The 144,179-nt window shown below is 40.7% G+C and overlaps 8 protein-coding genes, 1 non-coding gene and 1 pseudogene across 12 annotated transcripts; 4 read left to right on the top strand and 6 right to left on the bottom strand.

The window, feature by feature from the left end:
- Positions 1-31,461: 31,461 nt before the first annotated feature.
- Positions 31,462-37,287, top strand: LOC147864076 (uncharacterized). Its single transcript, XM_087320048.1, has 14 exons — positions 31,462-31,809; positions 31,888-31,948; positions 32,061-32,139; positions 32,236-32,313; positions 33,074-33,238; positions 33,312-33,443; positions 34,481-34,582; positions 34,714-34,763; positions 34,906-34,978; positions 35,235-35,347; positions 35,430-35,565; positions 35,642-35,770; positions 36,583-36,693; positions 36,809-37,287. The coding sequence occupies exons 1-14, from the start codon at positions 31,617-31,619 to the stop codon at positions 36,986-36,988; spliced, it is 1,602 nt and encodes a 533-aa protein (XP_087176174.1). The 5' UTR covers positions 31,462-31,616; the 3' UTR covers positions 36,989-37,287.
- Positions 37,288-38,315: 1,028 nt separating this feature from the next.
- Positions 38,316-41,450, bottom strand: LOC147864075 (uncharacterized). 2 transcript variants are annotated; one of them, XR_015529747.1, is made up of 4 exons: positions 41,073-41,450; positions 39,300-39,588; positions 39,078-39,192; positions 38,316-38,916 (listed from the first exon to the last, which is right to left on the bottom strand). XR_015529747.1 is itself a non-coding variant. In XM_087319138.1 (4 exons), the coding sequence occupies exons 1-4, from the start codon at positions 41,241-41,243 to the stop codon at positions 38,890-38,892; spliced, it is 597 nt and encodes a 198-aa protein (XP_087175264.1). In that variant the 5' UTR covers positions 41,244-41,446; the 3' UTR covers positions 38,316-38,889. The 2 variants fall into 2 exon arrangements, 1 of the variants encoding a protein (XP_087175264.1); XM_087319138.1 differs by having other exon boundaries at positions 39,078-39,187; positions 41,073-41,446.
- A 2,350-nt stretch (positions 41,451-43,800) lies between these two features.
- Positions 43,801-49,320, bottom strand: LOC147864074 (2-oxoglutarate (2OG) and Fe(II)-dependent oxygenase superfamily protein). Its single transcript, XM_087320079.1, has 4 exons — positions 49,150-49,320; positions 48,269-48,516; positions 47,520-47,730; positions 43,801-44,310 (listed from the first exon to the last, which is right to left on the bottom strand). The coding sequence occupies exons 1-4, from the start codon at positions 49,249-49,251 to the stop codon at positions 44,188-44,190; spliced, it is 684 nt and encodes a 227-aa protein (XP_087176205.1). The 5' UTR covers positions 49,252-49,320; the 3' UTR covers positions 43,801-44,187.
- Positions 49,321-50,450: 1,130 nt separating this feature from the next.
- On the bottom strand, positions 50,451-53,417 carry LOC147864073 (B3 domain-containing protein Os05g0481400-like). 3 transcript variants are annotated; one of them, XM_087319103.1, is made up of 8 exons: positions 53,263-53,417; positions 52,998-53,078; positions 52,562-52,663; positions 52,427-52,449; positions 52,132-52,318; positions 51,460-51,666; positions 50,897-51,359; positions 50,453-50,863 (listed from the first exon to the last, which is right to left on the bottom strand). In XM_087319103.1, exons 1-8 carry the CDS (start codon positions 53,335-53,337, stop codon positions 50,664-50,666), a joined length of 1,338 nt encoding a protein of 445 aa, XP_087175229.1. In that variant the 5' UTR covers positions 53,338-53,417; the 3' UTR covers positions 50,453-50,663. The 3 variants fall into 3 exon arrangements, with proteins under 3 accessions (XP_087175228.1, XP_087175227.1, XP_087175229.1); XM_087319101.1 differs by having other exon boundaries at positions 50,452-51,359; XM_087319102.1 differs by lacking the exon at positions 52,427-52,449 and having other exon boundaries at positions 50,451-51,359; positions 52,132-52,316; positions 52,537-52,663.
- A 15,695-nt stretch (positions 53,418-69,112) lies between these two features.
- LOC147864072 (secreted RxLR effector protein 161 pseudogene) lies at positions 69,113-69,867 on the top strand (annotated as a pseudogene).
- A 16,466-nt stretch (positions 69,868-86,333) lies between these two features.
- LOC147864071 (kinesin-like protein KIN-14H) lies at positions 86,334-91,983 on the bottom strand. The gene is made up of 17 exons (XM_087319708.1): positions 91,851-91,983; positions 90,973-91,263; positions 90,716-90,860; positions 90,519-90,628; positions 90,078-90,197; positions 89,784-89,987; positions 89,491-89,700; positions 89,336-89,410; positions 89,107-89,253; positions 88,835-88,982; positions 88,630-88,739; positions 88,194-88,355; positions 87,834-88,054; positions 87,654-87,735; positions 87,360-87,464; positions 87,040-87,144; positions 86,334-86,843 (listed from the first exon to the last, which is right to left on the bottom strand). The coding sequence occupies exons 1-17, from the start codon at positions 91,908-91,910 to the stop codon at positions 86,679-86,681; spliced, it is 2,460 nt and encodes an 819-aa protein (XP_087175834.1). The 5' UTR covers positions 91,911-91,983; the 3' UTR covers positions 86,334-86,678.
- Positions 91,984-96,413: 4,430 nt separating this feature from the next.
- LOC147864070 (S-adenosyl-L-methionine-dependent methyltransferases superfamily protein) lies at positions 96,414-101,431 on the top strand. The gene is made up of 7 exons (XM_087320174.1): positions 96,414-96,515; positions 96,642-96,738; positions 97,042-97,180; positions 98,943-99,025; positions 100,145-100,279; positions 100,744-100,848; positions 100,980-101,431. The coding sequence occupies exons 1-7, from the start codon at positions 96,463-96,465 to the stop codon at positions 101,091-101,093; spliced, it is 726 nt and encodes a 241-aa protein (XP_087176300.1). The 5' UTR covers positions 96,414-96,462; the 3' UTR covers positions 101,094-101,431.
- Positions 101,432-103,131: 1,700 nt separating this feature from the next.
- On the top strand, positions 103,132-104,997 carry LOC147864069 (pentatricopeptide repeat-containing protein At1g15510, chloroplastic-like). The gene has a single exon (XM_087319339.1). It carries the CDS (start codon positions 103,132-103,134, stop codon positions 104,995-104,997), a length of 1,866 nt encoding a protein of 621 aa, XP_087175465.1.
- A 1,389-nt stretch (positions 104,998-106,386) lies between these two features.
- TRNAD-GUC (transfer RNA aspartic acid (anticodon GUC)) lies at positions 106,387-106,458 on the bottom strand. Its single transcript has one exon. It is a non-coding gene; the product is annotated as a tRNA-Asp (tRNA).
- A 3,910-nt stretch (positions 106,459-110,368) lies between these two features.
- On the bottom strand, positions 110,369-113,669 carry LOC147864067 (omega-3 fatty acid desaturase, endoplasmic reticulum-like). The gene is made up of 8 exons (XM_087320179.1): positions 113,278-113,669; positions 112,370-112,459; positions 112,214-112,280; positions 112,026-112,115; positions 111,591-111,776; positions 111,431-111,511; positions 111,144-111,281; positions 110,369-110,877 (listed from the first exon to the last, which is right to left on the bottom strand). Exons 1-8 carry the CDS (start codon positions 113,652-113,654, stop codon positions 110,704-110,706), a joined length of 1,203 nt encoding a protein of 400 aa, XP_087176305.1. The 5' UTR covers positions 113,655-113,669; the 3' UTR covers positions 110,369-110,703.
- Positions 113,670-144,179: the final 30,510 nt, after the last annotated feature.

The raw sequence follows: 144,179 nt of genomic DNA, 5'->3' as shown, positions 1-144,179 counted from the left end.
CCAACTAATTAGCTACCATGATAGCTAATTAGCTACTAGACCAGCTAATTAGCTACTAGGACAGCTAATTAGCCACCATGATAGCTAATTAGCTGCTAGACCAGCTAATTAGCTACCATGATAGCTAATTAGCTACTAGACCAACTAATTAGCTAATTAGCTGCTAGACCAGCTAATTAGCTACCATGATAGCTAATTAGCTACTAGACCAACTAATTAGCTACCATGATAGCTAATTAGCTACTAGGAAAGCTAATTAGCCACCATGATAGCTAATTGGCTACTAGACCAACTAATTAGCTACCATGACAACTAATTAGCTACTAGGACAACTAATTAGCTACCATGATAGCTAATTAGCTACTAGGACAACTAATTAGCTACCATGATAGCTAATTAGCTACTTGGACAACTAATTAGCTACTAGGACAGCTAATTAGCTACCATGATAGCTAATTAGCTACTAGAATAGCTAATAAGCTACTAGAATAGCTAATTAGCTACTAGAATAGCTACTAGGATAGTTAGCTAGTTACGAGAATAACTAATTCCCCTTTATTACGCAGGTCGATTTATTTATTAGGTTGAAACGAATGCATCCAACTATCAAAGTTCAACTACGAACATTCGAGTCTCTTAAGCCACACTTTGTGAGACGCTTAAAGGATTGATACACATGTTGTTGCATTTACCATGTACAAATGGGTTTTCTGAAGGACTCTGTTAATCTACTACGTCACCATAGCGCATCCCTAACTAATACAGTTTGCACATGTGGGTGCCCAATCTGTCGATCAAGCCCGCAAGAGGAGTGTAAATCATCTGAGCACGTTATCTCTTCCATGAGTTATTTATTAGATTCAATATTGTGTGCGAGAGAAACTGACGCTATCTTCCATATTCATAAATGTGTCATGGGTTTATGTCAAGATTGTGGCCCTACTAGATTTAGGTGGTGTCCAAATGAATTGAGTAGTGAAATATTGATCTCTGTGAAGTGCTTTGAGTCAGTGAACACCAATTTCGAAGGAAAGGTGTGTAAAAGAAAGGATCTAGTTCGGAAGATGCTTAAACCAAGGGATTTGGTGTCTCTGTTTGTAGTATCTCTAGGAAAGTTCATTAAACACAACTTCATTTATTCATGGCAGGCCCATCAGTTTAAGACTTGCATATTTGATTTCCCAAATGATGTAGTAGTCTCAGTAGTAGATTTCGCAGAGAATTATACCTTCAAGCAGCATAATGAAATTCAATCTATGCATTGGTGTTCAGTTCAAGTAACCATTTTTGTGCACATAACATATTTTCGAGTTTCATGTGATGTTAAAAAAGTAATTCATTTCTTTATTTCCGATGATAAGAAGCATGATACCTTGTTCGTCCAACACTGTTTTAAGTTACATTGGCAGTGGTTATTAGCTCAACGTTTGGAGCTTACTCAACATTGGGTCTGGTCTGATGGAGCTGCGTCACAATTCAAGGCTCGACGTCCATTTTATTTTGTGGGGAGGTATCCTACTATAACAGGTTTGGAGATGAGATGGAATTTTTTTGGGTCTGGCCATGGTAAAGGTGAACATGATGGTGCATGGGCTGTTATAAAGCGGGCACTTACCCATGAACAACTAAAGACAGATGGTGTGCACATGAATTGTGCATCACATGTAGTTGAATTTTTAAGAACAAATATGTCAACGAGTGCAACAGGTGTTTATTCCTCGCAAGTCCGAGATATCAAACATGAATTTTGGGAAGTGAAGATAGATGAACTAAATAGGGAGAAGACCTTGGAGTGCCAAGGAATTCCCGAATTGCGATCTCTGCATGCTATTCGCGGTTATTCAAGGTTGGATGGTCATTGTATTGCGGTTAGAGAATTGACTTGTTTTTGCTTCCATTGTGTGCAGGGAAATTGGAGATATTGTCTAAACAAAGCATACATTCAGAATTGGGAGTATCACACTCTGAATGATAAGGAAGCAGTTGATGGAGAAACAGGGCAGAATGTTGACTTCACATATGAGGGACTTGGAGATACTTTGAGTGATGTCCTGAACGTTGGGGATAACTTCGTTGCAAATGTTGAAGAAGGCAATTCAGAGGGTGCTAATTTCTATATATTAAAGTGCACAGTTAGTAAATAGTGTGCAAGGCAGAATATTGTAGATGCATGGGGAAATTTTGTATCTGCCGGGACATTCTACATCGAAGGCATTTTTTATGCAAAACTAGATGACTACGAATATGTGTACAGGCTGTTAGAAGACAAACCAGCGGCGTACATGTACTCTCATTTGGTCAGGTGCATCAACGCCCCAATGTCAGAATACAATAGTTGCTCAAGTTTATACACTGTTGGTGCTAATGTGTATGAATGTATTTACAATAGTATGCCATGGAATTTGTAGCTACAAGTAGCCATGGAATTTGTATTTCGCGAAAACAGTTAAATATATTCGTTTGAGAATCAATTTCTTGTATACAGTCTGCTTTCTATGCTTCTTTCTCAATAAAATCATGTCTTTTTTGTTAAGTTTTAAGTTATAAGTTATAGCAAAATAGTCATCAGTAGCTAATTAGCTGTACAAATGCAGCTAATTAGCTGTCCATAACTAAATAGTCATCAATAGCATGAAATCAACAATCTGCAACATATTCCTCAAATTACATAGTAGATAAGTACAGTGGGAACAAGTAATTAAATTCTTCATTGAATAATGTCATCTCTTTACATATTTATAAATTACCATTGGAAATGTCTACAAATCTCCTATAAACAGCTAAGCTCTTGCTAGTCAGTGGAACGAGTCTACATATATTATCCGCATATCGAGCTCGGTATGGAGTCCACAACCATGCACCTAGTTGGCAGCTCACTGTTTGCACCAGGTACTGTTCAGGCATTTCCTCGGGTAGAATGAGACAGCATCTCCGAATATTGAAGTAGTGCCGGAAATGTTCTGTATCCAAAATCAATGTATTGTCGGCATTATATTCAGGCCAAGTAGCCCAAAAATCAAAAAGTCTCTTGAATCTTGTAGCTTCCATTTGCTCACAATTTTCTCGTGCCCATTGACCTTTAAAACGACTTCGCCATTTTGGGAAGAATCTTGCCAAACACTTCCACACATTTGATTTTGTTTTTTCACTCCAAATAAATAAATCAAAGTATTGCACAACCCACTCTAGAAACTGATTCACGTCCCTCCTTGGCTGCATATATCTCACACTCATTAAGACTTTATCAAGCTCCAAGATCAAGGCTCTTCTTTCGACTTCTAGTGGTTTAGGTTTCCATTCCTAAAACTAAGCCGCTGTTACACCATTTTCTGGTAGGATACGATCAATCTCAATCAGCTCAGGTTCGGCCGACACAACTGGCGTCCTTTTCCTCTTCAAACCCCTAGTCGACTGTGTTGGGCCTGGCTTCACATTTTGGTGCTCTTGTTTTGTCGACTTAGTTATCAATCCTTGGATTACCTCGGTGCATGTAGCTACTGATCTGCTCGATATCAGTCCACTGGTATCACATGCTGCATCTACCTGCAACACCAAGTCATCCGTGCTACATGCTGCATCTACCTGCAACACCAAGTCATCCGTGCAACATGCTTGATCAACTTGTGTAACCAGATCACTTGTGTCAGTTGCTACATCTACTTTCAAGATGGGGCCCTTTAAACATGCCGCAACATCAACAGTATCCACACTGCCATTGGCCTTACGAGCAATAGAATCAAACCCTTTAGACTCTGCAACATCAAAAAACACCAACATATTCACACTCACAAAGTAACTAACAGTCTCACAAAACAACATCCTGAACATCAAAGAGTTTCAGTCATAGAACAACACTCTTCAAATTATCTTGGTAAAACATCATAGAGTTCCATTACATAATGTGGATCAAGCAACAACCAATCTGAGGTTTTACTTGTCCAATAGGATAGTAAAACTTCATAAAACCCTAGCAAAATCCCTAAGCTAACAATCATATCCAACTAAACAGTATTTCGCTCCACTACATCTGGGCCCCTTGATTGAGTAACTGATCTTGTTCCCGATCGTGGCCCCTTCTTCAGCCTTTTTCTGGTCGGTTCCCCATTTAGCCTTGCTTCTTTCACCTAATGCGCAAGTGTGTCCTCCTCCGACAACCTTCCCATCACCTTAGTAGCTAATTGCACATCAGCCGTTTCTTGAACTAGCTTTTCAAGTACAGAGGGATCTGTTTGGACATTTTCAATAGTTGGGCTCGGTGGGGTGGAATCAAGGTGTTGAGATTCGAAGAAATGTTGCATCAAGTGTTCATAAACACTGTTGTTGTGAACCTCAATTTTACATGTTGTTTCCACTATTTCATGGCATTTCACATCGTTGCCTAATTTAGTACACTGTTCCAAAAGAATAGGGTGCAGCTGATCTGAAGGAGATGTGATAGCAGGACTCTTACTTTCAGCCACGTTGGCAGCAGTATCCTCATCTGTTGCAGCGTCATCAGCACCAGACACATCATGTGCCGTCCTTAATCCACAAGATTCTACAATAACATGGCAGCTATTTAGGATAGCTAATTAGCTATTTTACTAAACTATGGTAGAAGCTAGGATAGCTAATTAGCTAGTACGATAGCTAATTAGCTACAACGATAGCTAATTATCTACTTTCTCAACTATGTAGTAGCTAGGATAGTTTATTAGCTACTAGGATAGCTAATTAGCTGCCAGTAGCTAATTAGCTACTAGGATAGCTTATTAGCTACTTTACACAACTATGGCAGTAGCTAATTAGCTACTATGATAGCTAATTAGCTAGTAGGATAGCTAATTAGCTTTTTTACACAACTATGGTACTAGCTAATTACCTAGTACCATAGCTAATTAGCTAGTAGGATAGCTAATTAGCTGCTAGTAGCTAATTAGTTACTTTACACAACTATGGCAGTAGGTAATTAGCTAGTAGGATAGCTAATTAGCTAGTAGGATAGCTAATTAGTTGCCAGTAGCTAATTAGCTCGTAGGATAGCTAATTAGCTTTTTTACACAACTATGGTACTAGCTAATTAGCTAGTACCATAGCTAATTAGCTACTAGGATAGCTAATTAGCTAGTAGCTCATTAGCTGCCAATAGCTAATTAGCTAGTAGGATAGCTAATTAGCTATTTTACACAACTATGGTGCTAGCTAATTAGCTACTCATAGCTAATTAGCTAGTAGCTAACTAGCTGGCATTAGCTAATTAGCTGCCAGTAGGATAGCTAATTAGCTAGTAGCTAACTAGCTGCCACTTAGCTAATTAACTAATGTAGTAAACTATGGCAGTAGCTAATTAACTAATAGGATAACTATTAGCTGCTTTAATCAACTATGGTAGTAGCTAATTAGCTACAACGATAGTAGCAAAATAGTTTCCATACTTTTTACGGCTTAGCTAATTAGAAAAGACTAAGCTTATTAGCTACAATATGGTATACCTATTAGTTTTCTCCACTCATTTGGTAGAGCTGTACTGCAATCTCCCAAACAGAATGCAGCAATTCGACAGGCATGTTGAAAACAAAGCAGATGGTATGTGTGGTTGCATGGTTCTAGGTGAACCAACAAAGACACAGTTTTGTCCTCCACACCTAACCCGCAAGCGATGCAACGTGCTTGAACTGTCAATAAATCATTTTCTGGTCCTGCTTCTTTTGGTAAGGGAGCAAGAATGTTCAGGTCCAAATCCTGTCTGGTCCTTACCATTCCCTCCACAAAATGTAGCTGCTTCTTAAGGCAGCTAACTACCTGTTCTTGATGAATGTATTGTTCCTTCAACACAACATAGAAATTTACCGATTAATTGTTCCTGTTGTTGAAAGATACACCAACTTTGCTCAGGAATCGTTAACTTACTTGAAGCTTATCCAAATTGTAATCTGCAACAGTATTTACACCTAGAAGGTCCAGGTTCATTGAAAGAACCTGGATCTCTATTTGTAACTTTGTATTTTACGTTGGGGATCCAGTGGCCCCTCTAATTCAAGCTCCTGTTGCGCAACCTATTCCAGATAATGCTTGATTAGCACATTTTACCCTTAAAGTTATTTATAACACAATCACATACCAGCAAAACAATAGTTACCTAAATCTTATTTCTAATCGTTGTAACAACGGAAGTAACTTTGCTCTCCATTGCAGAAGCCATTGTTCCTCTCCAGGGCTGAGGAATCTGCATGCCCGAAGTCGCTCCTCCGCCCTCTTCTTCTCCCGGCCAACGACGCCGGCAATCGTACAACCCCCGCTGTCGGAGAACCAAAATTTCCTACCGATGGTACAAGTCTTCTTCCCTATTGTACATTTGTGGGGTTTTTCCGGGGTGTCCGGACTATCGCGGCCCCACGCCTTGATAGCCCTCTCTAAAAATCCCCTTGGGTTTCGCCACTGAGGGTCTCGCGGTTATGCTCATGGTTTGGTCGCACCGTCAGGAACTAGACCGAGTGACGCCTGTCCTGGCTCTTGACTCTTGCATAGGCCGAACCATTGTCCAGCACCTTGGTCTCCATCCGTGTCGCCGTGATGTATGGTTCTCCTAGTATAACCGGATGTGAGGACGTCTCCTGCACGAAGAAGTGCTGGTCGATCTTGACATCGCCGATTTTCACCCGTACATTTGGGCAGGCTCCATGTAGTTCTTCCGTGGTGCGCGTCGCTACCCATATTTTCTAGTCGTGTTTGGTGTTGATCGGCCATTTCCCCCTTTTCTAGAAGTCCATGGACATCAAGTTGATTTCTGAACCGTGGTCCACCAACGCCACCACCGGCTCCTGGACATCCCCGATCTTAACAGGGGTCTCCGTGGTCGCTCTAGCCCAGTGCGGCCTCGAATAGTGGCTCTCCGCCAACTCGTCTTCTAGCGCCATGTCGTCTATGTGCGTCATTCGCAATTCCACCGACTTTTCCGGCTCTGGTTTTGTCGACATCCTCTTCCTCTTCACCAAGTCTACGATGGAGTCGTGGAACTCCTTCTTTGCGATCCCGAGCACTTCCCTCAGCGACAACTCCACTTTGCTGTCGAGGATACGTTCCTCTAGGACATTTCGCAGGTCCGTGGTCCTTTCGATTTCCGTGCTCAACCGGTACCCGGCCTTCTTGGCTTTATCTGGTGCGCCAATCGCACCGGCCTCATTCTGCCTTTGATCAAATCGGGTCTCGTACCGTTGCGAGGGCCTGGCCCCTTTGGATTTACCTACTCCCTTGTCTTCCACCAGAGCCTCGTAGTTCTGGCATGCGGCTTCAACGAAGCCCGTCTTCTCTTCGACCGGGTCACTCCACCCGGTTACCTCCCGGACCCGTTTTTCCACGCGGTCCGCTTCTTCTTTCCTTAGCTGTGCGCCGGCGAGGCCTTCCAACATCAGCGGCCAGAATCCGGCTTCGTTCGTCTTCCGGGCCTCACCACCTCCGACCTGGATCCCAACCGACGCCGAGTAGTGGACGGTCTCCGCGTGGCGAGCCGCCGCTTCTTCCATTAGCCGTTTCATACCCCCTCGTCCGACATTCAGGTCCAGGGCCCTTCGGGTCTCGCTAGCGTGCACCTGACCGTTCCATAGGTACACCACGTTGGCTCTCATTGCCTCGGCGAAGTCCCTGCAGTCCTTTCGGACGTGGCCGACCGCGTCGCACCACAAACACCGGTTTCCAGCCAAAGGCCTTCGGTCACGGGCCTGTTCGCCGTTGTCCCTCCGTGCCTGTGCAATCTGGAGGTCCTTTACCATCCTAGTCAGCTCCTCTAGAGCTGCTCCTCCGGACAAGCCTTTGACCATGCTGGTCGAAGTCGATCCGGTCTCGAGCCAGTCTCGGGTCTCTTCCCTTCGCGCTGGCGGGGTTGGCTCGAGTTTCCTTGCTGCTACAGAGCCCGCCCCTGTTGATCCTTTATCAACCCACTCTCGTCGTTTGTCGAAACGGCCACAGACTCTCTTCACCACGGCCCAGTGGGCCGTCAGCCCGTCATCAGTCTCCAGCAGGAGACCCACTTGCTCCCGGTCCCTCGCATCCACCGACTTAACAAACAACAGGACGCGACTTGTGTCTAGTACGGTTCGGTCAAGCGCCCGAAAGACGCGCGAAGCGTTCTTCAAACTCCCGGAGGAGCACCGACGCATTTCTCCCCTTTTCGGGGGTCTCTACCCATTTCATGAAGTCCCGTTTCGAGAGCCAAAGCGCGTCATCAAGCCCGTATTTTTCAAGGAGCTGACCTTCAAACTCTTCCCAAGTCCAGCCCTCAGCCCGTACCTCGAGCACCTCCGCATGGATGCCCGGCTTCGCCACCCAAGGGAATCCGGTCAGTCGCCTTTCTCCCGGAATGTCTCTCATTACCATCTCGGCCCGGTAGGCCTCCAAATAGCTCGTGGCGTCTTTCCCACCGAACCGGCCTATCGTGCCGATGACCCCTTCAATAGCCCTATCGAGGGCGCCTGCGCCTTCACGCACACTCACTATCCAATCCACAGCCGAAGCCATGGCTTCCGCAAAATCCGACCCCCTCATCTTTCTATTCCTCTGCTGCCTGTTCACGTTGGGTTCACCAGATATGTTGCGTTGTTACGCGCGTGCGTGGAGAACGAGGCGGGACCACCGGGGTCTTGGATCGAGAAATAGCTGAGAAGGAGGAGAACGGGAAGGCAACGGACGCGCTTGCACACACACAGACACGGGAGCACACAGGATTCACAGTCCAACAACACAGCAAAACGAGACGACTAGAAGTCCGAGTATATGAACACGTATGTATATAAATATATATATATTGAGACGGTTACAACTAACAGGCCGACAATGCGAACACCAATGCCTATTCACTCACACATAGAAGAGCGAGATGGAGACTCTGCCAGAAGCACACGGGCGTTCCACGGAGCGGAGTCAGCCTCCCGTAAACATGCGCAAAATGGCTATGGAGAGTGACAGAGGGGAAGGGCTCAGACCTAGTCCGGCAGCACTTCGTCCTCTCTAACGCGCGATACCTTTTCCATTCCTCTCCCTCTCTTTTACAGCCCAAGGAGGGAGGCCGTTATCATCCGTTACATCACATTAATTCTCTCCCTATTGAATGCGTGCTACCTAGGATTTCACCTCAGCCGACTTGTACCTACCTACTTACTATACAACGAAAAGTGTGCTCGCGTGTAAGGGCCGGTTTACACGCGCTAAACTCGGTTTCTGCTTAGGGACGGTTTTCTTCATGACAACGTAAAATCACTAATTGACCAATGTGGATGTCAGAGAATACAAAAGGTGAATTCTATTGACATGTTAGGCACAAGTGTAAGTAAATATGATAAGTGTAAACGATTACTTGCGGAAGTGTTAGAAAACAGAGAAATTAGGGAATACACAGAGTACACGGGAGAGACAGAGAGAGCAGAACGTAAAAGCTATATTCGAAAACAATATAATCACTCTGTGTATACAACTATGCTCAGTAGCACTATTTATACAAGTCCTCATGGGGCTGACAAAAGTACCGTGTACTTGAATGCTCACACGAGCATCTGACACTTACTACGAGACTATAATTGCCTAGTGGTCTACACTAATACTAGGCTTCCGGTTACTGATAGGATTTGGCGAACCGGCTCCTTAGGTCACCGGCTTTGTTGCTTGCCGGCTCGGTTGCTCACGGCTTACCGATCCGTCTCGCTTGCCAGCTCAGGCTTATTCAGTCGATCCGGCTCCAGTTGAGCTTGCCGCTCAACAATAAGACTACGATGCCCACAGAAGTGATACAGGTAGAAGCTAGTAAATTAGATGATACTCTAGCGGAGCTTCAAATCAAGTATCATACATGCTTGCAGAGAGGAGTCCCAAAAGGAAAGCATGTGACTAGATAGGATTGTCATCGTCGTCGACGAGTGGTCGGATGCTCTCACTATTGGGGACAAGGTCGTCAGTGCGGAAGAACAAACAACATCTATGTCGGGAACTCAACGCTCCTTATGTCCAATGCTCAGCCACAACCGAGCTCCTTTTCTTACGCAGAAAACGGGAAACAAATGCACGACACGAAGTAAGAGAAGATACACACAATACACTGGAGGTTTATGTGGAAAACCCCAAACTAGGGGAAAAAACCACGGCAGCCCACAGGCTGCAAAACTGTCACTACGTAAGAATGTACAAACAGTGAGTTCACGGAGGCAACGACCTCGTGCTCACTATCTTCGCCATAGGCGGTGGTTACAACAGAGGCAGTTACCTCGTTCTCACTCTCTCTCTCTCTGTACAGTTACGCGCTCACTCTTCTTCTTACAACAACAAGAAAAATGACCATAACGACAGTAACCAAAAAAGTTTGTCCTAAGTCATATTTATACTAATATGACTTTTCGGCTATTTACAAATGTAGCCTCGATGGGCTCTCAGAAACATATTTACGAATATGTCTCTTCATCCGGTTCTCACCGGGCCTGCCCCATCCGGCTCTCCGTAGCCGGGTACTCCTCATCCGGTCTTCACCGGGTCTGTATCATCCGGCTCTCCGTAGCCGGGTGCTCCTCATCCGGTCTTCACCGGGTCTGTATCATCCGGCTCTCCGTAGCCGGGTGCTCCTCATCCGGTCTTCACCGGGTCTGTATCATCCGGCTCTCCGTAGCCGGGTACTCCTCATACCGTTTCGGCTTCGGCCTATCGGCCTCGGCCGAGTTTGATCATTGGCACTATTCTTCTCCCTTCCCATCCGGAGGGACCTGTCTCCCAACAATCTGTGATGTTGAAGGACCTGTGTATGAGAATGAACAAGATACACACACACACACACACACACACACACACACACACACACACAGGCACAAAGAAAAAAAATAAATCTTAATAGCAACAGTTACTAATGACAACAACCACCACGAAAGGTTACAAAGTCACTATAAATAGTGACTATCCTAGGGCAACTGCGCTTTATGCTATTTACAGAAAAAGCCTAAACTTGGGCTGTCCAAAGGGACAATGTGAATATGGCCATTATACACTCGTCTTCGACACTCCCCCGTAATGGGCGTATACATTGGTTATCTAAAATTACAGGTATATACAAGGTTTATTGGACAGATCGGTTTTGTTCGAGTTGGCAAGATCTGAAGAGTTGAAGCCGATCCTCAAAGAACCAATGTCGGTTGTTCGAAACCATCCCGTGATGTGTGTCTGACTTTAACCGAACCGATTTTTCGTTATGCCCATCTGGTGCCGAAGGGACTGAAAGTGATCCGCCGAAAGACACTTGGTCATTCCATCTGCGACATTATCGGTTGTGGATATCTTCTTGAGACCGATTTTCCCTGAAATGACGCAGTCCCGAACAAAGTGATATTAAACGTCGATATGCTTGGAGGCGTTGTGGTGAACCGGATTTTTTGACAAAGCAACAACACCCTGGCTGTTACTCTAGACAACTGGAGCCTAGTCGAAGTCGACTTGTCGAAACGTGTGCGCCAGCCGACCGAGCCATAAAGCTACTCTTGCCACGTCGGACACAGCTACATATTCTGCTTCGGTTGTTGAGGTGGTTGTGCACTCCTGAAGTTTTGACTTCCACGAGATTGCTCCATTGCCGAATTTGAAACAATATCCGGTTATTGATTTCCGATTGTCCACGCAGCCGGCGAAGTCCGAGTTGGTGTAACCTGACAGGGACTACATGCTCCCGATGAACAACGCTCGGCCACAACCGAGTCTAAGATCAAACACAGAAAACGGATAATGAACGCACGACACAAAGGAGAGAAGAGTACACAGGATGTTTAACGTGGAAAAACTGTGGGAGTCCACAGACTCCAAACTATCACTATATCACAATGATTACAATAGTGAGCTCACGGAGGCAACGACCTCGCGCTCACGATCTTCGCCATAGGCGGCGATTACAACAGAGGAAACGACCTCTTCCTCTCTCTCTCCCTCTCTCTCTCTCTCTCTGTACACTATTACGCGCTCTCTAACCTAGCGCCAACAAGAATGACAACAACTCATATACAAAGTTTTCCCTAAGTCATATTTATACTAATATGACTTTTCAGCTATTTACAAATATAGCCTCGATGGACTCTCAGAAAACATATTTACGAATATGTCCCTTCATCCGGTGAGCACTCCTCACCGGGCTTGCATCATCCGGCTCTTGTCGGGTACTCCACATTCAGTTCTCACCGGGTCTTCACCATTCGGCTCTTGCCGGGTACTCGTCATCCGGTTCTCACCGGGTCTTCCATAGTCGGGTACTCCACATCCGGTTTCGGCCAAGGCCTATCGGCCTCGTCTCTTTCAACGACACCTTGGGACAGTTACGAGAGGTGGTCGGAGGAGGCCTTAAAGAGGACCGGACGATTCCGGTATGTTCGGAACGGATGTACGAAGTCATCGCCGACTTCTGTAACGGGCTTGAGTCGGATCGGACGGCCCGGGTGGACACGAAGTACAAGACTGTGGACCGGAAGGTGAGGCCAGTAGCGGCACCCTTGCCGGAGGACAGTGAGGAGCAGATAAAAGGGGTCACATTAGACCCAACTTTACGGAATCCAGCTGGCATAGGGCACCGGTTCACCGACATAACGCTACGGGAGCTCAAGGTTGGTGGGGGTGGCTTTCTACTACCGGCGGAGGAGAACAAGTTTCGGAGAATGCTTGGAAGGCATGGGAAAGCCTTCGCGTTCTCGCCGGGGGAGATCAAGTGTGTGGACCCGACGATCGTCGAACCGATGGTGATCTTCATGTTACCGCATGTACCGTGGAATCTCAAACCGATTCCGGTGCTGAGAGCTCACATCCCAAAGTTGATGGAGCTTCTAAAGCAAAAGGTGGAGATGGGCGTCCTCAAACCGTCCGTCGAGTGCCCCGTATTCGAATCGGTGGTTTACAATGCCGAAGAAGAATGGCACGTTGTGCTTCATTCAGGACTTGCAACCGGTCAACAAGGTGACCATTCGGAACGCAGGAATCAGACCGACCATAGACGAGTTCACGGAGGCCTTTGCCGGAAGGTCGATTTACTCTGTCGGTGATCTGTACTCGGGGTACGATCAGTTCCAACTAGCCGTGGGGAGCAGAGACATTACGACGATGTGGACTCCTCTCGGCCTAATGCAGATGTGTACCCTACCACAAGGAGGGACGAACTCGGTGGCTCACATCATGAACGCGATGAACAAAGTGCTCAGGGATTGTATCCCGGACATCACCATGCCATTCTTAGACGACATCCCGATCAGGGGATACCCTGTGGAGGAAAAGGACGAGACAATCGGACCGGACAGATGTCGGAATTTCGTGGCGACTCACATCGATGACTACGAGAAGGTGCTGCATAGGGATCGGCAACGGCTCGGCTCAAGCCTAAACCGTTTGGCTTAGCCGGCTTGAAAACGACTTGGCGGCTTGGCGGCTCGGCGGCTCGGCTCGGCTCGATTTAGGCTTGAGCCTGCCTTAACGGTTTGAGCTCGGCTCGGCTTGGCTTGAGCCTCGCCAAACCGGCTCAAGCCGGCTAAGCCGTTTAAGCCGTTTAAGTGATATAATTAGTAATTAGTAATTAGGTAATAAGTATTACTAATTAATAATTAGGTAATAGGTATTACTAATTAATAATTAGGTAATAGGTATTACTAATTAATAATTAGGTAATAGGTATTACTAATTGGTAATTAGGTAATAGGTATTAGGTATTACTAATAGTAATTACTAGTAATTAGTAATTAGGTAATAGAATAGGACTCTTGACAGACAGAGTCCATCGACACTATACACAGACGAGAGAGAGAGAGAGAGAGAGAGAGAGAGAGAGAGAGAGAGAGAGAGAGAGAGAGAGACAGACAGACAGATAGAGAGAGAGAGAGAGAGGTCAGCTCAAAGCTGCACTCTGAATAGTAGATACTACAAAGTGGAAGACGAGAACCTGCTATTGCCGCCTGCGTGCATTTGTCACTACAGTCTACAATGTAGACATATACGAAGTAAGATTCACAATAAAATTATACACATATATGAATAATGGTATAGTCAAATACTTTACCTCATATGACATACATTGTGGCACAATGTAATAACTCATGATTAGAGTAGGATATTTTTATTGTTGGAAAAGATAGGATGAGCTTTTTACTAGCAATCATCTACATAAAGGAAATAGGTTTTTACCATATTCATAATCATCTACATAAAGGAAATAGGTTTTTACTTGGTTACATATGAATATGAATAGGTTTTTACCATATTCATAATCATCTACATAAAGGAAATAGGTTTTTACTTGGTTACATATGAATATGAATAGGTTTTTACCATATTCATAATCATCTACATAAAGGAAATAGGTTTTTACTTGGTTACATATGAATATGAATAGGTTTTTACCATATTCATAATCATCTACATAAAGGAAATAGGTTTTTACTTGGTTACATATGAATATGAATAGGTTTTTACCATATTCATAATCATCTACATAAAGGAAATAGGTTTTTACTTGGTTACATATGAATATGAATAGGTTTTTACTTGGTTACATATGAATATGAAAAGGTTTTTACCATATTCATATTCATATGTAACCAAGTAAAACTAATAATCCATAATGGATTTTAAGTTCACTTATTGATATAACAACATTTTATTGTCAGGCACACACACCCACCATTATCTCTTTTGCTGACCAACTCAATCAACACACATACATTTATATGGAGTCGGCGACATCAATATCAGCCCCTAGAGGCAAAACAAAGGCAAGAAAAAGAACAGCATGGACTGAGCAACACATGATCTCCATTAAGGATGGAGATGCATACAAGCGTCGATGTGCCTATTGTCACTTGTTGTGGGCAAGCTCTACATCTACAAATTCTATCGCCAAGCATTTATCAGATAAGCATAATATTAATAGCATATCACAACCACAAACTTCTAGCAATGTTCTTGTCCAAAGTAACATAGATGCTACTTCATCTACATTAGGTATATCTCGTACTCTAGAGAAGAAGTTTGATAGTATTATTGTTAGATACATAGTCACATCAATGCTACCTCATGCACATATTGAGTCTTCTCGTTTTAAGAGATTAATGCATGAAGTCTTGCCCACTTATGAACTTAAATCATCTCCTACACTTAAGAGATTAGTGTTACGAATGTATGTTGTTCTTCGCCATTTAGTTATCACTTATTTGTCCTCACAAAATTTTAGATATGCTATAACATTTGATGGGTGGACAAACAATAGTTTGAAAGGATTTTATCCCGTGACTTTACATTTTGTTTGTTTCGAGTCTACTAAGCCGACTAGTGTGCTTTTAGACTTCCTAGATGTCTTTCCGGGAGATGGGGTAGGAAAACGTGTCGGAAAAGCTTTATTCTCCCGTCTAAAATCATTTGGTATCTCTTCACGTCTTCTATCTACAACTTCTGACGGTGCTAGTGAATCTCTAGTTGCATCAAAAGAATTAGCTAGGTTATTACTTAGTCATCATGGACAAGACATTTTACAATCATCACATATGTTAAGATGCATGGTGCATACATATCAACTAGGTGTAAAGTCTGCATTAGAAGTTATTACTCCTACTATGAAGTTAAGGAAGACATTACATTCTATACGCACAAGTAAAGTGAGTAGAGCTATATTTAAAAAATATTCAAAAACCATGCATGAGAATGGAGAACATGAACCACCATGTGTAGATTGCATTACTAGATGGAATTCAACCCTAATAATGTATCAACAATCCCTAAAATTAAGAGATGTCTTGATTTGTACCACAAGTGACAATGCCATTGCTAATGAGTTTGTGGACCATACACTCTCCATAGAAGATTGGAGTCATATACAAAGTATGGAACAATGGTTGCTTGTGCCTGCTAAAATTTGTAATTACTTGAGTGGGTCAAAGTATCCAACCCTCTCAATAGCCGCGCTTGCATTCAACAACTTATTAGCGCATTGTAATAAATATATTTCTATGGATATGAACTCGGTTGATTCACCCTCCGAGAAGATTACCCTTCAAGTGCAACAAGAGGCTAGTACCAAATGCTTACAATATCTAATCAAGTACCAAGAATTCCTCAAATCTATTCCATCTCGAATCGCAATGTTTGTTGACCCGAGGTACTAATGTTTTTAATTGAAATTTCCCCTTTTTTAATCTTTCTTTCTTACTAATATGTTCTTTTGTTTGAGTGTAGAGTTCCAAAACCACCTAATCCAATTGAGAGAGACCTCGATATAGAATTGGTGCACAGTTTCTTGACAACCCAATATCATGATCCTAATGTCGAAGATTCTCTATCCGAAGATGCATGCGAAGGATCTCCGTTTGATTTTTTGGATGTTTGGGATATGAACAATGAGAAATCTCATGAATCATCAGCTCGGACAGAAATTGAAGGTTTCTTGAAGGTTCCACGAGTGAAGAGTACCGTAGACCCTCTACATTGGTGGTCTACCAACAGGTTTCAAGCTATATTGCATCATGTTGTATTAAACAAATTTGTTATTGTTGGTAATTAATGAACACATTTTGATAGTACCTCTTTTTATGATTTGAAACAGATCCATTTTTCCAAGGATGTATAAAATGGCATGCGATTATTTGGCTATTCCAGCTTCATCAGTGCCTTCCGAGGAAGCTAACTCCGAAGCTCGTGATAACTTCGAAGATAGGCAACGGTTGCATTCATGCACTTTCAAGGCAGAGATGTGCATACGATCTTGGATAGATCTGCTTGATAGTATAAATATTCCAATTCCTCAAGATATTAATGATGCATATGAATCTTTAGAAATCAATTTAGAAGAGATTATTGTAGAGGATGATGTTATTGAATACTTGTACTTGGACAAGTGATTTTTTTTGGAATATTATGACTTGGGACAATTATGAGTATCAATTTTTGGAATAGATAACATTTTTGGAATAGACGATCAATTTTGGGAATAGATAACATTTTTGGAATAGTCAATTTTTTCTCGTTGTTTTTCTTTAATTATCTATTAGTTAAATTTGCCTTGCATTAGTTAAATTTTATGTTTTCTTGTTATTCTTCTCTAGGCCTTGTTATCATTCTTCATTTGGATTGTTCAATGATAAATTGTAGTGGAATTCTATTATGAAGTTGAATGATAAATTGTAACAATATTGTGTTATGAAGTTCACAAACCAGTTTACAAACTGGTTTACAAACCGTTTACCAAGCCGGTTCATAAACCGGTTTAGCCCAAACCGGTTTAGGGTTCGGTTCGGTTCGGTTCGGTTTAGGTTTGAAAATCCCTAAACGGTTTAGGCTTAGCCGGTTCCAGGCCAAATCGGCTAAGCCTAAACCGAACCGTTGCCGATCCCTAGTGCTGCAGAGACTAGAAGGCGTGAGGCTCACCTTCTTCGGGGAAAAATCGGCTCGGGTAATCAGAGATCATGGTCGTCGGGCACCTATGCGGACCATACGGTCGAAAACCGTCTTTGGCCAAGGTGGAAGCTATCTCCGTGATGAAGCATAACTGCAATTCGGTTACGGAGGTTTAGAGATTCTTGGGAGCATGCGCGTTCTACCATATCTGGATCCCGCATTACGCCCACGTCGCGGAGCCGCTGTATGGATTGTTGAAGAAAGGGCGTAAATTCGAGTGGGGAGGCGAGCATACGGAGTCAATCCGAAAGATGAAGGAAGCACTTGCCACGGCACCGGCGCTCCGAAAGGCTGTCTACGGCAAAGACACTCTGATTTACGTAACCGTAGACACGAGTCCGACCGGGATCGGATGGGTGATCAACCAAGAGGATGACGTTGGCACGAGGTTCCCCATCCAGTTCGGCGCGAAGGTCCTCAATGAGCGACAGCGAGGATACGCCTAGGTAAAATGCGAACTCTAGGGTATCGTTTCGACAGTGAAGGCCGATAAAGACTGTTGGGAGACAGGTCCCTCCGGATGGGAAGGGAGAAGAACAGTGCCGACGAACAAACTCGGCCGAGGCCGAAACCGGATGAGGAGTACCCGGCTACGGAGAGCCGGATGATACAGGCCTGGTGTGAACCGGATGAGGAGTACCCGGCTATGGAGAACCGGATGAGGAGTACCCGGCTACGAAGAGCCGGATGGTGCATGCCCGGTGTGAACCGGATGAGGAGTACCCGGCTACGGAGAGCCGGATGGTGCAGAACCGGTGAGAACCGGAGGAAGAGACATATTCGTAAATATGTTTCTGAGAGCCCATCGAGGCTATATTTGTAAATAGCCGAAAAGTCATATTAGTATAAATATGACTTAGGGCAAACTTTTAGGAAGGTGTGGTCAATTTCTGTCGTGCACGAAATCAGTGTGTGTAACTATACAGAGAGAGAGAGAGAGAGAGAACGAGGTCGTTGCCTCTGTTGTAACCGCCGCCTGTGGCGAAGATCGTGAGCACGAGGTCGTTGACTCCGTGGACTCACTGTTTTGTACATTCTTACATAGTGACAGTTTGCAGCCTGTGGACTGCCGTGGTTTTTCCCTTAGTTTGGGGTTTTCCACGTAAACCTCCTGTATAGTGTGTGTATATCTTCCTCTCCTTTGTGTCGTGTTTTTCTTCCCGTTTTCTGTGTATCATTCTACGCTCGGTTGTGGCCGAGCGTCGTGCATAAGGAACGTTAGGTTCCCGTCAAGTCGTATCAGAGCGAGGTTCGACATAGAAAATGGACGAATCATTTGGCGGCATGTTCAAGCTCACCGGCTCCAACTATTCAGTATGGAAGTCGAAGATGAGGGACATGCTCGTTGTTAAAGACCTCTGGCTGCTGGTTCAGTTCGGGGACAAGAGACCGGACAAAATCGACGCCTCGATATGGGAGGTGATGCACATGAAGACAACGGCGTACATATGGTGCTTCATCGACATGAGCCTGTACAACAACTTCAATGAAGAGAGCAAGGCTCATGAGCTTTGGGAGAAGATCGGCATAATATTCCAAAACAAAAATGTTGTCAATCAGGTTTCGGTATTCCGGAAGCTAGTAAGACTCTGGTACCAAGATGGCTCTAGCATGGCGCAGCACATGAATGCCTTCCAGGGGCTGATCCACCAGGCAACTTCATTGGAAGTACCTCTCACCGATGAGGTACTTGCGCTACTCTTGCTCGGTTCCCTCCCGGATAGCTGGGAGACGTTGGTTGTCACTTTGGGCAACGCCGAGCCGGAAGGAAAGCGGTTATCCCTAGCAAGAGTAAAGTCGAGCTTGCTAGATGAGGAGGCGCGTCGGAAAGACAAAGATACGAGCTCCGACTCCAAAGCGCTCCTTACCGAATTGGAACGCGGAAGACATAGAAACTGTAGTCCCCAGAACCGGGAGAAGTCGGGGACACGGTCAAAGTCAAGGGGGAGGCCTACTTGCTTCTATTGCGGCAAGCCGGGATATTTCCAAAAGAACTATCAGCATTTCCGTAAAGACAAGGAAACCGACGGTACCGATTCGAATTAAACCCCGAACCGGAACGGTACAGACCGGAACGGTAAAGACCGGAGGGGGCCGGACCGGAAGGGAATGACGACAATCGTGGCAAGTGAAGAAGAGTTGATGCTCATCACCGAGGAGAGTGAGATAAACCTTGCCGGCGACGAGATGACCTGGGTAGTAGACTTCGGAGCATCGTTCCACCTTACCCCGGACCGGAAATGCTTCACATCCTACTCAACCGGTGACCACGGCTGTGTCCGGATGGGGAATGAAGGTATATGCCGAATTGTCGGCATAGGAGACGTGTGGCTGACAACACCAACCGGATGCAAGTTGCTGCTGAAGGATATCCGACACGTTCCGGAAGTTCATCTGAACCTGATATCAGCCGGTCAGCTAGATGATGAAGGCTACACGGGTAGCATCCGGAACGGTGTCATGAAGTTCAATAAAGGGAACCTGATTGTGGCTCGGGCCCGGAAGGTAAACACACTGTACTTGATGTATGCCCGGTTATGTCCGGAAGAAGTGAACGTGGCATCCGACACTGCCGGTGAGCTGTGGCACAAGAGGCTGTGTCATATGAGTGAGAAGGGGATGAAGAGGCTTGCAGACGACAACCTCATTCCAGTAAAGAACGTGCACTTAGAGAAGTGCACTGATTGTCTGGCCGGTAAGCAGAACCGGACCTCCTTCCGACCAAGGCCACCGATGAGACGTAATGCACCACTGGAGTTGGTGCATACGGATGTGTGTCAAGTAGACACAAAGTCACATGCCGGAGCGCAGTACTTCGTAACGTTCATAGATGACCACAGCCGGAAGCTGTGGGCCACACCGTTGAAGACAAAGGATCAGGTGTTATCCGTCTTCAAAGAGCTCCACGCGAGAGTGGAAAGAGAAACCGGCCGGAAGCTGAAGGCGGTTCGAGCAGATAATGGAGGAGAGTACCGGGGGCAGTTCAAGGAGTACTGCCGCTCGAAGGGAATCCGGCTCGAATTTACCGTGCTGAAGACGCCGGAACTAAACGGACTGGCCGAGAGGATGAACCGGACCATAATGGAGAGGGTCCGGAGTATGCTAGCGCATGCAAAACTACCCAAGAAGTTTTCGGCTGAGGCACTGTCGACGGCGACATACGTGATAAATAGATCACCCTCAGTACCCTTGGACGGAGACACGCCACAGAGAGTGTGGACCGGTAAGGAAGTATCCTACCGGCATCTGAAGGAGTTCGGGTGTCTCGCTTACGTGCATGTAGCTAAGGACCGGAGAGGTAAGTTAGATCCAAAGACCCGGCCATGCATATTCCTCGGTTACGGTGACGATGAGTTCGGCTACCGAGTGTGGGACCCGGTCGACAAGAAGGTATTCCGGAGTCGAGATATTATCTTCATGGAGGACAAGACGCTCGCCGACTGGGAGTCGGAGAAGAAGATAATGAACTCCGAGTCGACAGGTAAGGATAGACTCTACGATGAGCAGACCCAACCGGCAAGAGACCGGTTAGCACTCGAGGAACCAGCCGGTTACGGTGAGGATACCGAACCGACAGAAGAAGAAGTAGAGGAAGCTGAGACCGGAACCGGCCAAGACCCCGAATCGGATTCGGATGAAGAGCACATGGATGAGCCGGTCACCGAAGCCCAAAGACAGAGATATCCTCTCAGAGAGAGAAGGGCCCCCCGGAGATTTCCGGATGCAGAGCATGTTCTGCTGACCGATGAGGGGGAGCCGGAAAGCTTCGAAGAAATGAAGGAAGACACCCTCAGCCGAAAATGGTTAAGTGCCATGCAGGACGAGATGGATTCCCTGCATGAGAACCATACGTACGAATTGGTGGAGCTGCCGAAAGGAAAGCGGGCACTCCGAAACAAGTGGGTGTACAAGTTGAAACCGGGAGATGCTGGCAACCCTCCGAGATACAAAGCCAGGATCGTGGTGAAAGGGTTCCAGCAGAAGAAGGGCGTGGACTTCGACGAGATATTTGCTCCGGTAGTAAAGATGACCTCCATCCGGACGGTGCTGAGTATAGCAGCAAGCATGGACCTTGAGGTATAGAGCAGCTGGACGTGAAGACGGCATTCCTTCACGGCGACCTCGAAGAGGAGATCTACATGCAGCAACCGGAAGGATTTGTGGAGAAAGGGCAGGAGCACCTGGTATGCCGGTTGAAGAAGAGCCTATACGGACTGAAGCAGGCTCCCCGGCAATGGTACCGGAAGTTCGACTCCTTCATGACCGATCAAGGGTACCACAAGACACAGGCCGATCACTGTGTGTTTGTGAAGAAGTTCGAAGGAGGCGACTTCTTAATACTCCTCCTATACGTGGATGACATCTTGATCGTCGGACGTGACCAAGTCAAAATACGGATGCTGAAGAAGGCTCTCAACCGGACCTTCTCAATGAAAGACTTGGGTCCCGCAAGACAAATGTTGGGGATGCACATCATTCGGGACCGGTTAAAGAAGCAACTATGGCTGTCACAGGAGAAGTATGTGACAAAGATGCTTCACCGGTTCAACATGTCAGAAGCGAAACCGGTCAGATCGACACTTCCGGCAAACTGCAGGCTATCCAGCAAGCAAAGCCCGAAGACGAAAGAAGAGAAGGCGGATATGATGAAGATTCCATATGCCTCTGCCGTTGGGAGCTTGATGTACGCTATGGTGTGTACCCGACCGGATATAGGATACGCAGTCGAAGTGGTGAGCCGGTTCATGAGTAATCCCGGCAAGGAGCATTGGAACGCGGTCAAATGGATACTCCGGTATTTGAAGGGCACTTCAAATATGTGTCTCCGATTCGGCTCCGGAAAACCTCAACTGGACGGTTTCACCGATTCGGACATGTCGGCTGATGTGGATACCAGCCGGTCTACATCCGGGTATGTGATGACATATGCAAGGAGAGCTATTTCGTGGCAGTCGAGGCTGCAGAAGACGATTGCATTGTCAACCACTGAGGCGGAGTACATGGCGGCTGTGGAAGCCGGCAAGGAAATTTTATGGATGAAGGACTTCATCGGAGTGCTCGGTATACGGCAAAAGGAATACCAACTCTACTGCGACAGTCAAAGTGCCATCCACCTTGCTAAAAATGCGGCCTACCATTCCCGGACGAAGCATATCCAGCGGAGGTATCACTGGATCCGGGAAACAGTAGATGACCAGGAGTTCGCACTAACGAAGATCCACACGGCCGAGAACGGGTCAGATATGCTGACCAAAGTGCTGACACCCGACAAGCTGGATGCATGCCGGAAGAGAATCGGATTGGTAAGACACCCCATGCCGGAGTGAAGGGGGAGTTTGTTGGGAGACAGGTCCCTCCGGATGGGAAGGGAGAAGAACAGTGCCGACGAACAAACTCGGCCGAGGCCGATAGGCCTTAGCCGAAACCGAATGAGGAGTACCCGGCTACGGAGAGCCGGATGATACAGGCCCGGTGTGAACCGGATGAGGAGTACCCGGCTATGGAGAGCCGGATGGTGCAGGCCCGGTGTGAACCGGATGAGGAGTACCCGGCTACGGAGAGCCGGATGGTGCAGAACCGGTGAGAACCGGAGGAAGAGACATATTCGTAAATATGTTTCTGAGAGCCCATCGAGGCTATATTTGTAAATAGCCGAAAAGTCATATTAGTATAAATATGACTTAGGGCAAACTTTTAGGAAGGTGTGGTCAATTTCTGTCGTGCACGAAATCAGTGTGTGTAACTATACAGAGAGAGAGAGAGAGAGAACGAGGTCGTTGCCTCTGTTGTAACCGCCACCTGTGGCGAAGATCGTGAGCACGAGGTCGTTGACTCCGTGGACTCACTGTTTTGTACATTCTTACATAGTGACAGTTTGCAGCCTGTGGACTGCCGTGGTTTTTCCCTTAGTTTGGGGTTTTCCACGTAAACCTCCTGTATAGTGTGTGTATATCTTCCTCTCCTTTGTGTCGTGTTTTTCTTCCCATTTTCTGTGTATCATTCTACGCTCGGTTGTGGCCGAGCGTCGTGCATAAGGAACGTTAGGTTCCCGTCAAAGACTACCTGATCGGGACAGAGTTAATAATAGAGACGGACTGCCTGCCAATTCTCGGCATGGTTTCCAGATGCGCAACGCTGGACCTGGCAATGCTCAGGTGGATAGCGTACATCAAGGCCCTGAATCCGGAGATACGACACATTTTCGGAAAAGACAATGCCATGGCCAACATGCTCTCAAGGGCGAGGTTCGAAAACGAGGACAACATGGTTTCGGATTACGAGGAAGTCGGCGTAGATTTCTTCGAGGCGGCATACGTGACAACCAGAAAGGGGAGCACTCTGGCACTTAACGAATTCGACGAGAGCAAGTATGACGGGGAGTGGCTCCAGATCGGCGGGCTCCTGAAAACAATGACACCGAACACGGCGTGGACAAAGGAAGAGACCAACCGGATCCGGAAGAAAGTGTATCTATTCTTCCTTCCCGAACAAAGAAGAGGGACGGCATCCCACTCCGAGTGGTGGCAAAGAAGGAGGAATAGGAGGAATTGCTGGAGGCCTACCACAAGAGTCCCTGGGCCGGACACTACGGAACGTGGGCCACGTTTGAGAAGCTAAAAGGGAAGTACTAGTGGCCGGGACTGTACCGGGACATGCATCGGTTCATGACGACTTGCGAAAGCTGTCAGATGCACTCCACAGTCCGACACCGAGATGAGCTTCACCCGACCTACCCTCTGACCGTCCATTTCAAGTGGATGGTGGACTTGGTGACGATGCCGATGGGAGTTGGACATATGCGATACCTAGTGCTTGCGCGGGAATACTTAACGAACCAGGTGGAAGGCCGGGCACTGCAGAACAAGACAACCGCGGTAGTATGCTGGTTCCTGATCGAAGAGGTAGTGTGTCGGTACGGGTGCGTCGGGAGGATCGTGGCTGACCGCGGAGAGTTGGACGCACAAGAGGCTGAAGAGTTGTTTGACCGACTAGGGGTCAAACTCTCGCTCACCACGGCGTACAATCTGGAGGCTAACGGGAAGGTGGAGCGCGGACACGGGCCGATTGTCAAAGCGCTAGTACGGGTGTGCGAAGGCCAAGTCGGGAACTGGCCACGACTGTTACCTTATGCCTTGTGGGCGAACCGAACTACGCACAGTTCGGTAACCGGGTTCATGCCGGCAGAGCTTATGTACGGACAAAGGCCGATCATGCCAACACAGCGAACCATCTCCTCATGGGCCACGGTGGACTGGAGAGATGAGATGAGTCGGGAGGAGCTGCTAGCGGCACGGATTCGACAGCTCGAGCGAAGGCCGGAGGACGTGGATCGAGCCGCGGAGAAGCTTCGGTTGGCAAGGTTGAAGAACAAAGGGCGGTTTGACCGGACTCACCGACTGCAACCGAAGAAAATCGAGGAAGGTGACTGGGTCCTAGTGTATGACAGCAGCCTCGACAACCAGCACAAGGCAACGCGGAAGTTTGCAAGGAGGTGGTTCGGGCCTTACGTGGTGACAGGCGCCAACAACAACGGGACCTACCATCTTGCGGAGCTCGACGGTACGAGGATGGCAATACCGATAGCGGGGAAGAGGGTCAAAGCATTTAAGAAACGACATGAGTGCGAGCTGGATCTGGAAAGCATGGACGGCGACGACGGGCGGTCCGAGGCGGATGACGAACCGGAAGACGAGGAGTAAAGCACGGACCGGTTTTCTCCAACAATAGCCCAATTTTGGCGCATACCGGTGGATGCGCGGTTAGGTGGGGGCGGATGTCGTGAAGAAAACCGTCCCTAGGCGGAAACTGAGTTTAGTGCGTGTAAACCGGCCCTTACACGCAAGCACACTTTTCGTTGTATAGTAAGTAGGTAGGTACAAGTTAGCTGAGGTGAAATCCTAGGTAGCACGCATTCAATAGGGAGAGAATTAATGTGATGTAACGGATGATAACGGCCTCCCTCCTTGGGCTATAAAAGAGAAGGAGAGGAATGGAAAAGGTATCGCGCGTTAGAGAGGACGAAGTGCTGCTAGACTGGGACCGAGCCCTTCTCCTCTGTCACTCTCCATAGTCATTTTGCGCAGGTTTTCGGGAGGCTTACTCCACTCCGCGGAACGCCCGTGTGCTTCCGGCAGAGTCTCCATCTCGCTCTTCTGTGTGTGAGTGAACAGGCGTCGGTGTTCACATTGCCGGCCTGTTAGATGTAACTGTCTCAATATATATATATATATATTTATATACATACGTGTTCATATACTCGGACTTCTAGTCGTCTCGTTTTGCTGTGTTGTTGGACTGTGAATCCTGTGTGCTCCCGTGTTTGTGTGTGTGCAAGCGTGTCCGTTGCCTTCCCGTTCTCCTCCTTCTCAACTATTTCTCGGTCCAAGATCCCGGTGGTCCCGCCTCGTTCTCCACGCACGCGCGTAACAACGCGACAACGTATGAACTAGCTATTCCATGATTGCGAAGATCCATGGCCCAATGTTTCTTCAACTCTTTAAGAGTTTGTGAGAGTGGGTAATGGGATGTCCCCCCATGTGTGTGCAATATGATGGACTGCCATTGCTCTACATATGATACCCTTAGATGTGGCGACAACTTTAAGTAGAGTTCATGCTCATTTTTTAGCAAGAATCGAGTCTTCATGTGCCTCCATGCTAAGATCATGAGAGGTGCACCCTTTGTGATCTCTTTTAAAGATTCTATCGTAACCTTTATGTGTCCTAATAAATCTTTAACCATTAAGTTATACCTACCTTCATTAAGCACAAAATACCTTGGCGAACAAAACATGAAGGGATCCAAGTCATCATCGATGTCGACATCGTTAGACCCTTAACCATCAATTGATTCATTCGAAGTTTCTAAATCTGAGAACGAATCCTTCGATTCGAATTCTGACTCAAATAGAAATTGTGTTTCATCCACTAACCCATATGAATCATCCATGATCACAAGTTTGAAATGAGGGCAAAGTGTTAAAAAGAACAATGTGTAATTGAGGGCAATATGAGAATGAGAGTAGTATGATAATGTGGAGCAATATGATAATGAGGGCGATAATATGATCCTAATCAAAGCAATTATAATCGTCTGATTCAATTCATGTGATTATGGTAGCTCTAATAGAGTTAATTACTTCTGTATCAACATCATATAATTGTCTGATGGAGGTGACCGTTTTTTGAACATTGAAACAGAATCTTTGCACGTAGTTGGATTGAATTTGGCCCCGGGTTAGGTGGATGGATCCATTAAATTGATACCGAGTTAGGTGCAGACAATTACTTTTCCGGGTTAGGTGCAAATATTACTTTCCCGGGTTGGGTGACAATGTACAACACATCTACCAGATATATCTGACATCAATTTTCAATTTCTTGTTGCACTATTATGGATAGATATATGTTTGCCCAATTATGACGTAATATTGAAAGAAGCAACACGTCTGATTGATTGTTATGGTGTAATATGCACAAACAAAAATTACAATATGCACAAGAATTTATAAAAAAGTGTTGCTTTGTATTGTGTAAAATACAATATATTGTGGGCAAAATTACATGCCAAAATTTACGATACCTACAAGGCATTCACAAGCCCAAAATGGCAATCGACTTTAATATCGAGAGTCAAAACCAATTTGTTTACACACGCCATATGGCTTTGACAAATGGACCAATATTACATCTCCAAGATACAAGTGTGGCTATTACAATAAACCCAATTACAATACCAAGGGGTATAATAACATGTACAAGCCATATAGAATCATGCAACTTACAAAGCTCATATAAGAGAATAGGTTATAAGAAGCCATCTACAACATATTGATAAAGATAAAGTTGTAAATCACATGACGAGGAACTTTTCAATTAATGAATACCATTTTGATGATACTGATAGAAGAACCTTCAAAGATACTTGAAAGCTCATTCTAAAAGCAATTGAATAATCGCAACATGAAATACTTGGTTTCAGCAAAATGTTTGTTAATGTATTTGTATTCAATATATGTTTCCTTATTTCCACTTATGCATTGTAGTCCATCTTTTCCCCTTCATCAAGTTTAGAGGATATTCAACCCTTGATCTTTTTATTCATGCAATTATCTCTTACCATGTGATCTATGATTTCAACCTTCCACAAATGGATAATGCCCTTTGCACTCTCATAATCAACTCTTATTGTTTGAGCTATAAATTTTTAATTTTAATCTGCATCTTCACACTTTTTGTTCTAGTGGACACATTTCCACATTTCTCTCCCTTCTCAAACACCATAGATTCCCATCCACTCCCACCAAACTAGAACATACTCTAATATGTGCGCAAAAGATGGTGTGGGCAAAGCCGTTTTCATGATGAGATCCTTCTTTCTCTATATTAAATACTTCCACTTTATTGACATCCTACCTAGTTAGATGGTGAACCCATAAGGCTTCAGCCAATTCTAAGGGTTGTTTATCTTGTTCCTTCAAAACATTATCATGACCATTTTTTCCACAAGATGTATGTAGACCATCCAATCCACAAAATTCATTTCACCAAGCTTTCATTTTCTTGAATACTTTTCTTGAACTTGGCCACCTCTTTTCTAGGCATAATCTTTCAAAGAAAATTTATGTATCCATGGGACTCATGTTTCTTGTTGATCTCGAAGTCATATTTTTATTTATCATGTATGGGCCTCGCTCTCATGTCAACCTTTGGTTCTCCATGAGTCATTTATTGGCTTGTGCATGAATCTTTGATAAAGCTCATTGTAGACTTTGCCACTTGACCTAATTTGGGTCTTGTCTCTTTTTTTGCCCTTGTTTTGGATGCTTTCACTTCATTCTCATTAATTAACCTATTTGAGAAAATTTTGAGGCTCGGAGGCTCACGTTTTGTATTTTAATTGGTACTCTTCGAGGCACCAAGTTGCTTATCTTCAAGATCCTCTGCTTTGTTCGCTCTTTCATCAAGCTATGAACTTGTCTCTATGTCTTCTCCATTCTTAATTTGGCCTAACAATACGGAGCTATGGTAGGTTGGCCTTGTCATGTAGGTGACGTACATGTTGGTTAATCTTCCTTTTGGCCTTTCATGAGTACATATGTGGTTCTCTATACCAACCTTAAAGAGATTTATTGAAAAATTCATTGTGGTGCACTTGAAGTTCGTTGATGATATTTACTTTCTTCGTCTTATGACTAGGTGGTCATGGAAGAGAATATCTTTATGATGCCTAATTGCCTATTAATTTTAACCATTTCTTAGGATTGCACTTAACAATAGTTAGCCTGATTCATCGGCGAGGAGAAAAAAACGAAAAAATAAAATGTAAAACGTACAATACTACAAAAACAAGAAAAACTCGGAAATAAGAAACAAGGTTAAAGCTAATAGATGGTTCATTTTAACTTCCTTAGCTTATTTGTGGCGAGTACTTATGAGAAACCCACCAACAACTTTGAGCGATGATTATATTCTCCAAAAGTGGTATCAAAGACATTGCATCTTTTGACGTAAGTACTTGAGAACTACCTCGAGGTCATTGTGCAGAAATTTATCATTGTTTACCCTTTTGTTGGCAAGATAATGAGCTACTTCCATATGAACTCCCTTTTAAGTGAGTTCTAATCTTATTTTATGACCGAATCACATTCACGTGACTAAACTATAATTTAATCATAAAGAGAGCTTGCCACCTTTGAAAACCCATGTGCAACTTTGAAACTTGTGTTGACTAGTTTTCGTGGCATCAACTTCTTTGAAGGATCAAGGACACCCATAAGATCATTAATTGAATGAAATTGGGTGGGTAACTAGGAATGTGAGAGCTAAGGGCAAGAGAATGGGATATATGTTGTGTTATTGAGCTATAGAAGTGCCATGAATTAGTAGGATCCACAATCCATCTACATGGATATTCTTCATCTTTGCCAGTTTTATTGTAAGGGTATTCTAGGTGTCAAAGAGGTGGGAGACGTAGTTGAGGAGGCTTGAACTTGGTGATTTTTGAGCATTCTTGAGGCAAAGTATGAGTTTATTTAATGGCATCAATTACACTGTATAACAGTTGATGTAGTAGGTCCTCCACACGATACAAAGAAGCGAAAGATCAACCAATGGGCTGAATAATGTTAACGGGGGCCAGACCACTCAGTTGTTACGTCAAAGTGATCATCAAAATATGAGGGACACAAAAGTGCGCCATCATTGCCCGACCGATGGATGGCCTCACCAGATTTGGGCTACAGACATATGTATGTATGTACATGATTTCTCACGTTCCGCAAGAGTTAGTTGTGTGTGTCGGAAGGCAAAGGGTGCATATGAAGAGATCAAAACAATAATAAGAGAGAGAGAGAGAGAGAGAGAGAGAGAGAGAGTAACAATTAATATTAATATTAATACTAATCATAATCATAATCATAATCATAAATTATAAATTATAAATAATAATAATAATAATAATAATCGTCGTCTTCGTCTTCTATCATCAATCATCAATCATCATCAAATCATCGTCTCGTCGCCTCCGCCACCACCAAATTTTGTGTCGTCTCTGAGTTTTGGTTTTGGAATCCCACGATCAAACCGCCGCCGTTTTGAGGGAAGAATCTCGACAGTGTTTGCCTGCTTGCTTGCTAGCGCCATCATATATATCATCATGGTACATATGCCCCCTCACATCTCTCACCATTCTCTCTCTCTCTCTCTCTCTCTCTCTCTCTCTCTCTCTCTCTCTCTCTCTCTGTGTGTCTGTGTTGATGTATCTTTTGGTATGAAATGAAGAAATTCAGTTTCTTTGTTCAGCCGTAGAAATTCTCTATGTCTGTTGTCTCCATCATCATTCTTGAACTGTGTTTTTTGGTGCCCATAGTGGTTATATCTTAATGGTCAGAGAAATGCAGTTTCTGCTAATCATTCATAGAATTATATATGTCTGCATCATCAATCTGTGTGTTTTTTTTGTACGTCTTGATTTATTTTTTGGTAATGTTTGGAGAAATGCATTTTTTCTTGTCAGTCGACTACACGTGGATTTCTGGAAGTCTCTATGATCATTCCGTCTAGTTTTTGGCTCACATGTTGACATATATTTTTGGTAAGGATCAAAGGAGCGCAGTTTCTTGGTCAGCCATGGAATTCAGGATGTCTGCATTGTCATTCTTTGGATTTTTTTGTGCATGGGTTCAGAGGAGATCATTTTCTTCTAATGCTACATTCAGGCGAAGAGAATCTGTAAATTTTCCTCCATATTCAAGAAGCATACAGTTTCTGTCCAGATATGGCCTTTTCTAGGTCTGCATCATTCTTGTATTTTTACACGTTGAAAAAGCTTGGTTAAAAGGAGAAATCCGTGTCTTTAATGCTACATTCGTGGTAAGAAACTTTGCAACATCATCCTCCATGAAGAAGCATGAAGTTTCTATTCAGCCATGGATATGTCTAGGTGTACATCAGCCCGTGCATTTTACACATATATTTCTGGTAGGGAACCAATCTTTTCCTTTTTCTGGATTCATGTTTAGAAACTGTGCAATGTTTCTAGCACAAACAGTTCAGACATGGATTTTCTACGTCTGCATTAGTTACGGTATTATCATTATAAATTGATCTTTTGTAAGGGAAGAAATCCGTGTTTCTACATCCATGCAATGGACATTTGCAACTTTTCCTGCATCTTAAGAAAAAGGAAGCATGTTGTCTCTGTTCATGCATGGATTTTCGAGGTCTGTATCCTTCTCTGTAGCTATACGCATGGATATTTTAGTCAGGAAAGAAATCTGGCCGTGTCTCTGCATTCATGGTATGAGAACTGCAACAACTTTTCCTGCCTCTGAAATGAAAGGAAATGTGAAGTTCTGTTCAGACTCGAATTCAATGTGCGTACTTCATTCTTTATATTTTACTCCTAGATATTTCTACATGACTGAAGAAATCTGCATTTCTGCATCTATGGTAAGAAAACTGCAACTTTTCCTGCACCCTGAGCGAAATGAAAGCTGTCATTTTGATGTAATGAAAGCTGTGTTTCTGATGCATATTCATGTTAAGAAGAACTGCAGCTTTTCCTGCATTCGAGAAAGAAGCATGGATATATTTTTATGACTACACCATAGATGCTTTTCATATGCTTCAACTTTTTATGCATTCATCTTCTGAAATAAGCATGCATAGGTCTGCATCATTACTGTATTTTAATACAAATTCATGTGCACTAATGATTTTCCTCAAAAAAGCATATGGTTTCTGTTCACGCATGGTCCTCACAATTCATCCTGTTTTTTATGCATGATTTTTTTTTATGTTTGTACACTGCACTTTATGTATTCATTTCTCTCGTGGAACTTACTGATTACAAAATTTCAGCCCGGAGGACATGCAAATCCATCGAGAAGCGCAAGTATGGTTTCTTCATTTCTTTTGTTTTTGTTTTAATTGCATTGCAAACTTCTTTATGAAAGTTTGCTTCTTTGTTCAGTTTTTGATGCAAGGATAGACAAGCAGAGGAGAAATGATGAGCAAAGAGACTTGATTGTAAGGTACCATCAGCATGTTGTATATTCTGTCTGCGCTTAATTTCTCCAAGTTTGAATGCTAACATAGGAATATGTTTACATATATATGTCTGTCTGTGGATAATCTATCTCTTAGATATCTGAAAGATGATAGACTTGCAAATGAAGGAAATAGTTTTCTTGATAGATCGGATGCATATAGACGCAAGCGAGAGGCATGTATTTTCCAGATCCAAATATTATATATACGTTTCTTTTGTTTTCATATTATCTGGGATCATTTTTTCTTATTATAAATCATCCATGAATAGGCTGAAGAGAAACTGGCTTTGGCAAGTAAGAAAGAAGAAACAGAAAAGGAAGAACGAATAAAAAGAGCTGCTGAATTGGTCTTTCCACATAAGCCCTTCTGATTCTGAATATTTCTTATGTAACAATAGAATAGATATATAGTTGCATTTGATCTTTTGCATTGTGCCTTGTGATTGCCTCTATGGATGAACTCAAACGAAGCCACTGACTAGATATTACTAGGCTGCAACTTGGTACATTCCTGATATTGTGCTGAATAACTGTAACAAATTCTTCTGATTGAATCGATCGATGTCATGGATGAAATATATACTTGTCGCTTCCCATGTAGGATAGTTCAAAATAAGCTTTGGGTTGCCTTTGTTAGAGAGATTTGTGTCTTCTTGCTTGAAAGTTAGTATGGACTTCTAGAATATATTTAAAGATAGAATAAAATGTTTCAGGATATGCCTTTTCTGTGCCATTTTAATGGTTAAAAAATGGTATAGAGGAAATCAATATTCTTTTGGTTGAACCAATAAGCTGAGGGTGAAGACCTGCATAAGTTTCCAGAGAAGATTTGTAAGAAAATCATTCAATGATCCTTAGTTTGTAGAATGCTTCAGGATATTTTTGTACTCAATCAACATGAAGCAAATTAGATAAATTCCTAGGTATGAAAACATCCATGTTCTTTCTATTTCAGGAGTGAACCCAATCGAAGTATTCTTACTCAATTTTCTGGTAGCTTATGTGTTTTGCATGACTCTATTTAGTCTTCATAAATAATCATGATTGCATTGTGCTCTATTATGAGACAAACCGATTTATGTTTGACAATATTGTGAAGATATTCAGGCCAATGAGGAGGATAAGTGGATTGCAAACACTTTGGAAGTGAATGATGTAGGGCCAGAGAGAGAGGAAAGGGTAATTCATCAACTCATTAAAGATTCTCCAGAGTTACAAAGCCTACGGGCCAAACTACAAATAGCTGAAATTAGTCGACAGAGGCATCAACAGGTTTATATCAGCCCATGGATATTAATGCTTATAACGACCAGGGTTGATTCTGAAATTTGCAAGAAATTTCCAGTTGCGTGAGAAACGTATCATTGAATTAGAAGAAGCTGCGCGAAATGCTACTTTCCACAAGGCTATGGAGCAACATATAGCTGAGGAATCAAGAAAAGAACAAGAGCAGCTGCAGCAGAGGCAAATATTACAGGTATACATATGCTAATTTTCCATTTTAAAGTGTCCTTTTTCCCCATATTGAGATGGTACAGCTTGAATCATTTTTTATTTTGTTAGGACTTCCGAGGTACAATTAATATAATTCTCTCTATTCCATGTTTTGTAGGGAGTCATTTTATTTATTTATACTCAAAACACACTGCAAATTGTCCAAGTGTCTTTTGTTCACAAGCTTTGGTTCATGTTTATACAGTGGGTACACATCTTATCTCAGGCACACTACCACCTAAACCAGTGCTCACCATAACACTGTGGTTCCAGAAAATTCGAATTAGATGTTCATCACAGGAAGATGTTTGCTATTCAAAAAGTATGCCTCCTGGTAAGTTGCATGAATAGCAACCATTTTGGGCTGCAATTTCAGGGAAACATTTAAGATTGTGGATGATTGAGCAAATGAGGATGAAGAAAATGAGCATGATTGATAGAATGGTGATCCCTAAATCAAAGCATATACTTAACTCATCATTGGTATATTTTCTATTGGCGGAAACTTTCTTAACACTGGGTAAAAGAGATTGATGGGATTACCCTTGGGGGGGGTAACAATTGAACAATCAAAATCCTCCTATCCCGAATCCAATGTAGACTAAGAATCTTTAGTATGTTTCATATCAAGTTGTTTGTCAACGTGACAGGTAAGAGAATCTTCAGATCATTTTGTGACAAGTCCTTTGGAGGATTGGGAGTAATTAAGTCAAGTGATGGTTCTTTTAACATTGGAGGTCATAACAGTTTCCAGAATATCCCTCTCATTTCTCTGATGTCTGTTTTCAAGGGATCACGTCTGTCCAGCTATGTGGGAACCAGAATAAGTATAGGTTGTAGAAAAAATATTCATATCAGATACCACTAAGGCATTGTATAAATACAAGCTTGAAACAGATCTAGTGAGGCATTGTATCTGTTGATGTACAATTTAATGCATTGTATAAATAAAAGCTTGAAACGTATCTAGTGATGCATTGTCTCTGGTGATGTATTAAAAACATGAATTTTAATTTATAGCTAATTTCAAAGCAAAGCTTGGACCAACAACTGCATGAAAAAGAACAGAAAAAACTGAGGGATTTTGAAGAAAAAGTACAGGAACATGAGGAAATGGAGAAGGTTATTTGATGCCATTCCACCTGTTACTTTTCTCAGTTGGTGTTTTAATGATTACACTACTTTGGTTTTGTCAAGGGTGAACACTGGAGACTGTAAATATTGATGATATAGTTTGTATTGAGCTTTTGCAGCACATTGCTGAAGTTCAAGAAGAATGTGATCGTGGCATAAAGCTCAAAATGTAATTAAACTGATGAATGGATATGTGGTGGCCTCTATTATAATCTTCTGTGCATGGCTTTCTAAAAACTTGAATATAATATTTGGAAAATATCGTCTATGAATATTAATTTACTATGTGATTGATGGATTCACTTTCACAGCACCAAGCAAGCGGAGCAGCGCAAGTACATGACAGAATATCTTCAACAGCAAGCGAGATTGCAACTGAAAAAAGTAAATTTTCTGAGGATATTTGTTTAACTCTTTTATCTCTATTGAGGCATCAACAATTGTTCTAAATATAATGTATGTTTTCACATGAGATGAAATTGTGGATTTCATTGGTTATTTTGGCTTTTCTAGAGGCTCTCATTGTAGTCTAGGGAATTTCAGCTCATAATTTCCTTTAAAGTTATTTTGTGAGGGGCATCATGTTAGATGTTTATTTAAATTTGTGATTCTGTCCTAAGAGATCATATTGAACCATTAGAAACGTGAGGAGGAAGAAGCAGAGAGACAAAGATTAGAATACCGGCAACAGCTTGACCAACGAATTGCTGAGAAGGAAGCAAAGGCGAAACTGAAGAGAGAGCAAGATGAGAGGTGTTATTTTCTCAATATTTCACGGTGCAAACTTCATTAGATATTTAGTTCTGTAGTCAGGTTCTTGGCATTCTGTTTACAGGATACATGCTGCCCTATCAGCTGGAAAATTAGATGAGATGCGCCGAAAGGAAGAGCTTGAGAAAACAATCAATGATTACTTCTTTGAGGTTGCAGAAGCTCAATATCAGAAAAGACAAGAGGAGCTACAGATACAGGCAAAACCTTTCCCTTTTATTTGTTTTGGGGCGTCCAAGCTGTTTTCTTATTGGTACACTTGTATCTTTTTAACAGAGAGAGCAAGTTCGTGAAAATCTTAGAGCTGCCAGTGACATGTATCAGAGACTGAAAGAACAGCGCAAGCAGGAGGAAGTTGCAGAGAGGGAGAACTTTAGAAAGAAAATGTTAGAAGAATTGGCTGAGGCAAGTTATTATTAAACACAAATTTTCTGACATAATTTGATGATGTAAACTTGGAAAGATGTCTGCTGCAAAAAATTATTAAGAGGTTAGTGCAATGCCTAAGCAGGTTCAGTCTGATATGTCACTCTAGTGTCATGGTGTGTCAAAATACAGTGTAATGAACTAGCTACAGTTCAAAACCTGCACTATATGAACCAGACCATCTTGACTCTCTAATGCACATGCCATGGTAAAGTTGATGCTTAAAACTACCTTTACAATACTGCTGTGTTGTCACAATTGCCTGATGCAGTTTCAGAACCATAGCAAAGAGAGGAGGTAAGGAGGACACTAACAGAATTGCTACTCTCAAAGAGTCTGCATGAAATGGACCCCTGGCTTTCTCTCATAATTTAATGCGATGGATTTAGATGTTTATGTCTATGTTTTCAGTGAATAAATATAGTTTCCAAGAATTCACATCATTTTCAAATATATTTGGAAAGAATCCGTGTGTTGATCAATTGATGTACTGAGAAGTGTGGGAGTTGTGAGTTGTGAAACATGTCTAGTAAACTGGTACATATAATTACATACTATATTCTAGGAGTTGCTAAACCGTTCCTCCTATAGCTTTAAGAAAACTTATCACCAGCGTTTATCCTATATGAGATTCCTTCAAAATCTCAGCTGTTACAATCTATATCAAATATGATATAGCTCAATTGTCAATGCCTTCTCTTGTCAGGAGAGAAATTCATGCTTCTGTTTGGGTCTGGAACTTTTTCATAGATCTCAATGATCACAAATACTTCATCTATTGAATCTGACAGGCACATAAACTTGAGCAATTGAGTCAACAGAGGAGCCGAATGAAGATCGAGGAGCATAAGCGAGAAGTAGAGAAGCTTTGGCTTGCAAAGCAAGAAGCATTTAAGTTGCAGGTTTGAACCTCCACATGACATTTTCATATTGTTCTTGAAAGAGACAAATAAGGCATGGTTCTATATATTAAGAGTGTATAAATACTTTTCTTTTAAAAAAATTCTTCGGTGATAGATTGAGGAAGCAGCATGGCGACAAAGAAAAGAAGAGGAAGAGGCTGCAATGAAAGAAGCTGCAATTGAGAAAGAGCGACAAAGATTACTTGCAGAACACGGGAAAAGATTAGCAGAATTCCTCCCTCCTGGAACATTGAAGACACCAGAAGATCTTAAACTAGTTGGTTTAAAGCTCTAATGGATTAATCTTTGTTCTAGTTGGTTCTGTAGCAGGCTTTTGATAGATTCATTAATGCAATATTGACATTTATTTATATTGGAGCCTTTATACAATCTTATATTTTTGGAGATACTTACGTTGGAGTATTGGTTAGCACTCTGACCAGCCTCTCCAATGACTTGATAGAGATTTTGGTACAAGAGAAATGATCCAGCATGATGATTCTGCTGCATTCTAGATCTGTAATGTTTTTCTTAAGAACTTATGAATAAAAGTACGCCTCCGCAAGAATAAAAGTCTTTATTTCTGTTCATTTTGAAGGATCTTGTATATTTTCTGGCCCATGCATACATATATGGACCTCCTTTCTGTTTAATTTGTAGATAGTCATGGACCTCTTTGCCTATGGATATTAAAAGTAGTTTAATTTTGCTTATACATACATGTATGAATAGACTTCTATTCCCATACATACATACATGTACCTATGTACATTTACACATACTGTATACATACATGTATTCAGAAGCTGTCCTCATTTCTGTTTAATTTTGAAAACATGAACCCTAGAATTGAGACTTTCAAAATTAAGTGCGTAGACATGATTAAAAATATCGAGCAAAAACAATCTGAGGTTGTAGAATTCTGTCCATATATTATATATGTACATATATATTCTGGGAATTGGTAAATTCACAGTTTTTCTGTATTTTCACAGTTTTTTTTTTTGAGTTCAGAAATATGATTACAAATGATAGCCAGATTCCATCCCCCCAAAAAAACTGTGAAAATACTTTAAAAACTGTGAATTTACCAATTTCCTATATTCTATATGTGTAATATTAACTCCTTTTTCTTTTTATTATATAATCATGTCTATGTATATATATAAATATATGTGTAATATTAACTCCGTTTTCTTTTTATTATATAATCATGTCTATATATTAACTCCGTTTTCTTTATATTATAAAGAACTTCTCGTATAAAATGCCCATATAAGAACAATCTGAGGCTTTTCAAACAAGAAAGAACACATGATTAAAGCATCAAATGGAAACAAAGGAAAGCATTGAGAAAATAATCTCATTAGTACAAAAAACTATAAAACAGAAAAGATTAATATCCCAGCTGCGCATGGACATGATCAGGCCATTTCTTAGTCACGCTTTGAGCCATTCATCAAACGTTAGTCTGTTTTGTGCAGACAAGAATTCCTCTTGATCTTTCAGAAAGTCAAATTGTACAGATATCATAGATTTGAAGAGGGAAGGTTTTTCAGAAACAAGAAAATTTGAGCACTCCAACTTAGGCCATGTCATACATTTCATTACATCTACAAAAATTGGCAAGAAATTATTAAATTTATATTAGTCATGTTCACTGCACGAGCTCAACAAAAGGGTGATATTTCCTTAGTTAAAACAATCCGTCAATTAAATAACCGACAAATAAACCACCACCAAAATGCAAGAGCTGTGTACAGAAAATAATCCCTTTATAAGAATTAAACATCCCATGCTTACATAATGTAAGATACTTTTATATACAGAAGCTTTAATCTACAAAAGGTGAGATTTGTAAGAACTAGTAGTATTCACTACAAAGGAGTAAAGAGTGGCCCATGGGGTAATCAATGGAGCCTAAAAGCTATAGTAATGGCTAAATTGTTATATGGTGTGTGCTAAAATCATCATACCATGATATATGTGCGTGTTAGCAACACCACATTGCAAGACACATGGCAAGCATTCTTGATTTTCTGTAGGGCATAAAAGAATTTCAGGGAGTATTACTTTTGGTTCTCGAGTTAACACCCAAACTACATGGGCTCTCATTGAAACATACCATTTCATTTCCAGTCCAAACGCCTTTCTTTTAGAGTTTATACTGTACTAGGGCACACCATTTTTTCCTGTTTAAGTACTCGCATCAAACACCATCTCCTGTTTTAAGTCGGAAATGAGCTTTGCATTAGTATGTTAATGCATAAAAAAAGAAAGCTCAGTTATCAATTTCATCAGAAAGGAATAAGAAAATCAATTGATAAAAAGACTGCAAATTTAAAAAAAGGAAGAATGAATAGATAGGTAAATAGACAATATACATTATTGCACATTGGGCAGTTGGTACTCCTCTCCATCCATTCCAGAATGCATGCTAGGTGGAAATGATGCTCACAGAACGTATCGAATCTCGGGTTCTCTGCATCATACCCTGTTCTCCATGTAGCATATATATACATTTTTCTTCTTTTTTTCCACCTTGCCATAATCCCAAAGGAAGAATTGGAAATGATAAATAAAAAGTTTAGAGAAAGATGATGAACCTTCAAGACAAATTGGACAATCGTCTCGCACAACTGAAATTATAGACTCTACACTCCAACTACCGTTCTTATGCTTCACATTAGGAGAAGGAATAACATCCAATTCGTGATATTCTGTATCTTGATCTTTAATGTGATCAGAATCCATGGCTCTTATATCACTGTCATGTTCATCGCTATCAATGTTTGCTTCCGATTCAACATATCTGCTCTGATCAACAATAGTTGATGTGCTATGAACAGATGGAGAAGCCTCATGTTTTGGAGTCGAGGGGCAAGGAATATTACACTGCAAAAAAACCTGAATAAGATAGATATATTGGGAATCCTAACATAAAGAAACTGGAATACCCACACTTTCAGCTTAGTAAATGTCAAAATAATCCTGAGTGCTCACAAGATAAAGAAAAAAAACCTTCAGGTTTATCACGATTTTAGCTAATAACGACACCTAATGTTCTGCAAGAATATATCAATGGATACCCACATTTCCTTCCTTGCCTAAAGCATTGAAATGCTCATACAATGCTACAGGGTTTTCTATTCAATCCATTTTCAGATAACATTTAAGGTTGAAATCATCTCAGATAAGTGTAACTCTCAGAAACCTACTCTAAAGTTCTAAGGCTCCCACCAACTTTTTCACCATATGGCTCGCAACCAAACTGAAGAAATGAATCTGTCAAACTTTTTGGATATATATACAAGGCTTATGCTAGTTAAAAGATGGTTAACGTTTTCTTAGTTTGCCAATAACATTACATTAATGAATCTAATCATCCACAGGAAAAGTTCCAAAAGAATTAGTACAGGGAAAAATCCTTCCTTCCAATTGTTCGCATGGACACAAATCACATCACACCATTACATAGATGCACACATTTGAATATGAATGTACTTGATGTGATTTAAGACAATAAATTAACTGTTGATTGTAACAATATTCTAGATGATATTGCCCAAGATAATAATCCACAACTACTAAGGTTCAAACTACCTGAACACAAAGTCAATCAAGTTTTTCATGTGAGACTTACTCCTTGAATATTTAACCCCCAAAATTTTGAAATCCATTTATTTCCCGATCATCTACGTTTTAAGCATTGCATGAAGGTTAAAAACAACATGTACAGAATACAGGAAGGGAATCAAGCCATTCACTTCTAAAGAAAAACTATGTGAAAAAACATCTGGTTTAGCGTAAATGCAATGATTACTAATCACATTTTCACAGGTCCTAAAGAAAACTAGAACGTCGGTAAGGGGTTCTCATCATAGACGGTTTTCTAGGATAGGAAAACGTAAAGAAAGATCCTCAGAGAAACCAAATCTCTGATATATACACTAACTATTTCATAGCGGAAATAAAATTCCTGCTTTTACAAGAATCAAGAAACCCTAAAATATATTTCGATATGCATATCCATTCATACTAGAAACGACTAGAGTATTCATCTTTCTTTTTTCCTGCAAAAATAGTATCTCTCTCTTTTTCTGACTCCTTGTTTCTTCCTGTCTCTGTCTCTATTACTCTCTTGCAAACACAGATAACGACTGCATAAATTATTCATGCGTATAATTATTCCCCTAAAACCTAAATCCTAAACTAGAGATTGATATATGCAATATTCATTGTGGAAACAAATGAATCTCTCAGACTCTCTCTCTCTCACACACACACATCATACACCATTAACACCATTACTATTTAGCCATATACAACATACATCTAAATAAGTAAATTCACAATATGTTTGCTTGTACTATGATTACCTTCGCATTAAGGTAACAACAAGATCTGAAGCAACAGATGGTCCATGTGGGGTTGGAAAATTTGGAGAAATTTGTGATTTCTTCCGTTGGGCGGCTACACACGCATCCCATTTGTAACGATTTGTATACAACTTCGATTATTGAACTGATTATCTTAATTTTATGATTCATAAACCTATAGCTTAAATACCCTTAATCTGATCTCTCCTGCCTCTCTTCATTAATTTCACACCTAGCTATCTATTCTGTTGCAATTAATGCTTGATATATAACATTGAGATCAGTTGCCGCGGCGTATTATACACATAAGTAGCTCTTGAATTACTACACATACCTTAGAGAGAAAAAGAAAAATGAGCTTTAAAAATAAAAAAATAAAAAAATAAAAAATCTCTGGAAATGGTATTTTGGGGGGAGAAGAATGGGTCGAAAACAAAGAGAGATGGAGATTGGATTTTCCTATTTCTGAAAGCATAATTGGGAGATTTAGGCGCAAATGCTTTTGTATTGGATGGTAGGCAAGGGGCATATAGTGAAAGAGATTTTAGAAAGTTGAAGGGAGTGGTAATGTGGCAATTTTCTTTATTGGAGCAAAGTGGAAATTCTTTCCTTAGTGGAGTGTTCCCTCTTTTGGCTATTAGCAATTCATTCAAACATGTTCCACTACTACCCATGTAGTGTATGTTGTTAGTTAGTGGGTGTTTCTTTATTGTAAGTCGTAGTGTTTTTTCACACACTTTTATTAATATAATTGTGTGTTTTCACTAGAGAGAGAGAGAGAAAGCAAAAAGCAAATATTACAAAAGATGAGTCCTATCGGTGGCATATCAAGGCTAGCCAACAATGTAGACAAGAGAAAAAAGAATGGATTGCAAGCAACGGGTTGGGCTACATTACATGGCTTCTGCACCCAAAGATATTTCACATGACTTTCATGTTGATATGCCATGAAATCATTGGCCACATATAGAGAAAGTTGTGGGGCAAGGCCAAGGCTAGGGGCACTTATGATAGAGTTTATGTAAAAGGGAAGGAAAGGAAAGACTCTACTATACTTACATGAATGGGCCAAATATGCGTCAAAAAAAAAACGAGCTAAAGTAAACCCATCAAACATGAGGAGGCGGGTTCCGACTCACCCCCAACCAGCTATCGATAAATGTGTATGTCCCACCAACCCGCAATTGCGATGGATATATAAGAGAAGGAAGATATATGTAAATAGAAAAAATAAGTTAATGTGAGCCAAAAGAAATGAATAGTTGTCCTCAGTATGTAATGCCCTCCATGTGTTTGTTAGGGCATGTGTGTCTATATAGTACTACATTGGCTACTGATAGATTCTCTAAATATCATTACTTAGAACATGTTGTTGTTAAGTGTGTCGATGTCATTGGTCTTCATTTTTAGTCTTACCAACTCAAAAATATTCGTGAAATGCATTATATCTCAATGTGATAACCAATCTGTACAATCTAAAGTGTTGTTATGTCACTTGAAAGTTGAACATACTAAAAGTTAAAATACGATGTCAATACATTTGTGGACATCACTTCTACCAATCATTTGTAGATGTACTCTCTAGGTCATAGATTATAATGGACGGTTACTTTGCTTTAAAAGATAATTACGAGAAGCCACAAAATAATCTTATATAACGGGACACCATTTTGTCTTGTCCAAAGGAGATTTTGAGAATCTTATTTAATATTGTAATAAGCTTTTGGGTTGTCTCCTCCATTTTCTTCCTACAGCTTTTTAAGTACTCTCGAGATGGGTAATTTTACATACCATCAGTCCATTTCATGAGAATCCTAAATGTTTGTACTTTGACCCATCATACAAGATCTCATTCATAGCAATAAATTTCTATGCCACTCAACTAGGTGGTGGACGTGTACCATATTCATGACAATAGATTAAATTGATAAATCAAGGGAGTATTGGGGATCATAATACACTATTTAAATGTATACGATACCACTTTAAGTTTAATGAGTTGTATACTTCCTATATTTTAGGCATTATTAGGTAGATTACTAGAAATGATGGCGAGTTAGTGTACATTGCACGTACCGATGAGGTGAGGTCGAGAACTATTAATCAATAATAAGACAAAAAGTGAAAGAAATTGACAAAGGAAATGAAACCATTCATGGGAAATAAGAACAAATAACAGAAATGATCATATGCTTGCATTGCATGGAAAACACATCAGTTACACAATGGAATGTTGTTGAATCTTGATACACATGGGAAGAAAAGACTTGTATGCTTTCCACAAAATAGGGCTTTCAGCTCAACTTTAGCAAACTTAACAAGTCAAACTTGTTCTTTATTTATTCCTTATCACATATGCTCACAAAGCCTAAAATACTAGGCGCTAGATTCTACCTAGTTACCCACCTAAGGATAGAATAGTTGTCTTCATCCACCTAGCCGGTGGAGACAAATTTGAGCAGAATGGCACATGATGGGATCAATCAAATGCTACTATTAGAGACATATACAAGCCCTTGCAAAGTTTAAAAAAGGTTTCACATAGATATGAACATTATAATCAAATTTGTCTTGCTTCTTGGTACCTTTGTTTTTCAGCAAACTTGTTTTCCAATTAAGTGTACCAAATGTTTACCATGAAACAAATAATCATTTTGTCAAACTCGAAGTCTTCATTGTCAATGATTTGCAACAAGATAATTGAAGGTATAATTTGCATTCTAAATGTGCTTAAAAGTCAAGTAGGATCTTAATTATCACTTTTGACATAAACGTCGTTTGCAAATGGTAAGGTGACAACTATAAAGGCATCATACCTATCCCCCCTTTTCAGGTATTAGCCATGAAAAGTTTACAACCCTACTAACCATGCAAAGTTTTGTTATGAACAATACAACCATCACTTCTTACCATGCAAAGTTTTGTTACGAACAATTTTTCTTTTTATAAACACGTGTCATATCAATGCTATTATAAGTTATGATGGAAGTCATTAGTTTACAACCCTATGAGGCACAATTGACTCCGCATTTAAATTGTATCTTGGTTGTGGCAACTCTTATAAGATACTGCCAATCGGTCATTAAATAAGAAAACACAAATTCACAAACCAAAATCAGCTAAATATAACATCCGACCGGAGAATATACTTCACACCTTTGGACACCACTCGTGCCTCATGCAGCATACATTTTTCACCGTGCAAGTGAAGTAGGGCCATTCCTGCAATTGGTGACACCTACATGAAGAATAGCCAGATAGTTATTGGGCAATATGAGAATACAGCATGCCATATATTAAATTTTAGGTAAGGCTGATAAATTCACCGGCGTGAACCACAATTCAAGAAAAATGTACCCCAATTTAAGTGTCACATTTTATTCACTGACGAACACAAGTCAACAGCAGTCTTGTCTCTCACTTGTATTAGCAACATGTTGGAGATGCGTCTAACAATTCTAATACCAATGGACTACACTTTTCTCTCTTTAGAGTGTACATTGCCTGTCAGTTAACGGAAACCTCTTCCCGGGTCTCTAAGTCTGTCCAAAAATGTTCATATATTTGGAACAATACCCATCCCATAGAGTGCAATATTTTGCATGGCATTTGCAACTATAATATATTAACCCTTTCTCATTGCATATATTAGCCCTTTATCTTCTTTGTCATTCCTCTTGTATCCTCATTCACATTGGCAAACAAAGGAGACTATGAATTACACTATCAAAGTTGTGGCACCCATGGAATTCATATGGTGCGAATGGTACATATATGAAAACATGGTCTTCTCTGGTTCTTAATCTGGTGAGACGTCTGTCTTGGACCATTCATATTAAGTACAGTCCTCCATGTCTCCAGTTCATCTTCTCTGGTTTTGAATCTAGTGCAACGTCTCTCTCTTGGCCATTCATGGTTCTCTGTGTCTACACTACAGTTTTGAATCTAGTGGTATCTCTCTCTGTTGAGTTCCGTAGTCATGTCACTAGCCTCCTGAAGAAACAATAAATAACCATTCTAATCACCCTCTCAGATGGATGTAAACGGTGAGATAAGGATCTACAAAATCCATCTTCCTCTGCTAACAGGGATTCAGAGGTTGGTTCTCTACATGCCAAAGCATGAGTATTGAGTGGAGCTCTTCCAAATAGCCCAAATAGATGAGGGAGACCATGATCTTCTCCAAGGAAGCATCGGTTGATTCGAAATTATTATTATTTCATTCATAGATTGACATATTCGCATTCGTCAGGTTTCCCATTCAAATGCAAACGAATACGAATACGAATGGGTGGTCAAGTATTCGTTTAACTCAAAAAAAAAAAAACTGTCTTTTTTAATTTCCTAGGATAAAAAAAAGGAACTTGACAATAAATAAGGATAATAAAAGAGGGACTTGGGGATTTGACACTACTAAAATTTTATAATAAATATATAACTTATAAGTTATAAGTATTCGATTTATTTTTAATAAATAAATAAAATAACAGAAAGGCTCATTAATTTCTCACTTTTTATTCCCCCAAAATTTATGGATATTTTTATTTTGACATTAAAAATAGTACATCAACCTAATCATATCTTCAAAGTTCATACTAATCATATCTTCAAAGTTCGCACTAATCATATTTGTATAATAAATATAAAAATATTCGTTTTTAAAAAATTAATTAATTGATTGATTAATTAAAATAAGTTTCATAAACTCTCTTGACACTATAATCTATTAATGAATAATTGTTCTTTTTTTGGTGAAATAAATTTATTTAAATAAATAAATAAATATTTTATATTTATTTTGCAAAACGAATGGTTTTTTAATATTCTTGGGGCCATTTCGTATTCTCGAATATTGAGAATATCACGCATGGAGAATATCACGAATATCACGCATGTGTCAATCTATGATTTCATTACATGGAGAACTGCATCTTCAGAGGCGCTTCCTAGATATATAGTTCATACTCGTATACAAGATGGATGTAGGATGTTGCCCACATGCATATTGTCATCTTTAGGTTTGGATTTGCAGAGGACACACACACTTGAACATGTTTGTCGCATACAATAGTTTTGGCTTATAGTATATTCATAAAAATAGGTCTCTCTCTCTCTCTCACTATCTTTGGGAGCTCCCTAAACGAAGGTATCCAAGGTTGGCACTTATGTCATCAAGCCAACTGGCTGAAAATGGAGACACTCATTGTTGGTATTCTGAAATGCAGCAATGGTTCGAGTCACATGGCATGAGTATAAATGCACTACCCCCGTTCCAATATAGCTTGGACTGTCCCCATCTAAATATGACCAAAGTGGAAAAGAACAAAGTGATCCGAACTGATATTATTAACTTGGAAAACAAGATAACATGGATCAGCCCCAAAATACCACTTGGTACAAAGATGGTCCACTATAAGACACACTTCTTACATACATCGGAGGATGGATTCGTTATCAGGCCACCTTATATGGACATACATCTATCCTATGCGCTGCGTATTGTGATAGGGCAGCTGCGAACTTCATCACATCAGCTACAGATTGAGGTAGGCAGATATACACGACTAGAGAATTTGTCAATTTTGTCATCAAGGAGTGGAATCTGAGGGACACTATGTTTGTCATTGTAGTGTCTTTTATGAAATCAGAGGGAGATACCATTGCCTCTTTAAACAAGGCTTTGGCCCACTATGCAAGGTAATGGAATATGAGGACCAACGATGCCTAGGACTTTTCTTGCTAGAGCTCAAGAGACATCGGGAAAAGTTGTTGAAGAATACAACCACACAAGCTCATCCACAAAGAATAATCACAACTCTCTTTAGCTCCATCACTCCTACTAATGCTACAAGTCAATCACGGGATACACAAATGGGCTCCAGACCAGGACATAACAAAGGGGTTACAATTGATCGGGTAATAGCAATTTGTTGTGCATGTAGGACCCGGCCCCATGGACCACGACCTCGACACCCTTGTCATCGACAGATAAAAGCCATTATCTCCCGCCATCGTAGGTGCTTCCCTCGCTTCGGAGACATTTCCATTTTGGATCGACGTATGCTAGAGATCTTTCGAAAACAAAAGCTACAATATACCTAACTTGAGAATCTCACATGTGCCAAAAACCAGATTCCCTCGTTTCTTCTCTTTTCATCTTATTTACTTTTATATTTACTGTGTAATATTTATTTTATTTTGATTTGTTCTCAAAGACGAGAAAACACTCAAGATGTAATCTTTTCTTTGGTCTTATAGGCCATTTTGGCCTCTTAAAAGACGTTAATATATCTTTCTTCTTTCTTTCTTTCTCTAGCATCAGAGTCATACATTTGAGAGAACCCAATTCTTCCGTGGATATTAAAGGCTGGGCAGTCAAAACTTTTCAAAACTAACAGTTTGACATTGACAATCCAAATCATTACATTTTAACATCCAAGAAATTACCTCTATAGAATCACCTCTTCGTCCTGTATAGAAAACTGTTTCACCGCCTTGTAGCTGCTGCACCATCACATTTTCATCTTTAAGAGTATTCTTTTTACTCATCTTTGCAGTTCCATTTAAATATACAAGAAGGGTATACTTTGTTCTACGCCTTCCATCTAGATAGATACTTTCATCTATATGCTGACCAAATCTTTGACCTTCTCTGTATCTGATACAATAACAAGGTCAAATTGTAATTAAAATTTTGAATCATTTGACGAAATCATAGGCCGAAGACATTTGTAGGCAGGCATGCACATACACACATACATGCACCTCTAGTCGCCCTCAATAAATCAAAGAATTTTCCAGCATTGTTCTCTACAAGTAAACCTTTATAAGATCAATATGTTTTGAGGTGAGAAATTGTGTGTGTGTGTGTATACACAGGAAGATAAAAGAAGAGACAGAGACGAGAGAGAGAGAGAGAGAGAGAGAGAGAAAGTGATCCGGAATCCACTTTATTTTTGTTTTGACTGTAAACAATTACAACTATATGTGAACTACTAGAAAATAATGGATATCATTTATATGATATTGTTTTATTACAGACAAAGTTGATTTCTAACGAATATCTGCAATTGTGGTACACATATGCCTCCAAGCAAGTAGAAACTATCCTTTTTTTAACAGCATGCTTGCACATTCACATTAATGAAAATATGACAAACGTAGAGAAGCCCTAGATTTGATGCTCACAAACATACCTGTAGAATCGAATATTAGGGTTTAAACCCACTGCCGATCTTCCGTCTGATTTGATGTTATCGAAGATCCGGGATAATCCTGAATTCCAAAGGCTCTCTGCAAGGGCATTATTTTGCAGTGACACTCTATCATTGTCTCTAAAGGCTTCTCCTTTTGCTGGACCTAAGCTTCCTTGGTGTGAAAACCCTAATCCTTCTGCATAGTTTATGAAAGCATCACATTCATATGCATTGAGAAGATTTGGCACCTACAATTTTTGCAAATCCAAAGAAGTTATAACACTTTTTGCAAGTTTTGATATTGTCCTGGTGTGAAAACCCTAATTCCAGTGCATATTTCATGAAAGGAAATCACATTCATCTTATCGAGAAGATTTGGCGCCTGCAAATCCAAGGATGTTTCGCAACGTAGTTTCGTGAGTTAGTTTTCTTGAAGTAAATGAAATATAAAGGTAAAATGAAAACCTGTCTTTATCTTGTTTCATGGAAGGTAAAACTGTGGCTAACCAAATATTACAAGAATCAAATAATGTTTCTGATAAATCTGAGGAAAATCAGATCGATGTACAAGAGAAAAATATGGTTATCTTGTGTAATTAGATAGTTAATCTCCTAAATATTGCAAATGAACGTTCTTAATCTTTCTTACAAATGTTGAAATTTGAGGAAGCATGTGCACGAAATTTCAGGACTTAGCGAACATAGTTAGGTCAATTTCTCATACTTTACCATATTTTTGATTTCTCTTTAGAAAGATCAACTTAAGAAAAAGAAAAAAAGTGAAACAAGAGACTGGTTTCAATTGATTATAGGAGAAAAAAAATGGTTTGATTAACTTAGGGTTTCTTCCAACAAAGCTAGAGCAGGTTAGGTGTAAGTACCGTGAAGAGAGAGAAAGCTTTGAGTTTCTTCACTTCCAAATCTGGTTTGAGCTTTACGACAGGAAACGTAGAAAGAGAAGCTCCTGCCATCGCCATCGCCATGGCCGCAAGGAGCGGCGAGGAACAGGAAAAGATTGTTCAGGATGCTCTCTTATTTATTGTCTTCCGTTTCCACACAGTGAATGAATGAATTTATTCATTTAAGCTTCTAGACTCTATTTCTTGTCTATTGGGGGGAGGGGAGAATTTCCTTCTATGTATATGTTTGTGGTGGCATAATAAAAGCATTGATTTGGTCAAGTGTTGTAGTATCTGTTGATTTGATTGAAAAATGCGATGAGTTCTCGGAGGACAGAAGTGTCGGTGGTTGATGCAATAAGATCATTCGGTCACAACTGACAAAAGAACTTGTAACGTTAACTAACAAGGCTGTGCCTCTACATCTTTGATTCCAAAGATAATAGGGGTGAGATCCTATCTCTTCGTTCTGGTGAGAGAGAAAGAGTCAAGAGTTGTTTAGGAGCGTAATCTATGTTTACATGTGTGGCCACAAAAAGATTTTGGCTCACTTGAGATGATCCGAGTCCCCAAACAAACAAAAGATCTACTTACGTGGGTTCATGTTGCTAGAGTTGATTGAGTGAGCAAAATCATCAAAGATTTATGTTGATGTTGCTAGAGGTGAGTGACCAAACTAATCATCTTGATTCAAAGAACAAGTTTTCGAGACAACCTATCTAACAATAGTGTATGTAGTAGCAAAATTTGACCACGGACAGAGCATATGTTGGATATATCATTGTTTTCAAGGTTCATTCAACCTAGAGATGTAGGTAGACTCAGTTCAGTTGAAAAGTAGCATATTTTCTTTCAATGTTAGTGAGAGCAAAAACCATGCATGGACTAACTAACTTAACCAACTGCAGGCAAGGATGTGGACGTTTGTGCCTCATGTGAGTGCTAGCTATTTGGACATACATGATACACATACGTGTTACATACATGACTAGATATGTAGATAGAAATCTGTATGTATGCATTGATTGACGTGAATTGCAGAAATAACACTGCCATGGCACTACAAACTTAACGATCATCTTCCTACTTGTGTTCGTTCACACTTTATTTTATATGTGATCCCTAAACAAAATTCAAAAGATGTTTGTTTCACCACCAGGTGAATCTTTAAGACAGTTTTACAAACATAACACCACCACATGACAAATCATGACTGTCAATCGAGTACATGACTGTTGTTAAGATTTACTGATTGACCATCTCATGTTGATACATTCATTACAAATTAGGTCTACGTCTACGCTACAAGAAAACCCTAACAAATTAGGACCCATTTCTCACAAACCTCCTGTGTCCGGATGTCATGGACAGGAAGGAACATTGGGTCCTGATCAATGTCTAATTCTAACACATTGTATGTGATTTGATCGTATCAAGAAGTGTTATTTTTATTAGTTACTTGCAGACTGTTTGCGGCGCATAGTTGTCTGTATATGTCAAGAGGCTTCAATCCGTTTCCTCAGTACTCTCTTCTCAACATCCATAACTAGCTGCTTTCTAGATCTCAAGTAACTCGTAATTTCCTTCATCTTTTTGCTCTTGTTATGATCCTCATCTGCAAAACTTACTAGCTTTCTCTTCCTTGTCTTTGTATTGTTCTCCTTCATCACCTCATTATGGTTAGTTTCCACATCCACTTCTCTCTTCATGTCCTCCATAAGTTCATCACAATTCTCAGTTCCTCTGATACTTGACTCCGTAATGGCATCAGGAAGCTCTGATGGTTTAATCCTGAGAGCTTCATTCTCAGAATTTCCATTACAGAGGAGATCAATGGGGAACTCCGCTGCATCTTCTTTAATCCTGAAAGATTGATTCTCATGATTTACCTCTTTTTCTTTAGGCCTATGAGCTTCATTTTGAGCATTTTCATTGGGTGTAAAGACCTCTTCTTCATTGACACTGCCAGCTTGATTCTCAGTTTTTTCGTTGGTTAAGGAGACATCGTCAGTCTTTACCTCTTTTTTCATTACGAGCTCAGCTTCCCTTATCAATTTCTGCCTTACTTTGCAGCTTTGTGACTGTTTGGAAAGATCATTGGGGAGCTCATTCATGCCTTCTTTTACATGTTCCTCTAAATTTGTCTCTTCAGAATCTTCTCGATTAGGTTCACAAGCTCTCACAAGGTGAATCTATTAAAAGGATCTTCAAATTAGTAATCGAAATTAAAAAAAGGGTTAAACTTGAAAACCGTTCCGACAAAGCAAGGAGTTAGAACTTGAAAAGAATTACCTTGAATCTAAGGGGCTGAACAAGCTCAAAAACTAGTGCATCTCCGTCAACTAGGCCGTGATCTAAAGAGAATCCTCTCCAACCCCCACTCAATCCAGTCTTGTTGGCGAGGTAAATAGTTTCCCATTCTTCATTTTTCTCATCCTCTAAAACAATCCTGTCATCTCTCTTTGGCAAATGATCTCTACAGAATGAAACAGGCAAACCCTGAAAGAATCCAGGTCAAAAATGGTTAGTTACTGTTTTACAAAACAAAAAAAATCAGCACTGGTACAAAAGCACCACAAAGTCATGGTAGAATATTTCATGTGACGTTTTGTTTTGCTGTTTGATGTTAATATATATGCCATACATGACAAAAGCTTCAGCTACCATGTCATTAGTGCCGTCTCATGTTAGCGCTAATTCACGTAACATTACAGCATCATTAATGTTGTCTCATGTTAGCATTCACGTAACAGAAGCTTACACTCACTGAAGCTCAAGCATTCATTTCATAGAACTAATGGCAACATTCATCATATCATTCGATCAAAAGAATGCTCAAATTTTTGAACACTTACAGCATGTTATTACTTTCATGACCTGCGAGCGTGGAACATTGAAACTAAGAAAAGGACCGAGATTTAGGTTAATATATTGACAGCATAACACTTGTTACGAAGCTCATACCAGCCAGAATCCACCAGTGACATGAGATTGCAACATCGGCTTCACAAAGGAAGGATGAGAGAGAGGAAGGCCCTCTTTAATGGACTCAGCTCTGCTTGTAGCTCCCATTCGTGCCTCATCTGAGGCAAATATCCTCTCATAGAGACGAGAATAATGACGATGAGCACCAGCATTATCAAAACGAGCTCTGCAATCAAAACAAAGTATTTCATGCTGGTATCTTATGAGAAGCTCACATGAAAATCGTTATAAAGAAGGTACCACTTGTCCATAGCTTTCGTATCATGCTTATTACCTTCTCCTAACCTCAACTTCGATCTGTACAAAACCATCACGAACAAGATGTCACAAACAGGCAATATGCAGCATTTGGCGAACTTCTATATTAACAAAACCATGACGAACAAGATGTCAGAAAAACTTTTGATACCTCTTGATAGTCCGGCTGTGGATTTCCCGAGTTCCTGGTTGAGCGACGCAATTTCACTTTCACTGTTTCTTTTATAATGCGAGGTCTGCTCCCCTTTGGTTGCTGTTCAGAGTAAGGGCAACATAAAAGAGTAAACATGAAGGCCACAGTACTCTAAGACTGAAACAATAAATCTAAGAGAAACAGAAATTACCAAGGACAGTATGAGACAACAATAAATCAGATATGCAAAAACATTTAAATAGGAATTTACAGCAAACCTTACTAGAAAATTTGAAAGCTGTAACAATTTGAGGTTTAAAAAAGATAGCAGTTAAATGAAAAGGAGAAACGAGGAGCTTAATCAAGATCCACGAACCGAAAACAAGATTCCATCAGTCTAAGAAGAAGCAGAACAGAATAAAGAACGTTGAAAGAGATGAGAAGTTATTATTACCCCAACCGGAGAACATCTTGCTGGACTGATCATAAGGTTACTTGCTGCAAAACTCTCTGAAATTTCTCTAATTCCAAGCTCCTGCAGAGAGGAAGAAGAAACATAAAACAAAAAAAAATAGATCAAATTGATATGTGCTGAGCCAAAAAATTTACCAATCAAAAGAACAGCCAAATCATGGGGAGTATACTGTGTGGCCAGGGATAAGAGCAGTAATAATGGACAAAAGTAAGTCCACACGGCAAAGAACTTAGCAGAGGCAAACCTGCAAGCGCTTCTTGTTCTCTTCAATTCTCTGCTTTCTGGCATTCTCATACGCAGAATCAACCAGTCCAACCATGGGGCGAAAGAAACACACACACAAAGAGAGAGAGAGAGAGAGAGAAGCTAGAATTTTCTGTGTAGACTGAGAGAGAGAGAGAGGGATCTTCAGGTTTCGCGCCAAAGTCTGGTTGTGGTGGTAATAATATGTAAATTAATAAGCATTTCCCGCCAACGGTAAAAACTCCTGCAATTAACTTAACGGGTACATACGTTAGTCAGTCTTTGTAGATTAACGATTGAAACCCTCTCACTCTTACTCTCACACACAAAAAAACACAAGCCCTCAACCTAGCCGTCAAACCGTTTTTAAACGGCTTGGCGATTCAATTCAACTCGGTTTAGGCTTGAGCGTCCTTAACCAGTTGCCAAACTGGTGTCAGCTAAATTGATTCCCAAACCAGTTAAGGCTTAAGGTTTGGATTGATCAATCCATGCACGCAAACAAATAAGGTAATGGATTGTTTGTGCCCATTACCTTATTCATATACTAAGCCTTAATCGACTCTCTTCTACTTGCCACTCACTACTAGGTCTTCATCACAGAAACATGTTATTTCATCAACATTGAAGGGTGTGCCTTCCGCCTTGCGAACCTTTCATCTTGTGTTTTCACTTAAAATTATGCAACGATTTCAAATCGTGCCATGTGAATCAACTTAATCTCTATTTTTTAAACCCTTGTCTGAGTTTGGAAATATGTGAGGATGGAGACCAATCAAAGAATGTCATAAATGACTAGCACGATTAAAATGTCAAGCCCAAGCACTAAAAGTAACAATCAGCAACAGTTCGATTTGAAACCGCAGCTTAACGACTTAACAATTCGGTTCGATTTCAACAGTTAGAAACCGCGATTTAACGGTGTCGTGAAGTTTCGCGCGTGTTTGTTACTAGGGCAAGACCACGGGGGTCTTGGACTAGGGAGTACGAAGGGATAAAGAAGACCCGAGGTTTGCTTTACGATAATACTACTTCCCGGGCAAGGGCTCGGTGCCCCTTTTGTGGGGTCGGTGGCTTTCGTTGATCACGACTCGTCGAGTTTTCGAGATCACCGCATGAGCCAAGTGATCAAATGGGTACAAGCAAAGATGAGCACGCAAAATGAACGCACAAGGGGACGAGGACACAAACACAAATGCATGTACGTCTTTATGAGGAGGAGAGGTGCATGGGCATGCCCGAAACGCTCCCTCATCACAAGACGGCCGAACGTACAAGGAGACGAGAATTAAAGAAAGAAAACATGAATGACATTGGCTAAAGAAGTAGATATGTAAGTTCGATTGCAATGCAAGAGTGCCCTTTATAAAATAGGGTTTGATTACAATGTGGCAACTTCTAGTTAACCACAAACTCAACAAAACATAAATGTTAAATGCCCTTATAAACGAGCAAATTCGAACACAGAGCACGAACACGAAGAAGACGAGCACACGAGCACACCGCACCACACCACAAAAATGCTGACCCCAATGAACCACGACCACCCGAACGGCGAGCACACGGGCTTGCAACGACGAACGGGGGCGAAGCAACGCCGAACCAACGAGGCTCGGGCTCACGAGCACCATAAACAACCCGAGCACTTCGAGTGCCAACACGAAGAAGACGACCACGTGGCGATGAAGAAAAATGATGAAGATGAAGAGCTCCGAAAGAAAAATGGCAATAGTCTCCTCCTCCCAAAACGTCCTCCCCCTTTTCCACTTCTTTCTGTACCTTCCAATCTCATTAGCTTAGCCACAATGTTAGCATATACTTATTAGACACTTAATATGTAAGATGTCAACAAAGTTACTGCACATTCACACATTTGTGTTGATATCGTTGATGTTATGTTGCCCAGAGACTATTTTAATACCTATAACATGAATTTGTGTACCTACTTTGCTATTTCATTTCATAACACCAAGCTTGATTTCATAAACTTTGCAAGGGTCCTCTTTTTTTTAGAACTGTAGAAATTGCTTTGATTGTATTGGGAATCTTTCAACCAACTATTAGCGAAGCTCCCGCATCTCTCCATTTATGCACATGCATAAATGTGAATCCTATAACGAGCCAAAATTTGCATACATTCCAATCAATCAGTTACCAATCACAAGAGCATTTGTACATCCCTTCCATAGAGTACATCCAAGTATGTCTCTACCATTTGCCGCAACCCCTAAGTACTGCAAGCTTTTAATCCACATGCATACGCAACAACATCCAAAGAGATGCATTTGATCAAATCATTTCAATGCTTCCTGTGTTGATCCATACATGTATTCTTGCATAAGTCTAGTCCATGATGCAAGATCTCAAACTGGTAGCATTCTTAGAATGTGTCATGCTTCTAAAAGTGAGCCACAATTAGCATACATGAAAATCGAACAAATTGCAACTTAAGAATACCTTTGTAGGCCTATCATGGTGATCTCATTGTGAAAATTTCTCCATTGTCCAAGGCTCCTGTACTACAAACTTTTAGAACACAAGAAAATGTGAATGTGTTTGGAGACACACCAACCTCTTGCATCTCTTCAAAGCATTTGCATGCTATCATATAAAGCAAATTTTTAACATATCCTTAGATTGTCCAAGATACAACATCTTGGATTGGCACCCTCACAAAATTGAATGTGCTTCTGTGAGCAAATAACATTCAGAATACATAAAACTTTTGTAAATTGGCAGGTTGCTTTCTTAGCCTTTTGATGTAATCTCCATGTAAAGTTCCTTCCTCTTCGAATATCCTTAAGCCAAGAACAAGCTTGTAAAAGAGACAACCACATGACTACTCTAATATACACCTTGCTCTTCAGTGTATAAAAATTGAAAGCCTCATGTAGATGGCCACATTGGACAAAACCCGACAAGAGAGATCCCACGATTATTCATTTGGATTCACCAAATTGTTCAAAACTTGGTGGGCAAGAGCCATATTGCCACACTCTACATATAGTGGCACAATGAAATTCCCCAAATACGCTTCTAAAACAATACTGCAAATGAATGAATACAAGCATATGTAATATGGATTCTTCTGTTTCTTGCATTCTTGCAATGCATGGATGACATCACCCAATATAGGAAATCCAAATCTACAATCTTGGGAATTATTGATAGACTCTATACTATGTATCCTTCTACTCACGAAGAGATCCATATTGCAACCCTCTTCCTCTGTGGAAAACTCAATGCCACTACAACTTCTCTGTAGAAAGATCCACGTTGCAACCATTTTTCTCCACAGAAAACTTCACATCAGTACCTCATTGTCCATGGAAAGATCCACAGATCCGTAATGCAACCATCATTCACCATGGAACATTTTGTACCTCTATCATATTTCTTGATGGTAAACTCCATACGAATATCATGTTTCTCCATAGAAAGCTTTATGTTCTCTTTATTCGTCCAAAGATTCATGTTTTGTTTATTTACAATTCCATGTCAAAACCATCTCTCTCCATGGGAAACTCCATGCTTACAGTCTCCTTATCTCCGTCAGCAACGTCAAAAAATGGCCTTTCCTTTGATATTTTCATGGTTTTCATGTCCATATCTATGGCCTTTTGCATCATCTTTCTCTGGAAAATCCCCAAAAATGGCCTTATCTACAAAACCTTTGTGTGTGTTTGAAAGCCATTGATTAATTCTCTCGTGCTAACACTAATTCTCAGCTCTTGACATGAGGCACCACATTTAAAGGAATGCAATTTCGTTACCGTTACATCTCTTTGAAACACTTATGCGCCTTACCAAAAGAAGTCATATTCGGTGTAACCTGCTAATATTGCAATCCAAGCATAGAAATCCCAGGTTCGAAGTGCATTTAGTAGATTTTTTGTCTCATTTAGACTGTTACCCAAGAAATGTATAAAACAACACCATGAGAAGGAAAGAGCACCTGTGTCCCCAGTATGTTTGGAGTTGTTTCAAAGGCTTATGAATCTGATCTAGCTTCTACTAAAAGCTGGATGGAACTCGATGACCATTCTTGAGTTTTCTAGTGTCATTTCTGTTTCATAAATACCATTGTAAGGTAGATAACAACACTTGGAAAATGATTATTGTCGATATTCAATCATAAATTTAATATTATCACCAAACATATACCTGTATTCTGAACCATTTATTAGGTAAGCCCCATAGCTTCCAATGAATGCAGCTACCAAAAGCTGGTTCAAAATCATTCAAAAGGCATTCCTTGCTTCCAAGGCAAGTTCTACACTCGTTTTCATTAGTATTTCTGCTTCAGGAAGAGATATTACTTTGGAAAGGAAACCAACAATGGTCTCCTATAATATAACATGATATTCATACTCACATTTGCTGAGAATATGTTGACCTAACTTTAAAACCAAAACCGAACCACGAAACCGCGATTTTAACAGTTTAACGTTTTAGATTTTTTGTAACAATTCGGTTTAAATGGTTTAATTGTTCAGTTTCATTTAAGTTTCAAATTTTTAAACAGTTCGATTTTAAATAGTTAGAGTTTGACACCCTTGTCCACATGGTTTTGTGAGTGGACAATAAAAGCTAATTCTCAGCAAAATCCCATAATACAAAAACAAGAAAACAAATAATATATCCCTTGCTATAAAGTTGTTAGTAAGGTTTAGGGTGCAAGAAGCTATGTACTAATTGTAGGAAATATGGGACAAGTTTTTGGAATAACTCATTCGGTAAGGCAAGGATGCCCACTTGCCCCATTGTTGTGCCTTACTGCGCCGGATCGTTGCGTGAGTCGGGTGGAATCGTCCAAGTTTTGGACTAGGAGGAGGAGGAATTTAATACAGATAAAAAAATATGAATAGATTGAAAGAAAGAGATAGGAAACTTGTGAATCCCACGAGTATAATGTATTCTATTAATCAACACTTAGAACCCTAATAATATCCAAGAATCAACCCCCTTCTTACATTTTGCTCCCCATCCTTCTATAGTGTTGGGAGAGGCTAAGTATAACTTACCACATGGCAAGCATCATGTTTTTTTCTTTCTAACTATGGTATTCATGCACACTAGTTGTGCATGAGTAAGTTTCCTCGAATATATATGTGAAACATATGTTTATTTTAACATTTTGTGCATGTAACATATGTACCATACCTATTCATTTTATATGCGGCGTCTCTTTCAACAAGTTTACGAACTGTTGAGCCCTAGATTAAAGGCATGTGGATTCCAGGGCATGATAAAGAGTGATTATATCAACCTTCACTTATGATAACACCGGGTCATTTGAAACAGGTAATATGTCGCATTCTCTTTTTCATATTTTAGTGAGATGTTAAAAGATGCCTTATTTAAGCATAATTTCAAAAAGGCACGACGCATGCGTATCGTTTATGAAAACATAGCGAAAAATAGAACTAACTAATATCATGTCAACAAAATCATCCAACGTATATTCTATCTACCATGTTTTTGTCCAAATCTTAGATAGGGGTATATTCGTCAACGCAAGTATAATAGTAACACAAGTCCTTGTGCATATTCTAAAAAGCATACCCCATTGAATAAGTGACTTCTTCTAATTATGTGTGTATATTTATTTATGTATAATATATCTTAAAGCAAATTGTGAACCTTGCAATTAAGAGATACTACTATGTCAAGAGAAAATTTCCATTGATAACACATGATACATGACACCATCAATGTATAAATAAACTAGTCTACAATAACATTCCAATCATACGAGTAAATGATAAAGTATAATTTTATCTCCCATATACCCCAAACGATAAAGGAGACTTTAGACAACATGTACACATAAAAATTATACTTAATGTCTAATTTCAATGAGTGTTACACGAAAATTATAAATAAGCTCAACTTATATATTACATCAAAATTTAACAATTCATATTGTTCAAATTTTACAATAAGCCATATCCATTCAATCGAATAATAAGTATGGCAAAGTTGTCTCCTTAAGATTGCTCTTTCATCAGGATTGTCCTCATTGGCTTCGTTAGTACGCTAAGTTGAATCATTAGTATGTTCAGACTCTAACACGTCTTCTAATTCAACAAGGTCCCATGCTTCTTCATCTATAGGTTCCATATGTTCTCCAGGAGTCATCTAGAACATCTAAGTTTCATTGATATGCTTCCCCAACTTCTTGGTCTTGATCAGGACAGTCCCAAATACCTTGGATCCTCATTTTGATAAAATTAACCAGCTCAAGGTCCTTCTCTAATGCAACAAAGTTCCTGAACATCTTTAAGGTGCATGTTGTAGTAGTACATGACAGTAGAATGAAATTGCACATGTAAAATCAAACTGAAGAATAGACTATAACGTTAATCTAAATTGATGTAAGTTTTACATTATATACCTGTGTCAGAAAACAAATCTAGAACCCAATAAAAATTTGAAAAAATAAAAAATCTTGGATTTTCAACTGGAATCCAATGCAATGCACTAGATTTCAATTGAAAATCCAAGATTTCTTTTAATTTTGTAAATTTAAAAAAACATTCCATAAAATAATAAAAAATGGATTTTCTGCTAAAATACGATGCACTACATTATATTTTAGTCTATACAGCTAGAATCCAATGCAATGCGTTGGATTAAAGTCGAAAATCCTTTTTTCTTTTTTCTTTTATCAATTTTATTTATTTATTTATATTTTTTCCATATAAAAAATAATAAAAAATGGCTTTTCAACTGAAATCCGACGCACTCCTAAACATCAACGTAATGCATCAGATTTTGGCTGACAATCCTTTTTTCTTTTCAATTGTTTTTCATTTTGTCAATAAATAAATAAAAATATTTAAAAAAGTGGATTTCCAACTAAAATTTGATGCACTACATCGGATTTCAATTAAAAATCCAAATTTCTTTTAGTTTTTCCATTAAACAATATTTTATTTTCAACAACTGCATCGGATTTCTGTTGAAAATCCTGTTGGAAATCCCGTTGAAAATACATCATTTTAAATGGCTAAAATCTCGATTCTTTTATTTTTAACAATTTTTTATGGAGAAAATAAAAAAATAAGAAAATTTGAAAACAAATAAAAAAAAGAGGATTTTCAAAGTTTATTTATTTGTTTATGGAAAAAATAAAAAAATTCAAAAAAATTCAAAAAATAAGAATATTTGGAAACAAATAAGAAAAAGTTTCCATTGAAAATCCATTTTTTCAATTTTTATTTATTTATTGATGGGAAAAATAAAAAAATTCAAAAAAAATACAAAACAATTTCAAAAAATATGGAAAGTTGGAAACAAATAATAAATAGTGGACTTTCAATGGAAATCTACTACAATGCATCGGATTTCCATTGAAAATCCATTTTTTCAATTTTTATTTATTTATTTATTGAAAAAATTAGAAATTCAAAACAAATACAAAAAATATTCAAAAAATATGAAAATTGGGAAACAAATAAGAAATAGTGGACTTTCAATGGAAATCTGATGCAGTGCATCGGATTTCCGTTTTAAATCCATTTTTTCAATATTTATTTATTTATTTATTGGGTTTATTTTTATTTTTTTAATTCAAAAAATATGAAAATTTGGAAACAAATAAGAAATAGTGGACTTTCAATGGAACCATCGAAAATCCATTTTTTCAATTTTTATTTATTTATTTATTGGAAAAATAAAAAATTTCAAAAAAATTTCAAACAATATGAAAATTTGGAAACAAATAAGAAAAAGTGGACTTCCATTGAAAATCCATTTTTTCAAAATTTATTTATTTATTTATGGAAAAAATAAAACAAATTCAAACAAAATTCAAAAATAAGAAATTTTCGAAAAAAATAAGAAAAGGTGGATTTTCAACTGAAATCCAATGCACAACATCGAATTTCAATTAAAAGTCTATTTTTCCAATTTTTATTTATTTATTTATGGGAGTAATTGTTGACATATTTTGGTAGTGATGTGTGTGAACACACTTAGGACAGTGATGTGTGAACACACTTAGGATAGTGATGTGTGTGAACACATTTAGGACAGTAATGTGTGTGAACACACTTAGGACTACAGGGGCATTTTTTCCCTCTTTAGGAGGTTTTTTCCCCCTGTCTAAAAATACTCTTACAACCCTAAAGTGGTGAAGCTTTTTGGGATTCAAAGCAAGAACCCAATAGTGGTATCAGAGCCAAAAAGTGACATTTGAGCAGAAAGCAATGACTCTCATACGCAGTCTGTCTGTGCCATCTGTGGTGGCATTTTTCTGCTGTTGAAAAAACCCATTTCTGCGTGTTTTCTTCCTCTGCGCAGTTTCAATTGTGTTTTTTTCTTCTACTTCCAAGTCGATTCGATACTAGAAAAAACCTCCTTGAGTCTTCCAAGACATTCCTATAACCCTCAAAAATCAGATTTGCTTCCCTTTTCTCTTCACTTGTTCATCTTTCAAGTCAAAGAGGTATGTTATTCCCTTCAACAATCCATTTTATACATCAAAACGTGTTCAGTCCACGGCCATGGCTGAGAGCAATGATGTATTTCGAATGCTTGTTGTTGAGGATAAACTAGATGGAACAAATTAACCTCTTTGGGATTATATGATGTGCCATGTATTAGTAGTAAAGGGGTTGTGGAATGTGGTTCAAGGGGCTGAAAAATGTCCTCCTGTTGAGAACACAAATGTTGATGGTATTGATTCTGTCGAGGATGTTGATCATCCTGCTCATCCCCATGCTACAGTTTCCATTGTACCAACTGCAGAGCAACTTCGTTGGGATGGCAGAGATGCTCAGGCACATGCTTTGATAGCTTTGTCTGTGAAACGTGCCATTATTCCCCATATTCGCTCTTGCAAGACAACAAAGGATGTTTGGGATACTCTTACCACTTTGTACCAAGCAAGAAATGAGACTCGTGTTGCTTATCTCCGAAAACAATTGGAGAGTGAGCACATGAATGAAGGTGATTCTATGGACAATTTTATTACAAAAATCAAATATTTAAAGGAACAATTAATTTCTGCTGATGAAATGATACTAGATAGTTCACTTGTGCAGACCGATCTAAATGGTCTTCCTGATTCATATCAGAGTTTTGCTTCTACTCTTCGTTTAATGATGAAAGGTAATCCCAATGCCTTATCATTTGAGGAGCTAGTCTCTGTTTTGTTACAAGAAGATCAGTCTAGGAAAAACAGGTCTATTATGCGTGTTGCAAATCAAGCTTTCCTAGCTAGTCAGAAGGGCAAAGGTAAATGGAACTCTTCTGCTAGCAAGCAAAGGTTTGCTAATAATTCACAAGTGAATGAAAGAAAAGAAGAGCATAAACAAAAACTGTTTTGCAAATATTGTAAAGGAATTTATCATATTATGAAGAACTGTCCAAAATTGGTTGCAAAAGAGGCAAAGAAAAAGGAGGCAGGACTCGTTGTTGCTGTCAGGAACAGTACTAAGACAGAGAAGGACTTAGTACTAAAAGAAGTATTAGTACTAAGAGAGGTGAAGAACTCTCGAGAGAAGGAAAGTGTGAGTGAGAGGGAGAGAGAGAGAGAGAGAGAGAGAGTGATGATAAGAAAAGATATATATTATGTGAAGAAAATGTATAGTAGCTAGGAGGCTTAAGACTGGCGTTGAACCGATTTGGTTCGAAATAATGCCTTGTGCCTCCTTTTATAGTGTTCTAAGGAATACTCCTAAAGTTTCTAGAATGTTCCAGAGAAATCTGGAATATACATAAATTTTCTATAATAAAACATAAATGAAAATAATATTCTACGTATTACAATGTATAATCTAATGGTCAAGAGCTCGACCCATGTAGCATAAGGTCATGGGTTCGAGTCTTGCTATATCATGACATTATCCCCCCTTTAAAACAACGAGTGTAACAAGTCGTTTTGGATTGAGGACCCGGTTTGTCTGGATATTGACAATGGAAGTCGTCAAGAAGAGCACGAGCATTGGTGACATTCTCTATCGGTTCCCAAGTACGCTCGCTGGGACTATATCCTAGCCAATCGATTAGATAGTAGAGCTTGTTGCGAACAAGCTTGGAATCAAGGATGGCGGCAACCTCGAACTCAAGTCCATCTTCAAGCTCGATCGGGGGTGGAGGTTGTGTAATACGGCCTGGGATGGTGCTCTCTTGATAGGGTTCGAGGAGAGAACTATGAAACACCGGATGTATCCGAAGTTGTGGAGGTAGATCAAGACGAAAAGCGACGAAAAGCCACATCCGTTTCTTCAGACCAGATGAACGGTTGTCCCTTCATGGTAAGTTGTGTGAGAGGTAGAACGATCTTTGAGTAATCTTGTATGAACTTCTGGTAAAAATTGGCAAAGCCTAGGAAGCATTGCACATCCCGCACCGAACGCGGAGTCTGCCATTCTACCACCGTTTTGACCTTAGTTGGGTCCATGGAGATGCCTTCTGATGAAATGATGTAGCCGAGAAATTCCATTTGGTTGCACCCGAAACTACATTTTTCCAGCTTTGCATACAGACCATGTTCTCGAAGTCATTTTAGTACTAATAGTACATGAGAATCATGTTCTTCTTGGGTCTTTGAATAAACCAGTAGATCATCCAAATAGATGATCAAACAATCATCCAAAAGATCTCGGAATATATCATTAGCCATATGCTGGAAGACTGTCGGTGCATTAGTGAGGCCAAACGGCATGACCGTATACTCGAAATGCCCATATCTCGTGCGAAACGCGGTCTTCCATTCGTCTCCTGGTCAGATCCGTACGAGGTTATATGCTCCCCGTAAGTCGATCTTCGTGAAGAACCTAGCACCATTGATCCATTCTAAAAGACTTGAGATAAGGGGAAGAGCATACCTATTCCTGATTGTAACCTTATTCAGGCCACGGTAATCTACAACGAGACGAAGCGATCCATCCTTTTTCTTAACGAAGAAAATGGGCGCACCCGCTGGAGATTTCGAATGCCGGATGAAACCATTTTCCAAATTCTCCTCTATATAGGCCCGAAGGACTTCCAGCTCGGTTGGTGACAAATTGTAGATCGGTCCCCATGGCGGCTCTTTTCCCGGTTGTAAATCGATGGGGCAATCGTACGGTCGATGATGAGGAAGTGTGTTGGCTTGTACTTTATCGAACACATCGGCGTAATGACGATACTTCTCGGGAAGTTGAACGGTGGATTCTTCTTTAGTGGTGCTGGAGGGGTTTACTGATATTGCAAAGAGGAACATTTCCTCCTTGTGCCCTTCTTTACGCAACTGACGTAGCGAAATGGTTGCCATCTTCTGAGTTGACCCTTGGGTTTGTCGACACCGGATTTCTCTTGTTCTCCAATCTATGTCTAGGTTATGTAACTCGAACCACGGTAATCCTGAAACTATGGGATGTTCTGGGATACTAATAATATTAAATGATACTACACATGCTAAGTTGTCTAGGACAATATTAATGGGCTCTGACTCTTTTGTGATATTTCCGGAGGCAATGGGACGTCCATCAATGACTACTACAGAGGCTGGACACTGGAGTTTTATTAGGGATATCTTATGAGCTTGAGCAAATTTCTTATCCATAAAGCAAGAGTTAGCTCCGGAATCTAGGAGTGCTATGACATGTACTGGAGGGGTACTTTTAGTACTAACTATTACTTGGGTTACGAACACATCACTAACTTGCTTAGAGGGAATGGAACCACTAATGGGCTGCACAGATCTAGGGCTGTCCAACCAAACGGCTCCTATTTTGGCTGGACTTAGTCGTTTAACTCTTCTTCTAACTGACTAAGGAGATCAAATTTGTTCGCTAGATCTGGGCTATTAGTACTATTAGGACTATCAGATATCCCTACTGAAATAGGCTCGGGTTTAGTACAATTAGAACTAACAACTATTTGGTTTACCTATCTTCTTGGCCTATGGGGGCAATTTATTGCAATATGTCTTGGTCCACCGCAGTAAAAACATAGTCGATTTGTACGGCGTCGCTGCTTTTCTTCTTCAGATAATGGCCCTCGACGACGTGTAGTGTCAATCTCCATCGGAGTCGGAGTATTCGCTGGAGGCGCATTATATGACTCCCTCGGAAAAGTTCTTGCTACCACTGAGGCATAGGTGGGCTCTGATCTTGCCCTCGGCATCTGTAGCTGTCGTTCCGAACGTCGCTCAAAGAGGCGGTTGTCACATCTCACCGCGCGACTGATTGCTTCTGTTAAGGACTTTGGCTCTTCAGGGAAGGTCAAGAGTAAATCCTTGACGTCGTTGCGTAAACCATAACGGAATTGCTCCATCAACGCTTGATCATCCCAAGGGATATCAGCGGCGAGTAGGCGAAAATCTGCAGCGTATGCGGAGGCTGGATGGTCACCTTGGCGTAATCGCCGAATTTTGTTGATTGCGGTCCTGATGCTTCAGTATCTCCGAAACATGCTTTAAACTCACCCCACTCGTGATGCATCGGTGGGATACCGGGAAGGATGCATTTGAATAACTAATCGTACCTGGTTAAGGAACCCTCTAAACTGTGATCACGTTCCATCGAACTTCGTAGGAAGGCCAATCTTGGGTTCTTTATGAATCCCTTGTGTTCCGGGCCCTTGTTGTTGCATCGCTACGATGGTTGCTTCGAGTTGTTGCACGCGTAACGCAAGTTCCCCATGCTGCTGTTGCGTTTGCTGCTTTTCTAAGGAGATTTGCCGAAGATCCCCCAGCAACCGTTGGTTTTCTTGTTCCAAAGCATGGAACTTCTCTTTCAAGCATTGAAATTCTGAGAAAACAAATTGATATTCTTCAGCGCTAACAGTGGCCATGGGATGAAAGAAAAGAGGAATAAGAGATTAGTAGGAAATGAGAGAGACAGAAGGTAGGATAAATCGGTTCAAACTGTCAGGAACAGTACTAAGACAGAGAAGGACTTAGTACTAAAAGAAGTATTAGTACTAAGAGAGGTGAAGAACTCTCGAGAGAAGGAAAGTGTGAGTGAGAGGGAGAGAGAGAGAGAGAGAGAGAGAGTGATGATAAGAAAAGATATATATTATGTGAAGAAAATGTACAATAGCTAGGAGGCTTAAGACTGGCGTTGAACCGATTTGGTTCGAAATAATACCTTGTGCCTCCTTTTATAGTGTTCTAAGGAATACTCCTGAAGTTTCTAGAATGTTCCAGAGAAATCTGGAATATACATCAATTTTCTATAATAAAACATAAATGAAAATAATACTTTACGTATTAAAATGTATAATCTAATGGTCAAGAGCTCGACCCATGTAGCATAAGGTCATGGGTTCGAGTCTTGCCATATCATGACAATTGCAGAAGTCTGTGCACCAAAAACAGAGTCTGAAAATCTTGTGCAGAATGAAGAGTGGGCATTTACTACTGTTTACAGTTTTGACCCATCTTCACTTGAAGAATGTATGTCTATTGTACCATCAGATGTTTGGTATTTCGATAGTGGGGCAACCAAACATATTACCTGGCAACGCAATTTCTTCACTTAATTGGAGCCTACCCCTATAGGGAATACTGTCACATGTGCCAACAACTCATCTTATCTAGTTATGGGTGTTGGTAAGATCATTTTGACGTAGCCCTTTCATCTTGTCAGATGCTTTGTTTGTGCCAGGGATCAAGAAAAATATGTTGTCAGTTTCAGCATTAGCCAAGGTTGGCTTGGTTGTTAAATTTGTTGATGATAAGTGTATAGTTCATGATCTATCCAATGGGGATATTATTATTACTTCTAGAATTTTATGTCGTGGGTTGTATAAGCTCATAGATTATGAAAGATCTATAAATGATTCAACCTATGCAATACAAGATTCTCAAGCTATTTCAGATGCAAAGATTTGGCATGCACGCTTTGGTCATCTGAATTTTGCAAGTTTGCTTCACCTACAAAAATCTGAAATGGTGTCCTCCTTGCCCAAACTTGAGGCACCTTGGAAGCATGTTTGTGAAGGCTACATTTTGGGCAAAATGCACCGTTCATCCTTTCCAAAAGATGGTTCAGTTCGAGCTACGCAAAAATTGCAGCTTGTTCATAGCGATGTCTGTGGTCCTATGTAGACACATTCTCTTGGGAACTATCTTTATTTTGTGACTTTCATTGATGACTTTTCTAGGCATGCATGGGTATATCCATTGAAGGCAAAGTCCGAAGTGTTTCTATGCTTCAAACAATTTCTAGCTTTGGCTGAGAATTTGTCATCATGTAAAATGGGCACCCTTCGTTCTGATCAAGGGGGGGAGTATATGTCTTCTGAGTTTAATGCATTTATGGCTAAATGTGGGATAAAACATCAGTGTACAATGCCGTATACACCTCAACAAAATGGAGTTGCTGAAAGAAAGAACAGGTCAATCATGGAAATGGCGAGGTGTATGGTCAAAAGTCAGGCCTTACCACATAGTTTCTGGCTTGAGGTTGTCATGTGTGCAGCATATGCACTTAACAAGTGTCCCACTAAAGCACTGCACTCCATATGAAGCTTGGCATGGCCAAAAACCATCTATTTCTCATCTGCGTGTTTTTGGTTGTTTGGCATATGCATTAGTGCCTAAACAACAACGCAAAAAATTGGATGATAAGGAAGTGAAATGTATTTTTGTAGGATATAGTTCTGAAAGTAAAGGCTATCGTCTGTATAATCCACAATCTAAATGCATTTTGGTTAGCCGTGGTGTTGTTTTTGTGGAGGATGCAATTCAGCCACTTCTTTCATGTATGAAGGAGACACCAGTTAGCTCCAAAGATGTGTATGACACTTTGTTGCCTCTGTTTACAAGTGGACAATTAAGTGTTGACCCACTTGAGGCACATTCTCAGCCTTTGGAAGCTACTCATAATGATGTAGATCATTCTATTTCTGATGCAAACTTACATGATGCACTTATTAATGAGAGGGTTGATATAGAGGAGGCAAATATTGTGCCTACATGGCTGTTGCAGACTTTGCAAGACAATAAATTGGATTTTCCTTTGTCATATTGTACTCATTCAAGTTATCATAGTGCTTCTTTTGCATCAAATTGTTATGTTATGGTTGCCTCTAGTCTTTGCGATGAGAATGAGCCTGTTTCTTTTGATGAAGCACAAAATTCAAAAAATTGGATGGCTGCTATGCAATCAGAATATGAGGCTATTATGAAGACAGGTACATGGTCTTTATGTGACTTGCCTCCTGGCAAGAAGGCTATTGGCACTAAGTGGGTATATAACCTATAAGCGTAAACCTAATGGAACAATTGATAGGTATAAGGCTAGGCTTGTTGCGAAAGGTTATGCCCAAGAAAAAGGCATTGATTTTGATGAGACCTTTGCTCCCACCTGCTGTATGACTACTGTTCGTAGCATCTGTGCAATTGCAGCTCATCGTGGTTGGAATGTACATCAATTGGACATTAAAACAACATTTTAAAATGGCGATCTTCATGAGGAAGTGTGTGTATCCCAGCCTCGTGGTTTTATGCAAAAAGGGCATGAGCACAAAGTGTGCAGGTTGCAAAAGGCATAATATGGCTTGAAGCAAGCACCACGTTCTTGGTCTAAAAAGATACATGCCTATTTGATTGCATTTGGGTTTGAGAATAGTCCAACTGAAAGCACCTTATATGTTAAGCATGCTTGATGATGTATTTCTGATCATGGTTGTGTATGTTGATGATATATTGCTCACTGGTCCCAATGAGAAGCATATTGCTGACTTTAAAGCTGATTTGCATGCCTCTTTTGAGATGTCAGATTTGGGACATTTGCATCATTATTTGGGCATTCAATTCATGCAAGTTGATGGTGGAATAGCTTTGTGTCAATCGAAATACATTGACACATTATTACAGCGTTTTGGCCTTGAAGACTATAAACCTATTGCCACTCCCATGGAGACAAGTTTATGTTTGAGCCTTCATGATGTTGGAGATGCATTTGATATTGTTCTCAATCAGCAAGCAATTGGATGCTTGATTTACCTATGCATAACCCGACCTAATATTCAGTTTATTTTCTCTCACATGAGCAGGTTTATGCATTGCCCAAGACATAAGCATTGGTAGGCAGTTAAGCGCATCTTTCGCTACTTGAGTGGTACCTGGTCACTTGGGTTGTTTTATCCCAAGGGGGGATCACTACCGCCAGACCTGCATGCTTTTTCTGACTCTGATTGGGCTGGTTGTTATGACACTCGTGTGTCCACAAGTGGTTTTTGCTTCATGCTTGGTAGCTCATGCATATCTTGGTTGAGCAAGAAGCAGCCTACTATGGCCACTTCTAGTTGTGAGACTGAGTATAGGGCAACTTTCACAACTATAGTTGAGTGTGTGTGGCTCAAACGCCTTTTAGTTGATTTGGGTGTTGGTCAGTCTTCTGCCACCACCATCTTCACTGACAGTCAAAGTGCAATGGCAGTTGCGAGGAACCTTGTGTTCCATGCTCGCACTAAGCACATTGAGGTGCATTATCACTATGTCAGGGAAAGGTTCTCTGATGGAGAGATCAATTTGGCTTATGTGCCCACGCAGGAGAACATTGCAGACCTCTTCACAAAGGCTCTACCTAGGGAGAAGTTTGAAGCTTTCCGCAAAGCTTTAGGCCTAATCCCATTTGTGGATTCATCTCTATCCACATAGCTTGGCACTTATTTAACCATGAGTATCAACTCCTTGTTCATCGCATCACTCCCAAGGGGGATTTGGTGACATATTTTGGTAGTGATGTGTGTGAACACGCTTAGGACAGTGATGTGTGAACACACTTAGGATAGTGATGTGTGTGAACACATTTAGGACAGTAATGTGTGAGCACACTTAGGACAATGATGTGTGTGAACACACTTAGGACTACAGGGGCATTTTTTCCCTCTTTAGGAGGTTTTTTCCCCCTGTCTAAAAATACTCTTACAACCTTAAAGTGGTGAAGCTTTTTGGGATTCAAAGCAAGAACCCAACAGAAATAAAAGAATACAAAAAATAAGAAAATTCGAAAACAATTAAGAAAAGTGGACTTTCAAGTGAAATCCACTGCAATGTATCATATTTTAGTCTATATAGCTAGAATTCGATGCAATGCATTATGTCTCAGTTGAAAATGCAAGAGTATTTTTTTAATGGATTTTTTTTTTAATTCCAAAAACTCATAGCAAGAATCTAATGCACTACATCCAATTCTAGATGTATAGAGTAAAATTCGACCTAGTGCATCAGATCTAGATGGAATGAATCGAATTTTTTTTGACATCAAAGGCTTATTATGAGAATTTAAGAAAAACGAAAAAACGTTCTTACGGCATTTTTTAGATTCTAATTATTTTGGTAGAAGGTTTCTCTCACATAATCAAATATCGTAAATAGAAAGTACATAATTAAATATCATAACAAAAAAGTGAAGAAGAAAGAATGCATCAAGTACATCTACTCTTACATTGGATAATGTTTATATACTAGTGTATGACTTATCTTTGACCAAAACAAGTTATTTGCGACAAACCACAATGAAGATACTAAAAGAGGATCTCGAATGTGGCTTCAGACACAACACAAAGATAAATAAGAAGCATGACTCATAACCTCGATGAGGTTGGATTGCAATTGGATGAAGACAATGCATTAGTTGCCATTGATGATGAGGATGAGACCTCATAAACCCTTACTAGTTCATCTAATGGGTATGAAGATGATGGCATAAACTTGGAAAACGATTGTCCTGATACGTTAACTGTAAATATTGTATTGTACATCAAGATTTGGATTCATGAATTTCTATAAATATTAGTGTTAATCATTTTGGACATTCATTTGTAAGTTTGGCATGTCCATTATTTAGGCATTTTTTTGAACACCTAAATTTTCGTACATGCTAAAAATCAATATATTCTTGGGTCATTTTTTAAAATCCTTTACGCATGCGGCACCCCTTTTGTGAATCACCCTAATTTGTGTCATTTTTTTATGGACAGTTCTCAAAATGCGACATATTACCTGTTTCAAATGTCCCGGTGTTCATGGTTTTGTGCACACGGTTTTATACGTTTTATTCTTATAGAATACCGAATATGAGAAGAAATTATACAAAACCCAAAGCACCCAGTCGTAGCTTTAGTGGTAAGGCAATTGTCTCTTATCTTGGAGGTGCAAGGTTCAAGAGCTTACTTGCACCCCTTGGTGTGCACAAAAACGTCGCTAGGCCCTAGGCTTATTTTCGAGTGTGCCAAACCGCACGTCCCTTGGTATGTGCCAAAAAGAGAGTGTGAGATTTCTTCTATGGTGATCAATCAAATTCCTCCACGTCCTCGTTGTCCTCGTTGCCCTCGCTCGAGGTCAGCACCCTCATCTTGTCTTTTCTTGAAGATCTTTACTCTTTTCCCTACATTGGATATGGCCAACCTTGATCCGTCGAGCTCCGCGAGGTGGTAGGTGGCATTGTCATTGACACTCGTCACCACATACAATTCAAACCATCTTCTTGCGAACTTTCTTGTCGTCATGTGTTGGTTGTCAAGGTTGTTGTCGTAGACCAATACCCAATCTCCTTCGATCTTCTTGGGACGTAGTTGATGCGTCTTGTTGAACCAAATCTTGTTCTTCACTCGGGCTACCTCCATTATCTTTTGTGCATTTTCTAGATCTTCGGGCCTTCTTTCTAGCCACCTTATCCGCACTGCCAATAATTCTTCTCGGCTCGTCTCATTCTCCTATGGCATCGCTACCCATGAGGCGATCGTCCTTTCGATGGGCATTATTGGCTTATGTCAATACATAAGCTCTGTTGGCATATACCCTGTCACAGAACGGTGCGTAGTTTTGTCGGCCCACAAGGCATAGGGAAATAGTCGCAGCCAGTTCCCAACTCGACTGTCGCATGCTCCTACAATGTTTTTGACTATCAGTCCATGCCCTCGCTCAATCTTCCCATTCGCTTCCAGATTGTAGGAAGTCGTGAGGGAGAGCTTCACACCTAGTTTCTTGAAGAGCTCCATTGCTTCGTGTGCATCCAGCTCCCTTCGGTTGGCCACTATCTTTCCCACACATCCGTATCGGCAGATGACCTCTTCGAGTAGAAATTTGCAGACGGCTGACATTGTCTTATTTTCCAAGGACCATCCTTCCACCTGATTTGTCAAGTCTTCTCTTGCCAATACCAAGTACTTCATTTGTCCCACTCCCATTGGCATTGAGACTAGATCCACCGTCCATTTGAAATGTATGGTGAATGGGTATGTCGATCGCAAGTCATCACGGTGACATATGTTCGAATGTACTTGGCAGTTTTCGCATGTGGACACGAAATGAAGTACATCTTTGTACATGCTCGGCCACCAGTACTTCTCCTTCAGCTTTTTGAACGTTGCCCATGTTCCTCTATGACCTGCCCAAGGACTCGTGGAATTCAGACATCAGCGTCGCTTGGTCCTCTCTCTTCGCCACTACTCGACGTGGCATTCCTGTTCTTCTCTTTGGGTACTACCAAAGAAATCCTCCCTTCAAGAAGTATTGGTAAGCTTTCTTCCAAATGTGTAGAGCCTCCTCCTTCGTCCAAGAGGCATCCGTCGTCATTGTTCTCAAGAACCTGCCGATCAGTAACCACTCTCCTTCATACTCGTTCTCGTTGAAGGCGTGGAGGGTTGGCGTGCCTTTGTCTTCCGCCGACCGTCGGGCGTCTTGAAGAAGTCGAGGGTGACATCTTCATCTTTCGAAACCATGTCACTTTCATTCTTGAATCTTGCTCTTGATAGCATGTCGTCCATGACGTTGTTCTTTCCTGCAATGTGGCAGATCTCTAGGTTCAAAAACTTGATATAGGCTATCCACCTTAGCATAGCCAGATCTGGTGTCGCATATCCTGAGTTCATCCCAAGAATTGGGAGACAATCCGTCTCAATTATCACTTCCGACCCGATCATGTAGTCCTTGTCCACCTTCACCGCAGACACGATACCTAGAGTTCCCACTTGACTTGGGCGTATCCTCGTTGTCGTTCGCTAAGGACCTTTGCTCCAAATTGGATGGCATACCATGCACTATCTTCTCCTTCTTGGTTGATGACCCACCTGATTCTTGTTGGGCTCGTATCCACAGTCACATCAATTGGCTTTCCTTTGGTATAGTTGGCCTTTCATACTGTTGGAGCTTCAAGTAGTTTCTTCAATCTTCGAATCACATTTGTATGCTTCTCTTGCCATTCGAACTTCGTCCTTTCCTTCAGCAATCCATATAATGGCTCGGCGACATGAGCGTAGTGTGGAATCCAGATATGATAAAAGGCACATGCTCCCAAGAATATTCGCACCTCTGTCTGGGATGTATATTCTTCTCACATCTCTTGAATAACATTCACCTTCTCAGGAGAGGGTTTCCATCTGTATGGTCCACAAAGATGTCCCACTACTAGGACCTCGCGTTGGCCGAATGCCGACTTTTCTCCAGAGAATGTGAGCCCTACTCCTAGTCTTTGTCGCACTCCCTCACAGTCTTCAATATGGTTTGAAATGTCCATCTTCTACATCCATCTTGATCTAAAGACTCGTCCTTTTCTTATTCAGGGCACCCTTTTATAGGGATATCATCAAGGAAAGGCATAGTAATATTTGGGATGCAGTCTCTTAGTACTTTGTTCATGGCATTCACCATGTGTGCTACAGAGTTGGTTGCACCTAGAGGTAGGGTGCACATTGGTACCAATCCAATCGGGGTCCTCATTGTTGTGATGTCTCTGCTATTGATTGCTAATTGAAATTGATCGTAGCCTAAGTAGAGATCACCAGAATAAATGGACCTTCCCTTAAATGCTTTCGCGAACTCATCTATTCTTGGACCAATTCCGGCATTGCGAATCGTCACTTTATTCATTGGTTGAAGATCTTGTATGAACCTTAAGGTTCCATTCTTCTTTGGTATCGTGAACCACCTATTTGAGCAAGGAGCATTCGATGGTTCCAAAATTCCCATCTCGACCTTCTCTTTCAAGAGCTTGATTAATTTGGAATGTGCACTCTTGGGACTGGTATCAGTTTTAGGTTCCACAGTACATGTGGTATTGTGGATATCACCATCGGTTCTATTATCCTTGGATCTGCACATCCGATTTCATTTGGATAGAATGCAAATGCTTTCCCATGTCTTTCAAGCATTTCCCGAAAATCCTTGATGGGAACGCCCAGATCCTTCAAAATCCTCTTCAACCATACGACTTCACATGTACCTACGGCTGCGCCCTTGTATTCGGCCTCCGTACTGGAAAGAGCTACGGTTGGTTGCTTCTTGCTACTCCACAAAATTGCTCCGCTGCCAAGGGAGAAGAGGAGGTCACGACGGTAGAAGAGGCCAACTCGGCCCATCACACGAAGGGAACTCAAACCTTCACGGAAGCCATCGAGGAACCTTCGGAAGAAGGGGGAGTTTTCATGCCGAACAAGGTCGGAAAATGAGGCCTGCAACTTGCAACTGTTGGGGAAAAATCGGCCACCGCGAGGAGGAGTGCCGAAAAAGAAGAAGCGAGTCAGCTTCGACAAGTCAACAACTCACGAATTATGCCACCAACTCCGAATACGGTGACTACGGCGACTACGGCGGACTATTCGTAATGAGGCATAGAGCGAACACTATGTCTGCGTCTGACTCCGCAAGCACCTCCAATTTGGAAGACGTGTTGTTCGTCGATTCTGGTGCCTCACATCACATGACGTCACACCAAGAGTGGTTTCGTGACTTACGAACGCCACACCGACCCGGCTTCATAGAGACGGGAGACGACACCACACATCCCATTCGGCACATCGGCAATGTCCCATTCGGGAAAGAAGGCGTGCAAACTTGCATCAAGAATGTCTTGCACATGCCCACAATAACAAAGAATTTGGTCTCGGTCGGCCAAATTGTGGAGCAAGGCATGCAAGTTCGGTTCAATAATGAAGGTTGTTTCATCGAGAAAGATGGCCGACTCATAACCAAGGGACGGAGAAACGGACGAATGTTCATCCTCGATTCCAACGAGGTGAAATTGGCCAGGAAAACCGAGACAAGCATCGAGTTGTGGCACAAGAGAATCGGCCACATAAACCTCCCACGGCTCTGAGCTATGCGAACAAAGGGACTCGTCATCAGACTTCCAACCTTCGAGTCAAAACGAGTCGACCAAGTATGCAAAGCGTGTCAACTCAGCAAACAACATCGACTCCCATTTACGAAGGAGAGCTCCGCAAGAAAAGGCCTCCTCGACATCATACACTCGGATGTATGGGGACCAGCTCACCTTCATCGACGACTACTCGCGCTACGTGTGGATCTTCCGGATGAAGAAGAAGAGCGAAATGTTCTCCCACTTCCAAAAGCTCAAGGGCCAAGTCGAAAAAGAAACTGATTGGCACATTTGATGCCTACGATCAAATGGAGGCAAGGAGTACTTCTCCAATGAATTCACCTGCTACCTCCAAAGTGAAGGCATTCAGAGATAATTCTAATGCCGACACACACCCCAACAAAATGGAGTAGCCGAAAGGAAGAATTGGCAAATACTTGAGGTAGCAGGCGCCATGATGCATGAGAAGCACATGTCGAATTTCTATTGGGCCGATGCGGCATCCACGACCATCTATCTCATGAATTGATGCACCACTAATGGAGTGCATGATCTAACTCCATACGAGCTCCTCGTCGGAAGGAAGCCGATCTTGTCGCACCTCAAGGTGTTCCGAAGCATTGCGAATGTACGCATCCCGAACGACCAACAACAGAAGCCCGACGCGAAGTCAGAGGAATGTATCCTCATAGGATACTCGTCCGAGAAGAAGGCATACAAGTGCTACAACCCTTCCACCTGTGTAATTCGGGTAAGTCGAGACGTAGTCTTCGACGAGTCCGCATCTTGGTACGCACCAGAGACAACTTCGACTCCAACTCCGCTCGACCCGGAATCCGTCGAACAAGAGGTAGAACATGGAGATCGCTTCAAACACATGTTCGAAGAAAGTCTGATTACTGTTGTATGTTAGTAGGGTTAGGGTAGAGGATGAGGATGAATGGTAATGGTGTAATAGTGAAAATGATGGAGAGTATAATGGTGAGAGAGATCATGAAGAACAAGACAAGCATTGAGGGGTGGGGGGTGATGCCTAGAATGGCTCCACCCCCCTCCCAAGGGGGTTCAACGTTAAGGGGGAAGAGAGAGAGAGAGAGAGAGAAAGATGTCAAAGAGAGAGAGAGAGAGAGAGAGAGAAATGATCCTTCTTTCATTCATTCCCCATAAGGGGTTAAATAGGTACAAATGGGTAGATACACAAGGGTGCAAGCCCCTTGGGCATTCACACCTAGTCACTCACACCTCTTTGTATCCACCACACTCACACTTACATTCACACTCATAATCATATAACATTACACATACATATCAACGCATTACATCTTTCACCCTCACTTATCACACTTATCAATCACCCGTACATCTCGTACGGTAACAATTACGGCAAAGCCTAGTGGGCCACAAGAGCCCCCACGCGACCCAAGCACGTCGCAGCCAAGTACGAACTTGGACAAAGGCAAAGGTAAGATGCCCGACGACAGTGATTCGGATGTGTCGGCTCGCTCACTAGACAATGAGTTTGGTGTACCCATCATGCGAACACCCAGAGTAAAGAAGGTGCTCACATCAACAAGCGAAAAACTTCGACGCTCATCTAGAGCTAAGAACCTCGTCACTCGGCACGGCTACAACGAGTACATGGCCCATCACTATGCCTTCGCGATGAAGGTAGCGGTGTCGCGAATATTCGCACGTGCGTGTGCTACTCAAGCGACCACCGGGGTCTTGGACTGGGGAGGATGTTCGCAGAATTATCGAAGAGATGACGATCAATGTAAGATTAGATGAAATTGGTTTACTTGAGAAGAAGAAAGATTGTACACTTGAGAAGTAGAAAAATATGAAGAAAATAAACACAAATATTATAATTATATTGATGATAGTGGTGTTGGTGATATCACATATTGAGCCCCCCTTACACAAGCCCAACTAGAGGCTTTTATAGGTCTTTCCATGCTTGTGACATGCACAAACCATGGGTTTAGAACGATGGTTTTGTGCACATGGTTTTCTATGGTTGTTTCATCTATAATTCGTATATAAAGAAATACATAAAATCTACACTATATGATCGTTGTCCTAATGGTAAGGCAATCATCTTGTATCTTAGAGGTGCAAGGTTCAAATCCATGGGTTTAGAACCATGGTTTTGTGCACATGGTTTTCTATGGTTGTTTCATCTATAATTCGTATATAAAAAGGAAATACATAAAATTTACACTATATGATCGTTGTCCTAATGGTAAGGCAATCATCTTGTATCTTATAGGTGCAAGGTTCAAATCCATGGGTTTAGAACGATGGTTTTGTGCACATGGTTTTCTATTGTTGTTTCATCTATAATTCGTATATAAAAAGGAAATACATAAAATCTACACTATATGATCGTTGTCCTAATGGTAAGGCAATCATCTTGTATCTTAGAGGTGCAAGGTTCAAATCCATGGGTTTAGAACGATGGTTTTGTGCACATGGTTTTCTATTGTTGTTTCATCTATAATTCGTATATAAAAAGGAAATACATAAAATCTACATTATATGATAGTTGTCCTAATGGTAAGGCAATCATCTTGTATCTTATAGGTGCAAGGTTCAAATCCATGGGTTTAGAACCATGGTTTTGTGCACATGGTTTTCTATGGTTGTTTCATCTATAATTCGTATATAAAAAGGAAATACATAAAATTTACACTATATGATCGTTGTCCTAATGGTAAGCAATCATCTTGTATCTTAGAGGTGCAAGGTTCAAATCCATGGGTTTAGAACGATGGTTTTGTGCACATGGTTTTCTATGGTTGTTTCATCTATAATTCGTATATAAAAAGGAAATACATAAAATTTATACTATATGATCGTTGTCCTAATGGTAAGGCAATCATCTTGTATCTTATAGGTGCAAGGTTCAAATCCATGGGTTTAGAACCATGGTTTTGTGCACATGGTTTTCTATGGTTGTTTCATCTATAATTCGTATATAAAAAGGAAATACATAAAATTTACACTATATGATCGTTGTCCTAATGGTAAGGCAATCATCTTGTATCTTATAGGTGCAAGGTTCAAATCCATGGGTTTAGAACCATGGTTTTGTGCACATGGTTTTCTATGGTTGTTTCATCTATAATTCGTATATAAAAAGGAAATACACATTATATGATAGTTGTCCTAATGGTAAGGCAATCATCTTGTATCTTACAGGTGCAAGGTTCAAACCTTACTTATACCCCTTTGTACAAACTCAAGTGCCACTAGGCCTTAGGTTTATTTGCTAAGTGCATGTGCAATGTTGCACATCCTTGGTTTATTCGTCTCACTCGATTTCACACCGTAGCCGAAAATCGTCACGACAGCAGCCGAACAAGAACCCAAGAGCTCCACCGAAGTGGCTCGCAACCCACGATGGGTGGAAGTAGTCATCCTTCGCCCACACACTACAAGCCTTCATCACCGGCTTGAGGGGGAGGAACTGAGATTGCCACGACGAAGAAAACTGAAGGCAGGACGGAAGCACACGAAGCCGACGAAAGCCAAAGCGGATGTCGGACGCCTCACACTTGAGCTTGAGGGGGCGTATTGAGAGATCAACCTCAACTCTATTTAGTTAGTTAGTCAACCATGTAACTTCGTAGTTACCTAGATAGAATCTAGTTAGAAGTGTTGACTATAACGCCTTAAATAGGACCTTGTACTTACACCTTTGTACCTATATTCTCGTCACACATGTGCACCCTTGCACATGAGATCTATATATACCTCATTATAGGTATTTTTGTATTTGATGATGATAATGCTAATTTAATATAGAGTTAATCATCCCCCATTTGTGGTGTTCATATGTGTTAACTTCCTCTCTCTCCCTCTCTCTCTCTTCCTCTCACACACATATGTCACACACATATCACTTAATCTTCCGTTGATCAACTAATCACATAATTCACATAATTAGGTACTAATTAATCCTTGCTTAATTACTTACCTAATTCTTAACAATCCTCGGTCGTGAACTTTGCTAATATTGCTTTCTCGAACTCGGACCATGTTGTCTTCCCTTCTTGGAGCTCGATGACTCACCTTTGGACGTTGTTGGTGACAACCCGCTTGAAACTTGAGATTTGACGTGCTTCAGACATGTCGCTCTGATTCATCTCCCTTTTGTATTCATGAAGGAACTCTGTAATGTTCCTTCTATTAAATTGACCCATGACCTCCACGATGTGGTCGACGGCCTTCTCCACACTCGCATCGTTGTCCCGAGATTTCATCATTTGTTCAACAATTACCATCAATCTTTCGAACTCTCCCGCTTGATTGCTTGAGGATGTCATCTCCAAATATCGGTGGATCCTTGCCTTGATCCTTCCTACCGCCTCCTCACATCGGGTTCACCAAGAAATATGTCGCAAAAAAATGTGTGTGCGTTCGTGAAATGAAGCGGGACCGCTAGGGTCCTGGACCTGAAGGATTCAACGTTTTACAAGCGTAAGCGAGAAAGTATTTAAGATAGGTAGACAAATAGATAGAGAGATTTCAATTTCGACGTTGAACCCTTGACTTCAATTTTTGAGAGACAAGACCAATGAGATAACTAGGATTTTATTATTCTTAAGTTCCTCATTCAATACATAGCTTCCTTTACACAAGCACTTGTAACATGCACAAACCATGGGCTAAACCCATGGTTTTGTCCATATGGGTTTGCTTATGACATACACAAAACCATAGGCTTAAACCATGGTTTTGTGCACATGGTTTTATAGGTTTGTATTCTTATAGAATATTGAATATGAGAAGAAAATATACAAAATCGAAAGCACTCAATAGTATTTTAGTGGTAAGTCAATTGTCTCTTATCTTGGAGGTGCACAGTTCAAGACCTTACTTGCACCCTTCAGTATACACAAAAATACCGCTAGGCCCTAAGCTTATTTTCAAGTGTTTGTACAACACACGTGTTCAGTATACACAAAAATACCGCTAGGCCCTAAGCTTATTTTCAAGTGTTCATTTCACCTTCTCGATTTTTCCGTTCCACACGATTTTCACAACGTTGCCGAAAATCTTGACGACAACGTTAACATACTGTGTCGACTTATTCCTATGTAAGTGCATCAATCTCTAATTTCTGATTTTGTTTCTTCCATTCTGAGTGTGGAACTCCGTTGTGGCCGAGAGAGCGATTTCTATCACCTATGTGGGCCCTACAATCAGAAACCATCTCTGGTTAAGGTCAAGGCCATCTCAGCGATGAAGGAAGTTTGTCGGACGACCACGGAGGTCCGACGATTCCTCAGGGCATCTGCCTTCTACCACATCTGGATTCCCCACTATGCACATATCGTCGAACCACTCTATGGCTTGTTGAAGGAGTGGTAGTTATGATGGGGAGAAGAGCACACAGAGGCGATGAGGAGACTGAAGGGGATGTTGACGGCGGCATCGGCTCTCCGGAAGGCAGTCTACAGGAAAGGAGCTCCAGTATACGTAACGGTCGACATGAGTCCGACCAGAATCGGGTGGGTGATCAACCAAGAGGACGAAGGTGGAACGAGATTCGCCATTCGATTCTGAGCGAAAGTATTGAATGAGACAACGAGGATACACCTAGTTTAAGAGAGAACTATGGGGTATCATTTTGGTGGTCAAGGCCAATAAAGACTACGTAATTCCCGATTCTCGAGATGGTATCCAAATGCGCGACTGCAAACCTGGAAATGCTTAGGTGGATAGCATATATTAAGTCCCTTAATCTGGAGATACGGCACATCTCCGGGAAAGACAACGCCATGGCTGACATGCTATCCAGAGCGCAGTTCGAAGGAGAAGACGACATGGTATCGGAAGATGAAGAAGTTGGCGTGGACTTCTTCGAGTCGGCTCAATTGTCGACGAACGGGCGAAGCACTCTGACCCTACATATGTTTAACAAGGACGACTACGACGGGGAGTGACTTCAAATCAGAAGGTTCCTTAGCATGATGACGACGGATGGAACGTGCACAAGGGACGAGGCAAGTCGGATCCAAAAAAAGGCATACAAGTTCTTCCTACGAGATGAAGTAATATGGTGGCATCCGAAGAAACGAAACGGTACACCACTCTGGGTGGTGACACGGAGAGAGGACTAGTTGATGTTGTTTCAACATCAACATAGTGAAGTTCAAGATTTAAATATGCCGTAATGGCAAGAATCAATCGGAGTCCTGTGATTTTTAGAGTGGGTGAAAAAGTTTCATGGTAGTCCACACCTAGTATTTGTGAGAATTGTCGAGCTACTAATCTTGCTTTGAATCTCATGGGAGTACATAAGGCATCATATTTCTTCGTAAAAAGCCACTTACAATTGATGACATTGGAGTGACGAGGCCGACTCGGAGGTACTAATGTCCATGTGTGATTCTTTTGGAGTGCCGAGAATTCTGATCTAATTGTCGCAACCCTTTTTTTTCTTTACTTTTTAATGCTTGCTTGCACAAATTCTGGAGAACAAGATACCTCATGGTGGGATGTGTTCTTTAATGATCAAGAAGAAATTGTTGATAATTGTATCGTAAGTACCTTGATTGTGCAAATCCCCTTTACGTTATCTATACAACACTCTCGTGATTCTCAAACTCCTCTTCTTGCACCTAATGCAATTAATGACAACTTGCTCCATCCACAACAAAGAGACATTTATGTTGGACCAAGGATGACAAAAGTAGTTGAAGCTAGGTGGCAAGGAAACTTGCAAGAACTCAAGGTGGGAATGTTAATTGCTACACCTGTTGATGATAATGAGCTAGGGCACCAATTTTGGATTGGTAAGGTTTTGGACGTGGTGATGCATGATAACCAAAATCAAATCAAGTCTATAAAGGTGCATTGGTACAACACTAGAAGCAAAAATGCATTTACATGCAAGTATGCGAGATGATGGAATGTCCAAGGTCAAGAGGAAAAGACATTCGTAACACATCATCCCTTAACATTAGTGAGGTGGATATTATTGTTTATAACTTTACGCTAACAAAAGTTGGACATTTAAGGAAGTCAACAATAGACATAATAAAGGAGAAATTATTGATTCTACAAGGGGTCTCAGGTCGATGGCGAACAAGATCTTCAACACATAATTTAGAATCACACCATCCGGTTTCAGATGAAGACAATGCTTTAATAGGTACATCTAAAGATGACAAGGAACAATTAGCCTTGTATATTAGTTATAGTAGTGATCAAAGGAGTGATTTATGTAAACCCTAAACTCCTTAATGTAATTTTGCAAATTTAATCAAATTCCGTTTGTAATACTCGAATGACATAAAGGTTATGTTTTGAAATCTGTCGCTTCATATGAAGATTGTTTGTTAAAAAAAACATTACTTGTTGTTTTTTTGAGAAAATACACATTGTAACTTTTGGATCAGAACCTAAATTTTATGACTTTCCAACAACTTATGAAATTGTGGATTTTTAAGCTTTTCCAACGAATTTTTGAGAACGTGTGATATTAGTATCATTGTGTTTTGTGAAATGGGTATATAAACCCCAAAATCAAACGGAATATTCCTTATCCTTCCATTTTTGTGCAATCCTTCCACTTGTGAACACGAACGTGTTAGTTGGACTTTATCATATTCATTTGAGATCATGCACATTAAACAATAAAAAAAATTATAAATTTAGTTTAAGATTGTAGGAAACTAATAATTTGCCCCAAAAATGTGGCTTCACAACATTGAGTAACGAGTTCATGCATTTTTCATGATACAATGAGTGAAAACAAGTCGTTCATTAATGAGAAATAAGCAATCCAAACCGTTATTACTTTTACAACAAAACCCTAAACTCAAACGCCCACAATTATTTATATTATAATATGTATTAACGGAATGAATCTTTTCCTCTTTGTCCGTAAGGATATTATAATATTTTGCACAAACCTTTGAAATACTAAATTTATGGAATCTAGATATTTATTTTTATATCTTACTTTTTGTAATTTCTCAGTTCCCTCGACAACCATAGTGCCATACCAATTCCTTCAAGCTTCCATAGAAAACTTCAATCAACCACTCATTGGTTGGCCTACATGCTCGAGGGGCAATAGACAAGAGCATCAAGAATATGGGTTTGAATAAGTACCCAAACCCACTTCATTTTAGAACTATTTTATACGTAAGAGTTACAAATCAAGCATATTGTTTCATAAGAAGAAAGGAGTGTGTGCATATAAGTGGCATTCGTTATGGAATGGCAAGGAAATAAGCTTTCCTTGGAGAACAAGGCACAAATTAATCAATGTCCAACCTTTTACAATAAATAGTGATGTGGTTGAGAAAGAGGAGAAACAATTAAAAATATGATGACAAGTAATGTGTCTCAACATAAATTAATCAAGACTATCTTATGAAAGACAAGATCATGAATTAGAAGTTGCAATTTCGAAATGAGAGAGAGAGAGAGAGAAAGAGAGAAAGAGAGAGTTGAAGATAATAATCAATATCATTAAGAGGGAGAGGTTTTGTGAAATAGGAGAGAGAAAATGCACTTTTATAACATGTGCACATCATCAATGTTTACAAGAACCAACTTTTTGTACGATTTCTTTCTTAATACAAATGTTAAAGAACACAATTACATCACGTTGAAGTCGCGAACATTTACTGACAATCAATTTTGTACACCAACCTTCAATTTAAAGGGGATGATTAGAAAAATGTTACATCCTCTCGTTAAAAGAAACTAAATATCATGAAGACGTACACAAAGGCAAAGGGGGGGTGGAGAGAGAGAGAGAGAGAGAGAGAGAGAATTCACATTTTCATAGGATGTTGTTGGGTCCTAGTTCATAAACTATATGTTGTATGATGTTGTTAATAAATGCATAAATACATCATATAAACAGGTTAAGAATCCTTTTCCCTTAAAAACTAGACCATTTAGTCCCAAATTTGCAAGTGATACAACATTCTTACATGATCAAAGTTACAATACATAAAATGTGAAACACATCATTTATCTTGTAAAGCACATAATGGAACTTTGAATTCCGTTCATAAATAACTAACAATTCTGTAGTATTTCCATAATATGTGATAGCTAAAATTGTTTGTTTGTTTTTTGGATTGAATTTGTACATCAATCTTTTATAAGTTTAAAAAAACGTATTAGCATTGTTCTTAAGATTTAGGGTAGTGGCTTCAAACATGGGGATCCCACATGACGGAGAAGGCGTAGTGACAATGAGCACAAGCAAGACAAAACATGAAAAAAAGCAAAAGCAGTAGTGATAACAAGAGAAACCACAAGAGAAAGCAAAATGGACGATGAGCAAAACTGGAGTGAAAGAATAAGAGAAGGACAAATAAGAAGGTAATGTGTTCAACACTTCTATGAAAGTACAAGTTTCCATGAGCTCTTTGGGCATTGCCCCTATATTTATAGGTAGACATGAGGATTCACACCTCATCCTATGTGGGTTCGTACACATATCGTACCTTTACACTTTCAGTTTGCTAACGAACACACATCTCTTTAATACCAAGGTAGTTTTGAACTCTTTTTGAGAGATATCCAACACAAAATGGGGTATAGCGTTTAATGCAAGCGTCAAGATATCCAACACATGAAGTACAAGGTTTGAGTATCCTATCTTTGTCCTAGAAAAGAAGATTGCAAATATATGTCATGATTCCTCTCTCTTTTTTCTTTGTTAAATAGGAGGTACCAACTTCTTGCAAACGTTTCCCATCAACAAGTTGTAAAGGTAAAGGCAATGGCAATGGCAAAGGCAAAGGCAAAGGCAAAGGCAAAGATAAAATTGTAGGTCGTGTCCTCATTTACAAGCTTCCCCCCTCTTTTTGATCCTTTCTTTCAATGACAAGCTTCATTTCTTGTCCCTATTGGCATTTTATGCTTATGGAGAAATATGATTCAAATCTTTCCCCTTTTCCTGTTCCAATTTCATGGTTTGTTGGCTTTCTTTCATCACATCTATCATTTAGTAATTTTTACCTTGCATATTTTTTACTGATTTTTTCATTGTGATTTCACAAACATTCATCTACTTTGTGTGTGCATGTGATTCCAACAAGTTTTTTAAAGCATTAAATGATCCTATCTTTCATGCATACAAGTGAAATAGGACATTGTCATAATTAAGTGATGTAGATAGTCAGCAATATTTATTTTTCAAGTGACAATAAATCCTGTTGACAAATCTACCATCACCGACAAAACTAAAAGTAGGGTCCAAAAACAAATTCACGAGTTTCTCAAATAATTATGAATCTTTTCTTTGTCACCTTGCGATATCGACCAAGTCTTGTGAATGATGCCCTTTTTGCCCAATTATTTCCTAGTGCAATAAATTGAAGATATATTACATTACAAGGGAAGGAATATATTCATTATTGTTAGGACACTTCAAGATCTCAATTGACATTCTTACTTCATTCATGATCTCAATTGACTCCAAGATTTGCATGAACCAAATCCTTCACCATTTACTTTTCTAGCAAAACAAGTCAAGAAGAGTCCCTAAGTATTTTACGATATAACACATGGTAGTGAAACAATCAGTTCCAATTCTAATGCTAAATTCATAAAATCAGTTCGTGAAGGAATCGGATCATCATTGGGTGTAAACGTTGTTCCAGCTTCAAATTCTTGAAATAGAAATGCAGGCTAATTTTTAAACACCATGACTTAATAAATGAAATCAAATCTCCAAAACACCGACAAACATTCTCATCAGAGTTTCAGGAGATCTAAAAATTTATCACCAAATCATCAACAATGCTACATACATAATACACCACATCAAAGAAATTCATAGCATAGACAAAAAGCCTCAACAAAACAACCAGACCACTGAAATGTCTTTATTATACAGTTGCATCTATACGCTTCCTTCTCTACCAGTATTAACAAATTTACTTGTACTCATGGGGAATTTGGCATATTTGCATGTCAGCTTCAATGCTTTCCTACTTAATTTGGGTTCAGAAAAAGCATTAGGATATGGCAAAAACATATATATGTAATTCTGACATTGGAGCAGTATTGAGGAAGTGTGTGTATATATTATATGTATGTTGTATAGGCAATCGATCCAAACTTTTTTCGGTCATGATTTCATGACACAAACAAATTTAGTACCCTTCTGCAACCTTTGATTCATCTTCTTTTTCCAACTTTTGGGAATCTCAAGAAAGATAGTCCACACGTCTAAGATACCAAATATTTTTCTTTTTCTGATATCTCAACCAATTTTTGTTTCATATCTTTTTTGTTCTCAAACAAAAACCAAGTACCCAAGCATCGAGGTATGGAAAAGCTTCCAACATAGAGGCCACAATTTAATAGTTGTTAGTATTGGATATTATTCTTGATAGCTGAGTGTATGCGTATTACGCCTTGGGACACCAATGTCACATGCATTCACCTTCGCCGCAAACCTTAGCGAGCACAACGTCTCGTTTGCACACTTGGCATCAGGGGAAACATTCACAAACATCAGGGTCTTTGAATCTCCACCAAGACAAGGCTGCATTAAAGAGAGCCAATCATCATCATATCATTACATTCTTTCCTTTCAGAAATAAGTGAAGCTTTTTTTGCCATGGATAGATTTATATGGTATATTCATGTAGGACAAGATTTTTAATGAATCTTTTGTTATGAATTGATGGATTTATGGTTCATAAGAGAAAAGACTTTTATAAGGGGATCACGACTATTACTTGCAAGAAGTACGTCAACTTGGAGTTGCGGTAAGGAACATGTTGATCACGATTCGCAATAGCAAGTATAACATCTCCCAAGCTTGCAAGACTTTTGTTTATGGCCTGAATTTGAACGACAAAAAAGAATAAAAATCTTAACACATAAGTGTATAGCTAACATTCTATGTATATGAGTGTTCCATTGTATGAACCCACTACTTCCAGACAGATATGGTGTGGCCATTTCTTTCATTGCCTAGTCAGTTTTCATCTCACATTCAGTTCCCTATATATTTTAACAAAGAGTGATGTTTGCAACGGCATAGAACACAGTATACCTGAGTCTCTTTGAGCCGATCTCCAACCGATCCACTGCGAGAAAGGCGTTCACTGCCTGCTAAGTCGATGAGGTTAAGAATCCCATTCACCTCTTGGTTGATACTCTGCAATTGTAACAAAACGTTTTGATTCCTATTACAGATAGGTCAAAAACTTCCATCACAACTTGGCCCCTTTTCCCTATAAGCCACAGGTTGGGAGATCAACTCCAACAACCAGCCTTCTGTTGCCTCATTTCAAGTAAGGAATATGTGTATGTCACGATTTTCAAGTAAGCAGATCATATCACAAACCTCATTAAATCCAGAGATTCGTAATGTAAAGACACAGTGACTCCTTGAAGATTGATCATTTATGGCAGTTTTTCCAACGGCCCTGTGGTGATATCACAAAGGAGATGGTCAGTCACATAGTATAACAATTATATGAAGCAAAGCAAGTGAAGTATGTATAGTTAAGTAAAAAGATTTCACCTGCTTTGAGAAGCTTGCCTCAACAGACAAGAGACCTCTTCCCATTTGCTCACCTCGACAACAGTCAAGTCAGAGACACTGGTCATTCCATTCGGATCATGTTTTATAGTATACTGCTTCGAAGGTGTTCCATTACCATATGTCTTTGATGGTGTTCCACCCCTATTACCAGGAACGAGGAGATCCCGAATTGTTTCATTATATATCTCAAGCATCGATGCCTGTTTTTTTGTTTATTTCCCAAAAACAACTGGCTGTTTCAGTATTATTAAATAACTTATTTTTATCTTAATGGAATTTTGTTTTATGAGACAACTTAAGGATATGTAAAGTATAACCATGAAAATGCAATCCAGATACCTGCATTTGGAAGGTCCATCCTTGTAAGCTTAGTGCCTCACTGGATTTAAAGATTTGCTCCAATGATCTTGGGATTACTCCCATCTGATCAAAGTCGTCGGGATCACCAAGCATGGTGTGTGTTTTACCCGATCCAGTCTGCCCATAGGCAAAAATACAAACCTGCAGGATATCTGACACCAAATCAAAACCTAACTTAACGCTGATAAGAATCATAGCACTAATCCTTTTATCATCACAAGTAATCAACAAATTGTCAGCATTTCGAAGCTATTTGCACATCCTTCTTCTCAAATTTAGGATGTAAACTTTAAAATTGTAATATATATCAAGAGAGATATTTGGGCCTTCAATAAATGAATACCATCAACCCACATGCTTCCACCCTGGCAAAATAAAAGTGGATTGGGACTAATCAAAACCTTGAATACTATACCTTATAGCCATCAAGGGCACTTTGGATCAGTTGTGAAATCTCCATAAAGACATCGTCTTGCCTGGCCTCTGGCCCAAACACTTTGTCAAATGTAAATGCATGCCTTTGTCCTAAATTCAGGAGTTTACATATGTCAGGAAAACAATAGTGTCCCCATAATCATAATCAAATTTGAATAGGAAAAAACATATAAATCTATCTAGACCTTGAGTCTGAACAAGTTCAATGCCACGCCCGAGAAGCTCAGCTGAAGTTGGATAAAATAAAGCAGGTGGTTCTCCTTGCATGAAACTTTCATCCTCTGGTAACAAAGGACGCACTCGGCAGAACACTCTTACATTACCTTTCAATTCCTAGAATGTCCATGAATAAATCAATAAAATCAGACGAGAGCTCACGCATTTCCAATGTTAATATAGTGCCATGTATATGAAACAGATTAATAATCAACAACACAATATAAGAAAGGGTTCAAACCAGAATTGTGTTATGAAGCTTTCTGCGGAGCAATTCCCCTTCACGAACTCGTAGCTCAGCATCCGCAAGCCTTTGTTGCAAGTCCTTCATCACAACTTTCTTTTCTGCATCTTCACATTGTTGCTGAACGACTTTGCTCTCCACCATCTGGCAAACAAGATCGAGAAATGAGAGAGGCAGAAAACCTTGACTTGTAAGCTAGAGAGGATTGATTGGTAGAGAGATCTACCTGAAGCTTCTGATTAGCTATACTCATTTCTTCCCTCAGGCTTGTCATCTCCTCTGTCTGTGAAGTGTTTATTTGCTGCAAAGGCCAACAACATATACATTGATGAGGGTACAAACAATCTCCATCTTTTACACATTATCACTTTTTAAACATACCTCTAATGACACCAACTTTTCTTTGACAGCTTCTAATTCCATGTCTGAATTCCTTATATACTCCTTACACTCAGTGATCTCCACAGTTAACTCTTCTAGTTCAGCTGACTGCTTCTTCTCATGTTCTAATGAATGTAGTAACTCTACTCGGAGCTTCTCTTGCTCATCCATGAGAAGCTTTCTCTGATTTGCTCCTTCTTGCATGGATGCCTGAGAAATCGCATATTGTCATCCCTAGAAACTAAATATGACTCCACACATAACAAAAGTTCAACTTTGAGAGCATTCTTTACCTTCGCTTGATTGAGTTGCTCTTGAAGAGAAACTGAATGACCTCTTAAACTACTCAACGTCTCCATCATAGAAGACTTCTCCTTCTGAATTTTGGAAATAGTTTCTGCAGCCATTGCGGCATCCGACTGCATTTTGGCATTGTACACTTGCAAGCTAGCATTGTATTCTTGCAGCTTCTTATTTATTTCTTGCAAAGCAGATATCTGTCATAGACCCAAAGTTAGCATGGACTCACCTTTTCTTCATAGTAAATTAATAGGAAAAAATCAACCATAGACTGAAAGAAACATTACCTGCTCATTTGCATTCTCGAGATCTTTTTCATGAGCCTCAGAATCTGCCGTTAGCCGTATAATCTCAGCATTTGCAAGCTTCAAGCTTTCTGAATCGTTCTCTCGATCAGCCAAAAGAGACTGCAATACAAAAACAAGGTATTATGTGCAAAAGCACAATGCAAAAGCCCCACTTTCATACATCCATTAGGAAATTTACAAAATATGATCTATAAATGTGATGCTGGTATGGTATAGACAGTGGTGGTAAAGCATACACTTTATAACCTTGAGTTAATGGATTCAAGTCTAACGCGATGGGTTTAATGCTACATCCATTTTAAAAAACATGTGTATCTTGACTTTGTTCTAAGCAGTAGCATTGCATGATAAAAGGGAAATGCGCTTCGAGACTTATGAAAAGTATGCATGAGCACTAAATAATAAGGTGATATTTTGCACCTCTCTCTCTGACTCAGCTTCAGCAAGTTTATCCTCCAAAGCAGTGCACTTCATTTTAATATCCAATAGTTCTTTTCTGAGTTCATCGTGTTTGGCTAGTAGTAGTTCCTCTGATTGGTTGCAATAAACAAGAAAGTTATAAGCTTGAACTACAAGAAGTAGAAATATAGATATAAGATATGAAGTCAATTAGTAACCTGAAATTTCATGGTTCTTCCTCTGCTCCAGAAGTTGATGATAGAGTTGCTCCTTCTCTGAGATATATTCAGCTTCTAACTCTTGCAACCATCGGATGCAAGTTCGAAGCTTCCTTATATACTCCATCATTTGCTCTGATTTGCCCTGATTATTAAAAACCATGATCATCATTTTCAGAAGAAGAGGCCATTTGATGCCGTTTAGTCTCAAAACTGTTTACTCTCCATGAAAAACCTTGAAAGACCTTGAAAAATACCTTGAAATCAAACTTCCCTTTGCCTTTCATCTTCATATGAAGCAAAGCTTCAACATCTTCTTTTGTCATAGAGACTGGTGAAGTGCTCTCATCACTATTACCCGCCCGACATGGTGTGGAAACTGATTGATCGACTGCCTCTCCTATAGTACCACTATATTGTCTACTAGCATTAACTGACGTGAAAACGCTGCGAACCCTAACCTTCGGAGGCTCTGAAAGAGATCTCGATACATACATCTCTCGGCCACTTTCATTCCTTTGACTAGATAGAGCGTCGGTGTTTTCCTTCTGCAATCATAATATGCATTGAAATTTACAAGGTAAATAGGTAATTGCAAAAGAATATATGGACAAAGATGGAGGAGACCCATGAGACAGAGATACATCTCTCTCTATCTGATATATAACAAAAATCGCTTATCAGAAGGGATCTTACAAATATGATGTAGATCTGGTGCAGGAAAAGTTAGCACCCCACAGTTTTCTTAAAATAAAAGTTTAGCCCGGCCATGATGAAAACATAATGCTGCTGAGCTGAGATCAAAGAACCCTTTCTGATTTTCAAATCTAGGCTAATAAATGGAGTATTATGATGATATATGTACAAATTTGGGACCAGGTTAAGAGAAGAAGATGAAGATGAGGACTCCTCTTTTTCTATTCTGAAATCTATGCTAAAATTACACGTTTTTTATATGATATGTACTGGCCGTGACAACAAAAGAAGAGGAACAAGAACGTGCGATGAAGAAGGACCTCTTTGTTGCTCTTAAATTTTAATTATAATGCAATTTTTGTCTGATGGAACATACATACAATGAAACCACGGAGGAGAGGCAGAGGAGGGAGGAGGGACTGGAGTAGCTAAGACTTACATTGAATGGGCGCCTTCTGACAGGAGTGCGAGGTAGACCCACAGCAGAGGATCGCATCATGGCGTCTTTCAGAAAGTAGAGCAAAAGAAGAGGGAGAAGAAGGATGAAGAATGAAGGGTTTATGACCGATCTACCAGAACGAGAGAAAATAAAAGTATATAAAAAGAAAAAAGAAAAAAAAAAAGATAAGAGGTCTCTCTCCGAAATGTGTGTGGGGGGGAGGAGGGAGCTCAAACTGAAAGGAGTAAAAAATGAAGAAGAAGGAAAGATGCAGAGCAGAAACAACAGAGGGGGGGAGGGGATCCCCCTTAATTCTCCTCTTCTCTTCTTCTCAGAGAAACCATCTATATCTATCTGAAAGACCTACCCAGGAGTCAATCAGGACACACACACACACACACACAGAATTTCTCTCTCTCTCTCTCTCTTCTCACTGTCTTTTTCTTCTCTCTCACCTCTCTCTCTCTCTCTCTCTCTCTCTCTCTCTCTCTCTCTCTGCGCGCCTATTCTTTCTTTCTTTTTAACTTGTGCTGTTTGAACCGAATACTCTTTTTTGAGCACTTTCTACTCTGTTCTGCTCTGTTCTGCTCTGTTCTGCTCCTCATTTTTTGCGTGCTGCTGCTGCTGCTGCTGCTGCTGCTGTAAACGGTCAACTAAATGTGGTGATGCTCCGCTAACGCTTTAAACTTCATGCCCACACACACACACACAAATATATTGTCAACTCTCTCTCTCTCTCTCTCTCTTCTCACAAATGGGTAAACAGCCCATTTTTGTTGTAAACCAATTGTCTCATGGGCCAATTTTGGCCTTAGAAGACGTTAATATATCTTTCTTTATCTCTCTCACACAAATGAACGTGTGTGTGTGTGTGTGTGTGTGTGTGTATGTGCGTGTGTGTTATCGTCCGGGCGACTGGTTCGGGCATGCGGAACATTCCCCCCATCACATGGTTGATCGAAGGATGTCGTAAGGCCCATACATACATACATAATCTTGCCTCCTATTATCCAAATTCCAGTGTGTATACCTACATCTCCCCCGGCACGTATGTATGTATATCGTGCATCCAATCTTTTTATTTTTATTTTTATTTTAAGGGGGGGGAGACACCATTTTGTCATGTCCTCCATGTTTCCAGATTTCTCCTTTTCATGGTTAATATGCATCCCCCCCCCCCCCCCCCATGGTCTCGCACTTTTACCTCGACTTTCATATTACGTCGCACCGGTACAAAAAATCTTGTATGTTCCATAATCGCATCCATTTGAAATGTCGGTCCCTCGCATAAATAATGTGTCCCAATACGAGCAATGTCTTGCCCCTCTTAGACTAGATATGTAGAGGATGTGTTTTGGACGTTTTAACCACCTAACAATATATGTATGGCATTTACTCATTTTCAACCTTCTCTCTCACTAAAGTTGTCGGTCACATATTTGGTGTGCACTTTTTTAAAATTTTTAGATAAGGTAATTAACAATTTGATGTAATCGCTAACCAATCATTTTCCTCTTTGGAGTATGTGTGAATCAGTGGGATAAACTAAACTCCCTCTCATTGGAAATATTTTAATCATGAGCCCAATTCTGAGGATTTGTGTTGAAAACTAGGCACAATCATGTCACAGAGCCTATACACCTTTGTTTTCGCATATGGCGATATGGAGCCAATTGTGATTGGTTATGGATCGGTGAATTAGATTTTAGAAATTAAGTGCACCCAAATCACACACTCGGGATGCCTTCAAGCTACACCCTTATAGTTTAGCTCTACACCCGTATCGCAATAGTTGAGCTCATCTACCTAACTAATGCAAATTTCTATATGTTAACATTGGTACCCTCGATCTCCCTTTAGTTTTTTTTTGTCAAATCAATGCCATATCAATCATTTTTTAGTTTTTCTACATGTGAATCCATCACAACCACTTCGCAAATGAGAGCAAATTCATTAAAAGTGGATGATACTCATGCCCATGAGATTTATGAAATGATGTATAATCTAGCTATCCCTATGGTTTGTTACACCTGTCCACTTCGCATAAATAATGTGGCAATGTATCAAAGGTAAGCATTGTTTATTTCATCTCTTATGCACGAAATGGAGTTTGAAAGTTGGGAGGGAACAAATCGAACAATGTGTGAACAATTCCTCAAGGAAGGAGGATTTTGATTATACGCACATATTTAAATACAAACTTTTGAGGATATCGATCCACCATGTTGGAAATGGATATGCACATGTGCATGTGCATGTCATGATATGTGAATTTTGAAATGTCAACTACGACATAGTCCACTAACTTGGTTAGTGTTGGGCTAATACCAATGCTCTCTCGCTCTATTAGCCACTATATTCTTGCATTTGAAATAAACACCCCCTACGTAGAATAAGTTTCCCGAGGTCACGCTTTGCATTATCTCATCATAGTTGGATATTTAGTCGTGAATGTTGTGATTTTATTCCATTTGTTTGTATGTGTATTGAATTTTATTATGAGGTGTATATTGTCAATGCTTATGACATTGTTGTTCATTCATAATGTGTTGTTGAATTCAAAATCTTCATCACTCTACCCCACATAATGTATCGTATTTTTTATTATTACTTCTTTTATTCTCGCTTACCATTCCTTCATCATGGGAACGATGTAATGTTATTGTTTGAATCATTTAATCAATTACACAATAGCACCCACTTAGGTTGAAGGTTCCACTAATAGCCTATCTATTCATACAAAACTTGATTTTCCATTGTTGGAGCAATCACACAAAAGACCTACGTTATTGCTGGTTGAATCTATCTACCCATCTTTTATGTAATCATTCTTATCGTTTTATCTAATATTTCTTTATTACTAATCATTTGTCACAAGAGTGTGATATTATCATCAGTTTACTTGTTCCTTCACATACACAAATAACTCTTTACATTGGACCTATGCAACAACACACACACATATGCCAAGAAGAACATAAATAATCATATGCGAGAACCTACAAGATAGATGTTGTTGGGAATGCAACTAGAGAATGAACGAAAACAACAAAGAGATATATTTCAACAATCTTGAACTCTAACATTAGGCCCACCTAGTTGTGCAATCACACACACACAATATGCCTATGAAGGACAGAGTCGGACTAATTTATGTGTTAATGAGAAAAGCTTATGAGTTAGATAGTTTTGGGAAGTGAACCAGCAAAATGAACGAATCCAGTAAAAAGAATGATTTTGGCACAATCTCAAACCAATGATGTAAAGAATAATCCTAACGCGTGACAACCATGTATGGTCGTATACAACATACATTGCTTTTTGCTAGCGTACCGTGTTAGGTTGACGGGTGTTCAGGTATATGCTAGCAACACCATGTTCATCAAAACACCCAAAGCAACATACACACACATATATTCAATGCCAAACTCATACCCCCAATGTCTTTGATATCCCTCTAGGGTTTCAACAATGGCAAACTCATACCCCTAGTGTCTTTGATCTCCCTCTATGCTTTCAACACATAATACCCCTCTAGGGTTTCAACAATGCCCAAATATACCATATACCCAATACATTGAGAATAGAGGAGGGGCTTTTTTAGGGGGTTGACGATTGTTCGGGATCGGGTACATGCTAAGATAAACATGTGAACCAAAATACCAAAGCAATATGATTATGCAAAATTCACATGATTCATCTCAAACTATGAGTATGAAACAGAATTTTGATGTGGATGATGAAATGGGGCATTTCAGAAGATCCTAGCAAACAGACTCTTCAATGGTCTTCTAATTATCGTGGCAACAATGGTTATTCAAAAACTCTGAATGTACTTCAAGAGGGGACATGCCGCAAATTTCATCGACACCAACCATTGGATTTCATCGACAAAGTTTCGATCAGATTGCAGGGATTTCTAACGGTGGTATTTTTGGCGAACATTGGAAGCAGGGCTGAGGCGTGCTGTGGAGAAGCTGGCTAATCAAAATGAGAGACGAAATGCTTAGTAATATATGTGGCATAGACTCCATTAATAAAGGTCATTGGTGGTAATTCCTTGATTGATATGGATGTTAAAGGTGGATGGATTGTTGAAGCTACATGACTATTCAAGAGTTTTCTACTTAAATATGTTGCAATATTCATTGTAATAGTGGACTCTTTTGTATATTGACTTCTTTACTACCAAATTCCAATGCAGGATATTTTTTTGGAAAAAAAACACACCAAAGGTATATGTATACATACATACATACATACATACATACATACATACATATTACATACATACCTACACACACACACACACACACACACACACACACATACATACATACATACATACATACATACATACATACATACATACATACATACATACACACATTATTACAAATTTACATATGTATATTCAATGCCAAAATCATACCCTGACTGTTTTCGTTATTTACAGGTAATACCCAGTCCATGTTTCAATAATACCCAAAATACCCTCCCCACCATACCCCATACCAATGATACCCATACATACATACTCAGTATGTACCCTGAGAACAAAGAAGGAGCTTTTTAGGGGGAGTGGGGGGTTTATCTGAGAAGCTCTGCAGATATGCGAGGAGATCCGCCACCTGATGTCGCCCTCTACCTTCAGCCTCAATATTGGTTCGTGTTTTCTCTTTTTCACCATATCCTCAGTCCCTTTTTATTGATTTATTTATTGTTTCTTTTGTAATTTAGCAGCTCGTATTTGGAAACTCTTTGGACTAATTCCCTTTTTTATTTCTACAGGAATAAGAGATTTGAAGAGGAGGATCACTATGAGTGGTTCAAAGATTACTCGCATTTTAGGCATTTGATTCTTGATAATGTCTCACCATCTGATCGAGTAGGTTTTTATCTCTCTCACTCCCCCCCCCCCCCCCCCCCTTCTGTCAGTTCCTTCATATTTTTTTCATTTACAGTTAATTTTTTTTTTTTCTGTTGCTATTTCCTGTTTTGCTTATTTTTCTCCTGCCAATTCCTCCATGGCTCTTTGGTTTATTGATTAAAAGTTTTTATTTCTCTTTCCCCTGTGAAGTCGTGTTCTTTTTGCAACCAATGGTGTTGACTTCTTCGTCTTCTTCTTCTTATTTTGGTTTCATTGTCATAATCATGTTTCTTGTTTGATTAATGGATCTTGAAATGTTAGGTATTGGAGGTCGGATGTGGAAATTCTCGGTTGAGCATAGACATGTTCCGAGATGGAATACATAACATAACTTGCAGTGATCTTTCTCCTGTTGCGGTACAGCAAATGCAGAAACAGTTACAGGCAGGATCTTGCACAGGTGTAAGCATACTCTCCCTCTCTCATGCATTCACGTGCACATAACACACACATATAGATAGGCACATGTAGAATGAAATTTTGACTATACTATGAATTTACTGGTTGGAGGCATACAATTCACAAAGAATATCAACAAGATGTTGCATTAGAGACATTAATAAATTAGGTTAAAAATGTGCCACTAGTATGATGAAGAAACATAACAAGTGCATTCATACCCACGTACATACACACATGTATATGTAATTATACACTTATTTTTTAGCTATACAATAAATTACTGGCAGGAAGCTAAATACTCTTAAGAATATTTACAAGATATTTGATTGGAAACATTAAAAAATATATTTAAATGTACCATATGTCATGAAAAACATAACAAGCATATAGTAATCATTTTGAAACTCAAATGAAAACCTGAATGACTGAAATGGTTGAAAGCTGATTGCCAAAAGCTACTCAAACGAAAAGCTTTCTACACCACATTGCCCAAAGTCTTCTATGCTGAAGTGTAATTGTGGAGAAAAGCAATTGATCTAATCACAATCATAATCATAATCATATACGTAATGTTTTCCTCTTTTAATGATTCTTGTTGCTCTGTTTCCTCAAACAATAGTAAGTATATTTTTCTCAAATACCCAATGAAGTATTTATTCTTTCATAACGATAATTTGTTAAGTACTCTTGAAACTTTGCATATATTAAGTAATGCTCCATCTAACCATAATAGTTTTACCATTAAACATGCCTCTTGTTCGTACTACTATATTTCAAGGTGGGTTTAAACTTTTATAGCTGTGATTGCCTGAATGCAATTAATAGAGCCATTGTAAACTACATGTTCTACATGTAAAACATCTCTATCTTCTATATACACTCTGCGTGTGTGACAATGTGTGTTAAACATGTAGGTCAGCCTATAAATAATGATGCATTTACATTTTGATGCTTCACGTCTGTTGAAGATTCAATTATTAGACCTGTAAGAAAAAACCCATTCTCAGATTTTATGAGGAACGTTCGAATTTATATGTTATGCATGTCAGCTATAACTTATGTGATATCCAGGTTTTATCCATCAAGATTAATTTTTCAACATACAACATGCAAAACACAGGTTTCATAAACTTGATATGGAAATGTGATATGTAGACATAGAAATATGCTAATAATAGGATGAAGCTACACATATGAAGGGAAATAATAAGGTGATGTTACATTAAATGGTAATCCTTGACGTGACACAATTGAGAAATATGCCCAACTTCTTTGAACTTTGTGAGTATATCGTCTAAACATCTGTTACCAGAATGTTCTGTGGGGTTGTAAAGATCGGCTAAATACATGATATTTTTTGGGCTTGTAAGAGGTAACGCATGCCCAATGGCCACAATATTGGAAGAGTCAAATATGTCCAACTCCTTTGAACTTCGTGAGTATATCCTCTAAATATCTATTACCAGAACATTCTATTGGGTTTTAAAGATTGGCTAAATACATGATATTTTTTGAGTTTATAAGAGGTAAGGCATTCCCAACGTCCACAATATTAGACATGCTCATTTTATTAAGTCTTGATGGTAATTTTCTATCTTAACCTTCCAAAGTGGCTTTAATCAAATTGTAAACTGGGCTTGTGTAAATGTTGGCAATGCTACTTGTATAGAAACCCTCAACACAATAATTTAGCTGAACTTAAATTATGCATGCAAGATAAAGTCATCTAAATGTCTTATCCAGATTGCACTTTGTTTCAGGAGTCAAAACAGTGATTGCGGATATGTTAGATCTCCAATTCGAAGACAATTCCTTTGATGTTGTTATTGAAAAGGGAACAATGGTAAGAATGATTATTGATGCTCTATAGAATTCATAGACTTTAATGTAGAACTTGTCTTGTTCGATAACTTCATTACAAAACTGTACTTTTTTCTTGGAGTTAATTTCGAGGCCTAATATATATTTTCTTTTGTATGAGTGCTTCTATTCCCAATACAATCTCCTTGTTGATTATCTTGGAAGTTAATAGTTCAGATTTGTAAATTTCTTTTAATAAATTATATGCTCTCATTGTTTCTCTGAAGATGTCCAATCTATTAATTTGCGTACGTATTTGCCAGTAATTCATTTCTTCCCTCTGCTTTGCAATTTTATAGTATCCATTTTCTCTGATTCTGCTCATTAAATCATTACATATTTTAACTCGAGAGCAATATGCATGTGATTGATATACAATCTTTTCATGATTGGCGTGAAAAGCAAAAGTTGGACTTGCAACATGTCGGCTTTGCGTAAACCAAGGGAGTCCAATTTTCGAAGTGTCCTCCCTGTCATCAAACAAGGCATCTGGTGGATTAGGAAAGATGGAGTGTAGAGGAGCAATCAAACTCCTTTTTGACCTATTTTTTGGCTTTGCCAATCAAGCAAGAGCGTATCATCAAAAAGACATGGAGAAGAATCTTCATTCTACTTAACACTGCCTTGCATTGATTATGACGGGCGGTATGATTATCTTTTATCTAGACATTGTAGAATCGCCTGTGATCAAATACCATAATGCCCATATAAAACAACATTAAGGGGTTCCGATTTTTGTTGTTGTAATATACAGAAAGTTTGTGACTACAATATCACATGGCTGGATTAGGGGCGTTGAGCTATCAACCATCTCCTTATTTATAGGGTGATTTCCACTCTGATTGGTTGATTTTCCACATTGACTCCATCTTGTAGTATTCTGGAGCCAGAGCCACATAACACCTCCTGCTAAATTGGCGGTGGTTGAATTGATTTTGGAAATAAAAAAGGCAGTAGTTTTGGTGGTTTTTATGGAAATATAATTAAATTCTTTTATAGATAAAATTCGGTTGGTTTATCACTGAGAAATTCCATCTGCCTGATTTAATTGATTCTGTATTATTGTTTCATCATTTATAAAAGCAGACGAATTTTCATGTAGGATGTCCTATTTGTGAACAGTGGTGACCCATGGAACCCAAAACATGAAACAAGAAGTATGGTGTCTTCAATGCTGGATGGCGTTCACAGGATTTTGTCACCTAATGGCATCTTTATATCTATTAGTTTCAGCCAGGTTATTCTTTATCTTTATAATCTTCATGCTGTTAAACATCTTTTGTGTTCTCAGAAAAAGTGTATGCAATAGTTAAGATATTGTTTGCAAAATGGAGGGTGAAAGAATGCCTGGAAGCATTGATAGGGATTATAAGATGGAGGAGATTTCAGTCGGCCAGTGAGAAATATTTCACATGAGATCAAGGTCAACGAAAACAGGGGAAGGTTTAATTGGTCCTATAGTTTGATAAACGTTAAATATTGGGAAGCCTATGAGTGTGGGGCAAACGTATGGAATTTACAATGTTATCATGGAGCAGTAATCCATATGTGGATTGGATGGCATCTGTGGGTAGTTGGACACAATATGGAATCTTACACCTCTAATGCTTGCTTATTCTTTTTGTAGCGCTAGGAAACATTTGTCCTTACTGTGGTGCATTATTTAATATTCCAGAATCTGAACAGAACTTTATTTTATAGCCTCATTTTAGGCGCCTTGTATTTGAGGCTGAAAAGTATTCATGGTCGATGAAATGGAAGACATTTGGGGAAGGTTTTCACTATTTCTTTTATACGTTGAGAAAGGTATTTTTTTTGCCTTTCTTTTGTGTTTGAAAGCAATTTGTTATATTCTTTCTAGCATCTGATGCCAACAACATATGAAACACTTTCATCTTCTGCATCTTACCACATCCTTGTTCTTGAAATGCTCACAGGGAACCCGTGAAAAATTATCAGAACCCAAAATTTCAGGCAGCCTGGAGATGGATCTTTTTAATGAGCAAATGAACCAAGAGGATTACCTTCTGCAAGCATTACTAGATGAATGAATGGGTAGACTTCCTATGATATATTTCAGATAACAGTGATTATGGTCATTGTTCATGACTACACTGAAATCTGGATTTTGAATTGTACATTTGCTTTAGGGTGAGTAAGTTTAACTCATTCTGTTCATACGCTTTTTGTTCAACTTTAGATGAGCGTCTCACACACTATTTAACCACCTATTTGGTTTTTCACACGAGGGTCTGGCATGATAAGAGCGTGGTCATTTACTATGCTCATACATGGAAGGTAGAAACAAAAAGAAAATGTTGGCAATAATGCCTTTTGTATTGAAAAAGAAAATATCAAAATTTCGAGCAAAAGAAGCTTCACATTTTTACATGGGATTGGTTTATATTGAAAGTGGAAAGAGAATGTAGAGAAGCCTGCATTGTGTCTTACTTCCTTTACCGTCTCATTGATTCCATTACTAGGTTATTATCATCATTTCATGCTCATATCATAATTAATTTTTGCATTAAAGTCTATTATTGAAGACCAGAAATCTTCTAATGTTGTATGGATTTAATCACCTTTTCAATCGTCTTGACTATATTGATAATGGAATACCACATAACAATATTTCGCACATCAAAATGATGTATTATGGAAAAGAAAAATGAGACATAACCATGCTTGTAATTAAAGATGTTATGATGTACATGGAGAATGTTGGAAGTAGCAACAAAAATGTTGGAGTAACTTACTTCCAAGCTCGTTTACATAGCCATTGGTAGGACCCCATCCTTAACATGATGAACTATATTTAATGTAGGGCTTCTTTTCACTCTTCTATATGGGTGAACTCTTCTAGTGAATTCAATATGAAAAGAAAGGTTAGGATATGGTGGAATGGTAGATGTAGTAGATCCGATAAGATTGCACTTGTCAAATCTGTTGCATCTCATACAAAAGATACTTTTGCCAAAGCTGATTAGTGTGTGCTTAGCCAACAATTGGGATCTTGGTTTTAGAGTATAGGAATATCACAATCCAAGAGATTTGTGTAAGTGCCTACATGTGTTAGGGAGCAAGGGTAAGGAAGAAACTCATAAAGTTGAGGTTATTAGGAGAGCCCTAGTTGGCAATTGCATGACCATAGATTGCAAGTGCAACAATGTAGGAGGGATGCAAGACATGAAACTCATACACATAACATGATTTTTGGCATCTCTCTACTTTATTCTTCATGGTATTACAGCTTGATCCTCCCCATGTCCACAAATATCTCACGTTAACTATCACATGTTGAATGTTCGAGGTATCATCACCACATGACCAAACAATATGTGAGATTTATATAGGTGCATTGGGGATGATGGTAAACATAGATATCATTTTTAGATGGATATGTACACAAAAATCGATGGCTTTGAATAGTTAATATGACAAAGACTCACACAAGAAGCCAACTAAAGTGAGATGTTCTATTTAGAGCTATTCAAAGTGAAATGGATCCAATGTCCTAAGGACAACCGAGGCTAACCAACCAAGAGCAAAAAGTAGGCCGACAATAGAAAACACAAGATAGTTTGTGTTGTATTATCGAGCAATGCTAAATAAGCATCAGAGTCAGGGATTGAGGACAGAACAAATTGAACTAACTATTGTCTAATGGAGAATATAAAATACAGGTTTGTGCTGGATGTGCTCTTTTTAATGAGCCGTTCTCTCGTCCATCCATAGATGTTCGTGTGATCTTGGCCAATAGACAACACATTAGCTATGAATGGGTTCATGAGAGCAAGAAAAGGCTTAGCCTTTAAGTAAGGGCTGCCTTGACAACCCTCAATTGTATTAGTGTCAAGTTTCAACATGTCCAATCCATGGATGGATCAGAATCTGAAACTGTTTTTCATCCGAGACCAGGAGCTAAGAACCAGGGAAAATGGAGACGATGAAGAAGAAGATGATGAAGAAGATGAAGAAGAAGAAGAAGAAGAAGAAGAAGACATAAGGAAGAAATTGAAGAAGAAGACGACGACGAAGAGGGCCATGACCTAAGACGATGGATCTACACCCCTGGATTTTCAAGTATCCATGGTACTTCTGCCTTCTGTGGCGGATTTGACACGTATCTTACAGATTTGTAGAAGAGAGAAGAGACCCCTCTATGTCCAACCACTACATTTTTACATGATCAAGAATGGACTTGAAGGCCACATATCACTAGGTAACTATCTAATCCCTTTGTTGGCTTCATTTGGCCTCACTGATTCTGCTCAGAAGCTCTTCGACAGGCTAGCCTTTCGCAACCATTGGTCATGGAATTCTCTCATCACTTTGTATGCAAAGTCGGAGAATCTTCAATGTGCCATCTCATTATATCGAAAAATGCAAGATGATGGTTGTGTGAATACATCTAAACATACATTTGTAGCCTTGCTTCAGGCAAGCATGAAGCATCGAGATTTTAAAACAGGTATTCACCTTCATTCTGATCTTGTGAGAATGGGCATACCTGAAAATGACCCCTTTATTGGCACTGTTCTGCTTGATATGTATGTCAAATGTGGCCAATTGGATAAAGCAAGAGAGATTTTCTTCAAGATTCAAACCCAAGATGTAGTTTCTTGGAATGCATTGATCTCAGGATATGCTGAATGTGGTCATGGAGATGAAGCTCTCCATTTTTTTGAACGTATGCTATTTGAGGGCATCTCCCCTGATGCCATCACATATGTTTGTAGCTTAAAATCTTGTGGTATTGTTGGAGATATGGATAAGGCGATTGAAATACATGCAGAGATTGTAAGAAAAGGTTGGATAGAAAGTAATCTCGTAATAGGGAATGCCTTGATTGATATATATGCAAGAAATGGATTGATTTTCAAAGCAGAAGAAGTTTTTCATGAGATTCCACTTCGGGATGTAGTCTCATGGACCTCATTAATGGCCGGTTATGTTGAATGTGGATATGCAATCAAAGCACTCTGTTGCTTAGAAAACATGCAACTTGAAGGTATCTTTCCTAATACCATCACATTTGTTTGGAGTTTAAAAGCATGTGGCATCATTCAATCAATAGAAAAAGGTTCGGATATACATGTTGAGATTGACAACAAGGGTTTGCTGAAAAGAAATATTTTTCTTAGGAGTACCTTGATTGATATGTATGCCAAATTTGGTTTACTCACAAAAGCTCAAGAAGTGTTTGATGAGTTTCCGATCCAGAATGTAGTGTTGTGGACATCATTAATTGCTGGGTATGCGGAACATGAGTGTGGTGCAGAAGCTCTCCATTGGTTTACAAAGATGCAATTTGAAGGCATTCCACCAAATGCCATAACATTCATCTGTAGCTTGAAAGCTTGTGGTAGCATAGCAGCCGCAAGTAAGGGAAGAGAAATTCATGCTGACATTGAAAGAAGAGGTTTAGAGAGAGATATTGTTATTGGTACCACGCTGGTTGACATGTATGCACGTTGCGGATGCCTTGATGTAGCATTGAACATGTTTGACAAGCTTTCAATGCGTGATTATGTGTCATGGAATGCATTGATCACAGGATATGCCCAGCTAGGAAGACATGCGAATGTATTTAGTTTGTTTAACAAAATGGTCCATGAAGGTGTGGACCCTGATGTAGTGACTTTTTTAGTCGTTCTAGGTGTTTGTAGTCAGGCGGGTATGTTTGCAAAGGGTCAGATGTACTTTGAGGCAATGAGCAAGCACTATGGAATTATTCCGATTTCTAAGCACTACTATTGCATGATTGATCTACTTGTCCAGACAGACCAAATAGAGTATGCAATGACTATGATAAGTAATGTTGTATTCCATCGTGATCCAATCGTATGGTTTATTGCCTTGGGTGCTTGTAAAAAGTGGGGGAATGTGGTGCTTGGAAGAGAGATATTTGACTATATTACAAATCTGGATGAAAGAAATTACCACATTGTGTAACTTAATAACCAAACATTGTGTCCGAGAAAGTGAATAAATTTTAAAGTCATTAGAGTTGAGGCTAAGTTAGTCTGTGATTTGCTATTACAGTCAGAGTGAACATAGGCAAGCTGTATAGAAAGTAATGTAGCAATTGAAGCACTTATTGGCAATTGCTATTCACCTCATAAGCAGGCAGACTCAGATCACTCTCATGGAAGTGTGTTAACTAACTAACATAGGTAAGTTGCACGTGCTTCCATTTCCTGAAAACCCTTGATATGACTAAGTAGCTTCACTAAATATTTTAATACGTGAGAAGGGCTAATTTCCTCTGCAAATAGTAAAGGCATATTGCCATAATCAGGCTGATTTGACTAGCATCTTGCTATTGACACATATTGAATTATCAAGTGAGTGCCTAATGTTAAAAATGAGAACTAGAGCATCATATAGATCAAATTATAACCAATAAAAAAACAGAAAATACTAAATAAAGAATAAATAAGTTGAATATTAGAGATAAATAATATGAATCATGAAATATCTAAATCAGGATATGGTGATACTAGTTGGAGTGCTTAAGCAAAGTTCAAGAAAAACGTTGATTGCTTCCATACTGGTGGGAGCCTTTTAGAAAAGCACATCCAATAGATAGTCTTGAATCTAAGAAGACATAACTTTTTTGACTAGCGAGGTTATTTCATTGACATATACATTCTGCATGTTAAGGAGTGTATGTTTGTAATGTAAATTTGTCGATTATACCATTACGTCATTACAAAGCCAATGAAAGGGGGCAAAACTTGTTGGTTATACCTTATGTAATGGTAATGATGCCTTCATAAGCCTGATATGGACCATCTATTTTGGTTGCTTTGTAGAAGCCCAAATAGAATTTAAAATATCATTATAATTTACTACACTGCAAAGATATTTATAAGGGAATGCAACCTATTTCCTAGAGAAATATTTATATATATGCCTACTTTACAGACAAGTCAAAATATGCTATAAGATTGGGTTACAAGAACATATTCTTTTGTTTCGGTGATTGTCTTTAACCTCTTATTGGAACAAAAAAAAAAGAAGTAACTTTCACCTTCTTGCTATCCCTCGTAGTTTGTGTTTGTTGTGTTGATCATGGTGGCAACTTCAAGGTCACCTTCAGTATAAGCCTCATTGCCTTTGCTCAAGTAAGGCATTAACAAATCTCGTATATATATGATTCAAGCTCAGTCGTGCCAAGCTTCGAAATTGAGAGAGTTTGACCCATTATATATATCTATCCATCTTATTGGCAGTGGTTTCTTCTTGGACGAATGGACAGCCAAATGCGAGATTTGTTCACGAAAACAAGGATAAAAGGCAGCTATTCGTATGCAAAAGGAATAATAAAAACTGAAATTACGCCGTTGCCGGGGATCGAACCCGGGTCACCCGCGTGACAGGCGGGAATACTCACCACTATACTACAACGACATATCAATAGAAACTTGACATACAGAATTTATTTATCATGTAATCATCCTTCTCTTAATAGCAAACAATTCGTTGTTACCTTATTTTATTGTAAGCTAGTGCTCTAACCTCTATAGCCTCATGAAAAGGCTTCGACACAAGTTTTTTCTTTGCCCTAATGCTCCCTTTAGTTCTAAGTTCGTTCATGGTCTATAAGACAACAAGGAAATGGATGAAACGAGCAAACTAAGATATGTGATTTTTCCTAATGTTCTCATGTCCTAAATATTATCATCTCCCCAATGGGCATGAACTTATATTGCACATTCACTTCAATATTCTCCTTGAATATTGTGAGCTTATATGGGTACTTGGTGTCTTATTGTTGATGTAAGATCCTAATAAGGTCATTTTGTACAAGTAGTTATAGTTTTCTGTGCAGTTAACCATCCCATTAGGAGAGGGGGTTTGCCGCAAGAATACATGGCCAATTAAAATTCGAAAGGAGAAAATTGTATAGCTCATTCACACATGATATTGATAAATTCCATGAACATGGCGTAAGTATCGATAGGCTTGCAAGTAGAAATAATATTCTCAAAGCTTGAGAGAAGAAATATGATTCTTATAGCTTGAGAGCAAAAGGAGAATAGGAAGGGTGAGCTTTTTGGAAAAAAAAGAAAGAATATGAAGGGTGAGTACTAAATGAAAGGGGCATTCTTTCATAGATTGTTAAATGTGATGGAAAATCAAAATCAAAACCTATCAGTGCATAAAACAAAATCAAAGTATAGTAGAAGCCAATAGAAGAAAGAAATCAATTATATGCCTCGCCAACAAAATTAAAATACCAAACATCAGCTTAGACTTTCTAAAGTGCAATAAAGAATATATGCAAAGGCCAAATCTATATAACCTAAGATCACGATGTGCTCGAAAATATCACATACACTCTATCCTCGATATATTATTACCGCCTAGAACTCATATAGGGACTAGGATTTCTAGCGATGTCCTTAATTTCTTCATTGGATTGCAATGAGATCTATTTCCCCTTCTTCATTATCCATCACCTAAAATAAAATTGAAAATAATGATTATATGGTTCCATTCAATGCCTAAATATTATATTGAAGTTGGGAATTTTGCAAAAGTAAACATTGTCTTTATGTTCATCTTGTCTCGTCTTCCATCTTTGTCCAAAATAAAAAAATCAAGTTATGTTCTTGCAAGTCCTAGTCTTTATGCATGGTTGAAGTAACTCATGGGGCCATGGACGAGTGAAGGAAAACTTGTGTAACGACATGAAGACATGAATTGGGATGTTCCATGAGATGTTTATAGACCCACTTGCCTTCGTAAGTTTTACCATCAAATAAATGTCAAACAAAAGTTTTCAACTTGAAAATTTGAGCACGTGGAATAGACCAATATGTATTCTAAAGTTGGGACTATAGAGTTTTTATATTCTTCCACACACTGTCCTTTGTTTTAGGTACCCATAACGTACGTGTATGAAAGAAAGCATGTTGACTACGTAATGGTAGACACTTGTCTATAAAAAGAACTTCACATAAAATTATTGATATGCTTAAAACTTCTCTAATTCGTCAACCCAATTATTTCCTTCTCAATGAAAATGATGGGGAAATATTTGTAAACAACGCAAAATTAAAAGTTCATATTCTCCAACACTCTTTTAGAATCACACCCAACTAATAGCATTTAATTTTTAATCAAATCCATTAACTTACAATTGCACAGAAAGTGTTGTCCAAATTGGATCTATGGGACCACATATCCTTGAGAATATACATCCATTGAAAACGTGGGCAACCATACCATGGGGCATTGTTTGCTTGAATGTTACTATCTTTCTTCTCCAATGTTTCTAGCATATGTCCCTTTCTAGACCTCCATAAATTATCATCAGCCATAAATGATTTAGGTCTTAAATATATTTACATTTTCAACTTAATTCCTTCATGGAGCAAATTTTTGAGACCTTTTCACATCAAGCATATAAAAATTGGCCGTGGGATATAAGATATAACTTTATAAATAATTAAGATCATCCACCAAAAATGTATAGATTAACCAACACCCAACCACAAGCTTGATGATTTCAGCAATTCTTAAAAATTCTCATTAGATTTAATACAATATTAGCACAATGTCGATGAGATTTAGATATGTAAGTGCAAATTATTATTCATCAATTCCAATGTTAAAGTTATCGAAGAGTTAAGATATTTAACATGGTTCATCAACAATTTGCCTAACTCAGCTTCATTTGCCAAAAGTTTGTGACTATGTCAATAAAGCGTGTTTTTTTTTACCAAAACAACACTACTTCGCATTAGTTAGCAAATAACACTTGGTAAAGCCAATAGCAAATTATTACTCTTCAATTCCAATGTTAAAGTTATCGAAGAGTTAAGATATGTAACTTGGTTCATCAACAATTTGCCTAATTCTGGGTTCACTTACCAAAAGTTTGTGACTATGTCAATAACGTGTGCTTTTTTTTTATTACCAAAAAAACACTACTTCGCATTAGTTAGCAAATAACACTTAGTTATTACCTATGATGATGAAAGAAGCACAAATAAAGCACTTCTTGAGAGTGGCCATAAGTATCTTGTATCGTTGATATCTTGAGTTGTGCCAATGGTTATCATCAAAGGTTGGAAAAGAATGACATGTCCATATAACTCTAATCATGGATGGTGACAAAACTTACAACCATGGTTGACATTCAAATTTGTCATTCTTTTTTTGGATATTGATAATTGATTGCTTGGACTAGCGACTTTTGATTGCTTTCTTTGCAGATACAAATCATAGGAAATGCACGAAAGCAAAGAATCATGTATTTACCATGCAAAAAAAAAAGAGCAAAACTTACCACACTCCACTTGAGTAGGAGTATTGACAAGGAAAGGAAGAGATCTTTATACAAATACGTGCTCTTTTCTCCGCTTAACATAAAGGCGACTTTTGTGCAATTATAGTCTACGACGTACAATTCTAACAATCCACAACATTCAATTTGTCAAGAGATTTGAATACATACATAGTGTCCACAAGTTTTTAAATCCCACAACCACAGGTGTGATACCATGAATACATACATAGTGTCACATGCTCCAGAGTATCTTTTTCCTCATGTATTTTCCATCACAACCTTTTGCAATTGAAATGAACATTTAACAAGAGAACCAAATCTACACGTTTGTGTGTACATTTAATAGTCAAATGAACAAAACAACGGTGAAATATACGTGATGGTTCAACATATCAACATGGGATCATTTTTAAAACACCATATTGAGTATTAAGACCAAATACTCCTAGCCCTAGCTAATTCTTGACTAGGGATATAATGGGATCCCTTTGTGCGCACCATATTGAGTGTTAAGACCAAATAGCCCTAGCTAATCATATGCCCCCCACATAAAAGCCCTAGAGGGAGAGCCACACCTTCATATTTTACTCCAAGCATTTTCCTAGTGTTGCGAGAGATGATCATAAGACAAAGTAGTAACGTTCAGTATCTCGTTCAGATAGAACACGTGAGAGTGATTACTACAGTAGGGCAACAAGAAAAAAGCCTTGACATCATTAAAACATTTACACCTGATTCATGTCACAATCGCTATAAAATTTAAATCAATTCATCTTTTTTTTGTTAATCAACAGAAACCGCATGTTCCTACACACTTGAAAGAGAGCACAGTATTTTTTAATCCATTCTACATGCCAACGAGTCACATCAAGCTGCAGAAAGGGATGTTTCTTCCCTATATCGTGTGGGATAACAGACATTATTATTCACTCACCATCAGAACTAAATTTTACGCCCTCCTTAAGGAGGGCTAATTAAACAAGTGGGAAATACAAGAGAGATATTGAATATCTACCAAAAAGGTAACGAGAAACTAAATTGTATTTCTCTTTCAATTTCCATCTAAATGTGAACAATAATAATAATGATAAGAATAATAATCCACAATTAGAGGTCTCCCATCATCAATAATGCCCCAATTCAGTAGAGCACCCAAAAGGTGCTGGAAATAGCATTCTCACCAACCAAAATGTCTCTAAAAATAGCTCTTCAATTTTTACCAAAATACATTCTTAAAGTTACACATTAGAGGAAAGGGGTTATTCAAATTTATTCAAGCGGTTCCAATTTTGGACAGAACCAAATAGGGATATTAATGTTGTTATACCAAGTGTGGTCTCCATTGATAATGGAGGATATTATGCTACTTTGGCTTCTTTATCGGTTTGATAGAAGACCACATCACCCACATCACTAACATAGTGATCCTCAGATATACTCTTTACTAAGATCTTCCATAAATGGGTTGGGAAAGGTCCTGATTTCTCGGGCTCCCTGTAGTATTTTCCAAGCACGGGTTTGATTGCCTCGGTCTGCATAATGCAAAAAAACAACAGGAAAGGTCAATACGTAACGCAAGCTACAATCCAGTGTATCAAAATCCACATGTTTCCTATCTTGGTCACACTAATCTGAGCAATGCATCTGGACCATATCACTATTCAAAGAAGGATGAGGGGTGTAACTATTTTTTTGCTTGTTTGTCCAGTAAATTTTTGATGCGGGAACTTGCAGTATGCACATGGGTACCGATGTATACAGGGAGGGGTAAAGGCCACAAAAAAGAACAAACACTTACTGCTTCCACTAGATGATAATGAGGTATTTGAGGAAATAAATGGTGAACTACATGAGTTCCAATATCATGGTGTATTTTGTTGAACCAGCCATAATCTCTATCGATAGTAGAGAGACCTCCCCTCGTATAGCTCCATTCCTGAAAGAATCGTATCCAAATTCTGAGCCGAGTTACAAATCTTTAAACACATCGTATCTATTTATGCATGCATGATTATTGCAAAATTGAGTTGCCATTTAACACAGGCAAATCACATGTGAACATAAATTCATCATAGATAACATTACCTGACCCCTATACCATGGAACTTTCTCCTCATGGCCATGGTGGTGAAGGTACGTCACTATATCCAACCACATCACGAAAACCTGAGCACATACATGTGGCATTATACATCAGATTTGAGCATGAAATACAAACGCGACTAAAGAAAACAAAAATACTGACCCAGTAAGGAGCCACGTAGATTTTGGCAACCCACAGAGGGCCCATGACAATTGTGAGGACTCCCAGTATAGCCACCATGGCGAACCAGCAGGCTGTGGATGTCATGACATCTTTCCTTTCCCGTGGAGAAAACAGAGGGCTGTCAGGATCAAAATGAGATCCTTCCTTTCCAGGACTTCTACCCCACTATACAATCAAACATTTGGAAGATCATGCCAATTTCCCATGATGCTTAAATATTTAAAATAAATCAAAAAAGCATTCAATTATGTTCGAACATTACAAAACAAGAATCTGAATTTTTTTCAATAGTGGTAAATGAAAATTTCTACACAGTGGTAAATGATCCTAGTCACTGGTTTAGGCTCATACTAATGACAAACTTATATAGACTCTAAAACCACCTGAAGAATAAGGCATTCAAGAGAGGAATACCAGATAGAACGGATACACAAACATCAACAGGAGCGAGAACCTTGCCATCTTAGTTCGATCGCTGAGACTCCGATAGAGCTTCTCAGGAAGCTGATTATAAACATAGAATACGTACGGGGCCTCAGAGCACTTTCTTGATTATTTTAAATCAAGGATATAGATAGAAATTATAAATGATGCGCACTCACAGGATGCCATGACTCATCTCTCTCTACATGACCATGATTGGAGTGATGTGTTCTATGACTGATTCTCCTGCAAAGGTCAAAATTTCCAGTCAATTTAAGCCACGTTAATGGTATGTAGATTAAGCCACAACATTGACTATATATATGCCAACGTACCACCCATGGTAAGGCACAAGGATGAAGGAATGAGTCAGGTGGCCAATGACGTCGTTTAGCTTCTTGCTATTTGAGAAGCTTCCATGTCCACTACAAAGCAGGTAAAGATGTGGTACAAGGGTAAAAGGCAATCAAATTAGCATAGTTTAAAACAGAACGGATTGTTCATTAATGCTCACAGATCCAAAATAAAGAAAATGATGGATAAACGCAAGGAAGTACAGACGACGAATGCAAAGATGAATTTAGAGATTCAAACGGTGAACGTACAGATCCGACCAAAAAGAGGGGCGGATGGATGCGACTATACACAGAACGAACGTAAAGATTAAGGTGACAAATGAAAGTACAGTTCGGGACGATATATGCAAAGTATCAAAGGTCCTGCGAAAACGGCAGATAAGACCAAGAAGATGGAATATAAAGGAAGAAAAGGATGCATGCATAAGGTGGAAAAAATGGAGACTGTTAGAAGGTTCCAAAACGAGGTTGTGGTCTGTTAAAGAATGGGAGGAATGAATGGAAAGATCTTAAACAAGACAACCGTCGAGGATCCGAAGCAATGTGAGGGTGGACATATGCATGCACAGATCTAACAGCCGGAAACTGTAGAAGATGGGAAAAAGATGAACAGGGAAAAAAAAAATGGTGGGAGGCCTGCAAACATTTGAAATGAGAGAGAAAGAGAGAGACTGTAGAAGATCGGAGAGGAGGTGATGATAAAGCCATGAAAGCGAACAAACAAAGTCCCCGAGGGACGAAGCTGGGAGATGCATGATTTATGACGGAAGCTAAGAAACGTTAAGGAAGGAAACGGTGGGAAACGTTTCGCGAAGCAGCAGGAAGTGAGAAACGGACGAAGGAGAAAGAAAAGGAGAGAGAGATAGAGAGAGAGAGAGAGAGCTTACCAGTCATGGCCCAGGACGAAGAGAGCCCAGAACATGGTACCTTGCATGAACCAATAGAGAGGCCAAAAGAGCCAGGGATGCTTGTTGGCAAAGAAATGAGCAGACACAGTAAGAAGGGAGACGATGGAGACGTCAAGCAGGAAGTAAGCAATGGAACGGAGCGAGTCTTTCTTCCAGCATTTCTCGGGGATAGCAGCACGGATCTGGGACAAGGAGAGAGTAGGAAGGTCGTATGTGCTACCATTGCAGGCGCGGCGGAGGCGGTCTTCTTGAGCATGGAAAGAGGAGGAGGGTGGGGGAGGATGAAGGGGGGGGTGTGCCTCGTCGTCGCCATCTCCGCTTCCATGTCTGTGCGAGAGGAGGGAGGGAGGGGCCATGGAGATGGAAGATGGAAGATGGGAGATGGGAGATGGAGATGGAGATGGAGGAAGGAAGCTCTCGCTGAGAAGGAGGGAGAGAAAGGCAAGACTAGAGGAGGAATGGATGAGAGAGCTGTCGATCGATTAGGTTAGAACTGTTTATAAAGGATTTAGGTTAGTGTGGGTGTGGGTGTGTGGGGAAGGAGGAGGAAGGTGTGCGTGTGCAATGACAGTAGTAGAGACTGACTGACTGTTTGTTATCAATCAGACTGCAGCTGCGATTGAGAGAGAGAGAGAGAGACAGACAGACAGGGAGAGCCCTCTGCAGGAACAGCAGGAGCTGACATGATGGAGGTGGAGTGGAGATGGAGGTTGCGACCCGCCCTAACCTACCGAACCGAACCGAGCCGAACCGAACCGAACCGAGCTTGATGCCCCACACCCGAACCTTCCATCGGTTTCACACACTTCAACAAAATGACAAGACACTGTATTGACCTGACCGCCCAATGTGGGGGGGCCGGGGCCAACTGATTTATGGGGGAAATTTTATGAGACCCACCACCACACACACACACACACACACCACGTAGACGACGGACGGACGGACTTGGAGGGATATTTGAGCTGCTTCCTTTTCTTGCTTTTCCTTGAATCGTCCCCGAGGGCCAAGAGAGACGAGTCAAAGAGCATGAATGGCCAATTTACTCTCCTTGCATGATGAGCATGAATGGCCAAAAGAAACCAAAAAAAAAAAACAGAGGGAAGGGAAGGGGGTATCTCTTGCTTTCTTCTTTTGCATGACCGACCCTCTCGACAATATGTACATGAATTAATGTTGAATAGTCTTTACTCACCTTCCCCAAACACAAACACATGCACATAGAGCCTTTTTACGGCAATGCGAGGTAATTGGAGCATATAGGGCATGGTACAAACGTGTAATACGTGTCTCAATCAATAGCCACAAATTTTAATTCAATAATAATACTCATGAGTCATAAGCATAAATGTAACTCGGCTTCCTTTTATATTAGTAGTAGTAGTAGTAGTAGTACTGTTATAATACTTTACATATTCATTACTTTCATTGCTCAAGTATGTGGAAGAACCTTATAAAATCGTTCTAAAATACAACAAAAAGTGCCACATCCGATTCAATTTTGCAATTGGACTAGGGTATTGATCTACAAAATAATTCGTCGAGACTTTGCTTCCTATGTTCTCACTCAAAATTGGATTAGTGATGAGCCATGTATTACACAATGATGAAGTTAGTTGTGCATGTCAACCTATATTTTTGTGATATTCCAACAAGTATATGGATTATGACCTATGACCAAGTTTACGATGTGATCCATTCTCATGCACGTGATTGTCGTGTGCATATTCTTATGCATTATCATAGTCTCTTCGTGATTGCAAATGCTAAGTTGTGGTTGTGTTGTTTAATTTCATTATTCCATCTCTTTTTTAGATATTTTTTTTTCCAAATAAGATGTTGCTTTCCCATTAGTTAGGAGTTTTTTTGTATAGAAAAAGCTATACAATGTGGTTGCACAACTCACAACAAATGTAATGGTCGTGTCATTTGCTAAAGAGACTACCTATACATGTTAGTTACAAAGGGGCCGCCACTCTGCCTTCGAAGGTGCCCATCACTACATATACAAAGAAAGAGGCAACATGTCTTGACTCTTGCCATTCTTTGAATGCAATTGATTACTTCATTACCTTTTCTATCTCACCGTTATTTCGAAAAATATTTGATTTCTCGAAATTACTCCACTCCAAAGCTTTTTGCTTCGATATGACTTTTTGAAGAAAAAAGTACATGCGATGGTATTGAGAGTGTTTTCAAAATATGGGTTTCTACGGAGGGAAGGAAGGATCTTACATGCTTTTCGTAAAGTGTAACAACTTTGGAAATATCATATCGTCAGTTTTTGGTCTCACACTTTTTTGTTTTAGGAAGTACGTCATTGTAAGATTTATGAAAGTCGGATGTCTAAGAGATAATATTTTGCAAGCCTTGTGTTGTTGAGTTTTCTTCGCCAACTTTTAATGAAAACTTCCTTCTAGGGAATACTATTTTGTAGACCTTGGTTCCGAGATTCGACAAGAAAGCTTATGTAAGGGCTAATGTTGGGAGTTTGTGCCTAATGTGCCGTTTGCCATTGGGATGAGCTTTTGGCCCCTTTTGGCACCTATTAAAGAGTGCTCAAAGCATTAAAAAGACTCCCATTCAAACTTTATATATCTCAAAATTACCTAATACAACTGTCAACGACATTAATCACAATGTAAATAATTGTGAGCACATAGTTCATCTCACCAAGACAACAATAAACATTTCGAAGTACAACATGAATCACATGGTTGCATTGTTACTTGCACATATATTTTCCCAATACTATAGTCAAGTCAATTATATTGTAACAATTGACGTTAGCGCTATAAATAACTTCAACCTCAACTCACAACTAAATATGAAAGTTTCCTTATTGCATCTCTCTCAAATGATTGATTGATTGATTATGATATTTCTTTTTAATTCAGAAATGTTCGTCCACAACTTACTAAGACCCTCAGAAACTCTCGTTGGTTATCTTCCAAAATGCCTATTGTTTACTAACATTAAAAAGGGGATGAATGTCACATAAAATTGAAGAAAAGAAGATGAATTTGCACAATAGTTGCTCAAACGTAATGCATGTATTGTATAAATATTGGGTAATTACAAAAGCTTATGATCCCTTGGCCATAGTACCCCTATTTGTTAAATTAAGCCAAGCCAACCTATACATTAGCTTAAATTTAACAATAATAAAAATAATAATGGTCTTGTGAGCTTTGTAAAGCATTCATAATATCACCCATGTTAATGTTGATTATGGGTGTTACTTAGAGCTTATATTACCACTACTGATCTTCAAAGTATTATGATTAATATTATGAATGCTAATTAAAGCCCATAAAATTAATGTTGTAAACATAGTCATAGGTGTGCTTCATCCGTGTGCCATAGATTCGTATCGTGGATGGGTTATATTATATATCTTGCGTGGATCTCAAATGTTAGGCATGATCGTGGATATACATGTATGGGTCATTCATCGAACCATAATGCTAGGTATGATCATGCATATTTGACATGGATTGTCATGGAACGGCAATTGTACACTTTATAAAACTTGCCAACCTCATTGACAAGATTAGTTTTAAATAGGATGTTTTTTGTGGTCAATGTTGTTAAAATTCCGAAGTTGCTTGGGCACCTAGGGGAGACTTGCATGGAGCTTATTCCGCAATTATAGTCTTACTGAGAGTTAGTTAAAGAGGAAGACCCCGGACCAAGTTGAGCGTTTGTATCGCCAAATACATTTGATACCGACATGTAGTCGAGACATTTTGTTACTCCCAATGTGGTTGGCGTTGGTCCCAATGAACAATCCAAAAACAGTTATCAACATCACTTTCAATAGGAATATCAGATACATAGTCAACACCGACATTTTGTTATTTGAGAATTTTTTCTTTTAGGCTGCTGGATTGCTACAATATCGATGTCCCATGAATTCACCAATGTTGGCCTTCTGACAAAGGACATGTAAAAATCCAAGAATATGATATAATTATAAACAAATAAAATATTATTTTTAAGTTATGTGTAAGGACCCCATTATGGGACGTTTTGGAATCACTTGAGGATAATCATTTACTTTTTGAGGTGATATTAATAAATTGCATGCCAACTCCCTATTCGTTATTGGTCAAGAATGGTTCCCTTCATTGTTGATTGGAGTCGACCAACATTGTCAGAGACCTCCCTTAGAACCTAGGAGATAACAATTGTTGTCACACATTTTCGATCCAAAGCTCTTGTGTTCCATCAAGCTTTTTATTTGCACAGGGAGAGGTTTATCATTCCATAGAAAACCAACAAGATTTCCACTTAGAACTCCAAGTTGAGATTCACATGTTACAGTCCTTACACAATTTGATCCTTGATTTTTCGATTCATTTATTTGACAACAACATTTTTCATTGGAGTGTAAGGGGCTATAAACTCTCATTGGATTCCTCATCCTTTATAAAAAATATTGAATGCATATAGAGCTTTCATTCGACCCATCTTTGCCTCCCAAAGTGACCAACCATATCTTGAACTTCTCCAATATCTCATCCCGCTTCTTCCACTAAGTGAGCACATGGGCATCGACCCAAAAACATAAGTGGTTTCCTCCCACCTCCTACATGGACATCGTGGATATCCATTAGCTCTCTTGAGCATGCAATGGTCACAAAAATTCTAGATTGGTGTACAATAAACCTTGCATGATAACGAGATCCTCCAAAACTTTAATTATGGTCCTCAAAATATGGCCTAGTTGACAATTTCCTCTTGTTCGTGATAGAAATTCATTTTCATGTAGTTGGGTTCATTTCTATTAATCCTATTTGAACTACTTTCATCAACTCGGGCACATGGTAACTTCATCAAGCTTGAGTTGTTTCCCATCTAGTAATTAGTCCAAAATAATGGATCCAACGTCAACTAATGTGCATTGATGTATAAGCCTACTTTGGTGAACCATCCTTGATTTGATGGCATGTGGAATGAAGTTTTTAAATCCCACAACCACAGGTGTGATACCATGTCTACTATTAGAGGATCTCTCATTTTGAGTATAGTATCTTTGGCAAGGCCTTGCCATGCTTTTGTTCTTCTTAGACAAGACATCAATATATTCAATCCCGATCACCTGTGAGGGTGAGAGAGTGTACCTAATGTGAGAGTATCTTCTCAAAGTTCGATGAAAACCATTTAAAATGAGATGGCAATTATCCAGAGTCAAGAATATGCCAAATGATAGATTACCATATCTTGTTTGGAATGTTTGATGTAAACTCCAAAAGAATAAGAAGGAGAAAAATTATCTCATTTAATTGGGTAATTGAAATAAAAAAATGGTTCAAAAGATGGGATGTGGAAGATACCTTAGAGCTTTCAAGTGATGCCATGGATATATGAAGTTATTGAGTATAGATTAATAGAACCGCTAAGGGAGATGTGGAAATATGCTAAAAACCCATGGCCTATATTTACCATCAAATGAATGGAATTTGACTTCTCTTTTTAAAAGCTGTAAAGAAATGAAGAGTGTAGATGATCTTGTGCAACGGAAGGAACTCTGTGTGTGTGTAAGACAAGCAAAGAGAGAGAGAGAGAGAGAGAGAGAGAGAGAGAGAGAGAGAGAGTTTAGAGAGAGAGAGAACAAGAAGCCATATTAGAAAAATATGAAATACATCCACAGTAACTTGGTTACAAAAAGGGTTGGATTAAATACCAACTAACTTAGGGCAACTACCCTTTCTACTATTTACAAAACTTGCTTGAACCTAGAGTGTTTGTTGCTAGTGTGAAAACCATTGCATTTGGGGAAGTTGGGTTTGATTCTCAACATGCCCCTTCAAACACAACTTCCAGTCATTGGAAAGTTGTCTTGTTGTTTGGTTCATTTAAGCTTTCTCGATTCCTCGGTTCTGTGTCCGGATGGTCGGTCGAATCGGCTTTGAATGTTCTCCTCCTTGTTCGATTAGCCTGGCTTGTTTGGCTTCATGCTTCGACTCCCCTTGGTCGGCCTCGATCGATTGATCGATTGCTACATTGTACTTGTTGGTGGTGTTGTACTCCCCCTCAAGCTCGACAATGTGGGTATTGTTAGGCCAATATCTGACATGAATCGCCTAAGCTTGTCGACTCCTGCGACTTTTGTGAAGATGTCGGCTACCTGAAGGTTCGTGATGATGTGCTGTAGGTCGATCTCTAGCCTGAGCACACTCTCGGATGAAGTGATAGTGTACTTCGTGTTGGCATAAAAGGATGACTCCTTCCAACTTGTATCCTAAGTGTGAACACGCCCTTGAGCTAGGGATCGAGTATATAAGCTCACCCTAACATTGTAAAAAATGTACTTCTAGAGTTTGAAGGTTAATGTAACATCGTCTTTTTTTTAGCACACTCTTCCTCTGTGTGTGCGTGTGTGTGTAATAGTGCATATATACACTTACTATCATAACACATTGACATCAAATATATAGTTGAGGATTGAACCTAACTAATCTCACATCTACAAGACATCATGCCTAATCATTTTGATATGAGCATGTACTTGTGTATAAAAGTTTAGTATTGTTATTCTAGCATATTCTAGAGCCATATTAGATAGAAATATTCTATGGTGTATTCTAGACGGGTATATTCTAGAGATAATTTGTTGGGTATATTCTAGAGATATTTCTCAAGTATATTCTAGAGATATTCAATCTAAGAACTTGTATAAATATTGGTAACCTCCCTGGTCCCTTTCAAGGTATTTAACACAAGTCATTAACACATCAATCTAGTATTCTCGTTTCACATCGTCTTGTCTCATTGATCTTTATCTTTGTCTTCATTCTCTTGTGTCATTCCCAACGTCTTAAGTTCCTCGCTTTGTCGCTCCCAACTTCCCAAGTTTCTAGCCTCATCACTTCTAGCGCTAAGTTCATAGCCCGTCGCTCGTAGCCCCGTCATCCGTGTTCTGTCCTAGTCCGCCCTGGGTGTGTTCGTGACACTTACGTTGTTTGCGGAACTAATTGACAAGTTCTCAATCATCTTCCGCATCAACATCTCTACATATTATTTCCATCAAGTGGTATCAGAGCGACTTGCAGTCTGACGGCAACAACAACACAAACATGAGAAGAGAAGAAATGACTGAAGGAAAAGCCCAGGTTAGCAAATCTCACTTCCCAAAGAACGTGGCCTCTACATCCGGCACTGGAGTAGAAATCCGAAAGTTCGATGAGAAGAACTTTTCCCTATAGAAGGAGATTGTTAGAGTTAGCTAGTAATGTAAGCATATGATAAGGATATAATAGAGAAATAGATAAGAGAGGAGAGAGAGAAAAAAGGGTGTCGATCCACCCGACCACCCTTCTTACCACGGGATATTATATGGTCATGCCTGTAACAGAGATGATGCAGGATGTACAAATCATCCGACGTCAAATCGAGACAATACAACACAATAACAAAGTAGCCTCGATGACAACTGACAAATGGCGTTCACTAGACGAAATAGCCAAGTTGACCATTCAAATGCATCTGGCCAAGAACGACTACTTCAGTATGGCCAAAGAGACGACGACATTTACCCTGTGGGAGAAGCTTCAGGCCATTTATGAGAAGCAATCCTCCTCATCAAAGCTTGTATTGATCCGACAGTTGTTCAATATGAAGATGAGAGAGACGGATCCAACGACCTCCCACATCAACACCTTCAGCCGGGTGTTATCCGAACTCTCCTCCCAAGGGATTAACTTCGAAGAAGAAGTGAAAGCCCTTGCCTTAATTTCGAGCTTGCCGGCGACTTGGGAGGTATTATGCACGACATTCGCCAACAATTGCCCAAATCTGAACTTGGACGGAACGATCAACCAAATTCTCACAAAGGACATTTGGCGAAAATCAATGGGACTCACCATCGATGACTTGGCAGAAGCTCACTACTCGACCAAACAAGCTGGAAGAACCGACCGAAGAACCAATCAATCAAGAAAGGAGGATCGATAATCGACAGTAGTCGAAGTCAAGGAATAGTCGATCAAGTGCTTTATGCACCCATTGCAAAAAGGTTGGTCACGATGCCTCTAACTGCTAGTCGATTAAAAAGAACGAGGGCGGTGGGTGATTTGAGCGGAATCCAAGACAATCCAACTCGAGCTGTTCTCCCACTAGCAACTAAGTTAATGTTGCCAAATCTTGGTCGGGAGAAATCCTCTCATTAGAGGAATCATCAACTGGTGAAGTCTTATACAACGTGCAAGATGTGCATACATGGCTTCTAGATATTGGAGCCACATTTCACGTAACCTTGAATATCGAATTGAAAGGTTGGTCACGATGCCTCTAACTGCTAGTCGATTAAAAAGAATGAGGGCGGTGGGTGATTTGAGCGGAATCCAAGACAATCCAACTCGAGTTGTTCTCCCACTGGCAACTAAGTTAATGTTGCCAAATCTTGGTCGGGAGAAATCCACTCATTAGAGGAATCATCGACCGGTGAAGTCTTATACAACGCGCAAGACATGCATACATGGCTTCTAGATTCTGGAGCTTTCATGTAACCTTGAATATCGAATTGAAAGGTTGGTCACGATGCCTCTAACTGCTAGTCGATTAAAAAGAATGAGGGTGGTGGGTGATTTGAGCGGAATCCAAGACAATCCAACTCGAGCTGTTCTCCCACTGGCAACTAAGTTAATGTTGCCAAATCCTGGTCGGGAGAAATCCTCTCATTAGAGGAATCATTGACCGGTGAAGTCTTATACAACGCGCAAGACGTGCATACATGGCTTCTAGATTCTGGAGCCACATTTCACGTAACCTTGAATATCGAATTGAAAGGTTGGTCACGATGCCTCTAACTGCTAGTCGATTAAAAAGAATGAGGGCGGTGGGTGATTTGAGCGGAATCCAAGACAATCCAACTCGAGCTGTTCTCCCACTGGCAACTAAGTTAATGTTGCCAAATCCTGGTTGGGAGAAATCCTCTCATTAGAGGAATCATCAACCGGTGAAGTCTTATACAACGCGCAAGACGTGCATACATGGCTTCTAGATTATGGAATCACATTTCACGTAACCTTGAATATCAAATGGTTTTCAAACTATTTGACTGGAGCCAACGACATAGTTCGACTAGGTAATGGGTAGGAATGCAAAATCGCCGGAGTCGGCGACGTGTCAATCCGACTGCCGAATGGCCACACAATCGCCTTGCACCAAGTCTAGCATGTACCCACGCTAAAAAGGAGTTTGGTCTCCATAAGCAAGTTAGACGAAGTCGGGTATAGAAAGACTCTCAGTGAGTCGACATGGATGATCAGTCGAGGAAATCTGAAAATTGGGAATGGATACAAGTGCAATAACTTGTATCCACTAATGGAGATCAATCCAAAAGGGGCCGTGAACATAGCCAAATTGCGGGACTCGAACCTATGGCATGGCTGACTCGGTCATATGTCGCAAGTTGGATTAGACCGGCTAATGACGATTGGTTATATCCCGAACCTCCAGACAACAACGGACTTTTGCGAGCATTGTCGTTACGGGAAACAGACCCAAAGTCTGCACTCTATCCACTACGAGACGATATGATAACCTCTAGAGCTTGTGCACACAGACATATGTGGGCCGATGCCTGAGAGATCTCTAGGAGCCTCCTGGTACTTCATCACATTCATAGATGACCATACATGGTGTCATGAAGAATTCCGGTTACTAGGAGAAAAGGGGGGGGACGCGTGGGAATGGGTGTGTGTACGGATGCACACAAATATGACCTTATGTACAAACGGATGTAAGTATATGTAGAGTATTTGATGTACTAGGTAGTGTAGAGAAGGGGGCGGGTACTTTATGTCCCACGCATATAGAGGACAAAAAGAGGTTTAGGTGGAGAGAATCGAGGGAAATCTCTAACGGAAAGCGGTTGGCTTAACAACTTGATGTAACGACTTCCCTCTCTCCTTGAGCTATCAAAAGAAGGGAGAGAAGATAGAGAGAGGTATTCACGATTTGGGAAGTTGAAGTGTTGTCGGTTTGAGAGTTGAGCATTCGATTTGCTGTGTCCGCATATTCGTGCGGTGTTGTGGAGTCCTCTACTCACGTAGGAAGCCCGAGTGCTCCCGACTAGAGGCCCACCAGTATCATTGTCATTGTTTGTGTGAATGTAGGTATAGAGAGCTCGAAGCTCTTCTAGTGGCCGAGTCCGGTTGTATTTCTTTTCTGTTTCCTCTGATTAATCATTAGTTGTTGCTCCTCCTGTGTGTTTGGGCGTCCCTATGCTTTATTCTATTATGTTCCTCTTTGTGATTGCGTTTCTGGGAGCGTGAGCCCCGTGAGCTCATTGATGCTTTCCGGCATCCAGTCTGGAACAACATATGTCTCTAAGCCCATGCGCTCATCGTCCGGCATCCGGGAATCGATCCGGATAGGATTACACGTTCAGACACCGTTCCGGTGAAGTCATCAAGAGGCCGATACAGACAACCTTTCCTCTCTTATCGGCTCCTTGGTCCGAGACCCTATCGGTCCCCCCCCCCCGTTCCAACATATACCCGCAGAATACGACAACATCTTTGGTGAACCCGATGTGAAGGGGAGGTAGAGCAGTTTGAAAATGAAGGGAAGTGAACTCGCCAAAGCGATGGCGGTGGTTGTCGACCGCCTGGTTAATGCTCGAGAGAGCACCAATGGACTTGACAGGGCCGTGGAAATGGTAGTCGACACGATAGGCTGATTCAATTGAAAGGATACCACAAACTACCTAGAGGCCTTCAAGGTTGAGATGCTGATGAGAGATGTTCCAGGCGATAGACGGTTGTCCGTGTTTCCATGGGTAGTTACGCCGAGCATCCACGTAGAGGTGCTCGAGATGCAGGCCGACTACCGAAGTTGGCCGGAGTTTGAGGTGCGGCTCCTCGAAAGATACGATTTCAGTGACTCACTTTGGTTATCAAAGAGGGAGTTGATGGAGTGGGTCAAGAGCCCTAGAAAGACGAGGAACACATTGATGCTCCTCCAAGAGTTTGAAAGACGATTCACGCGGCTCTCAGCGCTGGACCCGACTGTGCTCGACACAAGAAAGGTCCTATTGTTTATCAAGTCGGTCAATCCACTCAACCGAGAAAAGGTGGGCCTCCATTTGGAGACGTATGAAGGGCCCACGGCTGATTGGGCCGTGGTAAAAAGGGTATGTAGTTGTTTCAACAAACGGCGAGAATGTAACGATGTGTTGAGCATAGTGCTCGGCCACAACCGAGGAATATGATTAACTCACAGAAAACAGGAAATACAAAATGCACCGTTCGATAGAGAGAAGAGTACACTGGATGTTTTACGTGGAAAACCCTAAATGGGAAAAACCAGGGGAGTCCTCAAACTCCAACTATCACTACAAACAGAGATGTACAATGGTGAAGCTACAAGGCAACAACCTTGAGCTCACTGTCTTCGCCACAGGCGGCGGTAATACACAGAGGCAACGACCTCTTCGTCTCTCTCTCTCTCTCTCTCTCGGCTGCTCACTTAGCTCCCTCTAAGTGGAAAACCAGAAAAATGAGTAACAACAAAAAACTGTTTGCCCTAAGTCATATTTATACACATATGACTTTCGGGTTATTTACAGATATAGCCTCAAGGGCCCTTGGCAAACATATTCACAAATATGTCCCCGTATCCGGATCTCTCTCCGGGTACATTCGTCATCCGGCTCCGTAGCCGGGGTCTTCATCATCCGGCTCCGTAGCCGGGACCGTAACCGTAACCGTAACCGTAATTGCCGTCATTCATCTCCGGACATCCCATCCGGAGGGACCGAAAATCCCAACAAACTCCCCCTTCACTTCGGCATGGGATGTCTCTCCAATCCGATCCTCTTCCGGCATGCTTCCAGCTTGTCGGGTGTAAGTACCTTGGTCAGCATATCCGACCCGTTCTCGTCCGTGTGGATCTTTGTCAGCACGAACTCCTTGTCTTCTATCCTTTCCCGGATCCAGTGGTATCTACGCTGGATGTGCTTCGTCCGGGAGTGATAGGCCGCATTCTTCGCAAGGTGGATGGCACTCTGACTGTCGCAGTAGAGTCGGTACTCCTCCTGCCGGATACCGAGCTCTCTAATGAAGTCCTTCATCCATATTATTTCCTTGCCGGCTTCAACGGCCGCCATGTACTCCGCCTCCGTGGTTGACAACGCAACCGTCTTCTGCAGCCTCGACTGCCACGAAACAGCTCCCCCTGCATACGTCATCACATACCCTGATGTGGACCGGCTGGTATCTGCATCGGCCGACATATCCGAATCGGTAAAGCCGTCGAGTTCGGGCTTACCGGAGCCGAATCGGAGGCATACGTTTGCCGTGCCCTTCAGGTATCGGAGTATCCACTTGGCCGCGTTCCAGTGCTCTTTGCTAGGATTGCTCATGTACCGGCTCACCACTCCGACTGCATATCCTATGTCCGGTCTTGTACACACCATTGCGTACATCAAGCTTCCGACGGCAGAGGCATATGGTACTTTCATCATGTCCTCCTTCTCAGCCTTTGTCTTGGGGCTTTGCTTGCTGGACAACTTGCAGTTTGCCGGGAGGGTTGACCCGACCGGTCTTGCTTCCGACATGTTGAACCGGTGAAGCACCTTTGTCACGTACTTCTCCTGTGACAGCCACAACTGCTTCTTCTTCCGGTCCCTGATGATGTGCATCCCTAGAATTTGCCTCGCCGGACCCAGGTCCTTCATTGAGAAAGTTCGGTGAAGCACTTTCTTCAGCATCCGTATCTTGGCCTGGTCCCGTCCGACGATCAACATGTCGTCCACGTACAGGAGGAGTATTAGAAAGTCTCCTCCTTCGAACTTCTTCACAAACACGCAGTGATCGGACTGCGTTTTGTGGTAGCCTTCGTCGGTCATGAAAGAGTCGAACTTCCGGTACCACTGCCGGGGAGCTTGCTTCAGTCCGTAAAGGCTCTTCTTCAACCGGCATACCAGGTGCTCCTTTCCTTTCTTCTCGAATCCTTCCGGTTGCTGCATGTAGATCTCTTCTTCGAGGTCACCGTGAAGGAATGCCGTCTTCACGTCCATCTGTTCTACCTCGAGGTCCATGCTTGCCGCTATGCTCAGCACCGTCCGGATGGAGGTCATCTTCACTACCGGGGCAAATATCTCGTCGAAGTCGACGCCCTTCTTCTGCTGAAACCCCTTCACCACGATCCTGGCTTTGTATCTCGGGGGGTTTCTGGCATCTCCCGGTTTCAGCTTGAACACCCACTTGTTTCGAAGCGGCAACTCCACAAGTTTATATGTGTGGTTCTCATGCAGGGAATCCATCTCCTCCTGCATGGCACTTAACCACCTGCGGCTATGAGTGTCAAGCTTTGCTTCTTCAAAACTCTCCGGCTCCCCCTCGTCGGTTAGCAGCACGTGCTCCGGTTCCGGAAATCTCCGGGGGGCCCTTCTCTCTCTTAGAGGATATCTCCGTTCCGGAGCTTCGATAACCGGCTCCTCCGTTTCCTCTTCATCCGAATCCATTTCGGGATCGGGGCCGGTTCCGGTATCAGTTTCATCTTCCTCGGCCGGTTCTGTTTCTTCACCGTCTTCGAGTGCTAACCGGTCCCTTGCCGGTCGGGACTGCTCTTCGTAGAGTTTATCCTCACCGGTCGACTTGGAGCTCTTCATCTTCTTCTCCGACTCCCAGTCGGCGAGTGTCTTGTCCTCCATGAAGATGATATCTCGACTCCTGAATATCTTCTTGTCGACCGGGTCCCATACTCGGTAGCCGAACTCGTCGTCGCCGTAACCGAGGAATATGCATGGCCGGGTCTTTGGGTCTAGCTTTCCTCTCCGGTCCTTTGCCACATGCACATATGCGAGACACCCGAACACCTTCAGATGCCGGTAGGATACTTCCCTACCGGTCCACACTCTCTGCGGCGTGTCTCCGTTCAAAGGTACTGAGGGTGATCTGTTTATCACGTATGTCGCCGTCGACATTGCCTCAGCCCAAAACCCCTTGGGTAATTTCGCATGCGCTAGCATACTCCGGACCCTCTCCATTATGGTCCGGTTCATCCTCTCGGCCAGCCCGTTCAGTTCCGGCGTCTTCGGCACAGTAAACTCGAGCCGGATTCCCTTCGAGCGACAGTACTCCTCGAACTGCATCGTCTAGCCTCCCGGCCGAAATCAGGTTCAATCGAACCTCCGGTACGTGTCGAACATCCTTCAGCAGCATCTTTCATCCGGTTGATGTCATCAGCCACACGTCTCCTATGCCGGCAATCCGGCATGTACCTTCATTTCCCATCCGGACACAGCCGTGCTCACCGGCTGTGTAGGATGAGAAGTATTTCTTCTCCGGGGTCAGGTGGAACGACGCTCCGGAATCGACCACCCAGGTCATCTCTTCACTGGCAAGGTTCAGCTCCCTCTCTTCGGTAATGAGCATTATCTCTTCTTCACTTGCCGCGAGTGCCGTCGTTCCTTTCCGGTCCTGCCCTCGCCGATCCGGACCTCTCCGGTCCGTGGCTCCCCGGTATGCACCGTTTCGCTCCGGTGACTTCTTCGAATCGGTGTCGTTGGCTCCGTTGTCTTTTCGGTAATGCCGACAATTCTTCCGGAAGTGCCCCGACTTCCCACAGTGGAAGCATGTGGGTCTTCCTCTTGACTGCGACCGGGTCCCCGACTTCTCCCGTCTTTGCGGACTCCGGTTCCATTGTCTTCCCCGATCCGATTCGGTAAGCAGCATCTTCGGATCGGAGACCGGTTCTTTATCTCTCCGTCGCGCTTCTTCGTTCAAAATGCTTGTCTTTACCGTTTGTAGAGACAAGTTATCTTCGGTGCAGGAGGTGCTGAGAGTCACCACCAAGTTCTCCCAGCTTTCCGGCAATGTACACATCAGGATGATGGCTTGCATTGCATCCTCCAACGGGAACTTGATCGCCGCAAGCTGGTTCACGAATCCCATGAACGTGCTTACGTGTTCCACCATACTCTCGCCGTCGCGGTACTTGAGGTTCACTATCTTCCTCATCAGGGAGGTCCGGTTCAACGCATTCTTCCTCTCGTAGAGGCCCGACAGCTTCCGCCACATCTCGTATGCGTTGGTGTCGTTCGCCACATGTTGTAGAACGCTCACGTCGACGTATTGCCGAATGGTTGCAACGGCTTTCCGGTTCAGAAGCCTCCATTCCGTCTCAAGTACCCCCTTGGGTATTTCCGACCTGTCAATCGGTTCATACAGGTCCCGAACAATGAGCAGATCCTCCATCTTTATCTTCCAGTCGGCGTAGTTCTGCGCATTCAGCACCATCATCCCCGGCTGCCCGCTGCTGCCGCCTTCCATTTTCTGCACTGCCGTCGCTCTGATACCACTTTGTTGAGCACAGTGCTCGGCCACAACCGAGGAATATGATTAACTCACAGAAAACAGGAAATACAAAATGCACCGTTCGATAGAGAGAAGAGTACACTGGATGTTTTACGTGGAAAACCCTAAATGGGAAAAACCACGGGAGTCCTCAAACTCCAACTATCACTACAAACAGAGATGTACAATGGTGAAGCTACAAGGCAACAACCTTGAGCTCACTGTCTTCGCCACAGGCGGCGGTAATACACAGAGGCAACGACCTCTTCGTCTCTCTCTCTCTCTCTCTCTCTCTCGGCTGCTCACTTAGCTCCCTCTAAGTGGAAAACCAGAAAAATGAGTAACAACAAAAAACTGTTTGCCCTAAGTCATATTTATACACATATGACTTTCAGGTTATTTACAGATATAGCCTCAAGGGCCCTTGGCAAACATATTCACAAATATGTCCCCGTATCCGGATCTCTCTCCGGGTACATTCGTCATCCGGCTCCGTAGCCGGGGTCTTCGTCTTCCGGCTCCGTAGCCGGGGTCTTCATCATCCGGCTCCGTAGCCGGGACCGTAACCGTAACCGTAACTGTAATTGCCGTCATTCATCTCCGGACATCCCATCCGGAGGGACCGAAAATCCCAACACGATGCGGGGTTGTTGACGACCGGCCCGGGTGCTGGGAAGAAGCCAGAGTAACCGATTCCAGCCCAGACAGAAGAGAGACGAAGGTGGCTCGAGTCGGGCACGGTTCCGATTGACATTGTCAAGGGCCCATCCGGGGGTGCAGCTCTGGAGGAGTTGATGAAGATGGTGCACGATCTCTAGATCGCGTAGGCTCAGAGAGATGGCGGGGGATAGTCGCGTGATCGGAGGCCTCCGGTCGACCAACGATGCATGTGGTGCGATGCCGTCAGCCACATCTGGAGAGAGTGCATCGATTTCGCCAAAGCACTTTTCGGTTTTGGCCTCGGCCGAGATACTTACCAACACGGTCCTTCTCTTCCCATCCGGAGGGACATGTTTCCCAACAGAAGGGGGAGCAATGTTGTGGTAGTCAAGACTGCAAAAGATTGTGGCTTTGTTGACCACAAAGTCAGAATATATGGTTGTTGTAGAGGTTGGTAAGAAGTTGATATGGATGAGGAGTTTTCTGAGTGAATTGGGAATGAAGCAAGGAAAATTCTTACTCCATTGGCATAGTCAGAGTGCCATACATCTAGCCAAGAACGTTGCGTATCACTCTTGGACCATGCACATACAGAGAAGGTATCACTGGTTACGAGAGAAGGTGGATGAGGGAGAGTTTACCCTTGTGAAGATCCATACTGATGATAATGGATCCGATATTCTTATGAAACCACTACCTATGGATAGACTCAATGTTTGTCGGTAAAAGACAGGACTAGCCGACTCAGCCCATAGGAGTGAAGGGGGAGTTTGTTAGGAATTTGTCTCTCCTATGGCAAAAGTCATATGTCGAAGTCAATGAAGAAGTTGGCACTCAAATCGACAAGCCGAATACAGGATGGTCGATCCGATCGACGAACGAGTTGATAGGGTGGTCGACTGGTTTGAAGTAGATAGAGAGTCGACTATTATAGTCGACTACATTGGATGGATGATCCAAGTTGGGCCGTTCGGATGGTGGAAGACAAGGCCGACAAGTCAGGTGATTAATTATTATATAAATTATATAATAATAATAACATGTTCCTCCTATAAATAGGAATAGCTAGGGCAAACTTATGGGTTATGTGTGTATAGAGCTTCTCTAGAGAGTAGAAGTGAGAGTAGCAGAGAGTAGGAGGAGATGTGTGAGTGCGTGAGAGAGAGAGAGAGGCATAGTTTAGTGGAACTAGCCAAAACCCTAAGTGGGTATTCTTTGATTCACAGGAACTTGTAAATCTTTCTTTTGTCCTCTGTTCATAGTGAAAACCTGCTGCCCCCTGTTTTTCCTGTTTTAGGGTTTCCATGTAAATACTATGTACTGTGCATTCTCTGTTGACTTGTTTTTTCTATTTTTGTGTTGGTGTATTTCAGTCTATCTTTCTCATAGCTCTACGGTCTGATCTCGACAATCTTGACTATAGGTGAGAAGATCTCGTCGTATTGACCTTGTGTTCTTGTTTGAATCCCTTGTTGATGAGCCGAGCTTTATATTTGGGCTTCTCCAAATTGAATACATATTTGTATCTGAAGACCCATTTGTATGGCAACGACTTCCTTCGAGCTAGTAGTTTGACCAATTCCCATGTCTTGTTCGTATGTATTGAGTTCACCTCGAATCTCATTGCTTGTAGCCATGTGTCAGCGTTTGGCACGACTATAACTTCATCGTAGGAGCTTGGTTCGCTTGCGTCTATGTAGTTGACATAGTCGAGGCCTGGTTGATAAAACTCTGTCAGCCTTTTGACTCGTCCGGATTTCCTGGGCGCCAAGTTGATTGGTTCGGATCTTTCGATCGGTGTTGTTGGCTGATCGACATTACTTGAACCGTCTTCAGGAGTCCTTTTCGATGACTCACCCTGCAATAGGATTTCGACGATATCAAATCATCCTCCCTTTCTTTGGGACCGATTGACAAAGGAGCCGAGGACTTGGCCTAGTTGATTCAACTTTTTGTCCCCTTAGCCTTATTGGGGTTGATGGTTGAATCGACTCTGTCTCGTTCGACAATGTCGTTTTCGACTCGACACTTCTCGGCTTTGCCTTTTTCGACTTTAATCGATTCAAGTTTGAGCGAATCAGACTACCACACGCTCTGATACCATGTAAAGAAATGAAGAGTGTAGATGATCTTGTGCAACGGAAGGAACACTCTATGTGTGTGTCTTACTGTGTGTGTGTAAGACACAGACACAGACACATACAGAGCTCAGAGAGACAGAGAACAAGAAGTTATATCAGAAAAATATGAAATACATCCAATATAACTTGGTTACAAAAAGGATTGGTTTAAATACTGACTAACTTAGGGCAACTGAACCTAGAGTGTCCGTTGATAGTGTGAAAGCAATTGCATTGGGAAGTTGGGTTTGATTCTCAACAAAAACATATGACCATATGTAGATCATAATGGTTTTTGCACTTGATGTATATTTAATATGAAATGAAAATAGTGACCTTTCTCATCCGCGCACCTATTGTAACTTAAGAAGCACTCATCTAATCATATCGAGCCTTCAACACAACATAAAAAACAACATTTGTCATGTTTTACACACACACACACATGAAGGATATATATTTATATATAATTGAAGAATGTTTATATTGCAAATTGTATGTCTAATGGTGGAAAGACTTCATGTTCCTTATATCACATATAAAATGTTTTGGCATGTAACAACTTCTTTCAATTTTAAAAACCTATAAGTTTATTATGCACAGTTTGTCTACTCATGATTCGATTTGGTGATTATTTGTAGGGCCTTATATAGCCCGTGAAAAGAAAAGGCAAAACCTATCATTACCATTGCCAAAAGAGGTAAGTGAAACAGAAAATCATGAACTTATCACCCCATCTTCGACAATAGGAAACGTGACAAGAAATAAAACAAGTTTTCACACTTCTACACTTTTTTTCCCTCTAACAAGTATGGAAACCTTTCTCCAATTATATTCTACAAAAAATTTAGAACCATTTAGATTTTGTCCATTTGGCATCAACAACATTCAACATACCTTCCTCATATCTTCTTCTTGTTCTATTACGTATTTGACTTCAAAATTTCCCACAAAAGTTGTAATTGAAATCTAGGAGGAGAAATATAGTATTTAACACAATATTTTGATTAGCTGAACATTGTGATAAACAAACTCTACTTGAATCAAAGTATCCATCCAAATAAAAAAGGACAAGTAACTTAGGTTCATTTGAAAAGCTCGAGAAGCATTCAAATTATTATATTGAAATATGAACACAACATGGAAGTTGATCCTAGCTTGTGGGACCCGTGGAGCATAGGACATCGGTTCACCAATGAAATGAGAGGGAAGCTCCGGATCGATGCGGGTGACTTTTATTGCCCGAAGAGCTACTCGCACATTCCCTTGACAAAACTTTGTAGCCTAGTCATGGCACTTTTGTCGTATGGTATTTTTTCATCATCATCTCAAAATTTTAAAGATATAAATGGTGCTTATTACAAATGCCTTAGTCATACTCATGCATGGTTTAAATATCAAGCTCAATTATCTAAAGTGCATGTGAACACACAAGTAACAGGTACAACCGTACATGTACATATATGCATTAGAATCCACTCACACATTCCATTGACAAAACTTTGTAGACTAGTCATATAATACTTTTGTCATATAATTAATGTAAAGGATATTTTATATCCTACTTAATGAGAAGGCAATGTTGTATAACATAACCCTTTCTTATACGTAACCATGCATTGTATATTATTATGTCACCCCTCTCTTACACACGTGCACACCTTTCGACACGTGCACACACACAGTCTCTCCCTCTCTCTCTCTCGTATATATATGTATAAACGTGTGTGCATTTATGAGATGTATTTATATGAAGGATCTTGCATGGTGTGCGAGGATATGTGCAAATAATTATGGGTATATATTTTTGTGTGTGTGCATTGAATTACTCTGTATTTGGCTAGCTTGTGTTTTGGGATATGAGTATTTAGGTACGAAAATGTGTATTCGTATGTGAATTTGTGTATTTGTGCCTATGTGTAACTATGTGTAGGTGTATTTGTGTTTAACTGTAAAGGTGCCTTTTTTGTCTACGTGTAAATGTGTGTTAGTGTATGTGTATAGATATTTGTCTTTATCCTTGTTAGAAATGTGCGCGTGTGCACATATGTGTTCTTGAATATAATAAGTTTGACTAAAGTTAACTTTAAGAAATAGGAAGGGTCCAAATTCCATGATGGTTGATCTCATGATGACATCTCATAATGGGTTTTTGTATGAAGGCTTCGTTATTCCAAGATAAAACTTTGCATGAAGGTCCCCTTGATAGTCATTTTACAATATGGCTTCACAAAAGGCCTTCTTTACACGAAGGTTTCACATGAAACATTTCCACAATGTATCTTTGCATGAAGGTAATTGGCAATGGTTCTTTGCACGATGACAATCCACAATGGATCTTGACATGGAAGTTGACCACAATGGCTCTAGCATGACCTGAAGCTCTAGGGTCACCAACGATTTTGAAACTCTCAAGCGAAAAACATGTGAATTTAAGTGAAAATATAACAAATAACTAAGGAAAGAAATGTATTAAAGGCACTTATATCCCAACACACCCTCGAACAAAAGTTTTTGGAAATGTGTTGGGCTAAAAGTTTTTGGTTTCGAATTCTTATGTTATTAGGTCGTAAGTATAGGTCGGCCATTTTCACGTGGGGTCTCGTATTTTGGGGAATGTTGGCTCAACAAAAGGCTTTGTATCATTATCATAATTCTTCATTGCCTTTACATGTGAAAAGTCTTCAGGTGTACTCTGGTTCAACCTCCTTGCCGGGAATCAAGTTCTTCTCATGATGTTATGTTTGGCAAATTGTTTCCTCTTTGGCCTTATGGGTTCTGTGGAAAGCGAGGTGTTCCAAACTATACAATGCTGAACAAATTCAGGTTGTGGATCAGGTTAAGACCTTTTGGGAATTATTGGTACATACAGTAAAGGTGAGTATGATAGTTATAAGGGTTATGAAAATACAACCAACCGGAAAAGAAGAAGTATTCGTAGAGTCTGGGTAGCTATTCCTATTATGTTGGATGCAAGTGATGATGTTAAGTGGAATTGCGTTCCACCTCGTTGGTTGTTTCCACCACTAGCACCGTTCATAGTGTAGACAACATGATTGAAGATGGAGGAGGTGGTTGAGGCATAGGTAACTTGCTCCGTTCGTGGAAGTAGATTGTTGGATTCAACGAAATGGTTGGTCAAGGATTTTGGTGGCGAAGATGGTGTCGGGGGTTACAAAATAGTTTAAGAGGGGATGAGGACAATATACTCATTTTGTTTTTTGTATGGAAGCCTTTGGGGTTAATCAACAAGAGGGTGGATCTGGGAAAAAGAAGCAGCTTTTCTATTTTTAATGTTTGAAGATGATGTCGGGGGCTATAGCATATTTTTAGGAGAGAATGACGACGTTATACTCATGTTGTTTGTTTGTATATACATGCCTTTGGTGTTAATCGGCGAGAGGGTGGATGTGGGAAAAATAAGTGTTTTTTTATTTTAAATGATTGAAGAGGGTGTCGGGGGCTGAAGCATATTTTTAGGAGAGAATGAGGACATTATACTCATGTTGCTTATTTGTATGTATAGGCCTTTGGTGTTAATTGGCGAGAGGATGGATGTGGAAAAAGAAGCAAATCTTCAGTATCTTGATAAGGATGAGTGATTACATGGTGTCGGGGGCTGAAGCATATTTTCAGGAGGGGTTGAGGACAATATACTCATTTTGTTTTTATATGTACAGGCCTTCGGTAATCGGCAAGAGGGTGGATGTGGAAAAAGAAGCAGATCTTATGTTTCTTAATTAGGATGAGTGCTTAGATGGTGTTGGGGGTTGAAACATATTTTCAGTATGGGATGAGGATAATATACTCATTTATTTTTTTGTATGTACATGCCTTTGGTGTTAATCGGCGAGAGCGTGGATGTGGGAAAAGAAGCAAATTTTTTATTTCTTCATAAGGATGAGTGAAGATGGTGTTGGGGGTTGAAGCATATTGTAAGGAGGGGATGAGGACAATATACTCATTTCGGTGTTTTTGTAGGTACAAACCTTTGGTGTTAATTGGTGAGAGGGTTGATGTGGGAAAAAGAAGCAACTTTTCTATTTTTTGATGAGTGAAGATGGTGTCGAGGGTTGAAACATATTTCCAGGAGGGAATGAGGATACTATACTCATGTTGTTTGTTGTAGGTACATCAGTGTTATTTGGCGAGAGGGTGGATGTGGAAAAAGAATCATATCTTCTATTTCTTGATAATGATGAAGGATGATAATGTTGGGGTTGATGATAGTTTCATGAGGCGATGAGGAGGGTAGAATCATTCTATTTTTGGCTGTATAGATCTTCAATGATCTACTTTTGGTCAGCCTACATAAGGCTAAGTCGACACATGTTGAAGAAAATAGTTGCTGGAACATCATGGGAATTTTCATGTTAAAATGCAGTAGCTAAAACATGTGTTTAAGAATAGAAACTTTAAGCTAAGTCGCAGGCTAATTTGGGTTCATCTTTCTATGGAAGAAGATTGTTGGTGATTGGGTCGAGCCCCTTTTTCAGACAAAGAGAAGCGAGGGATGGAGGAGGACATGGCTGACTAGGGCAATGTTATGAAATCGTGTACGGTTTTGAACATATACAAAGTGAGAGGCTTTCTCTAGATGTAGTCACCTTCATTTGTACATTGAAGGCTTGTAGAAGAACGAAAACAACACACATTGGACAACCAATTCATGACAGAATTATGCAGTTAATGTAGGGGTATACTGTAGTTGGTACCGTCTTCGTGGATAGGCATGTCATATGTGGGATGCTTGCATAAGTAGAGAAATTTCTGAAAGGCTTTCCTCATTGAAATATTGTCCCTTCAAACGTGCTCATGGCTGGGTATTCTCAGCATAACCAAGTTCATGAAGCTATACTTATTCCAAGCAACTGTAAAATGGGGGCCTTTCCCTAAACATTATCACCTTCATAGTGTTGGGAAATCGGTCTCTCTGGATGGGATCCGGTGATGAATAAAGAGGACCCGGTGAGAACCGGAAGAGAAGACATATCTGTAAATATGTTTTGAGTAAGCCTATAGAGGCTATATTTGTAAATAGCCCTAAGTTCATATAAGTATAAATATGAGTTAGGGCAATCACTTTGTAATGTTGTTGTTGTCATTGTCATATTGTTGTACATAGAGAGCGACAGAGAGAGGGAGAGAGAGATACAGAGTGATACTTTGTTGTAACCGCCGCCTGGCGAAGAAACCGAGCTCGAGGTCGTTGCCTACGAGTCTTTGATTGTACCCCTTCTCTTTATAGTGATAGTTCGGAGTTTGAGGGCTCCTGTGGTTTTTTTCCCTATTAGGGTTTTCCACATAAACATCTTGTGTTCACTCTCTAGTTCCCATTTCTATGTTCTCCATTCTCATCGAAGTGTTCAAGACTCGGTTGTGGCCGAGCAATATTCCGCGCTATTCCTCACAATCTGGTATCAGAGCCTACAACACAAGAAATGGAAGAATCGTTCGGCGGCATGTTCAAGCTCACCGGCTCCAACTACTCAGTGTGGAAGTCGAAGATGAGGGATACGCTGGTAGTTAAAGATCTTTGGTTGCCGGTTCAGTTTGGGGACAAGAGACCGGATAAGATCGACGCCACAACGTGGGAGGTGATGCACATGAAGACTACGACATATATTCGGTGCTTCATCGACATGAACATGTACAACAACTTCAATGAAGAGAGAAAGGCTCATGAACTCTGGGAGAATATCGACATCATGTTCCAGAACAAGAATGCCGTAAATTGGGTTTCAATATTCCGGAAGCTAGTGAGGCTCTGGTACTAGGACGGCTCCAATATGGTGGAGAACATGAATGCCTTCTAGGGGCTGATACATCAAGCAACCTCGTTGGAAGTACCTCTTGCAAATGAGGTACTCACATTGCTTCTGCTCGGTTCCCTCCTGGATAGCTGGGAGACGTTAGTTGTCACGTTGGGCAATGCCGGGCCGGAAGGAAAACAATTGTCCCTAGCAAGGGTAAAATCAAGCTTGCTAGATGAAGAAGCTCGCCGGAAGGACCGGAAGTTTGGAACCAATCCAAAGGCCTTGGTCATGTAAGATGACCACAACTGGGGAAGAGGCCGGTATCGGAGTCCCCAAAACTAGGATAAATTGGGGATGAGGTCAAAGTCAAGGGGGATGCCCACATGCTTCTATTGCGGGAAGCCAAGACACTTCCAGAAGAACTGCCGGCATTTCCGGAAGGAGAAAGAAACTGACACTACCGATTCAAAGAAGAGTTCGGACCGAAACGGTTCGGACCGGATCGGAAGGGAACGTCGGCGATCGCGACAAGTGAAGAAGAACTAATGCTCATTACCGAAGAGAATGAGTTAAACCTTGTCGGCGACGGGACAACGTGGGTTGTTGATTCCGGAGCATCGTTCCACCTGACACCGGACCGGAGATGCTTCTCATCCAACATAGCCGGTGATCATGGTTGTGTCTGGATGGGGAATGAAGGCACATGCCGAATTGTCAGCATAGGAGATGTGTTGTTGACGACATTAACCGAATGCAAGTTGCTGCTGAAGGATTTCCGACACGTTCCGGAGTTTCGACTGAACCTGATATCAGCCGGTCGGCTAGGTGATGAAGGATACACGGGTAGCATGCAGAACGGAGTTATGAAGTTCAGCAAGGGAAGCTTGATAGTGTCTTGAGCCTGGAAGATCAACACACTATACTTGATGAATGCCTGGATATGCCGGGAAGAAGTGAACGTAGCATCTGACACTACTGGTGAGCTGTGGCACAAAAGACTGTGTCACATGAGTGAGAAGGGGATGAAGAGGCTTGCCGAAGACAACCTCATTCCGGTGTAGGACGTGCAACTTGAGAAATGCACCGATTGCTTGGCCGACAAGCAAAACCGAACCTCCTTTTGGTCAAGACCACTGATGAGACGGAATGCACCACTGAAGTTGGTGCATACCGATGTGTGTCAAGTGGACACAAAGTCACATGCCGGATCGCAGTACTTCGTGACGTTCATAAATGACCATAGTCGGAAGCTGTGGGTCTCACCATTGAAGACGGAGGATCAGTTGTTATCTGTCTTCAAGGAGCTCCACACGAGAGTAGAAAGAGAAACCGGCCAGAAGCTGAAGGCGGTTCGAGCGGACAACAAAGGAGAATACTGGGGGCAGTTCGAGGAGTACTATCGATCGAAGGGAATCCGGCTCGAGTTTACTGTGCCGAAGACACCGGAACTAAACGGGCTGGCCGAAAGGATGAACCGGACCATAATGGAGAGAGTCCGAAGCATGCTAGCACATGCAAAGTTACCCAAGGCATTTTGGACTGAGGCGCTGACGACGACGACCTATGTGATAAACAGATCACCCTCAGTACCCTTGGACGGAGACACACCGCAAAGAGTATGGACCGGTAAGGACGTGTTCTACTGGCATATGAAGGTGTTTGGGTGTCTCGCATACGTGCATGTTGTGAAGGACAAGAGAGCAAAGCTGGATCCGAAGTCCCGACCATGCATATTTCTTGGATACGACGACGATGAGTTCGGTTACCGGGTGTGGGATTTGGTCGACAAGAAGGTGTTCTATAGTCGGGACATAGTCTTCATGGAAGATAGGACCATTGCTGACTGGGAGTCGGAGAAGAGGATGATCAACTCTGGATCATCCAATGAAAACCGGCCTGAGGAAACAAGGATCTACCCAGTTGAAATCCAGATGTTAGCTAGTAACCGGATGACACTCGACGAACCGACCGGATATGGACCAGAAACCAAACCGACCGAAGAAGAAGAAGAAGAAGACATCGGAACCGGACAAGATCCCGAATCGGATTCGGATTCGGAACAAACGGAGGAACCGACAGTCAGAAACCAAGGACGGAGATATCCTCTCCAAGAGAGAAGAGCCCCTTGGAGATTTCCTGATGCAAAGCATGTGTTGCTAACCGATGAGGGGGAGGCAGAAAGCTTCGAAGAAGCAAAGAGAGACACCCACAACCGCAAGTGGTTGAGTGCCATGCAAGATGAGATGGATTCCCTGCATGAGAGCCACACATATGAACTGACGGAGTTGTCGAAAGGGAAGAGAGCACTCCGGAACAAGTGGGTGTACAAGTTGAAACCAGGAGATGCCGGAAATCCACCCAGGTATAAGGCCCAAATCTTGGTGAAGGGCTTCTAGCAGAAGAAAGGAGTGGACTTCGATGAGATCTTTGCCCCGGTAGTAAAGATGACATCCATCTGGACAGTATTGGGCATAACGGCAAGCATGGACCTCAAGGTAGAGCAACTGGACATCAAGACGACATTCCTACATGGCGACCTTGAAGAAGAAATCTACATGCATCAACCGGAAGGATTTGAGAAGAAAGGGAAGGAACATCTGGTGTGCTGACTGAAGAAGAGCCTATACAGACTGAAGCAAGCCCCCCAACAATGGTACTGGAAGTTCGACTCCTTCATGACCGACCAAGAGTACCACAAAATGCAAGCCGATCACTGCATGTTTGTGAAGAAATTTGACGGAGGAGATTTCCTGATACTCCTCCTATATGTGGATGATATGCTGATCGTCGAATGAGACCAAGTCAAGATACGGATGCTGAAGAAGGCTCTGAACCAGACCTTCTCAATGAAAGACTTGGGGCCGGCAAGACAGATATTAGGAATACACATCATCCGGAACCGGTCAAAGAAGCTGTTGTGGTTGTCACAGGAAAAGTACGTGACAAAGGTACTCCAAAGGTTCAACATGTCGGAGGCGAAACTGGTAAATTGCAAATTGTTTGGAAAGCAAAGCCCGAGGACAAAGCCGAAGAAGATGGATATGATGAAGATACCATATGACCCGGCCAGATATCGGATATGCAGTCGGAGTGGTGAGCTGGTTCATGAGCAATCCCGGAAAAGAGCACTGGAACGTGGTCAAGTGGATACTCCGGTATCTGAAAGGCACCTCGAGTATGTGTCTCCAGTTCGGCTCCAGTAATCCCCAACTTGATGGATTCACGGATTCAGATATGTTGGCCAATGCGGATACCAACCGGTCTACATCTGGATATGTCATGACTTATGCAAGGGGAGTTTTTTCGTGGCAGTTGAGGTTGAAGAAGACAGTTGCTTTGTCAACCACGGAGGCGGAGTACATGGCAACTATAGAAGCTAGCAAGGAGATAATCTGGATGAAGGACTTCATTGGAGAGCTAGGGATCCAACTGGAGGAATACCGACTCTATTGTGACAGTCAAAGTGCCATCCACCTTGCAAAGAACGCGGCCTACCATTCCTGGACAAAACATATCCAACGAAGGTACCATTGGATCCGGGAGAGAGTAGAAGATCAAGAGTTCGTGCTGACGAAGATCCACACGGAGGAGAACGGGTCGGACATGTTGACCAAGGTCCTGACAACTGACAAGCTGGACGTGTGCCAAAAGTGGATCGGGTTGACAAGATATCCCATGCTGGAGTGAAGGGGGAGATTGTTGGGAAATCGGTCTCTTCGGATGGGATCCGGTGATGAATAAAGAGGACCCGGTAAGAGCCGGAAGAGATCCGGTGAGAACCGGAAGAGATCCAGTGAGAACCGGAAGAGAAGACACATCTGTAAATATGTTTTGAGTAAGCCTATTGAGGCTATATTTGTAAATAGCCCTAAGTTCATATAAAGTAAGCCTATTGAGAACACTCGGCACTAGAATGCACTATGAGGACGTAATGTGTAATCTGTCAATCCAAGGGCCATACGACGGATAGGTGTGAGTATAATCTATTGAATCGGCAAGCACCGCCCGTCCGACAAATAGAGCCACGCAGCAGCCGGGATGAAGAAGAGGAACGCTGGCGGCGAATGGACAGATACCGCCCGGCACAAGATGTCCGGTATGGCGATCGACGAGAGAATGATGTCCGGTACGATGATCGGCGGGATAACTACGACCGGTACGATAGATATGATCGGTACCGGGATTACAATAGACGATATGAACATTACGACCGGGAGCACTCCCCCGGGTACTCTTCTCGAATCTGGAGGAGGGACCAACGGTGGTGGACACCAACAGTCCGGTAATCACTGCCATTGTAAAAGGGAAAGAACTCCCCGGCATAGTTATAGACGGAGGCTTCGGTGTGAATGTAATAAGCCTCCGGACGTGTGATGCCCTGGGAATCCACGAGTGGGAGCCGTGTCCGTTCTGGTTACGGATGGCCGATACAAGCTCAGTGCGGCCGACAGGATTAATACGAAAATTAGAAGTCACCGTTGGCGGTCATACATTTCACATCTCGGCAGTAGCGCATACAATTACAGGCACAAGGCGCATATGAAAACGGCACATATCAAACAGAATTGGAGGAAAATTATAATTACCTTTCGACGAGGAAAAGCCAAGGTATGGGTACCAACACAGCCAAGGACGAGCACTGGCAAGGAATGTACACCGTTGTATGCAGAGTGCGTCAACATGCTAGAAGGGTTAGTTGACGAAGAAGAAGCTCAGTACTTGCAGGAAAACCCAAAGATCGTACCCCTCTTCGAAATTGACATTGCCGAAGCAGTAGCACCATACTTACCGCAGCCGGAAGAGACTGAAGCAGAACCGGATAAGGACGCAATCTGAGAGTTACGGCAAGCGCATGAAGCGTTGGAATGGGAAATGGTCGTTTCACAGCGCGTAAAAGCATCACAACTTGAAGAGGTGAACCTAGGGACCACGGACGAAGCAAAACCGGTGCACATCGCCAAGGAGATGAAGTCCGAAGACAAAACGACGATGATCACACTTCTCACGGAATTTCGCGATGTGTTTGCCTGGTCATACGAAGACATGCGAGGGCTCGACCCTGAGTTATACCAACATCAGATTCACTTGAGCAAGGATGCAAAACCAGTGGCACAAAGACTGTACCGGATAAATCCCAATTATGCCGCCAAAGTCAAGGAGGAAATCAACAAACTGCTAAGAGTTGGCTTTATCCATCCGGTAAAGAAAGCGACATGGCTGAGCCCGATCGTAGTCGTACCGAAGAAGAACGGAAAAATTCGACTTTGTGTGGACTACCGGAAACTCAATGCAGCTACGGTAACGGATGCGTTTCCACTTCCGTTCACAGATGGAGTGGTTGATGCCGTCGTCGGCCATGAGGTCTATAGCTTTCTAGACGGATTCAGCGGGTATAATAAGATCCGGATGCACCCCGACGACCAAGAGAAAACGGCTTTCGTCACCGAATGGGGGGTGTTTGTGGCCGTGGTGATGATGTTCGGACTCAAAACGGCACCGACAACATTCCAACGAATCATCATGGAAATCTTTGGTGAATATATCCCGGCTTTTATGCAGGTTTTCCTTGACGATTTCGCCGTCTATAGCCAGGAAGAGGATCATTTGCAGCACCTCCGTCTTTGTCTAGAAAAGTGTAGAGCGTACCGGCTAAGCTTGAATCCGGCGAAGTGTGTATTTGGCATGTCCAGTGGAACCCTACTAGGACATATTGTGAGCAAGGAAGGCATTGCAGTCGACCCAAACAAAGTGAAAGCCATATTAGAAGCACCGGCGCCGGCAATGGCAAAGGCATTGAGCCGGTTCTTAGGCCAGATCCGGTGGCACAGCCAGATGCTCCGATACTTGGCCGACCTGGCTACACCGTTGCATGCCGCGGTACATCGAACACCATTCCAGTGGACCGACACCGAGGATAGGGCGTATAGGGCCCTCAAGGTACTATTGTCGCAAGCACCGGTAGTGCAGCCTCCTGATTGGAGTAAAGAATTTCATGTGTTCGTGGACGCCTCTGACATCGCAATCGGAAGCGCACTGATGCAGCTTACGGAGCCAAAGTGGTACCGGCTAGTGTACTATGCCAGCCGAAAGCTATCCCAAGCGGAACGGAACTACTCTACCACGGAACGGGAAGCTCTAGGGATGATCTACAGTGTGACAAAGTTTCGGCATTATTTATTGGGAAGGAAGTTTTCCTTCCATGTAGATCATTCGACACTCCTCTACCTGGTGTCCAAGGCGTCACTCACCGGTAAGTTGGCCCGGTGGACCTTATTGTTACAGGAATTCGAGTTCGAAATATTCCACCGACCAGGTATACAGCATGCCGTAGCGGATTATTTAAGTCGTCTAGAGTCCGGAGAGACGGGCGACGGAGTAGCGGACGAGTTTCCAGATGCGGAGCTGTTTCGAGTCACTACGAAAATGGCAGCAGATGAGACGGTGGCACAGGAAGACAAGTGGCTCACAAATATGCACCAGTTTCTGAGCACAGGACTGCCTCCGGAGGAGATGAACCAGGACGAAAGGAAACGCCTCACGGTGCAAAGCCGACATTTCTGCTTACTGGGAGATACACTTTACCACAAGGGCGCGGACGGCATATGGAGACGGGCTGTGTGTAACGATGAAAAGGACCTCATACTGAGGGAAGCCCACTGCGGAGTTGCCGGAGGTCACTATGCCGGAGATGCGATGGCCAGGAAAATATGGCAAAGTGGCCTATGGTGGCCAACTACATTAAGAGATGCTGTACGGTACACAAAAGAATGTGACCTATGCCAGCGAATGGGCCAGCCAACGGAGCAAGCTCGGATGCCACACCAGCCTGTACTACCACTCGAACCATTCCAGAAGTGGGGGCTGGACTTTGTTAGACCGTTCAAACCACCGGCAATGAGAACAGGTAATCGGTACGTCATCGTCGCGACGGATTATTGCACGAAATGGGTGGAGGCCAAAGCCTTAAGAGACAACACCGCTGCGTCAATGGCAAAATTTCTATACGAATAAATCTGGTGTCGTTACGGATGCCC

Source organism: Azolla caroliniana, unplaced genomic scaffold (genome assembly GCF_043228905.1).
Source record: "Azolla caroliniana isolate FFs.n. ecotype wild unplaced genomic scaffold, voAzoCaro1.0.p SCAF_5, whole genome shotgun sequence".
NCBI classification, from domain to species: Eukaryota; Viridiplantae; Streptophyta; class Polypodiopsida; order Salviniales; family Salviniaceae; genus Azolla; species Azolla caroliniana.
Note: the sequence above shows the minus strand (reverse complement) of the source record. Positions and strands in the feature narration are given on the sequence as shown.

Bases quoted from the DNA above. Each gene is read 5' to 3' on its own strand.
- LOC147864076 (XM_087320048.1), top strand. From the start codon at position 31,617: ATGTGCACTAATGATTTTCCTCAAAAAAGCATATGGTTTCTGTTCACG. The intron at 31,810-31,887 runs GTATGGTTTCTT...TTCTTTGTTCAG, and splicing joins AAATCCATCGAGAAGCGCAA to TTTTTGATGCAAGGATAGAC. The intron at 32,140-32,235 runs GCATGTATTTTC...ATCCATGAATAG, and splicing joins CATATAGACGCAAGCGAGAG to GCTGAAGAGAAACTGGCTTT.
- LOC147864075 (XM_087319138.1), bottom strand. From the start codon at position 41,243: ATGAATCATAAAATTAAGATAATCAGTTCAATAATCGAAGTTGTATAC. The intron at 39,589-41,072 runs GTAATCATAGTA...GTTTTTTTGCAG, and splicing joins GTTGTTACCTTAATGCGAAG to TGTAATATTCCTTGCCCCTC. The intron at 38,917-39,077 runs GTATATTGTCTA...GACTTAAAACAG, and splicing joins ACTGCCCAATGTGCAATAAT to GAGATGGTGTTTGATGCGAG.
- LOC147864074 (XM_087320079.1), bottom strand. From the start codon at position 49,251: ATGGCGATGGCGATGGCAGGAGCTTCTCTTTCTACGTTTCCTGTCGTA. The intron at 48,517-49,149 runs GTACTTACACCT...CAAAAATTGTAG, and splicing joins AAGCTTTCTCTCTCTTCACG to GTGCCAAATCTTCTCAATGC. The intron at 44,311-47,519 runs GTAATTTCTTGG...TTCTTCATGTAG, and splicing joins GAAGAGGTGATTCTATAGAG to GTGTCACCAATTGCAGGAAT.
- LOC147864073 (XM_087319102.1), bottom strand. From the start codon at position 53,337: ATGGTTGGACTGGTTGATTCTGCGTATGAGAATGCCAGAAAGCAGAGA. The intron at 53,079-53,262 runs GTTTGCCTCTGC...TCCTCTCTGCAG, and splicing joins AGAACAAGAAGCGCTTGCAG to GAGCTTGGAATTAGAGAAAT. The intron at 52,664-52,997 runs GTAATAATAACT...TACTCTGAACAG, and splicing joins CAAGATGTTCTCCGGTTGGG to CAACCAAAGGGGAGCAGACC.
- LOC147864071 (XM_087319708.1), bottom strand. From the start codon at position 91,910: ATGATGCGATCCTCTGCTGTGGGTCTACCTCGCACTCCTGTCAGAAGG. The intron at 88,055-88,193 runs GTATCTGGATTG...ACAAAAAAACAG, and splicing joins GATGGACCTTCCAAATGCAG to GCATCGATGCTTGAGATATA. The intron at 87,736-87,833 runs GTGAAATCTTTT...ATATCACCACAG, and splicing joins AGGCAAGCTTCTCAAAGCAG to GGCCGTTGGAAAAACTGCCA.
- LOC147864070 (XM_087320174.1), top strand. From the start codon at position 96,463: ATGCGAGGAGATCCGCCACCTGATGTCGCCCTCTACCTTCAGCCTCAA. The intron at 97,181-98,942 runs GTGTAAGCATAC...ACTTTGTTTCAG, and splicing joins ACAGGCAGGATCTTGCACAG to GAGTCAAAACAGTGATTGCG. The intron at 99,026-100,144 runs GTAAGAATGATT...ATTTTCATGTAG, and splicing joins TTATTGAAAAGGGAACAATG to GATGTCCTATTTGTGAACAG.
- LOC147864069 (XM_087319339.1), top strand. From the start codon at position 103,132: ATGGTACTTCTGCCTTCTGTGGCGGATTTGACACGTATCTTACAGATT.
- LOC147864067 (XM_087320179.1), bottom strand. From the start codon at position 113,654: ATGGCCCCTCCCTCCCTCCTCTCGCACAGACATGGAAGCGGAGATGGC. The intron at 112,281-112,369 runs GTACGTTGGCAT...TGACCTTTGCAG, and splicing joins CTTGTGCCTTACCATGGGTG to GAGAATCAGTCATAGAACAC. The intron at 111,777-112,025 runs GTATTCCTCTCT...TTGATTGTATAG, and splicing joins TTGTGTATCCGTTCTATCTG to TGGGGTAGAAGTCCTGGAAA.